Source organism: Lepidochelys olivacea (genome assembly GCF_965140295.1).
Source record: "Lepidochelys olivacea isolate rLepOli2 genome assembly, chromosome: 9".
NCBI classification, from domain to species: domain Eukaryota; kingdom Metazoa; phylum Chordata; order Testudines; family Cheloniidae; genus Lepidochelys; species Lepidochelys olivacea.
This window is the reverse complement of record NC_140419.1, coordinates 39,666,900-39,811,078: the sequence shown is the minus strand read 5'-3', so window position 1 is coordinate 39,811,078 and position 144,179 is coordinate 39,666,900. Positions and strand designations below refer to the sequence as shown.

General features: G+C 42.3%; 1 protein-coding gene across 4 annotated transcripts; it reads right to left on the bottom strand.

Moving 5' to 3' along the window:
* Nucleotides 1–63,370: 63,370 nt before the first annotated feature.
* On the bottom strand, nt 63,371–128,034 carry SLC25A36 (solute carrier family 25 member 36). Of its 4 annotated transcripts, XM_084638296.1 has the most exons (9): nt 127,750–128,034; nt 124,267–124,489; nt 123,813–123,921; nt 105,572–105,742; nt 91,510–91,587; nt 86,468–86,568; nt 76,083–76,149; nt 69,824–70,113; nt 63,371–67,954 (listed from the first exon to the last, which is right to left on the bottom strand). In XM_084638296.1, exons 3-9 carry the CDS (start codon nt 123,818–123,820, stop codon nt 67,761–67,763), a joined length of 909 nt encoding a protein of 302 aa, XP_084494422.1. In that variant the 5' UTR covers nt 123,821–123,921; nt 124,267–124,489; nt 127,750–128,034; the 3' UTR covers nt 63,371–67,760. The 4 variants fall into 4 exon arrangements, with proteins under 4 accessions (XP_084494422.1, XP_084494419.1, XP_084494420.1 ...); XM_084638293.1 differs by lacking the exons at nt 123,813–123,921; nt 124,267–124,489 and adding an exon at nt 111,265–111,357; XM_084638294.1 differs by lacking the exons at nt 123,813–123,921; nt 124,267–124,489.
* Nucleotides 128,035–144,179: the final 16,145 nt, after the last annotated feature.

Sequence of the window (144,179 nt, the reverse complement as noted above, 5' to 3'; positions counted from 1 at the left end):
GTGACAAGATAAGAGTACTGGAGGCAGTCAGCAGGAAGGGGGAAACTAGAATTAAGGAACATTTTCCCCCAAGGTTGCTCCTTTCAGCTTCAAAGAGACAAGGCAGCCTTTAATTCAGCAAAGACATCTGTACCATTGAATCATGATGGTATTTCTAAGCTAAATCAGAAAAGCAACTCCTTTGTACAGCAACCTGCATCACTAGAGCCTGTGTAAAGGGAAAAGTATGCAGAGAAGGGCAGCGGGTGGAGGGGGGGGGGAATCATCAACCAGTAGTTGCTAATCCCTCTCCTGTGCAGCTGGACTGGAAATGGACAATCAGGAGTGGGGGAGTGGACAAAGCCTTGACTCCAACTCCTTTACATGGTGGCCAGTGCAGAGTGGGAAATAAACTGAGCCAGCAAAAGGACTACTTCTTCACCTGGAGCAAGAAGGAAGTAGAAACCAGATAGTGACTGTCAGAGCCAGAGTTTGTGCGGCTGCAAGCTTCTCATTACTTAGGCTGGATTGCAAGGCTACCATCCTCTTCCTAGGATACAAGTAGAGTCACAGTACTTAACTATCGGCAGTCCAGAGCAGTGGCTTTTGGGTACAAGATGTAAATGCTGTCTAAGAAGAGCTGAGACTTTGTTATGTCTCTAACTTGTGGGATGAAGCGGTTCCTCTCTTTATTTATGTCCTCCAGCAACAACTGGGATCCTATTGGAAAAGACATCACTAGGTCCCAGCTTAACTTTCATTATGTCTTCCTCTCCTAGGCTCTGTAGAATTTGAGCTCACGAGAGACAAATGATGTAGAAAGCTTGATCTAGTTTTGAGCTTAATTTTAGTTTTAGAAAGGAAGAGAGAAATTGTCATATTGGGCCAGCCCATCTGTTGACCTAGTCTAATCCTTTTCAAATCCTGTTAAGCTTTTTTACTCCATAATATCTTGTGGCAAGAATTAATTATACTTTGTGTAAAACTATTTTGTTCTATCAGTTGTAAATGTATCACCTTTCCATTTCATTTGGATGCCCCCTTGTTCTTATATTATGGGAAAGAGTAAATAGAACACCCTACTGACTTTCTCTGTGCCTATTATTTTAGAGAACTCTATCATATCTCTAATTGTTCATCTCCTCTCCAAGTAGTAATATTTTAGTCTGTCATGTAAAAGTTTCTCCATGCTGCTAAGGGTATTATACATAGTGAGTGAAGGTGTGATTGCAGCACTGATAGGCATATCTATGCCAGCTTTAATCTAGCTAGCACAGATAATAATAACCACACAGTACAAATATGCCAGGGGCTGTGGGTACCTGCTCAGAGTGCTAACCAATGCTAAAGTCTGTGCCACTTCTATGGTTACCTGCACCAGCTACTCATGTTACAATCACACCTTCATTTGCTGTGTACACTAAATCATTTTCGTCCCTCATTCCTGGGCTCTTCTATTTCTCATTTTTTCTTTGTCATAGGATGAAAACAGTATCTTAGGATAGGTATCATCAACTTATAAAATGATCTTATAACATTCTCAGCATTATTTTCTATTCCATTCCTTATACATCCTAATATTTTGTTTGCCTTTGCTTTTGCACATTGGACAGATGGTCTCACTGAGCTGTCCAAAATGCCACCGGCGCCTAAACATTCAAAAGTGAATGCTAATTTTGCATGCCCAACCTTAGACTTCTTAAAGTAGTCTGCTTTTCAAAGCATGTGCACAGCACTTTCTGAAAATCACGTCCCTTTAAGATGCCTGAAGTTGAGCAACCAAAAATGGAGGCACCCAAAAGCGCTAGTCACTTTTGAAAATTCAGATCAGAATATTTTTCCTGAGTTACTGCAGTTATTTTAGATTCCAGTTATGGACACTGACAAAGAGAAACTCATCAAATAGACTCTCAGTTTCACGGAGGTATGATTCTGCCAGGTTCTGTGCATCTCAACTCCTAGTGGTATCATGTGGAATTGAGCATGCTCAGCATCTTGCAAATTCAGGCCCCAATCCCATGCCTGCACAACAACAGTAATTTAGCAGCTAAAGTGTATTATTGTTACTCTGGACCTTTAGTGCATTTGTAGTCTCACTATTTCCTTTATAAGCCCCTATTTTTAGAAGTATAAATCTTGACTAGAAGGGTTCATTTGGGGCTGAAAATTGGTTTTGCACTGCAGGTGCAATTTTTTACCGATTTTGAAAAACATCTACTGTAGATCTTTTCAAATTATAAACAGGAAGGAGGGAGGTTAGTGGTTTCAGGTGCTTTGCCAGGTCTCCAATACTTCTTTTATATTTAAACTGAATTTTTGCAGACCAAAATGTGATTTAATGCCTTTTAGCTGTTTTTAAAGTGTGTGTTGGTGGGGGAGGGAAGGGGACGGTCACTAGAAATTAAGTAGATTATTTTGCACTTCCTTGTTAGATGTTCTCAGCGGAAATTCCAATATTTCCCCCTTGCTCAAGGTCTGATCCGAAGTCCATCAAAAACTACCATTGACTTCAAGAGGCTTGGATCAGACTGTCAGTGCACATGCAAGATAGCTGAAATGGTATGATTGTTGGATTATTGAGACGTAAATGAAGGCCTTGATGCTGCAAAGACTTACACATGTGAATGTCTTGACTTCAGCGAGGACTATTCACAGTATGTAAAGATAAGCATGAGTAAGTCACTGCAGGATCAAAGCCTAAGAAGTGTTTTAATGAATAAATGTTTTGTGTCACAACCTTTCTAGTGTTTTGGGGTAGTATTTTTAAAAACACCACACATAGGTCTCTCTACTGCTGTACAAAGCAGCCAGAGTGCACCAGAGAATATGCCCCTATGCATTTTCTTTCCCTTTTTAGACCTGAAAATAATTTTCCAATTTTTTTCCCCAGGAATTCAAGAGAAAAAAAAGTTTACATTATTTTTTTTCCTATTGCTATTTCCATAAGTGCTAAGTTAGGATGTACAAATCATCCTGACCAGCATAGAAGTATAATTTGATGATGGCACCATGGAGAGAAGTTGGTTAATGAGGAAGTGAGCTTAGACATCAAGATGTTATTTGCAATGTGAGTGAGATACTCTATTTAATTTTGATTTTACTTCTCCCTTATTGAAGGCCATTCATGACCAGCTGCTGACTTCAACTCTTTTAACCTGTTATAATCTCTTCACAGTAGGAAAAAAATTCATAAACTGGCCATAATTTCTTTTTTATCCAGCAATCACTGAAATAACTGTTATTCTATCTCTCCATTTCAGCTAATAAACTAAAAATATTTTTCATTTCTCAGGCACTGATGAAGAGAGAAGAGAAAGATCAACCCTAGAAAAGTTGCCTTTAAAAAATCTGACTGGAGATTCACTATTTCTACAAAATGATAAATCTATACATTTAATCAGCCATTTCTTTCTATAAACCTCCATTCACAAAGGAATCTCCAGGGCTTGAAACATGTTCATCTTTCACAAATCCTATTAAATTCTCATTTTCATTCTTTATCAATAAATAACACTTGGACAAAACTTGAAATAATTACTGGCACTTCAATTATGTTACAGTAATTGTTCTCAGAACAGAGAAATTACATCTGCATTGATTATTTGGCTGTATTTGTCACAAAACTTAGTACTGCAAATATGAATCAAGTACTTTAAATTAAGCAAAGCATAAAATATACTGTTCATGAAATTTTAATTTGTTTTAGTATATGCACAGGTATTTTTAAAATAAAAGTGGTAGGATCCATTGGGTCTGATAGAGCCAGTTCTGGATTGGGATTAGTACAGAGACCCACTGCTCCAGTAGGAGCTCTGTGCCTTCTCCAGGCCCAGTTCCTCCTGAAGCATGAGCACTCTCACTACATCATCCTGTTAAATGCTTCAGCATGCTCTTTTCTTTGTGCCCAGTCAGGGGACAATACAAGCTGTGACACAGAGGCCCATTGGTGCCAGCTAGAAGGGGTTCACTACTCAGCAACTCCTAACCAGCCTGGCAAACTCACTGCACCTAACACATTCCTGTCCTAGTATTTATCTAAAAAGAATATCATGCGAGAGCTTGAATGAAAGTCAGGATCATGCTGGGCATTAATATTACTGTGATGTATGTACTGATGATATTTTAAAAGTTATGCCTATATTGGTGTTACTCCCCAGCAAAGGTGAGAAACTGGGTTTCTGCCAGACCAATGATGTTTATTGGGTATTGTCTCATTCGCAATCAACAGTCTGAGCCAAATACGTTTGGAGGATTGTAAGATTTAATGGGTGGAGAAGAACTGGAAAGTGGAAAAGTGCTGTTTATGGGGATGCACTTCAGAAATTCATTTGGTTTGTGACTGGAGGCAGTGACAGCAGCTCCCTGCCATCCTGCATTTCAGGAAGTGATCAAGCAGTGCAATTATATTCATGAAAGTGATTCCCATCCTGTCCTGGAGCCATTAGGTGAGAAACTGCTCTAGAGAAGGATTTAGCCTGTAAAAGATAAATTTTTGACCCTAAGAAGTGTGTTGTACTTTTATATTTGATATGTAATAATTTCTGTTTCCATTATCCTTACTCAGCTCTTTGTGACATTACACCTCATTTTGATCATAGAAATATTATTATATATGATTGATTAGGGCATAATTATGATGCATTTTGTACAACATGAGTCATGTAAGGTGTCAATGGAAAGCTTGTGATTTGTAGAATATGCTTATCCTATTCGTATACATGTATCATTTTTGAATCCAAAGTTATAGATATGGATCTGTATTTCAAATCTGCTTACTCTGGAAAACACCCACAGCCAGACTTTCAGGTACAACAATGATGAAGCCAGACAGTGCTAATGGCTCATCAACAAAGACAATGAGCTGTGAAATAGCTTAGCCTTCCAGTGGATGTTTCAGCCAGCCTGTAAGTAATGGCTGCTGTGACTCTGCAAGGGCATGTGACCAGACCACATGACTCTGGACTTCATTTTGGATACCTGTATTTTTCCACAAACTGATCTGGAAATCAAGTTTAAAAGAAAGGGTTCCCGCCCTATGGAAAGGCATATAAGGCAGGGAGTAACATCATCTGTTGTTCTTCACTCCCTCACAACTCAACACCTGAGAGAAATTTCGAAAAAAAAGGACTTGGAACAGGGGTGGGGAGCCCAAGCTCCAAAGCAAGTGCAGCTTGTCCCTTGAGAATCTGCAAGCCTGCTTGTATCGTCAGTCAGGGTGCGAAATTCCTAATTCATATACAATCTTTCTAGTATTTTAGGCTTATTTCACAGTTTTGTTTATTTACTAGGTAATCTGCTTTGATCTGTTTGCTATCACTTATAATCTATCTTTTTGTAATTAATAAACTTGTTTTATGTTTCAATCTAAACCAGTGTGCCTTTAAGTGAACTGTCCCGGGGGGGGGAAGGCAGGGGGAGGGGAAATCTCAGCTCGGTTAACACAAGTTTGTTGCATATTCCTCTCCATATTGAGGGAGGGGTGAACTTGCAGAGCTTATATTGTACAGATCCCTGTGCTGTGCAAGATGGTACAATTTTGGCTTTATACTCCAGCAAGGGTGCAGGGTGAAGGAACTGGGAAATTGGCTGTTGTCTCTTGTCTGTCTTCGAGTAAGGCATGCAGGTAGCTCAGGTTGGGTTTGTGGCACCGCACCACCATGTCGTGTTGGGTGACCACAGGGCCTGAAGAGGCGGTGAGTCACCTACAGAGCAATATAGGAAAGGCCAGCCCAGCTGGGAGGTTAAAGGGGTGCAGCAGTTCCCACGGCTCACAAACTGCACCCCAGGGGTGACAACCCGTCACACTCTTAAATGTTAATCTTTGATAATTAACTTACGATTGTTTCACTATATCTCCATGCTGTAAAGGACCTGATCCTGAACTGTACCAATCTAGCTGGAGTGTACAGTGTTCCCTTGGGAATAGCAAACCTGGAATTACTCAGAGTGTCCAGTGACAGGGACTGGACAGTACAGGGGCATGCTTCAGTGAAGCTCAGGAACTGGGGTACACCAAGTGTTAACCTGTAAGGCCAAGTAGGGGCTGGCAGAGCCCTGAGGAGATGGTTTGGGTAGCTGACAGACTGGGGACAACAGCAAGTCTCTCACAGAATTGAGGAGTAACTCGGTGATTCACAGTCCTGGGCACCCCAAGCAAGTGTCGTGCAAGGGTAGAATGGAATGGCTTCATCTCTGAGGAAAATATGCCATTTCTGCTGGGTTTAGGCTCTCACTCAGTTTGCTACAGCTACAAAGTGATTTTCATCAGCTCAGTGAAGCCCTGCTCCTCCAAACGTGGAGTTTGGAGGTGGCTGCTAAGCAAGTTCCCAAGCCAGTCCTGTTGCCATGAAGTGGTGCTATACTCGGTGGCAGATTAGCCACAGGACCAATGGGGCCTGTGCCCAAGGGCCCTGCCAGGGCCAGCCCACAACATTTTGGCACCTGAAGCTGGGAGCTCAAATGACGCCCCTATGCCCCCTCGCTTGGGCCAAAACTTTGAAAGGTCTCAATTCTGCCTTCTTCCTGTTCTACTCCTCTCATGGTACTGCTCTGCTACCTACCCCAATAAAGGAGAACTAACAATTTAAAATGACTTGTTCAAAAATTTTAAGTAACACTTAACTTTCAAACGCCTGAACAGCAAATGTAACTTTTCTTGTCTGCATAGTAAACACTGGCATTTTTATCTGTTTGAATAATCAAAGTGGTGCTCTCCATGCCTTCGTGGTTGCAAGGATTTGAACTGCTTCCTGCTGAAGGTCCACAGTCTGGGCCAGCTCATGCTCTATTGAGATGATTGCAAGGCTGACCAGCCTCTCCTCTGTCATTGTGGAGCGTAGATGTGTTTTTATTAACTTCAGCTTGGAGAAGCTGCATTCTCCACTGGGAACTGTTACAGGAAGCGTTAGAAGTATGTGCAGAGCAACAAAAGCATTTGGAAAGAGGGTGGTCATCTTATTTGTGCACATATATTCCAGAACAGCCTTTGGAGTTGATCCTGCTGAAATGTATCTTGAAAGATCTTTCAGTTCATCACCTAAATCACTCGCATCAATATTGCGCATGTCATCATGTGTCAACACTGTCTCTAGTGCCCTGCATTGCTGGTGTAGGTCTTCTTCAGGTATAGTGAGGAGTTTTGGAATATCATAGAACATCCCAAATATACTGCTGTGTTCCTTGAGCTGCATGAAATATTCTTCAACTGACTGTACTGCACAATCTAGCACCTGGTTAAAGAATTCAACTTTGAATTGTTTTTTGGGGTCTCTTTTGGGATTATCCCGTGCCTCGTAATCAAAATGTCTTCTTCTTCGGTGAGTCTTGTATTCTTGAATGGGTGGGAAAATAGCTTCAGTGTGAAGTTCCTCTGCCAACTTCTGTGCACTCTTCAGAACATTTTGAAATCCCTCATCTGACCGGTAAGCCTGTAGGTATGACTTTGCTTTGTCCAGTTGTTCCATTGCTCCAGATATATCAAGGTCAACACCTTGGAGTCTCTTGCTTACAACATTTATTTCAAACAGTATGTCATGCCACAACACTAAGTCACACAGAAATTTGAAGTTATGTATGTTTCTGGTGATTCCATTTCCCTCTGCCACTGTTCTCCCATGAACAGTTCCTGTCATAGCATTATCCTCCATAATGGCAACTATGGCATCATCTAGCTTCCCAATTTGGTGTTTGATAGGCTTTAATCACCTCCACTCGACTTTCCCATCATGTGGCACTCAGTGGTTTCAGTGTCACAGAGGATGTGACATTTTCACCTTCCTCTGTAGCATGGGGCACGGGTCACTTGCTGGAGGATTCTCTGCTCCTTGAAGTCTTTAAACCATGATTTGAGGACTTCAATAGCTCAGACATAGGTGAGAGGTTTTTCGCAGGAATGGGTGGGTGAACTTCTGTGGCCTGCGTTGTGCAGGAGGTCAGACTAGATGATCATAATGGTCCTTCTGACCTTAGTATCTATGATGTTCCCAGATGTTGCTTCAAAATTTGCTATCGATGAGTTGATGTAGAGAAAAATATGAAGATGCTTTGAATTACATTAAAAAATTCAGCAGCCTCACTAGAAGCTGATGCTGCATCACTGACTACCAAGTTTAATGAATGAGAACTGCATGGGACAAAAAAAGCTCAAGGGTTTAACTCTCGGATCCGTGTCTGCACTCCACTGTTCTTTCCTCTCCTGTTGGCACCATTATTGTAGCCCTGACCGCTCATGTCAGCGATCGCAATTCCCGTCTCTTCCAGCTTTTTAAGAAGCACATTTGTCATACCAGCTCCTGTAGTGTCATCAATGTCAATAAATTCTAGAGAATGCTCTCTGACAGTCACCATTGCAGGGACATTTTCACAAGGTTCTGTTGTTACAAAACGCACCATCATTTGTTCTGTATGGCTGCTGTCAGGTGTGCAGTCCAGAATAACAGAGTAATATCTTGCTGACTTCAGATCTGCCACAATCTTCTGTTTGACTTTTGTTGCCAGTAACTGTATGATCTCATTTTGAATTGTTTTTCCAAGGTAGTGGTGTGTGTACATTTCTTGGGTGGTGACTCTTCTTAGAAGCTCCTGGAGTACAGCATCAAACTCAGCCATCAGCTCCATAATTTTAAGGAATTTTCCATTGTTTGGCACATACAGCTGATCTGAAGTACCACGCAGTGCTAGGTTTTTGGTAGCAAGCATTCTCACAGTGGCAATGAGCCTTTTCGGAACATTTTGCCAGTAAAGAGACTCTGATGCAATCTTCTCTTGATGCTGATCATCTATGGTGGCCTTTAACCTTAGTCTCATCTCAAGCTCTTTCCACCTATGGAATGCTCTCTGGTGATTTGCTGCCTTCTCATGGCATGCCAGATTTCTAGCCAGATTTTTCTAGTCCTTTGTTCCTGTAGAACCCAATGTGGCTGGAACATTAGATTGGAAGAGTTTGCCACAAAAACAGGATGCAGCATTCTGGGTTTTTGAGTACATAAGCCATTGCCTCTCCATTTTGTCACCACTGGGGATTTCACACCAGTAATGTGTTGGATGGAAACTTCTGTTTTCATTGTCTTTTGGGAACATGACGTTTTTCACTTGCTGTGGCCCATGCAGTGCAAGGAAGTCCCTCAGGCTACTGCTCAAGTGGGTCCACAGTCCTGGATCATCTAGACTTAAGGAACTAAACTCAGCAGCAGCTGTTTCTTGCGCCTCCACCACATTCTTCTCTGATCTACAGTTTTCTTCAGGAATGTGCATGGTTACAGCCATTTGAGATGGAGATATGGATGCTGCAGTAGCTACCAGGTCACCTGCACTCTGACTAACTGGAAGATCAGGCATCTCCTCACCACTCACATTCTCACTAGGACCGGAAGGCTCACCGTGAACATTTGTGTCTATGTATCTCAGGAGAGCTCCTTCCTCCTTAGATAGAAAAGCTTCCTTTGCTTTCCTTCTTTTCAGAGGGGCATTTTTTTCTTTCACTCATGACTGCTGTTCTGTGCCAGCTATAGTGGCTCTCAGCACTCAATTGAAGGGGCAAGTAAGGAGGCTGGTAGCAGGGCCTGAGTGAGGGAAAATATCAGCATCTTAAGGGCCTAACTGGCTCCCACTACTTCAGTTGACTGCCTGTTCTCCTCAGGTGGGTTCAGGGAAGCAGCAGGAAACAGGAAGCGCCCTGAGAAGCTGGTGTTAATCAGTCCAGGCTCCTGGGGGTGCTAGAAAGGTACATAAGAGGCTCCTCCTCCTCTCTCTCCCTGCAGCTCCTGCTGCTTTCTGTTATTCCCTCTCACCTTTTCGCCTGCCTGCCTATTATGTCTCTTGTGCCCTCCTTCCTCCAGCACAGCACTCCACCATCTCTGTGCATCTAGAGCAGAGAGAATACAGATGCACCAGCAGCAGACACAATTTTCTACATTCTGGGTCCTACTAGCGCCCCCCTCCACCCCAGTCTGGCACCTGAGGTGGCCACCTCAGTTCGCATCATGGTAAGGCCAGCCCTGGGCACTGGTCAACTGGGGGGCCCTGGAAAAATGGGCGCCCTCACACCCTGACCCCACTCCCTGGCAGGAGTTCTAGGGGTGGGGGTGGGGCAAGCCATTGTGCCCTGACCCCATTTCCCTGGCAGGAGTGTGGGAAGGGGACTTCAGGTTGAAGGGGTGGGGAGGGGCCCCCCACTTGCTGTCGTCCAAGGCCCCACAAAACCATAATCCACCTCTGGCTACACTACATGGAACCACTGGACCAGCATACAGATGGTTCTGGCCTTGAAAGAAGTCCCATAGAAGTTTGGGCACCCTGTGTAGGCCATAGACCTAACTTAGCTTTGATTTTACTTAGCAGTTAAGAATCAGGCTTCAACCCACAAATGTATGGGGTGAACTCCTTGCCTATTTCACCCTCACTCCCACACAGCTATGAAGTGGAAAACTAAGCAAGTTAAAACTCAGAGTTTCTTGACATCTTTGTGATTTTTTCCCTGACACAAAAATCAGTTGAAAGCTTTGAAGAGAAGAAAAAACTGGGGTCATGCATCAGGGAAAATAAGGCTATTCCCAAAGGATATTATCTGTTATTTATGCATGCTTAGCCAAAACTGGCTGTCTTTCTTTCTCTCTCCTCCTATATACTGTCTTACTGCTAGCAAGCAGATTTCATGACAAGAAAATAGCTATCTTGGCTCAAATGTTCATACTTGTCTGGTCAAAGTTAGCCACCTAAATACCTGTGAGGCACATAGATTCTCATATAAACTAGGATCAGATGCCTAAATCAACATTCAGGTGCCTGAATCAGGATTTATTGCCCCTTGCAACAAAGCACTTTCATAATGTTTTTATCTTCAAAGTCCTTTACAAACGTTAATCTTCATAACATCTCTCTGAAAAAGGTAAATATTATTAACTCACTTCTACAGATGGGAAAACTGTTGTGGAGAAAGGTTATGTGATTTGCTCAAGGACACAAAGGAAGTCAGTGTCAGGGATAGGATTAAAGCTAAAGGATGTGTGTTTTTATCAGGGGAAGAATAGGGAACTCTGCAGGAGAGAGATGGTTGGAAACTGCCTCCTGCTGGGTCTAGGAAATCAGCAGAATCACAATGATGCACTCTTCCTCCTGAAGAGCTAAATAAGAGTTCTCTTCCCCTTGAATGGCCCTATTCCTCCTTTGTTAGGGCCTGATCCAATTCCCACTGAAGTTAGCAGAAAGACTTCCTTTGACTCCGTTGGGCATTGGATGGGGCCCAAAATGAAGTGGCTGACTTTGAGAGAGGCTGCTGTTTCATTCTCCTCCTCACCAGCTGCCTGCACACTGCACTAATCTCTCCAATTTATTTTACACCAGCTGCCATCAACATCAGGGTGAGCGATTATGTGGTACTAACAGGGATTCATGTTGCAGCTTCACAGAAAAGGAAATGATCTGGCCATTTTTATGTCTACATAATTACCTTGTACATATGGCCCTAGTGCCTGTACTCTTCCTTACTTCCTGTCCTAAATAGATATGCTTTGTTGCTGTGCTAAGTGGCTGTTGTGTTCCAGTCCAGTCATGGATTAACTGTTCCATACACGTCCCTCACCTACCTCAAGCTGAATATTTGTAGTGTGCTTTGAGATCAGAAAATGGAAAGAGGATGTTAAAGTGCATCCAATTATTATTGATGAAAAAAACTATACTATCCTCATTCTTGTTTTTCAGCCAATTTATATGTGATTGGACATGAGTGCTGGAATGCAACTGTCTAATGCTTTCACGCAGGACTACACAGAAAGCATAATTTGTCTCCATTAATGGTTTGCTTTTGTTTGACCTTTTACTTGTTAAAAATTGGTAAACAAAAGAGAAGTGAAAACAGAACTTATGGAAAGCTCCAAAATTCACGCTAATTACAGTATTATTTTAAAATGAGCTTCCATATGCATCCAACTCTATGATGATGTATAAACTGAGTTTTTATCTTTAAAAGCTTATTTTTCTTCTTGCATAGCTACTAATGAAAGAAGATGTACTGTGTGTCTCCTGGATGGCTATGACACAGCCCCATGGAATGTTGTTGCAGTCAGGAATGCTGAAACTATTTTATGCATTCTCATGACAATTCTACTCTTGGAAATCCTGACCTTCAGTTTCCAGAAGGCAATAAGAGACTGATTGCATAATAGGCTTGGGACACAAGGCAACTGACAAAACTAATAAAATGTAATGACCAATGCAAATCTGAAAGCTGAATATTAGATTGAGAATGTGTAAAATAAAGAACGAAAGGGTCCACCTGGGAGCTGGTGGTTCTATTTAAGTCGGGGCTTTAATGAGTTTGGATTTTGGAACTGAATACCTGGAATTTGCAGCATGCTCAGCACTTCTCAAGACCAGAACTTTGAAGAGCAATATTAAAATGCATTCTACTGGACATAAACAATACATGTAGCATATGATATACATTTATACTGAATTTTGATAAGCTACTGGAGGTTTAAAATGGAGTTTCTGAATCAATGTTTCTCCAGCTTATTAACGTGGAAGATAAAGATCATTTGATGGAAACTTCCCTCTCAACCTTGAACTCCTTATTTCATATCCTCTCTTCATCAAATACAGCCTTTGGTTACATAGAAAGATAGTATTAGCAAAGTACCACCGACACAAAATTAAAATGAACTCTCTAATACAATAGTGGCCATCTTGGTTGATTCCCCCATTTTATATCTTTCCTGTGGTCTTGGGGCCTTTTCCTCTTCTTGTGTGTAGCAGTTCATTTTTATTAAATCTCCCCTTGTTCTTTGCAGCTCACACTGCACTACCCTCTCCAATGTATTTTATGCTGAGTGTTTCCTACCCTTCTACCTTTGCTATACATTGCAGATCGGATCATGGCTGCATTTACAACAACGACGAAAAAGACATGAAGCAACTACAGACCTGCAAAGTGGGACATCCCCTTCCTAAGTTTAGTTGGTTAAAAACAAGCCTCTGGAAATCCTGAAAGAGTACTGGATGGAGCTACAGCTAAATAGGAGCATCACTGCTTTAGACTGACAGATAGTTCACCATTGTGAAAGCAGAAGTTCTGCTGACTACTTGGAAGTATTCCACAGACCTCCAGTGATCCGCAGACCACCCTTTGAGAACATAGATCTGAATGATACTCCACAAAGCAGTCAGAACAAACGTTGTATTTGTTTTACTCTCTTCCCATGTAAACACCCGATGCTAACTTTATGGTGCACACCAGCAATATACTAACCTGGGGAAATAACATAAGCCTATTAAATTGTTACATTAACATGACTGTGTGATGTGTTTGCTTGAACTCTAACAAACCAAACAGATCAAGTAACTGAAAGCAGGTCAAACTACAGGTTTGATGGCAAAGACATCATACAGTGATGTAATACTGTAAAGCTAATTTTAAAGACAGGGACAAGGCATATTTAAAGGGGGGTGCCAGTGGGAAAAACACAGATACTCCTCTCTGCTTTTCTGGGAAAGAAAGAGTGAATCCATAGATTTTACCCTATTAGACGATGTCTAATACTATCATCCCTTCTTAATCTCATGTAGCAATTAATACAAAAATATGAAAGTAACTAATTACACAACTAAAAATGGTTAGAGTCAAGGAAATGAAACTACAGACACTTAAATGAGTGTTGTGTAGTTTGTTATGGTGCACAAGGCTCTTTCAGACACAGGAGGGTCATTAAGAATTAAATTTATGTATTATTCTTGGCATGCATAATACCTTAGCATACAATACTTTCAAATTGTTTTATGGCCTAGACCTAATACTACTTAGCATTGACTGCGGTCACCATTAAATAAAATCAGTATTTTCCTTCAGTTCTATTTGAGACACAGCACTAGTGACCTACACTTAAAATAGGACATCGCAATGGCAACTCTGTAACAACTATTGTAAATGAATGGCAGCCACTGTATATAATACTTCATGAATTGTTGTTCATGACTCTCCTATGCGGTAAGTATTACTATCCCTGCTTTATAGTAGTGACTGTAGAAAAGAATGTCAGAATGAGATGATTAGTCATGTTTGGAGAGCAGCAGGAGTATGGATGAGAGCTAGCTAGTGAAGACCCAATTCAGAGAAAACACGGGTGATGTTGATTAGCTGGAGAAACAGCCAGTAGAGAGGGCACAGGTCAGATTGCCCCCCTCTCCCGCCCCGACAGAGAGTTCACCTGCCATTTGTGCACCATCACCAGCACCTTAAATCTACGTAGACCTTGCCGGTGATGCATAATCCAGCAGCTCATTTGCTAGAGGGTGTATTCTGGGAGCAAATGACATCAGTACTTTTCTGTCTTCACTGGCTTCCTATTAAGAATGAGGTACAATGTAGGGTGTTGGTTTTGACCTTAACAGGATTAAATGGTATGGGGCCTACTTAGCTGAAAGAACGTAAAGCCACCATTACTATCATTGGGGTGCTTGAGCTGGAGCCCCACTCATATAAAACAGGGCTGGGGGACAGGTATGGCATTCTCCTCGAGGTCCCCTCAACTTTGAAATTCACTGGTCTGAAATAGCCCTAGTTTATCAACCTTCATGATGCTAGGCCTGTTTGCCTCTCCTAGCTCCCTGGTGGGAGATCACAAAGACCGGGAATGTTATTTTAGCTGCTGGGATATTGGTTAAAGAAGGGGTTAGAAGAATAGTGTACTTTTATAATGGTAATATTAAAACATGCCAAGAAGCACCTAGAGCAAAGGGCTTCCGTTCAGAGAATGTGTGTGCAAACCAAAATAAATAAATGAATCCATACAAGGAAATGGTTAGCCATTTTGATGGGCACATTCAACAAAACTGTTTGGACCAACTCGGTCCTCTTGCTAAGTTCCATAACAAACCTATATACAGGAACCATAAATGGAGAAGAAAGACAACATTAACCGTATATAACTGTGTTTTGTTTAATGGTAGGGGTGGGCAAACTATGGCCCGCAGGCTGGATCTGGCCCATCAGGGCTTTGCATCTGGCCCATGGGATTGCCACCCCTGTGGTGCCGTGCCGCTCCCAGAAGCGGCTGGCACCACATCCCTGTGGCCCCTGGGGGAGGCAGAGGGCTCAATGTGCTGCCCTTGCCTGTGGGTACCTCCCCGCTCAGCTCCCATTGGCCAGGAACAGGGAACTGCGGCCAATGGGAGCTTCGGGGGAGATACCCACAGGCGAGGGCAATGTGCAACACCCTCTGCTTCCCCCTCCTGCAGAGGCCACAGGGATGTGGTGCCAGCCGCTTTTGGAAGCGGCACGGGGCCAGGGCAGGCAGGCAGGGAGCCTGCCCTAGCCCTAGCCCCAGTGCGCACCGCTGCCACCCTGGAGTGCTCCAGGTAAGTGGTGCCGGGCTGGAGCTTGCACCCTGAACCCCTCCTGCACCCCAACTCCCTGCCCTGAGCCCCCTGCTGCACTGTGCCTGCACCCCAAACCCCTGCCCTGAGCTCCCTGATGCACTCTGCACCCCCTCGTGCACACCAACCCTCTTCTGAGCCCCCTCGTACGCCTCACACCCCTTCTCTTCCCCAACCCCTTGCCCGGAACCCCATCCTGCACACCGCACCCCCTCCCACACCCCACACTCCCTCCCGCACCCCAACCCCCGGCCCCAGCCCTACCTTCATGGCCCTGCATGCAATTTCCCCATGCAGATGTGGCCCTTGGGCCAAAAAGTTTGCCCACCCCTGTTTAATGGGATCATTTACAGTGTACATAGCTCACATTCTTTGTCTCAGCTGGGGTTTTGTACTCTTTTCAAACAGTAAGATGACATTTTTCTTTACTTTTTCTGTAAATGTACAGTAATATAGTTAACACATAGCATATTTGCAATAAGTACCTTCAAACCATGAAACAGACCACATTATACAATAAACAGCACAGTCATTATTTAGGAGTCACCAGAGTTTACTTCAGAAGTATTAATTTGGCTGCCGGCAGAATTCTATATTTGTCTATTAATGCAATAAAAATATATTGAATAATGTCCATAAAATTAATTTAAAAAACTAATGTAATAGCCATATAGTTCAATGATGCTGTATTCTCTAGTTCTACATGCCAAGAAATTGTCCTGAAAAAAAATCAGACTTTGAGCTGTACATCTGAGTATGAATTGCTTATTTGACAAAGAACTGTTAAAATTGGACCAGGTTTCTGATCTTGGATTGGGATTCACTAGCATGGGCCCCAGCACACACATGAACTCTCATTGAACCCAATGGCATTCCACTCAGTTGTCTGCAGGAGTGGATTTCAATGTAGGATTGGCCTAGGTTTGGATGATAAGTATAATTACTGGTATGTGTTGAAAATTTAGTGAACTGTTTGATACATGAAGAGAGAAATATGGATTTCTAGTTTAAAAACATCTCAATAGCGTTTGATTTCATTGAGTTAGATCTTCAGCTGACTAATGAGTCACTCGCTTACCAGTATTGTGAACATCAATGACCAGAGATCCTTGACTGACCTCTACCTCAGGAACACCCAGACAACACCAACCAAATGTGCGGGAACATGAGAATTTCACCCTCTTCTGGCATTTTCTAACTTCTGAATGCTTGAATTTATAACCTTAATAATGTTCTTTTAATGTAATAAATCTTTAGGGAATTTAGCCCATAAATCGAACAAGTCTCTACTGAGCATGTGCAAGCTGCAGTTTTTCAAAGGCTTATAACAGCCAAATGTGGGCAAATTTTCCTGGGGATGGCAAAAAGGCACATCCCTGACATAAAAGCCATATTTTAAATCCCTACTTCAAAGTATGAGGGCATTATAGCTTGTCAAAGAGAGGTTGCCAGAATTTTTTTCAATATGCACAAAACAAAGTATTTTTCCCTAGCCTCATTCTTGAAAAGGACTGAACTGTTTTGAATCATTTTTTAAAATAAAATAGCCAAAGGCACCTAGCATGGAAAATTTCAGCCCGAGTGGTTCAAGCAATTGAAAACAGGGTCTTCTAATGGGAAGTGTCAGGCAACCTTAGAATAGGCGGTGCTACCAGCCCTGCATTTAAAACATGGTGCAAACAAAGCTTCCCTTCAAGACAGTTTTGAACACAATTGGCTAGGTGCTTGGACACAGAGCCAGGCCTGTACAGCAGATCTCTCAGGTTGATGTATTATTGCACGGTATACTAACAATGTTTTGTTGCTTTTATAATATATAGGTTTATAAATTTCCTTGAACATGATTTGGCCTTAACCTAAGCCATCTGGCCAAATGCAGCTCTCTAATGCTCAGTGTATCTGAATTGTATTTAAGCACAGTTTTCAAATATCTCTATCTGTAACAAGTCTGGAGGTTAACAGAGGAACAGACTTGACCAGTTTCATTTCTGATCCTGAGGATCATGCAGTTTCTATCCAGTGGTCTCCAGTCCGCCATATGTTTAATTAAAGAAAAGTTAAAGAAAAAACATAGTTATGAAACTTACAAGAATCCTTCTACTCTTATGCTGAGCGAGTGAGTGTGGATGGTCCAAGACAACAGGCACTGCAATGACCCAATAGCCAAAAAAGCAAGTTTATGTCCACAGAAAATTGCCTATATATATGAAGGCTTGGAATAGGAACTTTGTCTGGATCTGTGGACTATTGTTGCTGTTAAGGGACAAACTTTCAGAGGACCTCCAAATATGGCCACAAACCTTGCAAATAACAAACCTTGCCTGTAAGTGATCCAAACTGGTATTGCAGCATATTTTGTTCCCTATACTGATTTCATTTATACCACTGACATGTAACTTCAGCAGGGTTACTCCTGCTTTAAAATGGTGTGAATGGGATCAAAAAGTCAGGCCCTCTAGATATATAATTTCTACATGGAAATGCACCCAACGTTACATGCAATTTGAACACAGCCATAAAGCAAGCATACTTGCAGGAGCCCTTTGAAAATTTGGTCCTAAATGTGTTTCCCAACAAAACATTAATAGTGTTAGCTGCCCTTACTTGTTGTGCACCAGCTACATCTCATGAAACAGAATTTCTTCTGGGAACGCATGGAAGCATATTTCTTTGATGAAATTAGTTAGAGTGCTGGACACTAAGAAGTCATCAGTAAACAACTCTTCCAACAACATTCCTGTTACCTGTCTTCATCAGTTGTCCAACTTTAGTGTGTATAAAATTTGCAATTTGTATGGATAGCTTAAATCTTGACCCAATTACTTTTCTACAAATAAAAGAAAAGAATGTAATCAAATGTAATCAAAACCATTTAATAGGAACAACAGGAAAAAAAAGCCAAATTAATAAGATAGGTTGTAAATACTGTAGGTAAAAATGAAACTAGTTCAATAAAAATAAAGGTGAAATCATTACAATAGCCAACTTAAACAGGACCGATTTGGGGCTCAATTGTCCCTCCTGGGGGGGGTGTCCTAGGGTACATATGGCTATTTAAATTGCTAACCATAGAGTAACTTGGCTCTTTTTGTAGATCTCATATCTTATAGAGATGAGTTTTTTCTTGCATTTTTGGGTGCATGGTAAATGTATTTGATCATAAAATAATAAGTATGATTTCAAACAACTGGGCAGAATTTAATTGATATCATAAACCAAAGCTCCTACAATGTAGTAACAGTCGCCATGACTTGTCTCTGAACAAGTGAAAGCTGCTGCCTCCGCGTTCTGTATTTATACATGTCTCAGCTGGCATAGTCTAAGTTCTTGCACACCACATCGAAAAAGGCCAAAATTACTGTACAAGAGGCTGAAGCATGAGTACAAAACATCTCTAAAGATTTCTTTCTGAGGTGGGGTGCTGCAAAGAAGCACGTAGTGTGAAACTGAATTCCGCAATCTGTTATTGCACAGAGTATTAAAGTGAAACAGGGAAGAACTGAGGCATGAATGGGAAGATTGCTCAAGGTGACCGAAAAACACTTGGAAAGCATCAAATTGCTGTACAGGGAACCTTCTTATCATGCCATTTGATTATCCTGCATCAAGGGGATTGGGGTCTTCTTGCTCAGCAGCCTGTCAGCAGAATGATAGGAAAATTATGGTAGGGGAACTTACAATCACTTGGGAAATAACCACTCTTCCAACATAATGATATGCCCTTTGAACAAGGCAGAACCCCTGTTGTGGTGATTTTTTTATGTTCACTCTGATTTTCTGCAACACAACACACCATCACTAAAATACATTTCTCATGAATCCCACTGGCTCCCGCTTTAGCGTACTGCCAGTAATCATGCTCAGATAGACCAAGCTAGCCACTTCCATGAAAGTTAAATATCTCATTTGAATATCTGCATTAGTCACATCAATGGAGCCTCACTCTGCATTGTCGAAGTTATTCTGACATTTAGGCTGGAATTTTCAAAGGGGTCTAGGGAGCTAGCACCTACTCCATCTCCCATTGAACGTAAAAGACTGCCTCCAGCGATAGAAGCGTGGCACAGCAACGTGGCTGATCTGGCAGCTAAAGAGTAGGTAATATTTCAAAGAAAAGAGAGAGCCAAAAAATTTTAAAAGGTTTGATCTGACTTAGAAATCTTTGATTAATTCCTAGTGGATAGAAACTGAAATGTCCTTCTCCTTTCCTCTCCCTGCCCCACTTCCTTCCTTTACTCTTTTTTTTTCTTTTGTTGTTGTTCTTATTTTGTTTTCACCCCATCCTTATTTTTGGGGGGGTTGGAGGATTAAACTAAAAACAATGGAATTTGGGAACCTAAATCCCTTAGGCTGCTCTGAAAATTTTAGCCTTAAATTTTACTTAATTACAGTTCCTATGTACTCTAAGGCCCCATAACTCTGGCAGAGTAAGGGGCTTTGAAGTGGGGAGTGAATTATATGGCAACAAAAATGATTAGGGGTCTAGAACACATGACTTACGAGGAGAGGCTGAGGGAGCTGGGATTGTTTAGCCTGCAGAAGAGAAGAATGAGGGGGGATTTGATAGCTGCTTTCAACTACCTGAAAGGGGGTTCCAAAGAGGATGGCTCTAGACTGTTCTCAATGGTAGCAGATGACAGAACGAGGAGTAATGGTCTCCAGTTGCAGTGGGGGAGGTTTAGATTGGATATTAGGAAAAACTTTTTCACTAAGAGGGTGGTGAAACACTGGAATGCGTTACCTAGGGAGGTGGTAGAATCTCCTTCCTTAGAGGTTTTTAAGGTCAGGCTTGACAAAGCCCTGGTTGGGATGATTTAACTGGGAATTGGTCCTGCTTCGAGCAGGGGGTTGGACTAGATGACCTTCTGGGGTCCCTTCCAACCCTGATATTCTATGATTCACCCAACTGAAATCCTCTTTACACCATCAGAGAGGTGTTAGCCTTAGTGCAAATGAAATTTAGGTTCTTAGAGAAACATGTACTATTTATGAGACATAGGATCTGTCAAATATCATTTGCTACATTTTACAGTCCTTCAAGGAGGAACAGGAACAGGGTAATCAAAATCTTGGCAGAGTAAGCTCCTTGACCTTCTATATATTTCTACAGTGTCCAGCACTTGGGGCCTTTGGTCATTGCCACAGTATAAATAAGCATCCATTGCTCCCCACAACTCTGAAATCGATTCCACCCTATTGCAGGGGCCTGTTTCCGCCCTGTCCTCTTCCCTGGAGAAACCACACACACTCCACCAGGTGTACTCTCAGTGAAACTTTATTTTGATTCCCCTTCACCAATATAGCCACAGTCCCCCATACTCCCACCTATTTACAATATTTACCAAGCTTTACGCCCTTTCAGCAGGACCTGGGGGGGAAGCAGAAGTCTCCCTACTCTGAGACCCCCTGTATGACTAGACCCAGCTAGTCTTGTTCCCTTCCCTTCTTCTCCACCCCACACTTTCTTCCTGTTGCCTCTTTTATCAGCCCTAGCTGATGGGGCCAATTAAGTTTTTACCCCACCCAGCACACTAGCTTGATCAGGTTATTACCCCAATCAGCTTCTCCTGGGCACTAATTAGTCTCTAAGGCCATGTCTACACTGACTCTTAAGCAAAGTAAGCTGTCATGGGATAAGAGGGAAGGCCCTCTCATGGAATGGTAACTGGTTAAAAGATAGGAAACAAAGGGTAGGAATAAATGGTCAGTTTTCAGACTGGAGAGGGAGTGTCCTGGGATAAGAGTATAGCCCCCTTGGGGACACCACTATGCCTGCCCACCCTCCACCCCCCATTTCATGCCCATGTCACAATTTATGGATGCAAGATTCATTTCACACATAAGGCCAATTGTTGACTTCCTCACTGAATATCTGTTGGGAAGGAGGCATACTGAATACAGAGCAGGGACATTCAGCATATGCTGATTTTATGAATGCAGTTTGACATGTGGGGCCAGGTACTGATCTCCATTCTGGCAGTGCAAATCCAGCATATCTTCCCTAACGTCACTGGATTTATGCACAATTTGCCCTGGCATAACAAAGATCAGAATCTGATTTATGGCAGCAGTAACCCTGATGAAGTTGTTGGCAGCTTCACCGTATTTGCATACTCATGATGCTAACTTTACAGTACAGAAATGACACAGGATGTACCTAGCTATTAATTTTTTCCTTCAGTACTTGAAAATGTGCCTGTTTTTGTGAGCATCTCCGGTGGTCTGTCTCCATTGCTATGCTAAACTAACTTCATTACTAAATCACTGGCAGTTTAGGCAAGGAAGTGTAAGGTGCTGCTTACATTTCCCTATGTATATGTGTAATGCATGCTCTGTGCATCAATTTTATCTCTTACTCAGATTTAAACAGTGTAAAAGGTGAACAGTGTTTCAAATATCTCCCTCTGCTATAAAAGGGAGAGGAATTAAGCTGGCTCAGAATGAAGCAGAAACTCAAAGGGAAACCAGTCCATGCTATAGCAGTTTGTTGGTCATCAGAAACTAAAAGAGCCTCTTAAGAGTTAGAGTTCAACAGTCATTGGCTGAGGCTGAGAACCGCATAGTAGTTAGGTGCCCAACTTCCATTTAGATGTCTAAATAACTTTGATGATCTGGACCTAAAGGACTGAGTTACCTGACTCTCTTTTCTTTTGTTTTCTACTTCTTCAAATAAACTGTCTGTTGTTTGTGTCAGTTACAGCCTGTGAGCTATACATTTTAGAACAAAACCTTGGGCCAAAACTCCAGGCATGGGGAAAGACAATTTTTGTTGGTCTGGGACCAGCTTCCGGCCACTCTCTTCCACAGCCCTTGCTTTATTGATGCATGGTTTTACTCTATGCAGCTCTCATTGTCATGAGGGTCCTGTGGGGACAGCAGCTACTCAGTGTTACTTGACCATTATTCAGAGCCATAAAAATGACAGAATGCAGGATATTCCATCTAACACAGCGGACAACAACATTCAACAACCTCTATTTCACTCAGTAGAACATCAAGCCCTTGATTGGATAAATCAGTTTTTACAGCAAAATGAGTATAGTGATCCAGATGTAAATCACTAGCTATAAACAAAGAAGTGCTGGGCACATCCCTCAGCCCGTGCTGCTTTCTGCAGCCCCCATTGGCCTGAAGCAGCGAACCGCGACCAGTGGGAGCCACGATCGGCCGAACCTGCGGACGCGGCCGGTAAACAAACCAGCTCAGCCCGCCAGGGGCTTTCCCTGAACAAGTGGTGGACCAGAGTTGAAAACGACTGATCTACAGTGAATTTGTTTTGGTGAGGTGGAAGGGGCATCACATCAAGAAAGTGCACTGTATTCCACGTTCACTTTATTTATTAGACAACAAAGTATAGAGAAGGCTACAAATGCAAGGTAAAGTAGGAGATACACTAGAAAAAAATATATGCTGTCCAACTGAAGCGAAGCAAGGTAATAAGATTAAAATTATTACATTTTAATGGCACTGTGATTTGAACAATGGCATCATCTAGGCGTCACTGTGGTTAATGCACTGGAATAATCCATGCAGTGTGTGGTATTACAAAACTGCATTATTACAGGAGAGGCCACTGAATGAAAGGCTATGAAGTCTGAACTTCCCTCTCCTCTCTAGAGGTTGTCCCAGCAGGTCAGGGTTGAAGCTCCTCTGTGGGGAACCTTGCCTTGCTGCTTCAAATACAGTGCTCATTCTGGGGATGGAATTTTCAGTCCCTAGGTCTGTCTGTTTCATGGGAGCAAAAGTCACATAAAAAAAACTGAACTGAAATTTAAAAAATGCTAGGTGAATCTTTGATGGTACATATTAAAAATCTGGCAGATTCTGATATATTTACTCACATTGGGATTGGTAGCATTGTTGCCCACAAATAGTTCAAGTAGTTCCATTGACTAATAGACTGGAACCATTTGAAGAGTATTGTACAATACAAAATTAAGGTGTCTGAATCCGTCCCTCTGAGTTTGTCTGACCCTTTGCGGTTTCATTTAGACCAGTGGTTCTCAACTCTGGTCCACCGCTTGTTCAGGGAAAGCCTCTGGTGCGCCGGGCCAGTTTGTTTACCTACTGCATCCGCAGGTTCGGCCAATCGTAGCTCCCACTGGCCACAGTTCACTGCTTCAGGCCAATAGGGGCTGCAGAAAGCGGCGCGGGCCGAGGGACATGCTGGCCGCCCTTCCCACAGCCCCCATTGGCCTGGAGCAGCGAACCGCGGCCAGTGGGAGCCTCAATCGGCCGAACCTGCAGACGTGGCTGTTAAACAAACCGGCGTGGCCTGCCAGGGGCTTTCTCTGAACAAGTGGTGGACCAGAGTTGAGAACCACTGATTTAGATTCTTCTGATTTGCTGAGTTTCTGCCAGAAGCTGGAGGTAGATTGCACAAGTCTGGAAGGACATTAGGGGTGTTTTTATTCCTCCCAGTCCCCTTCCTTCAATTCTTTTCTGCCTACCTTCCCTTTATTCATGTTTTAAGATTGGTGACAGAAGAAACAAGCTGGGAAACTGCATCCCAGAAACTTAACTGAGATGTTGCATCCATTTGATGGTTTATCACAAATGATTCAGGAGTATTTCAGTCCACTTGGAGTGGAGGCATACCCACTGCACAAGACCAGTCCCCAGCTGATGCAAACTGGCAGGACAGTTTGGGGAAGCTTGCAGTGCTGCTGCTATGTTATAATTTTTTGGTAGATAAACAGAAGAGTTCAGTCTGTCAACTTTCAGAGCGCTCCTTTGGCTCAAATGGTACAAGCATCTAGTTTTGGAACCAAAGGCTCTGGTTTCCAGCTTCTTAGATACATATGTAATAGTCATATTATTTGCAGCATGTGAATTGCATATTCCCAGAGCAGGTTGCCTCTACCTCTCCTTCTCCCATTGGAAATAATTACTCAGATTTTGCTCCTTTTGAAGACAATCAGGCCTTTTATAAAGGAATATCTAGTGACCGCTAACAACAGCAACTGAAAAGTAGATTGTCCTGACTCCTCCACCTTTCACTCCCTTCCTCTGGAAGTCAGCCATCTCTACACCCTCTTTCCCATTAGCTCACTCATGCAGGTAAAGGCAGGAATTTGCCCATAGTCTGGAGTCATGTGGTTCAGGTGAGTTGCTGGGCTGAAGGAGGCGAGTCGCTACAGAGAGAGCCAGTTACTAACTTCATGCATTTGGCGGTACTAATGGCTTTAGCTACAGGTAGTCCACAACATCCTTAAACAGGACTGGGTAACGAGCTGTGCCAAGACAGTGACTTTAAAACTACCTATTTTGCTATCAAAACAATGGCAGTCAATGTATTAAACTGACAGAAAGGGAAAATGTTATATGTTAATAGGGATCAACTCTGAAATGGAACCTTATAAATTATAAAACCCAGCACTGTGGGATAGGGATAGAACATGGACACAATGATTGTGTGGTTAAAGCACTGGACTAGGATTCTAGAGTTCTTCTAGGTTTAGGTTCTGCCACAGACTTCCTGGGAAAGCCACTAAATCTTGATATGCCTCAGTTCCTGAACTATAAAATCAGGATAATACTTCATTTCTCCCAGTCTCTCATCTATTACGGTCCCAGTCCTACATTCTCTGTACCCACACAAAGCCCAGCTGAAGTGACTTGCTTTAAACTGTAAGCTCTTTGGACAGGTCTCTCATTATGTGTATGTACACCACTACCAAACACAATGAGAACCCAATCTAGGCTGGGGCCTTTAGGGATTATCATTATAAAAATAATAATCCATATAGCACTGCACCTGCGGGCTCCATCTACCTTACCTCACCCACCCCTGGGAGCAGGGACTGTGCACCAGAGGGAGGATGGGCATTTATGCATGTCCCCTCTTCCTCCTGTGTAGTCTCATTCCCTTCATAAGGGAAAACTACTAGTTGTACCATAAGGTGGTACTCGGTGCCAATGGAGATGAAGGCTGAGATTTGCCCCTATAAATTCAGTAAAATGGATTATAATATTCCCTTAACATACTGTTGCTCCTTTTGCTTTCAACACAAATCTCCCATTCTGACACCAGTGTCACCCCTCTGCAAAGCAGTAACAGATGTCCGGGGTCTTGCAAGTCAGCTCCCCAGCAGAGGAGAAATCAGTGAGCAGAGTTAGGATATATGCAACTTGTTTTATTTACATGCATACACCAGTCCTGGAACAGAGGTGATCTAACAGCATTCAGGGAAACCCTTTTTTCCAGGAATCTCGACTCAGCACCAGTGCTCCATTTCCAGGCACAATTCTGTCTCAAGAATTGTATCTAATCAAAGATCAAGGCAGAGAACAAAATCCTACTGCTCATGCAGCTCCCTTTCCAAGGACTGGAACCTCTACACAAAAACTTATCACAAAAACTAACAACAACACAGTGTGTCTTCCCAAGACTAAGCATTTGCTTGTACTCTAAAAACTTGAAAGCCTGTGTAAGAGTGCCATCGGGTGATACTTGACACAATAATATTAACCCAGTGGTTTCCATAATGTCAAGTGGAGAATATTTGTGATCCATAGAGAGCTAAGGGTCATATTGCTCTGGCTCTCCTTATTTCCAGCCATTGTATTAACAAAAACTGAAAATACACTGTGAGCAATTCTTCTGGTATGTGAAGGGAAGTGGTTTGAACAATTGTAAATTGGAAGGGAGGTGGCCATTGGACAATCTCTTAAAATGTGGTCCACCCTATTAAACAGTTTGAAAACAATCTGAGACTTTAGTTATACTTTACTATAAATGGCACTTTCTATAGACAGGTTTCACTACAGATGCAATTTAAACTGTGATGAAAATGTTGATATGGTGTACAGTGTTTTGATGTTAGCATGGTGTAAGGGGTTTAAACAATACATTTTATTGTAGAAAAAAGGGGGGGGCAGGGGGCGTTTTCACCTGCACAATAGTGGAAAAGACTCCATTAAGTAATTCGTAGCACAGCAGGGAACTAAAAAGAAGAGACATACATTTGATTTAATGTTTTTATGATGCATTTTTAATGAACAAGGAAGCCTTTTTAAATAAGAAGCTGTCCCTAATTTAGAAAAAATAGGTTAGGTTCCTGAAAGGCTCTACCTTAACTTGTATTTTTAAATAAGTATAATCAATACATTATAACCATTTTGCAATAAATATGCAATTTGTAAAACAAAAATTAAATGAGTATAAAGATCTATGTGATTGATTTCTAGATCTTTTTAAAAAACATGTTTTATTTTTGTTATGCTTATTGCATTTTCCACAAGCTTTTATTAGCCAGAAGATGTTTGCAAGTGAAAAACATGTCTTGGGTATATGTGACTTGTTCTACAGAGGCTGATTTGAGGACTGGAGTAACCAAACATAAGAATGTAATTAAATAAAGGGAACTTTTTCCCCTTACATATTCCTAATTTGGGGTGAAATTCACCACTGTGCAGAGGGGCAGCCCAAGGCAGAGACACCATTCAAGTTCTATATGAAGGATTTTTGTGGGACTTAAATGGCCCATATTCAGTGATGAGCTGCCAAAAGCTGAAGAACCGGTTCCTTCAGTTGCTCCGGGTCTTTGGTGGCACTGAAGTGCCGCCTAAGACTCGGAATGAGTGAAGGACCTGCCGCCAAAGTGCCGCCAAAGACCCGGAGCACCGCCGGGTGAGTAAAAATTAAAAAGGGATTCTCAGAGGAGCCTCCCCAGCTGAGAGTTCAGGCGGACCGGACAGGATGATCCCGCGGGCTGAATGTGGCCGGAGGTTGCCCACCCCTTTAACAACCGGTTCTAAACTGGCTTCAAAATTTAACAACCGGTTCACGCAAACTGTTGCGAACCTACCACTGCCCATATGTGTTTTGCTAACTCTCTGCCTAGGGAATTAGTATGCATTAAGACAATCTAGGTATTGTATTGGTCTTGCAGATGGGAGGCAGGAAGGCAGATGGGACTCAGTTATGTAGTAGAATGAACTGAAGATAAATTGTCACTCTTCATTATGAATTTAGATGCCCTTGTCCCCTTAAATCACAACTGTATATGGGGAGGATTGTCAAAGTGGCTTAGAGGGGATACAGTATGACTCCCATTAACATTGATAGGTGCCTAGTTAAATCCGCATCCTGCTTTGAATATTTACTGGCCCAAGCGGAGGATTCTATTGTGCAGTTGCCTGTATGAATGTCACAAGCCAGCAGCACTGAGCCAGGTACTACTGAATGAGCGTGGTGTTTTACTACTCATCATCCAACAAGAAGCAGCAAACTGAGTGAAGCAGATGCTGCAGGCTGGTGCCCAGAATATTGAAGCAGGTCACTGGGGCAGGTATCGTCTCATAGGAATATTTCTTGACCTTCTTGACTGCCCCTGCTCTTATTTCCTCCCAGGGTTAGCTGTTCACTACACTATGGGGCAAGCAGAGCCTTTGGGCAGATGCAGGAGACTCTTGGATTAACACAAATAGCTGCTCTCCCCATGGGACTGAGTTCACACAGAGTGCAATACTTCCCCCAGGTAAGGCCTATGCCCCCTTTTTAGACCCGCCTAAGTCTTCTGAACAGGACTTAAGTGAGACTTACATGGTGCATAAGCCTTGTGCTTATCCACTGTACAGGGGTGAATTGATCCACCGGTGTCTATGATAACCTCTTCTGGTCTTAGATCCTGGCAGAGGACCCCTGCAGTGGAAAGGCTGTCATGAGGATGTTCAGGTGGAAGATGGCAGCTGCAAACTTTTGTGTGTCAGGTGACCTACAAGGGACCACCTCAGCCCCAAAAAATGAATTTAGCCCATCATTTGCATTCACTGGATTGCCCTTAAAACACCGTGCTCTCTGATAGCCCTACCGCTCCTTCATCTCTCTTCACTCAGCGTGTCTACTACCAAACCATGCTCAGACCATTGCAGATGCAAAATTTTATTTGCCTTGCTGAGCATAATGGTCCACATTCTGGGCCCAAGCCTGAAAGATGCTGAGTACCCTCAACTTCTACCAACATCATTAAGAAATAAGGGCCTGCAGAATCTTGCACGATTGGGTCCTACATACACCTGAGTAGCTACTGAGCAAAAGCTGAATAGTACTTAGCCTCACCACACCTCCTATCAGTGCTCTGGTGTCTGCAGAACCAGGACCAAAGAAGGTAGCAGCAGGAACATAGCCAGCAGCAGTAAGAAGTGCAGGCATCAACAACATCTAGCCACTTACACCAAATTGAATATAGGTCTGTTGCTCTCCTCTGCAAATATATATATATATATAGTTCCACTGGGGAACAGGAGTTTAGTTTAGAGGACTTGGAATCAAGACACCAAGACGGTGCTGTACCTTTTGTAGCAGCCTCAGGGCTGTCTGGGGGTTTCAGCGCAAGTTCTATATAGCTGTTAATTCTTATTATTTAAATGTACACAATCCTCAGTTTATTTCTTCTGAACCATGATAAACCCAATCTCCTTGAAAAGAGTTGTGTGGAGCCTTCAGTTTGGAGAAGTTGTGTTCTGACAAGTAGAGGCTCCCTGGAGCCAAGTTACTTAAATAAATCTATTCTTCTGCATACACAGAAACGGAGGCAAATCCCAGACCCAGTGAAGTCAATGGAAAAGTCCCCATTGCCTTCATTGAGACTGGGGTCTGACTTATAGGCTAGTATTCCTTACTGTAGCTTGTGCTGCCAGTGTGTCTTTCAAAGGGTGTAATTTGATGCCCTCCGGTCTCAGCCTATCTGTCTACTGAGGTGTGGGACCAGCATTCAAAGGATGCTCTCTTTTTCTCTTATTACCTTCTCCACAGCTGGATGAATGCCTCTGACATCGACTTGCCGAAATGCATCCATCTCCCTTCCAATGTGTCAGATCTATCCAGGTTTCTAATGTTATTTTTTCTCTTACTATTTTCAAATTCTTTCTTTTCAACGCTTCCTCCACTAGCATCGTTTTCTGTAGTAGCTTTAAGGTCACATCAGCTCTGCAGCCTGTTTTCTGCTTCATTAAATTCAGCAAGTAAGGTTCCAACTGACAGAGATTTGAGGTACTTTGGGGTAGGATTGTTTAATGCCTCAGTGACCTCTCTCTGTGTGACCAGTTGCACATGCAAATATTTTTTTGTCAGGATCACTTTAGAGACATAACTGGCAGCTTCTGCCAGAAGTCTGAGAGAATGACTGTTCAATACACCTTTCAAAATGTGTAGTCATGGGGATTTGGCACAGGGATCTCATAAACCTTGACTTAGCACTAAAGGGCTACCTTACTTCTCCCCCCATCAAAACAAATGTGAATTATTTATATTTGTGCATAAACTTTAATTTAAACAAAACCACTCTCACTTTAACTAAGCTACTGTATTGCTTTTTCTTGACAATTGTGGCTTGTCCCTACATTAAGCATCAGGGAGATCACTGCAAGTTTTAGATAATAATAATCAATAGACCCGCTGAATATTTCATCCTTGTATATTCCTCTCATGCTTTACAGTGTTGCCACAGAAATATAGAATTAGATGGCCATACACGACAGATGCTGTGCAGCCTTACCAACTTCTCCTTTGTTCCCTTGTTTCAGGGGTCGGTCCCAAATCTCACTTCTGGTACCAGTGTAACTTGTGTAACCCCTTGGCCAAGTGTGCACCTGCACACTCTCTCTCTCTCCGATTGTCCCTCCTCTGAAGATGATGTCTTCATCCTCTTGGGGCTTCCTGGCTACAGCTCTCCAGCTGGGCCACTATAGTTCAGTTTCCCCCCTCTGGGGTGCCTCACTGTCCAGGCCACTTCCCCCCAGTGGTTGAGGGTTAGAGGTACGCAGGCCCGCCCACTACTCCAGGTCCCAGCCCAGGGACCCTGTAGATAGATAAAGGGACACAGCAGATAGCTGCTAAGTTACACTGCTGCTGTAATTCCCTGGGCCACTTCCTATGGCCCTGTGCCTCAGGACCTCATCCTGATGGAGTCCCCACGACCAGCTCAGGGCTCCTTCTCGCTCTCCCTGGCTTCTGGCAGCATGGCCCTATGCGGGGCTCTGTAGCTCCATCAGCCATCCGCACTCCTTCAGCTCCAGCAAGGAACTGTACTCTGTCTGGCCCTGCAGCTCTTCTTATACTAGGCTGCTGGGCCCTGATTGGCTGTGTCCCACACAGCCACTCTAGGCAGCTTGGATGACCTTCTCTGCTGCCTTCTTTTGGGGTGGGGTGTGGCAGGGCCACAAGACCTCCAAAAGGGGCCTCAGAGGGTCTGGTATACCCTGTCAATGGGGATTCTTGGCCTCTTTCACAGAATGGACCACAATCTTCACAAAGAAATTGCTTCGTAGAGTGCCTGTCAATCACAGGCCCATTCAGTATCACATAGCATCCATGTGGCAACTACAACAACCCCTTCCATAAGAATATACCATCAGGAAGGTATATAAGTCTTGAACTGCCCTTAGTGCAATTCGTGTTTTGCCCATTTTGGAAAAATAAAAAGTGACTCAGCACTGAAACAGAGGGGAGAGTGCTACTATTGAACCACAACATTTTTTGTAACATCCTTGGCTTTCTTTGTGAACCTCCAAACCAGGTGTTGAAATATGCTTTGGTTGTGAGCTCGGATGAAATCGCAGCTCCAGGTGGATAGCTACAAGTGACTGTACCAGAAATTCAGCTGTTCATGTTTGGGAAACTTATACCAAAATAATGTGCATAATTCTGGATACAAGAATCATCAATCCTTTCATTATGATGCATTTAATTATGATTTAATTGTAGGATGCCCTCAGTGAAATACTGGCCCCATTGAAATCAATGGCAAAACTCCCATTGACTTCAGCTGGGCCAAGATTTCACCCCATCAATACAAATGTACTTGGAATTAGTATTCAGCTTTGGAAAAGTCAAATTTTCTTGAACCATCTAAATACTCAGATGGCCCCCATTACGATGGTATTTGGGAGCCTCCCGACCCTTTACCCTCCCAACTCACCTATGAGGATATGAAGTGCTATTATCCCCATTTTACGATGGGAACTGAGGTACAGAGAAGTGAAGTGACTTATCCAAGGTTACAGAGGAAGCCTGTGGCAGAGAATAGAATTGAACCCAGATCTCCCAAATCCCAGCGCAATCTTTTTTCCTCATGTCCAGCCACAAAGTAGGGCACAGAAAAATAAAGTTTTGATTTCTATATTCTCAAATCTTTAAAAAAAATCTCTAATTTTGAAAGTGCAACGAAAATTTTTTAATGCAAATGACACAACACATTTGCTTCTAGACTCAGAAGTGGGAGTAATACAGAAACATAGAAAGTTGGGCTAGAAGGGACCTCAAGAAGTCATCAAGTCCAGCTCCTTGCGCAGAGGCAGGCCCAAGTAAACGTAGACCATCCCTGACTGATGTTTGTCCAATTTTTTCTTAAAAACCTCCAGTGGTGGGGTTTCTACAACCTCTCTTGGTAGCCTAGTCTGGTGTTTAACATCCCTTATGATTAGAAAGTTTTTCCTAATATCTAAGTTATATTGCCCTTGCTTCTTGTCCTACCTTCAGTGGACATGGAGAACAATGTATCACTGTCCTCTTTATAACAGACCTTAACATATTTGAAGACTGTTATCAGGTCTCCCCTCAGCCCTCTTTCCTCAAGACTAATCATGCCCAGTTTTTTTTTAAAACCTTTTCTCATAGGACTGTAGAGTTTCTAAACCTTTTACCATTTTTGTTGCTCTCCTCTGGACTTTCTCCAATTTGTCCACATCTTTCCTAAGCGCTGTGCCCAAAATTGGATCCAGTACTCCAGCTGTGATATATTGCTGTCTTTCCAAAGTAGTCACAGAAGAGAAGGGAACATAAAGACCGAGTGCTTCTTTTGTGATGAAGGCGGTAGGTTTCAAGAAGGATAATTAAATGTTAAGCAACAAAATTCAAGAAGCAAAGAGATTTCTGCTGATCACCTTAATGAGCACAAGAAAATGAGGCACACATTAAGAGTTTGGAAAATCAAAGTTTTGGCTGCATAATACTCTTAACTCCAGTATGTTAAATAACCTGTTGGTGAGGGCTGGTGAGTCTGTGAGTCAAGTTCTTTCATATGAATAAATGAGTTTTACATTGCAAAGCAGGGCTGTGAAATTTATCAGCATTTCATTCATGCTTGTTATGTTAAGTACTTCAAAATGTGTGAGGCCCGCTGGACTTTACACTTGTGCTACTGCTTGCTGGCCAAATCAAAGAGAAGATTTTTCCAAGGCACAAATGACAACTAAGTACTGTTGCCAAGCTGCCTCACCCTCTGCATAGCTAGCTCTAAGCCAGCAAATGGCAATCCATGCCATTCTTCCAGTCCAGGATTTAGTCAAACCTGTATGGTAAGACTGGTTTCAGAGTAGCAGCCGTGTTAGTCTGTATTCGCAAAAAAGAAAAGGAGTACTTGTGGCACCTTAGAGACTAACCAATTTATTTGAGCATAAGCTTTCGTGAGCTACAGCTCACTTCATTGGATGCATTCAGTGGAAAATTCAGTGAGGAGATTTATATGCACACAGAACATGAAAAAATGGGTGTTATCATACACACTGTAAGGAGAGTGATCACTTAAGATGAGCTATTACCAGCAGGAGAGCAGTGGGGGGGGGGGGAACCTTTTATAATGATAATCAAGGTGGGCCATTTCCAGCAGTTAACAGGAACCTCTGAGGAACAGTGGGGGTTGGGGGGGGGGGGAATAAACATGGGGAAATAGTTTTACTTTGTGTAATGACCCATCCATTCCCAGTCTCTATTCAATCCTAAATTAATTGTATCCAGTTTGCAAATTAATTCCAATTCGGCACAAGGAAACTAGAGACCCAGGGAGTTACAGGTTTTGTGTGGGCTTAATAATCTCCTTTCTGTTCATTTCTACCCTGTCTTGTGCCCCTTCTCTATTGCAAAAAAACACTACAAACTGCAGGAAGAGACCACTGAGGTCTCTTGGTATTTATACTAACAACTCTAAAACCGAATTAATGATTTTCCCTTTGAAACATCTCATTGCAGTAAGCATGCTGATAAAACTGTGATTTTGTGTTTATTTCTGGATCCATTTATATTTTGATTATAGACATGTTTGTTTTTTTATATATTGGTATTTTTTAAAAACCTATTGTTAATTTTATATGACAGTGTAATACAAAAAATAAATACATAAATGAAAATGGTTATACTAAAAAAATAAAATAAAATTTAAAAAACCACAGCAGCAGATCACATAACTTTCTAAAGGCTCAGAAATGTATTTCAACTTTCCCCTCAATTTTGGAAACAGAAAAAAGGAATGTGATGTGCTTTCAGCACATTTACCTCTCATCCACAGACACATAAATGTTTGTATAAACATATTGGTAATTTTTTGCACTCCAGAATGTCTAGACACAAAACACTTTCTGCTGCCACTGCAAGTTAGAAAACAAAAAGGCTTCTTCCTGGAAACGGCCTTGGATTGGAATCAGTGGTGCAGTCAATTATATTTTAGTCTGTCAATGGTAAACTGAGTAATAAGAATATGAAAAGAGGCTCATAAAGTATGAATAGGGAAATCAGAGATAATAATAACAAGGTGTGTAAAAATTGCTAAATTAATAGAATTCCCCAAATCCCAAAGAGGATAATGCAAACAAAATTCAAGTAATACAAATAAAAATTGTCCATAAATTGGGTCATTTAATTCTATAATTTGACTGTCATGCATCAGTAAAAATTCTTCCCATCAGGTCACATTAGCTTGATATATACTGTTATGCAAAGCTGAAATATGCAAGATAATTTGTGTATGTCACTTAGAGGTTTCAGTGACAGTAGATGTTTTGCAGCCTGCTATTCCCATTTCCACCCCTCTTTCCTCTCCTTCCCGCCCCCATTGCTTCTGACAAGACAGTGAGTCTTCCATGCTAGAGAAAACATACAATGTAAATGGGACATATGATTTCAAAGAATGTGAAAGCTCAAAAAATGGCACTATTTCTTCCTGCCTTCAGTATTCAGTTTTCTGAATGAAGGAGCAGAAGGTATTGTAGCAATGCAAGAAAACAAGAGCAACATGTAGATTTCAGCAGTATTGTATTATAAGACAATAAATAGCATGGCCATAGTGCAACTCCAGAAAATCAATGGCACTACTTGTATGATGGGAATGGTATGCAAAGGTAGGGTTCAGTAGTAATTAGAAATGGAAATAACCTGGTAGATCATTGAGTCACCTACCATGCAGCAGAGGACATAGTTCTGCTCCCACTGAAGTCAATGGGAGGTTTTCCTTTTCACTTATAGATATTGTGCTGCCTCTGCCTTGTTTTAGGTAGAGAAGTCCATCTAACACCAGGTAGTATTAGCAGGAATCACTGTACACCCCAGTTTCCTAAAAGGCTGAGGCTATGGCTTCACTACAGAGCTTACAGTGGCTAGTGCAGACACTCTAAGCCGATGGGAGAGAACTCTCCCGTCAACTTAATTACTCCAGTCCCCATGAGCGGCGGTAACTATGTCAGCAGGAGAAGCTCTCTTGCCGACATAGTGCTGTCCACACTGGCACTTAGGTTGGTATAACTTACATTGCTCGGGGGGTGGCTTATTCATGCCTGAGTGACATAACTTATACCTACTGAAGTGCGTACACAGCCCTGAGTGTTTCAGCCTCCTTTGGATCATGCTGGGAGATACAGATTGCCTGGTCGGTCATCCTCTTCAGAGGGAATGGAGTAGAAAAACCTGCTGCCCTAGGATCCTTCCTTTCCACTTTCAGTAGGGAACGCTCCAATTAAACAAAAAAGTATACTCATTATTAAAGAAAGTACTAACCAAACGTATCACAGGATGGAGTGCCAGAAGGGAAGGATCTGGCACCAGCAACGAAGTTAAGTGTGGCTAACGGAGTGTCCTGCATCTGAATTCTCCCTGATACTAGTTTTAGAAATCATGCAAATCTCTAGTGGACACAGTGCATCGAAAGAGACCCTAGCCCCTTTTATGGTCATGTATGCTAAGGTCTTCTCTACACACAAAAGATGCACCACTTTAACTAAGTCTGAATGCTTCAACCCTGCTAGCATGGGTGCTGTTGTATCAGCATAAAGGTGTCTTGTACCAGTATAGCTATACCTAAAGGCAAGGGGAATAAACTACACTGGTATGAGGCACCTTTACACTGAGATAAGTACAGCCACATTAGAGGGGTTATACTGATTTAACTATTTCAGTCAAAATAATCACCTCTCAGATTGAAATGGCTAAATCAGTTTAAAAAAAAAAGTTGGTAGACTGGGCTTTAGAGAGAAAAGAAAAAAGGAAGGAAAAAAAAAATGACCCACAGAGGCCAAATTCTCCTCAGGCAGTGCAAAGCAGCCAGAAGCTGGCCAGCTAACAATTCCCCTGGCCCCTCTGGGGGAGGTCTCAGGCAGCATAAATCTGGCATAACCAGTTCCTAAACCAGCCATCCTCCCTGGCTTGGCAGAGCCAGATGATGAATCTGGGGAGGGTGGGGAAAGGGTATATTCCCCAATTCTCAACTGGGGTATCATTCATTAGGGATATTGCCAGATGGTGTAAATTAGATCAGGCTTTTGAGTCAGGAATGACTAACCAGATATCTAAGTCAACTCCTTCCTATAACAAACAAATTTCAGTCCATGAGGCGAGCAAAATCCAAGGGTAACAGTACAAGCTTTAACACAACAGGATCAAGTTTGAATTGGGCTAAACAGATAAAAGATCCTCAAGGCTGAAATTAGCAGAAACACTTTCTTGTGAATTGCATGATGCGGAAAAAGCTAAAAAGGTGGGTTTTTTAATAGTCCATTGAAATAGGCTATAAATCTATTTCCTTTTGGTCTCAAGAGCAGTTCTTATAAAGACAAACTGAGTGAATCTTTTTCTAGGAAAATGAACGTTGGCAGGTTAACTTCAACTTCCCAGGGCCTCCAGGCTGAAAACGAGTTGTTTTCACACAGCAGTCTTTTTCTATCAACATTCATTCCCAGAGTCAATACAGCTTGATTTTGATCTCTACAGAAGTCCATAGCCTGTTCTATAGATTATACTGTTCATGATGGCAAATAATGGGATCAGAAGAACTTTCACAGTCAAAACATGGAGCTAATCAAGGCCAGTTTTTCAGTAAAGGTCATAATGTAACTGGATTTGTAACATAAAGTAACTAGTACAAAATACATCTGATGAAGTGAACTGTAGCTCACAAAAGCTTATGCTCAAATAAATTTGTTAGTTTCTAAGGTGCCACAAGTACTCCTTTTCTTATTACAAAATACTTTCATTGTTAGGCTGTAATTTCAGTGTAATGCACTTAATTTCACATTCATCTTTTCATATCTGTTCTGTGAGCAGATAAATTAAAGCCTAGGAAAATGACAGAGCAATTGATTAGTCAAACATTGGTAGTATACACATCAGTGTGTATATACAGAAGACCTTTAAAGTCAGGAGTGGAAGAGCATGCTGATAGCAGGTCTCATGTGCCTGCCAAATATTTCACCCACTGAATTCTTTAGTGAACTTGAAGGTTAGACGATTTGTGATAACATTGGAACAAAACCTGTTTTTTCCCCAAAACATTTTAGCAGAGTCACGGAGACAGCAGACATGGCAAACAACTTGGAAGGGCAGCAGAAAGCCTGTCGGACACTTTGACAGCCATTTAATGACAGCATTAGATTGCATTAGCAAAAAATACAGAAATGCTGTACAATTATAGTGTGGTATTAGAGCACAAACCTGCAATGTTACTGAAGTCAATGGGGCTGCTTATGTAAGTAATTTTTACTCAAGTGACAAAGGGTTGCAGAATCAGGCTCATAGGAGGATGCAATAATAATTACAAATGAGGTTGCATTTTGATTGTATTACCATTTATCGTAAAATAAAGATGAAATGTAATGTCCATATAATATTATGTGATTATAAAAAAGCTTCTAAAGAAATATGCATGTCATTCCTGCCAGCCAGCAGTTTTGATGAGATATATAGCTGAAGCAATCTGAGGTAGTTTATCTGAGTTAATTGCCATGGGTGCATAAAAGCTTAGCCATCTGTGCTACTTGTTAACTATCGGACACAATAGCTGGCTGATTATTCAGGTTGTTTTCAAATAGTTCATTGCATTTCTACAAACAACAACCAAAAAAGGAGACAGCATTATTACTATGCAAATCATAAAGGACATACCAACATCATCTGGTTTTGCATTTATAGAAGATGTCTCCTGTCAACTCAAAGGCAAAATAAACCCAACTGAAAAAGAAAAAAAAAATCTGCAATTGCTCAGCTCTTGAATATAAACAGAATATGAAAAAACTTGAAGACTTGTGAGGGCTGATGCTGGACTCACTCAGACTGGTTATATTCTGGTGTGCCTCTATTGACTTTCATGGGAATTGTAAGCAGGGACCATATTTGTGTAATGTGTCTGTAGAGTGTTTAGCTTAGTGAGGCCCTAGGCTCTAGGCAGTAGTGCAATACAAACAATAAATAATAATATCCTGATTTACACCAGAGTAAATGAGGTCAGATTCAGAACCTTAATGGAGAGTTGAGTAAGGAAATTTCTGGATTGGACAAACTAATGGTTGTTCTTGCTTAGATTTCCTGATAAACAATGCTGCAGTCCCTACACTCAGATTAGCCCTAGGTCCTGTGGAAGACTTTATATACCTAAACTCCCCAAAATTCTCTCAGTGACTTAAGCTGCTGAGAAATGACTTTCTGAAATGAAGATTAGAAAAAAAAAATCCAGCATTATGCTAGCCTTAGACACAACTCTATGAGATAGAATTAAAATTACACCATATTCCTTCATTCACATGTGGACTAGGCTAAACAAGAGAGTCCATCTCAAATTCAGGTTGTGCTTGATAAATTCTTAGCTGATAAAATAAATAGATTCCATAAAATACGTGAAGGTCACTCCACCCCAAGAAACAACATAAATATAATGGTCACACTTTACATTAAGGTTCATTTACAAAAGGTTATTAAATGATTGACAGATGTATTATGTATTAGATTAACAGAAGCACTTTGTGATATTGTACATCAACAGAGGAGGTTATAGGTAGTTGTAAGCTACCTACTGACCCTTTAACATTTATAATCACCAATTAACCACTTATTAAAAGTTCTATTAATATTTATTAACCTTTTATAAAGAATTTATAAATGGAATTTGAATATAAAATGTGACCAATGAAACAATGTTCTTTAGTAAACTCGACTAATGAAAGTTCCACCAGAGCTCTTGACCAACCCTTACTTACATCTGCCTGGCTTTGAGTCAGCTTGATGAGCCACACACGACAACCTGACTACTGTATTCTGTACATTAGAGGTTTTGCTAAGCTAGACCACCCTGAAGAACCTGATCCTGCGCAAACATTAACTCACATGCGTTGCCCCACTAAGCCTTTAAAGGGCTCTTGTGTAAAGACTGCAAAGGAGAGCAAAGGTTTTTTTCAGGGCCAGGCCCTAGCAGAGGGGTACAGTTTTATTTTTAAGTTTATCTCTAAAAAATCATACAAAAAGGCCTTGAAGGAGATTCACAAATGTGAGTTAGGCACACAACTCCTATTGACTTTCAGTGAGGGATAAGCATCTAAATGCCATCTATGCCTTTGAAAATAACCCAATTCCTACTTTTTATTTTAAGGGTGGATATACCTTTGTTTTGTATTAGTGTAAAAAAGTATAACATTATTTCCCTTACATATAACCAAATAGAAGGTTAAAGAAATTTTGCCAGAAATCTTGGATTTCTGATAGACACAAAGCAATTGGAGAAGATGAAAGAAGACTATAATACAGAAGAGCTGTATTTGGTGTAGCATCTTTTATACAAACTGTATCCAGATATGTTCTTTGGAGTTAAATAACACCGTCAACATTAAAATTTTAAAAAGTGAAAGCCGATGGAGTGTGCAGCTAGTGAGAGAGACACTTTCATATGAGATATAAAAATAAAGAATAAGGTGGAAAGATGTAGAAAGACTGCTCAAGACATCCAGACCTGTGGAAAAAAAGAATCTTTCACTTACAGCAGGGAGTTTATGTGATTGGAAAGGAGGTGGCTGGCATTAATACAGGATAAAAGAGAGGAAACCAGGGATACAGGGTCCATGAGGAAGACTGAAGTGAATGACCGCACCATACCTTAAGAGGGGGCAGAAGGGAGTGTCTGGTTTGCCAGGGGAAGGGGTATATCACTTTAAGGTGGTAAGGGGGGAGAGAGGCATGGACGCTGCTGCAGAAGCAGAGCAGGTGAGCGTGGGTGACTCATCCCCCAGGGACCCAAAGGGCAGGGAGTTGATAAAGGGCAGGCCCGGCAGGAGAAGCCCCCACCTTTTCTGAATGAGACAGAGCAGCACCCACCCTCCCATCCTTGGAAGCAGCAAAATACCTGGTTTGGTCAGGACCTGCTGAGGACATTGTGCTAGCTGCTCTTTTCTGTGGGGGCTGGGAAGGAATATTTCCCTCACCACCAGAGTGGCAAAGGAGAATTGCGGGGGAAGGGTTTGTTTGCCTTCCCCATAGCAGGTTCCGAGAGGGGGGGCTTTGTTAGGGTGAGTAGGGAACAGGAGTTAGGCTATGGCGTCACAACTCATTGCATAAATGTGGGGCGGATGTCCAGTGCAGGTACTCCATAGGGAGCGATACAGTGATCGGATAAATGGTTTGGTAAAGGATTTAAAGGAGTGGAACGGGGGTGTGGGGTTCGGGGCACCTGAGACTGGTATAGTAGGGAGCCATCCCCCCTCCTTTGTAACTCATCTTAACCCTCATTTGAGGAAGGGATGGTTCGGTCCCAGCAGTGGGTTGGCTAGAGACCAGGATGGAAAGGGGAGGGGCTGATGGAAGCCCTGGTTAGATATTGAACTGATCATGGAGTTACCTGCTCTGTACAATTTATCTGCTGGGTACTCCCAGACATCTCGTAACAAAGTTGTGGCCTAATGAAACCACATCCAGTGTCTTCTTCTGGTAAAGCTGGACAACAGGACTGATGTAGTTTTGCATGTGTGAGAAAGTGGGCAGCAGCAGAAGCGTTCTGAACATTGGAGGCTGGAGGACTGGGACTTCAGGAGATCACAAGAGAGGGAATTGCAAGAGTCACTCTAACAGGAGTTGAAGGCATAGAGATGCATGCTGCAGAGGTAGGGTCAGGGCAGCCTTATTCCTGGGCTACATTACAGAGGTGGGGGGAGGCAGGTGGTGACAGGCAGATGCTTGATAGGAACTCCACTATAACTGGGGCTAGAATCAGGAGCCAAGAGAGGAGGGCTGTTCAGAGTTGGGAAGAGAGGAAGACTGACGGCATTGTAGTTAAGGCACCAGATGGTGGCTCAGGAGATCTGGGCTCGGGTCCTGACTGTCACAGACTTTCTGAGAGACTTGGGCAAGTCACTGTGCTTCAGTTCCCTGTCTCTAAAATGGGGATAAATTAGAATTGATAAAAAAAAATAGAAGAAAATAAGAGTGAAAATTTTCATTTGTGTCTTTCGCTATCAAAATGTCCTGACCCACTCTACAAATAATAGTAACATTTGTCCACTTCACCATGGTGTAAGAAGATACGTTCATTAAGGCATGTGAGGTGCTCAGTTACTAAATTGATGGAGCGCACAGGGGCTTAGATACTACAGTCACACTTAAAAGGCTTTTATCAGTTTGAAAGTACTTACACTGCCCCATTATAGTTATATCTAACACCCCTATTCAGCAAAGCACTTAAGCAGATGTTTAACTTCAAGTACTTACTTATATAAAAATTAGCTCTAAGGGCCTAAGCCAAGGCTCAGTTAAGTTAATGGAAATCTTTCCACAAGCTGTAGATCTGGCCCTAAACGTTTTTAGGAACAGCAGGCCTCATGCACTGGCGAGGAATGATTCATGCTTCAGTGGTCTTCAAACTTCTTGTACTGGTGACCCCTTTCACACAGCAAGCCTCTGAGTGGGACCCCCCCATTATAAATTTTAAAATAGGGTGGTAATTTAATTTAATGGGGGCTCAGGGGCCAGGGATGTCAGCCCCATGGAGCTGACAGCTCGTGACCCCCATGTAACCACCTTGTGACCCCAGAGAGGGAGGTCACTACCCCCCAGTTTGAGAACCTCTGAGTTAGCTTGTAACACAATACTGTTATGATATTTCAACTTCACTGAGAATCCAAGTAAAAATCTCCAGTCTGGGTCATGCTTGCAAATTAAACAGCTTTAGCTCTTCTTGAGTCTTATCTCTCCGACTCGAGAGAGCAGCAGTGACTCTATGTTGCAGACAGACAGTTCTGCAAAACGATTCAGCGGCAAGTAAAGCAGATAGTTCATTTGATTTGTTAAGCCTGAATCTTATGTTTAGTACCAAACACCTACATAGATTTTTTTGTTAAGGATAATGGTTTGGGTCAAGCACCTATGCGGGTTTTAGTCAGTTTAACTGACAATCTTTAATGGTAAATATGAAGCCAAACCGAATGGGTTTCCCCACAGCACAGAACAATTTCCAACAAGTAGGTAAAATCCAGCCCCTAGATTCTGGGTTTTTTTTTTTTGTTCGTTTTCTTTAAAGTATGCATATAAGTATATTTTCATTTTGTCACTTTAGATCAGAAACAGCCCATATAGTTAAAGTTTTATAAACTACCTAAAAGTATGAAAAAAACCTGAACCATAACCTCCCTTCAGTTCTGTGGGGCAGGAAGAATTCAGTTCATTGATGCAAAATTGTCTAAAACTCATAATCTGTAAATGATATCACACTTCCATTATTTATTGTTCAGTTACCCCAATAGTGCTGCTGCTAACACTTTAATGACAAAAGACTAAGATGGCAATATCAACATTAAGTTCAAGAAGCGTCTTACAAAATGTGTTGGGGCTTTCCTTACTGCTATGTGCTTTTATGTCAAAGTTGTGAAGAGATGTTTAATTGTCTATAAACAGATGGTATGAAGACAGTGCACATGTAAACTACAAGCTTTAACAAGAGCCATTTAAAATAGTCTCAAGAGACTAATCTAGCTTTCTTGCGAACATCCTGTGATCAGACATCTTTTCAAATGAGATTCCAGCAGAACTGTAAGTTTGGGACTCAAGTCTGCAATCTTACGCACCTTACGTGATGCCTTTCTCACATGAGTAGTCCCACTGGAATCATGGGACTTCTTGCAGAAGGTACTACTCAGTTTGAGTCAGGGTGGCATACGGATAAGGACATAGGTAATTAAAGACTTAGCCCCAGTTATTCAAGTTGTATCTCTGGTATCATATTTGTACTTTATTGTTTTCCTTGCTGTCCTTGACATCGCTCTAACTTATCAGTCCTTGAGAGCATCTGATTTTTCACATTACCTTTTGAATAACATCACATAATCCCCAAGTCCGAAGGGACTCATAAATCTGTACCTTTATGCTTCTAGGATATGCACAATTTTCTCTACGTTTTATATGTCCTCATTTCAGTAGACACCTTTGTCTTCTTCCAATATCATAAAAGCATGGCTGCATTTTTATTCTTCCCTGTTGATGAAGCTGGCTTCTAAGAAACCTTTGATAAAGACCAGGAACGCCTTTGAGAAATGATTATTTTATTTTACTTTGGGTTATGTTCTGATGAACATGTCATTTTAGGCAATTTTACCTCAATTCATCTCGTCTTACTAACTTGCTCTTAACTTGGCACCCCCAAGAAGGAGTACATAAACTTTGCTTAGTGAACCATATGAGTGCTTTAGCTGGCATCCTTCTCCCAAAAGAGCAAAGCACCATTTCTGCTGAGAAATTCCTAGGACTAGAAAAAACAGTGGAAAAACTATGTTTCTAAGCTCTTTTTTTTTTTTTATACATAAAAGGGATGAAATTTCTCCATGAAAGGATATACTTGTGAAATGACAAGCAGTGTTGGCTGGCAGAAATAGCAAGTTGTGAGCCAGATCAAATTCACACATTTACTAGCAAAACTATCATTTTTCTCACAAAGTTAAAATTAGCAGTTTCACATAGCTCTGTTTTCAATATTTCTGATCTCTACCCCTTCCATGATCAGAAATCCCAAGGTCAACAGCAAGCCCAGGTTTCAGTGTCAAAATTTCACAGTGACATTTTACAAAAATAGCCATCTTACACTGGTCTCTCTTCGACTAGTGAGCTGTGTTGTAACGCTTCAGATTAAAAGGGCAAATAACAGCTCTGTCACTTGAGATTGTCACTTGAGTTGCTCTGTTATATAAAATCAAATACTGCAAGTGGAAATTTTTTACCTCCTACTATATTTTATCACATTTTGAAATGTGATGTGTGGAAGTTAAACCACAAAGTAGCTTGCACCTGAGAGAACCTTTGCTTAGCGAGAATGCTAGAAAATTGATGTGTGTATGTCTATTACTAGTAGAGTGGGTTGAAATTTTTTTTGGCAAAAAAATTCAGATTTGAGTCAACCAAAGCATTTCGCTGAATTGTTTCTGACAAAAAAGCAGAAACAGAAAAACCCCAAGAAACGTTTAAAAAATGTGAAGAAGGTCAAAATGTTTTAATTCAGTCTTTTCAACACATTTCAATTTTTTATTCAGAACAACTTTTTATTTTGTAATTTCCTTCTATTTTATTTTTTTAAAAATAAAATATTAACGAAGCTTAAAAGCAAAATGAGATCTTTTGTTTTGGATTGAACAAAACATGTTGTTTGATTCAAAATAATTTTTTCCGAATTTTTGATTCTCCAAAATATTTGAAATTTCTTGTTTTGGGTCAGCAAAACCAATTTTTTAAACTCCCAGCAAACCAAAAAACTTGTTATTTGTATGTTCTAATTACCAGTAACCTGCATGATTCTGCCTTCACTGTGGTCCACTGTGTTACAAACTGCCCTTTCCCCAGAACAATACAGTGAAGTTCGAGAGATCGGGTGGATTTTAACCGTTTATTGAAAACCACAACAGAATCCAAATGAACAATCTTAAACTACAGTACAGCAAGTAAAGTAAATAAACAATCTCACTCCCTGCTGGGTGGTCTCGCAAGGCATACCAGGTGTGGGCAGACAAACCTTTCTTTCTGTTCAGAGTCTACCACCTCTCCACACTGAGAAGTTCTTAGCCTCACCACACTTATATCTCTCATGTTATACATGCACCTTATGATGGTCACGTGCCCAGACAGGCCCAACTAAAGCTCCCCCTATTGCTGGAAAATGTGAAACACTTTCTAAGAAGATAAACATTAAAACAAAAAGGATAAAGGTTCCACACACCGGAAACACAGGAGCAACTAAAGGTGTGGGCTAGTAGGGGGATCTCCAGTTCCCTAACAACTGGTAGAAGAGCTGTCTACTACACCTAAAAAGAAACCAACAACCTAATCCAAAGCCCATGTAGGTTAATAGTATGATTTCAGCTAAATTCAATCGGCTTTGGATCCGATTCTTAATGCACAGTAAATATTTATATTTTCTGTCACTTGATAAATGTTTTTGAAAAAAAGGAGTAAAATTTGTTTCATTTTTGTCTCAACTAGAGTCTGAACCACATAGTAGAAAGTCTTCCATTGACTTCATCTGGCTTTGAATGAAATCATTACTGGCTTGAGTGCATCTGCTTCCATTTGATTTAGTTCTCCTCTGTGGCTGCAATTGTTAACAGGCACGTTGTGTCCTGGAACCATTTGAGATATCCTGAACTTTCTTGGCCAATGGCATTTTAGGCCTTGCCACTGGGGGTGGTAAATAATTATATGTTTATGTAGACAGGGCAGCTATCCAATTGCTCCCCTGCCTTCTGCAGCAATTTTTAATCTACACTGTGCCAGTCAATAACAACTCGGTAGGAAACAAATTAAACTGTGCACTAGGCTAACCTGTATATTAATCCTGTCCCCATTTGTTTGTTTCCTCCCCATGTCACGTACCAGCACTGGAAGCGCTTTGGGACAGTGATTAGCTTTTTACCATATGTTTGTAGATGGCCTAGCACAGTGGATTTACACCAGGGACTCATCTGGCCCATTTCAGTATAATATTTTCCCCTAAATGGGGACATGTTAAAGTTCACTATATTTATGGGGACACAATTATAAAAACTTTGTTATAAAGAAGAAGAAAGACAATGTTGCCATTTCCCAATCAAACTCTATAATGTGATGGTGACATTTAAAACCTGACTTGGCAAGCCATTACAAGATGGACCATAGGGAACAATCCTCCATTGGCACAAAAACAGACCAGTCGTCAGATGGCCACCTAGGTAAAAACAACGAGGAGTTCTTGTGGCACCTTAGAGACTAAAAAAATTTGGGCATAAGCGTTTGTGGGCTATAACCCACTTCATCAGCTGCATGGAGTGAAAAATATAGTAAGCAGGTATAAATATACAGCACATGAAAAGATGGGAGTTGCCTTACCAAGTGTGGGGTCAGTGCTAATGAGGCCAATTCAGTTAGGGTGGATGTGACCCATTCCCAACAGTTGACAAGAAGTTGTGAGTATCAGCAGAGGGGAAATTATTTTTTGTAGTGACCCAGCCACTCCCAGTCTTTATTCAGGCCTAATTTGATGGTGTCAAGTTTGCAAATTAATTCCAGTTCTGCAGTTTCTCGTTGAAGTCTGTTTCTGAAGATTTTTTTTTTAAGAGTGGCCACTTTTAAGTCTGTTATTGAGTATCCAGAGAGATTGAAGTGCTCTCCTACTGGTTTTGGAATGTTACAAAATGTCCTACTGCAGGACAGGCCCAAAGAAAGTAACAGAACGCCACTAGCCATTACCGATAGCCCCCAACTAAAACCTCTCCAGCGCATCATCAAGGATCTACAACCTATCCTGAAGGACGATCCCTCACTCTCACAGACCTTGGGAGACAGGCCAGTCCTCACTTACAGACAGCCCCCCAACCTGAAGCAAGTACTCACCAGCAAACTACACACCACACAACAGAAACACTAACCCAGGAACCAGTCCCTGTAACAAACCTCGTTGCCAATTCTGTCCACATATCTATTCAAGGGACACCATCATAGGACCTAACCACATCAGCCACACCATCAGGGGCTCATTCACCTGCACATCTCCCAATGTGATATATGCCACCATGTGCCAGCAATGCCCCTCTGCCATGTATGTTGGCCAAGCTGGACAGTCTCTACGCGAAAGAATAAATGGACACAAATTAGACATCAAAAATTGTAACATTCAAAAACATTTGTCCTATGGGAAGGAGATGCTGCATCATGATGTCCTAACATTCAATCACCATATCACTCTTCAAACATCATCTCCAGGAAATTGTGGTGTAAGGCTGGCACATGATGAGGTCACAACCGTCATCAGGAAGGATAAAAGGCAGCTTCAGCAAAATTCTGATGGGTTGTGTTAGAAGATGTGTTTTGTACTTTATCCAAATAAATACCATAGCTATCTAATGCAGATGCATATAGTAAAATCAAGGGTTAGGAGGCTAAGGTCAACATACTGTCTATACCACTCCATAGAACATGCAGGAAATTAGAGCTTATTACATTGTCTTTCAACGTACATGGAATGATTTTTTCCCCCTATTTCAATCACAAAATTGCTCTCTAGAATCCCAGACCAGTACAATATAAACCTTTGTGATTAACCCTATTTCGTCCTTACTGCATTTGGACAGCCATAGTAAGGATTATTAGGAAACATATTTCAAGTACTCTAATAACACAATCTCTTGCTTGTGTGCAACATACCTCATTCCTTACCACTGACATTCCACACTGGATTCCTTTTGAGCAAAAACTACCAGACTCATTATTTAGTTACAAGAATGCTCTACATAGCCTTTCAGCTGAAGATGGTATAAATGTTTATTGGTTCAAGTAGTTTTTGCTAAATAATGCTGGTTTTAGTGTTCCTGGGCAAAAACTGATGTAAAACTCAGAAAACTAGATGAGTAGAATGTTCCTTTCGTAAATCCATTAGCTTTCATCCAGAGAGCTTGTATTAGAGAACCAGAGCTCAAATGAAAATGAAAACTATACAACAACAGTTCTTTAGGAACCAAAAATCTAGCACCTAGATACCAAAATGTGGGGGGACAACAGACACAGTCTGAATAATCCATCACTTTCATGCACTGGGATTTGTAATAAAGCTTTATAGTTTGGGTACAGATCCAGTAAAGATTTGGCTCCAAAATGTACCATTAAATAAATCTCATGACAACAGCAGAATTTCTTGAAATGAATAGTTTAATTATCAATATTATCAAATAGCCTTGGGCTGGTGGAAGCAAAGTCACTGAATGTCATTGGTTAATTTTTGAAATGATGCTTCCATTTGTAAAGTTTTGATCATAGAACCGCTGTATGCAATTGTAACCCACACCACCTATAATCCTCTTAAAATCTGTTTTATCGGAAGGGCTGGTGTATTTCTAAAATAACCATTATCTGCTGGTAAGGACCAGTTTCATCAGGGATTATTCCTAAATCATATTTAGTTTAATGTGGTCAACCATATGCACAGCACTTTCTCTTATCATCCTTTCCCTCTCTCTCCCCCCTGTGCCACACACACAATTCTACTTAGTATTTTGAGAGGGAGAGTGTAATAGGAGACCTCAACCAAAACCAAAACAGAAGCCAAAGGAATGGCATCCTTTCATCCTGCTACTCTCGAATCACAAACCTGCTTCTTGGCCCAGGATTCTCTTCCACTGGAAAAGTCCCTCCTTGACAAAGGAGATAGGTTATTGTCCATGCTATTATTTTTATAGGGCCAGAAGATTGCTACACTTCACAGACAATATGAAGACAAAGCAAAAGTCTGTACCATGAGGAGTCTACAGACAAGGGCCCTTATTCCACAACAATTTATGCCCCAGAGAAGAGAAATCCCACTGACCTCACTGAGGTTACTTACAAGTGTAAATTAAGAACATGCATCATCCTTGGCAGGGAAACAGATGCACTGCCAGTGGTTATCTCCAGAATGTCACCAACAGCCATATCCTTAGACTAACCAAATTATATAGATGAGAAAATAGTGAACAAAAAGCCTCAGTGTCCCTAGCATTTTTAGACTCTTTCCCTTGCTTGCTAGAGAGGAGAGACCGGAAAGGAAGGAGAAGGACAAATGGAGGACCAAGATGTCTTGGGCTTTAAGGGTAACTATGATCCAATGGACTCGCAGGTTTCTCTGAAATAAGAGAGAGTGAGTGGGTGGGTGGGTTCTCACCCTTGAATATTAATTTGGGGATGGGAGAGAGATTACTCAAGTGTCCAAGCCATCCAAGTGAGCCCCTCGTGCAGCTGAATCAAAAGGGACAATGAAGAACCCACAGTGGTGGGGATTGACAATAGTTCTGGTATGTGCAAGGCCAGTTTCACTGTGGAGGGTGCTCCCCATGTTGTTTTTCCCTCCACTGTGCAATGGTACCAGGAACCCATGTGTGAGGATCCGATAATTACATAAAGGATGAGGATCCATAAGAGGGGAGCCATCATGGCTTTCTGGTACATAACACTAATATGTTGTCATCTTCAATTGGGGTGACATCGAGAAGATAGGTAGTAGCTATATGTCACCCCTCAACCCTTACCAACTGGGCAAACAGAATCCCAATCATGTCTCAGACCTTCAGCAATCTGGAAGTGGTGTAAGGGGATATCCAGGTAATAACATCCCTATGGGCCTCTACAAGCAGGACAGATGATAAGATCATCCACTTAGTGCCTGTTTATGAGGCGTGTGCCTTCCCATGCTTTATTTCAGTTTGACTGAGTGCAAACTGACTGATTACCTCATGAAGATTTTGTACAAAACAAGAGCCTCCTCAATACAGCCAACAGAGAAGTAGTGTTCGGTGTTAAGGAAATACCTATGCTGCATTGCCCACCCAGGATTTTGAAAAGGAAATGGTTGTTGCTACCTCACTGGTTTCTCTGGAGATGATGATCACCATTGTTAATGAGTGGTTCAAATTTCTACAGCTCCAGGTCTAGCTGGGCTTGAGTCCTGTCGTCCCTACCAAACCACTTTCAATTTTCCTCACAAAATGTGATGTGGATATCCAAAACCACCTTCTTGCAAAACCAGTGTTATCTGGTGATAACATCATACATCTTGGTATGACTAAAAGAATAATGAGAAAAATCCCAGGTCCCCCACCCAGCCTGATGAGATTAAAGACAATTGCTTGGCCTACATGTAAATTACAGCTGGGTGAACAATGGGGGGTGGTGGGAAAGGTTTGTGAATAAATTTTAGTTACACATATTGTTCACAGAATACTATCTGACCTGTAGAGCTGGGCAAATAAAATAAACAATTTGTGTCCCCAAATAATTTAAAGTAAAATTCCAAAAATTTATCAGACAAATTATTCTCAGTTAATATTTTAACCAGAGAGAGTGAAGATATCTCGCCTAGCTTTTGGGTTCCATCTTGGCTTCACTATCCACCTTCCACAACATATGACTCAGAAAAGTATGAGGAATCTGGCCCCTGCTTTGTTCACTATAAAGGAGTTCTAAATGGCATTTCCATTGCTGCCTCTGTTACCCACAAAGATAAACATGCCCAGACAAGTGATAACCACTTCAAACTTGCCTCTGGAAAGCCTATATGTGATGATAGGGCAGTGGTGTCACTGCCTTGATCTTTTGTTCAAGGTGACTGCTACCTTGGGGCACATTTAGCATAACTAACGCTTTGCTCTAAATCTTGGTGGTTTAACTGTTACTTGTGTTTTCCAAGGCTAACATTAACCATGATCAGTCTGGGTTTGAGAACTCGTCAGAACATTTTTGGCTAAATGAAATTTTGTTGGAACTGAAATGTTTCAGAGACGTATCGGATTTTATAACATTTTATTTGGAGGGGAAGGGGGTGAGAGATGCACCTGTTAGCCTGATGGTTAGGATACTAGCCTTGGATGTTAGACACCCACATTCCAGTCCCTGTTCTGTCTTATTCAGAGTAATCTGGGGTGGAAATTTTTCCTCTGAATTCAGAACGAAAACAAGTTTTGAAACCTGAAAAGTTACCATGAAATGAAGTTGTCTTCCTTTGGATAGCTCTAGGTTGGAATATATTTACTAATGACACCCATCACCTACAAACTGTACATTTTATAGGATTTCAGATTACATTTGTATGGCGGTAGTGTTATCAGTTGCAAATGAACTTAAATATGCTGCAACTCTTTTTTATAGTCCTGTAACAATTTAACAGTTGCCACACCTTCCCTAAAGTATCCAAGTCTTATGAACCAGTACATACCCAATGGTATGCATACAAATTATATGGATAAACAGGCAGAGGTCAATGGGAACTGATTGTTACTCAGCACTTTAGAAAATCAGGTTTCAGAAGTCTAACTTTAAACATCCATTTTTAAAAATCATGGCCTTCATATTTTTGCATTACAGTGAACATCTCATTCGCAAAGCCTCAGATCAAAGACTGTTACTATAATAGTAATTACTGTGTGGAAAGAAAATGAAGCAGTGGCATGCTGGTTTTATCCATTTGTGACCTCTCTGCCTGGTGGTGTTGGCAATAACAAGGACCAAGGTCAATATCTAGGGCAGGGGAAGTCAATAGGCAGCCCATGGGCCAAATCTGGTCTGCCAGATGCTTTTGAACAGAGCCTGAAATCTTTTAATTTACTTATTATTATTGTTGGGGTTCCTTTATTATTTTCTCTGGAGTCTGTACCTTGACTAGGCCTTGACCAAGAAGTTTGGACCTTGACAAAAAAGAATTGACCACCCGAGGGGTTCCTCTTAAAATTACAAAACCAGCTCGAGCTCTCATCCAGAAATCTGGGGAAAACTAAATACTCCCCTGTGTGCCACTGAGGTGATACTTCCCCATTCACAAGTGCTGAGTCAAGGGGAGAGGAAGCGTAGCAGTAATTGGGACAACTCAGCTACAATGATTCAAAAGTATGCAAATAATAAGTAAAATACCCACCCCATAGTATCTTGGGCACTAGGCCTTTGCCTCTATTTTCTATCTTAATATGAAAGTCCAGTGAACAAAATGTCCTTTTTTAACATGCCGTGACATTATCTGATTAAAATCTGACTATATAGATCATTGTTGCAGCCACTGTTATATATTTGCAATAAATCTTGTACAAAATGTAGCATGTAAGATGTCTATGAAAAGGTTATGATTTGCTGGTTATGATTGTGCTATCTGGATGCATGTATCATTTTTTAATGTGAAGTTATGAACATTGGCTCTATACCTGGATTTCAAATGTTTGCTCCTGGGGTAACGCCCACCAGGTAGCTAGCCAGCACATTTTAGAGGGACTATTCAAATGTGGCCCATCAAAAGGATACTTACCTCACAATGGACCATGGGAGATGCCTATCTACAGATAATAGACTTTCCTGCTATGTCTAAGCAAAAACATTCATGGACATGTGACTGGCCCATGTGATTCCAAATCCCATCTTGTCACCTGTGATTTTCCATAAGCTGTGTTGAGGGTTCTGTTTGAAACAATGGGTTTCCCGCTACATGGCAGAAGCTAGAAAGGGTCCTGGAAAACCTCCAGTTTGCCTCTTTCCTGCTCAAGCCGCTAAACTTATACTAATGGGAGCATTCTAACCAAGGGACTGAGGTCCTTCCAATGCTTTGGAAGTAACCAGAGACTTTTCAAGCCAGTAGTATATTCCATTGCTGCTACAAGCCTGAACCAAGAGCTTTGCAATTACTGTATGTATTTGATTCCTTTAACCAATTTTAACTTTCACCTTTCTTTTTATGAATAAACCTTTAGATTTTAGATACTAAAGAATTGGAATCAGCATGATTTAGGGGCAAGATCTGAGTTATATATTGACCTGGGTGTGTGGCTGGTCCTTTGGGATTGGAAGAACCTTTTATTTGAAGAGATTGTTTGTTTTTTAAAGAACCACTCATCCTTCCCTCCAGTGTTTTTGGAGGTGATACAAAGACTAGAATACCCAAGAAAACTGCTTTTATGACTTCTTGTTAGCCAGTGTGGTGAAACAGAAGTTTACTTTTCTTGCTGGTTTGGTATATTTTATGGAAGAATAATAATCTCTTTGGGGTGTGTCTACCTTATTTCTCAGCAGTTTGTCCTGAATGTGGTATTCTCAGTTGTGATCCACAAAGGCACGGTTACACATGCCCCTTTCCCTTTGCTGCCTCCCACTCACAGTTTGTTGTCTGAGATTAGCGAAGTCCCAGCATCCAGGAGTGCATTCAGGTGGGTTCAACTCCACCCTCTTGTGTGGAGAGGGAGAACAGATACCCCCACTGCTGCTGCCTCTTGTCCCTGTTACCTCTGCCACTGCTTTTCTGCCTTTCACCACAGCTGCTTCTCACTGCCACTCTTCTGGGTGCTTTGTGCAGCCTAATCCAGTCTTGTCCCACAGCACCACAACCACCATTCGCCCAGCTATTAGTAATCACAGCTGTAGGATTTGCTGGGTAGGGAGTGCCTTTTCTGCTGTGTTTGTCACCATGCTGCTTGTAGCTGTGATGCTATGCTCTAAGGTTCACCACCTAGCCCAGTTCTTAGTGATTTCAGTTCTGATGATTTCACTAGGGCAGGGGGTGGAGAGGGGAACTTCACTGCTACTGCTTTCTCTTCACCAGCTTTAAAGCTCAGTCCCTAGTCCAATTTATCAGTGATTTTAGCAATAGTAGCCACTGGGAAGAAACAAGGACACTCCAATTGAGTATATTTTATTGGAGGCAGAAGATCACATAGCACTTGGGCCCTTACACAAAATCCTCACCACTAGACCAGAACACCTGTCTCCTCATTGTCTTTCACCTGGTATTGGCTCTCTACCTCATGGTAGCTAATGAGGTATCAGCTATGGTGACTTCAGTTAGTCCATATGAAGTAGAGCTCTGCTTCCCTTTGGTCATACAGTAAAGATAAGGCCATTTAATTACTGCTGCAATCAAGATTTAAATGAATTTTAACCCTAAACAGCCAAAGTTGATTACCTTGGGGAAGTAGGTTTGTCCACACAAATAAGGTCTGTTCAGAAGTTGTTTTGCTCCAGTTCATCAATAGATGGCAGGAGAGTGATCATTCAGACCACTGAATTACACATGTTATCAAAAAAGTTAACTTTGCAACTCAAACTTTTTCAAAGTTAGAGATTTGAAAAAATTAAAAGTAAAGGCAAAGTGTGTGTGTGTGTGGAGACCTAGATATCCATCATTCTATTACATTCAATGATTAAAAAAAGAGAAAGGGAAAACCCCAAATTATGAAATTTTAGGTTATTTCAGTTTTGAAAACCAAATCAAAACAAAAATTTTGATTTGAATGGAAACCTACAAAATGTGGGTGTGTTCTGAAATTTTCTTGCAAAAAAAATTTTAATGAAAAGTTTTCATTTGAAAATTTTCCTGGGGGTAAAAAAATGGGTTGTTTTTTTACCAACTCTATACAGTACTTTCTCTTCCAGACACAAGCTGGATTTGGGCAGGCAGGCCCCAGCAGCGAATGAAGCAGGATGCAATGGCTGCAAGACACTCAATGCTGTAACTTAATTTCACCTCCTTCCTAGTTGCCAATATTTCAAAGACATGTTCTGGGATAATGCTGAGAATCAGCTAGCCCAGAGATTGGCAACCTTTGGCATGTAGCCCGCCAGGGTAAGTCCCCTGGCAGTCCGGGCCAGTTTGTTAACCTGCCACGTCCACAGGTTTGGCCGATTGCAGCTCCCACTGGTCGTAGTTCACCGCTCCAGGCCAATGGGAGCTGCGGGAAGTGGCGTGGGCCAAGAGACATGCTGGCCGCTGCTTCCCGCAGCCCCCATTGGCCTGGAGCAGTGAACCACGGCTAGTGGGAGCTGTGATCAGCCGAACCTGCGGACGCGGCAGGTAAACAAACTGGCCCGGCTCACCAGGGAGCTTATCCTGGCAGGCCACATGCTAAAGGTTGCCGATCCCTGAGCTAGGCCTTGAGAGACCACCTGATGGTTTCCCCATTCTCAAGGCCTCAACAGTTTGAAGTTTCAGCAAAGCACCTAGCCTCTACAGTAGCACCTGCCCATCCCCAAACAATGCCTCCCTTACTTCCCGTTTCCTTCAGGGGCGAGGCCTAGCTGTCTGTTATTTCGCCACCATCAGTTGTCTTCAGGGCGGAGGAGCAGGCCTGTTTCCCTGCTGGCCTCTTCAGTATATTCTCTCAATTGCAGAATTGGTGTGGGAGGGAGATGCACAGGCAGGGCTGGCCTTACCATGAGGCAAACTGAGGTGGCTGCCTCAGGTGCCAGACTGTGGAGGGTCGGGGAGGGAGGGCACCACTAGGACCCGGAGTGTAGAAAACTGTGTCTGCTGCTGGTGCATCTGTATTCTCTCTGCTCTAGATGCACAGAGATGGTGGGGTGCTGTGCTGGAGAAAAGAGGGCACAAGAGACATAATAGGCAGGCAGGCGAAAAGGTGAGAGGGAATAACAGAAAGCAGCAGGAGTTGCAGGGAGAGAGTGGAGGAGGAGCCTCTTATGTACCTCTCTAGCACCCCCAGGAGCCTGGACTGATTAACACCAGCTTCTCAGGGCGCTTCCTGTTTCCTGTTGCTTCCCTGAACCCACCTGAGTAGAACAGGCAGTCAGCTGAAGTAGTAGGAGCCAGTTAGGCCCTTAAGACGCTGATATCTTCCCTCACTCAGACCCTGCTACCAGCCTCCTTATTTGTCCCCTTCAACTGAGTGTTGAGAGCCACTATAGCTGGCACAGAACAGCAGTCACGAATGAAAGAAGAAAACGCCCCTCTGGGGCAGCATTCAGAAAAAGAAAGAAAACAAAGGAAGCTTTTCTATCTAAGGAGGAAGGAGTGCTCCTGAGATGCATAGACACAAATGTTCAAGTTGAGCCTTCCGGCGCCATTGAGGATGTGCGTGGTGAGGAGATGCCTGATCTTCCAGTTAGTCAGAGTGCAGGTGACCTGGCAGCTACTGCAGCATCGATATCCTTGGAAAAACAATTCAAAATGAGATCATACAGTTACTGGCAACAAAAGTCAAACAGAAGATTGTGGCAGATCTGAAGTCAGCAAGATATTACTCTGTTATTCTGGACTGCACAAGATATTACTCTGTTATTCTGGACATCAGCCATACGGAACAAATGACTTTAATGGTGCATTTTGTAATAACAGAACTTAGTGAAAATGTTCCTGCAATGGTGACTGTCAGAGAATATTTTCTAGAATTTATTGACATTGATGATACTACAGGAGCTGGTATGACAAATGTGCTTCTTAAAAAGCTGTAAGATGAGAGGTCAGGGCTACGATAATGGTGCCAACACGAGAAGAAAGAACAGAAGAATGCAGACACGGATCCAAGAGTTAAACCCTTGAGCTCTTTTTGTCCCATGCAGTTCTCATTCATTGAACTTGGTGGTCAGTGATGCAGCATCAACTTCTAGTGAGGCTGCTCAATTTTTTAATGTAATTCAAAGCATCTTTATATTTTTCTCTACATCAACTCATCGATGGCAAATTTTGAAGAAACATCTGGGAACATCCTCTCTGACACTGAAACCACTGAGTGCCACATGATGGGAAAGTCGAGTGGAGGTGATTAAAGCCTATCAAACACCAAATTGGGAAGCTAGATGATGCCATAGTTGTCATTATGGAGGATAATGCTATGACAGGAACTGTTCATGGGAGAACAGTGGCAGAGGGAAATGGAATCACCAGAAACATACATAACTTCAAATTTCTGTGTGGCTTAGTGTTGTGGCATGACATACTGTTTGAAATAAATGTTGTAAGCAAGAGACTCCAAGGTGTTGACCTTGATATATCTGGAGCAATGGAACAACTGGACAAAGCAAAGTCATACCTACAGGCTTTCCGGTCAGATGAGGGATTTCAAAACATTCTGAAGAGTGCACAGAAGTTGGCAGAGGAACTTCACACTGAAGCTTTTTTCCCACCCATTCAGGAATACAAGACTCACCGAAGAAGAAGACATTTTGATTACGAGGCACGGGATAATCCCATAAGAGACCAAAAACAACAATTCAAAGTTGAATTCTTTAACCAGGTGCTAGATTGTGCAATACAGTCAGTTGAAGAACATTTCATGCAGCTCAAGGAACACAGCAGTATATTTGGGATGTTCTATGATATTTCAAAACTCCTCACTATACCTGAAGAAGACCTACACCAGCAATGCAGGGCACTAGAGACCGTGTTGACATATGATGACATGCGCGATATTGATGTGAGTGATTTAGGTGATGAACTGAAAGCCCTTTCAAGATACATTTCAACAGGATCAACTCCAAAGGCTGTTCTGGAATATATGTGCACAAATAAGATGACCACCCTCTTTCCAAATGCTTTTGTTGCTCTGCAAATACTTCTAACACTTCCTGTAACAGTTCCCAGTGGAGAATGCAGCTTCTCCATGCTGAAGTTAATAAAAACACATCTACCTCCACAAGGAGAGGCAGGTCGGCTTGCAACCATCTCAATAGAGCATGAGCTGGCCCAGACTGTGGACCTTCAGGTCAGGAAGCAGTTCAAATCTTTGCAACCACGAAGGCACAGAGAGCACCACTTTGATTATTCAAACAGATAAAAATGCCAGTGTTTACTATGCAGACAAGAAAAGTTACATTTGCTGTTCAGGCATTTGAAAATTTAAGTGTTACTTAAAATTTTTGAACAAGGCATTTTAAGTTGTTAGTTCTCCTTTATTGAGGTGAGTAGGTGGAGCAGTACCACAAGAGGAGTAGAACAGGAAGAAGGCAGAACTGAGACTTTTCAAAGTTTTGGCCCAACTGAGGAGACATGGGGGCGTCATTTGAGCTCCCAGCCTCAGGTGCCAAAAATGTGGTGGTCCGGCCCTGTGCACAGGGCACTTTCCTCACTCTTTCCATTGGCAGATTGGGGTGCTCCAGGTTACTCCTTTTATTTCTCCAGGGAGTTGGAAACATTTGGGGGTTTCCTTTATTCCTTAGGGCCTTTCCAAATGTTCCCATGTCCCAATGCTCGCTGCCCACCCCTCAGTGTCTCTGTGTGCTCCCCATCCCTGGAAACTGGATTATTCTGAACCTTCCCCTCATGAATTTGGTGCAATAACTGGCCTGTTAGAAAAAGGACTCCTGAGACTCACAGTGCTGCTACTCCACAGCTAACTGCCCCCTTAATCTTTGAGGACTCTCCAATAGCTGCCCTTCTGTTAAAAAACCCACCTCTGTCAACCTTGGTAAAAACCCTGGATAGTCTCAGCTAAACTGGATTAATGGGCAACTATATTTTGAAAGTGGAGTGGGAGTCAAACTGTTTGTGGTGATGACATTTCATCACTGGTGTGGTGTTGACCGTGCCTGAGCTACCATTGCTAAAGGGAGAGTTACTATTCCACCTGCAGCTGAGCTATAAGGATCTGGAAATGGGTTTCTCAGTTACAATAGCTGAGGCTGGTGTAACTATTCTTCTCTCTCATAACAAATGGTCGATATTTTTCTACTGATTCTAGTTTGGTTTTTTTTATCATGGCAAGAAAAGCACTTCAAATCTTCATTCATTGCTTTGCTGAATTAGTGAATAGCATTATACCACACTGGAAACATAACTGCACAGTCATATTTCACCATTTGCCTTCAACTGCTCTCTTAGGGAAATGAGTGAGTGATAATGGATCATTTTTGTTAATCAGGAATTTAAACTACATTCCCAAGTCTTTAAACATTTCCAGTATCAATCTGACTGGAAGTCTCTTAAGTAATTTGTGAATAATGTAATCACTCAGAGGGCCTGGAAGTGTTACTTGTGTGTGTGTGTGTATACACACACTATATTATATATAGGGGGCACCTATAATCTTTTACTGATACTTATTTTTTCTGGAGTTGAGAAGAAAGAAACATGCCAGGGAATGACAGCTCAGCTGGTTTAACTTTAATAACCGTGGAAGTAGTTGAGCACAATTGTCATGGAAATTTACCAGCCCCGGGGAAAAAAAATCTACTTGACTGCCCTTAACATATGATGATGATCATAAAGGAAAACTAATCATATTTTACTTCCATGTCAATAAAGATTACTGCTGATGGATGAGTAGAATTTTGCCAGGCTGTGTTAAAGAGAAACTGACAGGTTCAGAAAACATGGGCTATGTCCACAGGAAGAGGGATGGACTCATGGTTTTATATGGAGGAGCATGAGAAGGGATAGTCACACAGAAAAAGGGAATGTCAAATCCATGTCCTCATGAATCCATGACTTCCCCACCAAAGCCCCTCCCAGACAGGGAGAGGGGGGCCACTCTCCACAGCATATTCTTGACAATAGCACTGTGGGATTTCCCAAGCAAATGATGTGATCACCGCATTCGCTTCCTATGGTTTTTTCCCATGTGATGATTACACTGGGGAGAAACCAGGGGAAGTGGCTAGAGGGGGACTTTCAGGCAGCATGGTTTGTATATGAGCCTCGTTTCCCAAGAGGCACTACGGTGCAGGACCTCATGAGAATCTCCCAGGAAATATGCTGTCCATGAAGGATCCATAGTTCTTTGGGTTCAACTGCTAGCACAATGCATGCTGTGGCAAAACTCCTGATGAATCAATAAAAAGAAAACTCTTTTTGAATATTCATTCAGAGTTTTTACTCTCCTATGTGGGACTAATACACAGAGAACTATTTGATCCCATATTATTTTTTAAATGTCCTTACTAATGTTAATATGACCTTAGAACTGATATTTATAAAAATCTAATTTACTTCTATTCTCTATTGTTTTTCATTTTTTTCCATTAGGAAAAGGACAATACACTAGTCTGTTTTACTTTTGCTCATCTACTCAGGTTAGTCAATTTCACTTTCAGGTTTTTCTGCTGTAGCAGAGATAGTCAAATATTAAAATGAAGAGGATTACTTTTCAAGCTAAAGATGCACTTTTCAAGCCAAAGAACATGACTTGCTGTCATAAATATAAAGGGAAGGCTAACCACCTTTAAATCCCTCCTGGCCAGAGGAAAAAACCCTTTCACCTGTAAAGGGTTAAGAAGCTAAAGATAACCTCGCTGGCACCTGACCAAAATGACCAATGAGGAGTCAAGATACTTTCAAAGCTGGAGGGGCGGGGGGGAAACAAAGGGTTCTCTCTGTTTGTGTGTTCTTTTGCCGGGACCAGAGCAGGAAGGCAGGTCAGAACTCCTGTAGAAAATCAGTGAGCAATCTAGCTAGATATGCATTAGATTCTGTTTTGTTTAAATGGCTGATAAAATAAGTTGTGCTGAATGGAATGTATATTCCTGTTTTTGTGTCTTTTTGTAACTTAAGGTTTAGCCTAGAGGGATTCTCTATGTTTTGAATCTGATTACTCTGTAAGGTATTTTCCATCTTGATTTTACAGAGGTGATTCTTTTACTTTTTCTTCAATTAAAATTCTTCCTCTAAGAACCTGATTGCTTTTTCCTTGTTCTTAAGATCCAAGAGTTTGGGTCTGTGTTCACCGATGCAAATTGGTGAGGATTTTTATCAAGCCTTCCCCAGGAAAGGAGGTGTAGGGCTTGGGGGGATTTAGGGGGAAAGAAGTTTCCAAGTGGGCTCTTTCCTGGTTATATTTTGTTAGACGCTTGGTGGTGGCAGCAATAAAGTCCAGGGACAAAAGGTAAAATAGTTTGTACCTTGGGGAAGTTTTAACCTAAGCTGGTAAAATAAGCTTAGGGGGTTTTTCATGCAGGTCCCCTCATCTGTACCCTACAGTTCAGAGTAGGGAAGGAACCTTGACACTTGCCTAATCCTGCTTCAATATATCCTGCATCCTTGTTCAATGGAGAAGTTCCTTTGGGTCACTATGAAAAAGACCAGTTGAAAATACTCATAGCCATGTGATAGGTGTTGCTGTTTGGTCACATCTGAACATTTTGTACAGCTTCAGTGCTGTTTTTCTTTTTCTAAAGTGCCAGACTTCACCACTGAATCTCTCCTCTATACCTGCATCCCAAATGCTTTCATCTTATCAGTTCATTTTGAACCACTTTCTGCCCCTCTGATGTTGAATAGTCTCACTTATATCTATGAAATAGTTCTGTCATCTTGTGACGCAACCACTCTCCATTGACAGAAAACGTCAAGGATAATGATGGTCTGAGTCAGCACAAATTAAGCTTGCTGGCAATAGTGTATAAAAGACAAACTGAAGAGGTTTGTTTGGAGAGGGGGGAAATGTTGACAGATTTAAAAACTGTTTATTAAAATGATTGATCTCCTAATGCCTGCACCAACTATCCAGCGCTCATTGACAGCAGCAAAAGCAATCTTTTAGCAAAAAAAAAAACAAAACTGAAAAAAATCATGGTACCAAATTCAGGAACTTTCTTTTGTGAAAGTGACATATGAATTTAATTCATAGCTGTAAGAAAGAAATAATATATTAAAAATAGAAACATTTACACCTATTTAGATCTAAGCTGTATTACTTTATTTATTTAAAGATATAGACTTGAGTTTATATTAACAAGTAAATTAACACTGTAATTTGCTTTTGTTTACATTTTAACAGAAGTAAACTGTAAACCTGCTCAGACTTTGTCCAGTGGCTGTTATACATTGGTGTACATCTGCATGCAATGGAGTTACCTGTGCACCCTCTCTTTGTTTCTCAGCCTTACTTTAAGAGTTTGGACCCATACAGAATTTCCATATTGAACTGCTGTTTGCACAGTAAGGCCTGGCAGGTCACCCCTCTCTACCCCCCAATAGCTGCAGACTAGTGAACACATTGGCCATAAAAAAAAAATATCATCCATGTGCAGGTTCTGGGGCACAGTGTTGTGTATTTTGCTGATCTTTGCTCTGGCAACCAGGACCCCCAAGTTCTCGTGTGCAGAGTGGGATACACAGCCAGCATCCTCCTCTAGGGGAATGTCTTTTTATTTTTTGACTGCCTTCAAAATTGCAGCAGTTGTGCAAGGAGTCTGCCGTATCCTCAAGAGCTGGCTCAAATTAAGGTGAGGGCATGACAACAGTAGTGGATGGGACTTCTAGTCCAGGTAGCTCTTGCCTGTGAGATTTCCTTGCAGACTTCCCTACTGGCATTAACAGTAATTCAGTCCATTTAGCTACTTTTTAATAAAGCCTATTCCGCATTTGTGCAATCACTGTTCTGCTGCTCTCCTGCTATGAATATGTACTAATGCTTTGCATGACCACTCCAGGGAAGATCAGGGCCTAAAAGAGCACTTGGATTGTGCAGAGATCTGGCAGCTGCTGACAGAGGGCAAGAAGGAAGTGTCCAAAATGAAATGCAAGTCTTCAAGGCAAACTTAAAGAGATGAACAGGGAATGATTTGACCAGTGCCTGAACAGCCACCATGCCCCTCGCCTTTCAGTGCAATTGTCATTCCTAAGCACCCGAGGCATATTTGAGGATGGGACTTAGAAGCTTCCTAACACATTGGGACGAAATAGCTCTTTGAGTGTATTTTGATAAGCTAGTTGGTATTTTGACCAGATGCAGAACACTTTGGAGCCCATTCTTTCCATTTACTTGAAATCTATAGAGCACTTCATGCATTTGTACCTAGCCTCCCTGACCATAGGCTTTGGCAGAATTATATATGGTACTACAGATAGGCTACATACTCTCAACCAGTGGTGATCAACTTTTGGGGCAGTACTAATAGCTACTTTGTTCCTTGTTACACCATTCCCTCTTCAACAATCCTTCCTCCCACTCCAGTATTTGAATTGCATCATTTGGTGCAGGGAGAGGGATAAAGTCTTGAGCCCAAGATGTATACACCTGTGGAGGAACCTTCACAGACACAAGAGGTTGGGGAAAGCAGATCATGCCACAAAGCCCCTGCTTCCCCTTCCCTTCTGCATGTCATCACTCATTTCCATTAAATCCCCCTTTCTTCTGAACAGCGTAGCAGAGGGCAGTATAGAGCCCTGTTATCAATAAACGCAAATATACCATTGAAGAGTTTATTTTAAATGTGCTGTCAGCCTTATTACAAGTTTTTGGTATACATGGGGCAGGGGGGTGCTAAAAGGCTCAGTCAAGCCAATTAAGCATCACTCCACAGTGGCAGTGGTGAAAAGCCCCAGAATGAACTCTAAAGAGGAATTCAGGTTTCAGAGTAGCAGCCATGTTAGTCTGTATACATTCACTTCTACAAGTCTTCAGTGAGTATAACGCGCTCTGACAGAGCTGGCTTGGCCACAGGGGGAAGGAGCACAATCTTTTTGGCCTCTTTTGTGCTATCTTACATTCAAAGGGTCATGTGTAGGAAGCAGTTACTGTGCTTCATAATGGGTGACCCTTCCTATCCCATGCAGCTAGGAAGCATCTGGACACAACCTGGCACTAAGTATGTTGTGCTGGGTTAGTGTGATGAACTAAGCAAGAGAGAGATTTGCACCATCAGGTTTTGTAACTATACACTTGCTGCAGGAGTCTAGTTACAGGTTCAGGAAATATTTTATGGACCAAGTAATTTACATTTCTATTAGTTCTAGGCTTTTATCGTGTTCTACATTATAGAACTGTAGAGGGCTGTATTGTAGCATTGCTGTGCATAAGCTAGCCACTAGATAAAGGATATAACAGCTTGTATCGCTAGAGCACTCTTCTGTAGTACATATTATCCCATAGGAGCTCAGATAGTTTTATATACAATAGATGGCACACATGGCGCCAGTGAATTGCAGTCGTGTGTGGCATGGAAAACTGTCTAAATGGACAGCCAGGATGCTGCAAAACAGTGGAGGATGAGGATATGTTGACCAAGGATTCCAGGTCAAATACCTGCTCTTGAGAAAGTGTTATAAAGAACTTTAATACCCACGTAGATTTAGACAAGAGCTCAGGTCTTATCTCATCCAAAAGCCCCACTTAACAGTAACTAGGCAGAACCCAGACATTTTCAGAGACATCACAATTGAAATTGTAGCTTTCAGCTGTATTTATACTGACACATGACAAAACGATTTGTGGGGATTTCCCAGCTAGTCTGTTATTTTTAACATGAGCTCTCCAGCAAGGTATCAAGTATAAAAGTCACAGATATCTATTTTTTTAAAATCTTGGTCCAACACCACACACAGCCATCTTTGATATAAGCACATCATTTTATTATTTTAAGTTTAAAATATAGTCCAGACAAAAAAAAGTTAGCCGTATAATATAAATACAGAGTAAATGCACAAAGTTTACAGCCAACTACATATATGGTCATTTGCGAGTGTTTCGCTACAACTCCTATGGCATAATTATGTTCACATATGCAGGGTTTGCAGACTCTCTTAAATAGAACAATTGAAAACTTACATGACTTCAGTTTTTACAGAGCGAGAACTGCATTACAGAAAATTGGAAAGTAATACATTTAAACTAGCACACTTCAGTGTTATGCTTGTTTCTAGAATAAAAAACACTTAGGAAGCAACATTTTTTAAAGTGTCTCCAATCTGAATTCTCTGCAAGTAATCTTTTTTAAAATGCTACAATCTAAGGAATGTTTCAAATGTGACTATCAGGAGGCAAAAATAAAAATAGCAATAAAGCACAAACTGTCATTCTTGAACGTCTCTGAATTAAAGAGTAAATATGTGGAGTGTCTCATGTAATTGGAGAATTACATAGGTACAATGTCAACAGGCCTATGGATAGGTTGACGTTTCAGTCATTCATTATAAAGAAAAATAAAAACCTGTCATCAATCACTAGTGTGATCCTACTAAGAACAATGTATGCTAACAAATCAAAGATTAGGAAAAAATAAACAGCAGATCTTGCAGTCAGTTTAAGGTTAGGAAGAACTTTCCATTTGGTACACCAAAACTCACCTTGCTTTGTAACATTGCACATTGCACGTAAGGATTTCTAAATCCAGGATATTGATTGAGAGGGATTATAAAATACAGACCTATCCATTGAAGATTTTCTGTCATGGCTTTCCAAGTTCCAGCCACAATAATTTACAGTGCTAAGCCATTATTTTATAAATATTCTTGTTATATAGTGTACTGTAGAAAGACAGAGAATTGTTTAAGACCAGATACAAGTTTAAATGGAACATAGATCCACTGCTGCTGTGAGCATCACACACTATAGTGCCACCGTCTGGCTAAAGTGGACATCTGCAATCTTATTATACAATGTTTCTTGACTCTTAACCAGCTGTTGAATAAAGTCAAACAACATATCATATTTAAATAAGAATGGGTGTTTGTTTATATAAATTAGATGGATATGTAAAGTCATTCTCAAATGTTACCCTTTCCAGAAAACTGAGGTTTAACCTCTGTTAGATAGAAAATCATGGTGGTATAACTTAATGTAAACTACATTAACGAATCAAGTAAGAGATGGTGACTCAAACATCAAAGTACACGCCTCTTTCAACTTTGTAATAATCAGTATTATTGAATGTTGCATCTTCTGTTTGCCTCTGTATGTTTTCAAAATAGATACCAAGAAAACTATGTAAAGAATTTCAAAATCTTTGGGAAATAATTCAGAGGTATCTTTGTACACTGTGGTAGCTTTTTAAACAAAACACAACACATAATTTGGTTTAATTGTTTTTGTTACAGAAAAAGTTCACCCCTGAAGAAATTTAAAAGTTTTGTCTTTGAAGGATTAAAACTCCAGGAAGAAGTTGAACAAGAGGTTGATTGTCTCTCTTCAGTCGATAACAAGGAGAGTAAAGCACAAAAGATAGAACTTTCTACTGACATATCTCACCTTTGGAAGCAAGATTCAGTGGGAGCTATTCTCTCCCTGTGAGGCATGAACACACGCACAACCTTGTAGGGTAACACAAGTAATGCATGTGCACTGAAGGCAGACTGGATCTAGTGGGCCAAATTTATCCCTGGAATACGCAGGCACAACCCATTGAAATGTGGGAATTATACCCATTAACTGCAGGGATGAATTTGGGCCTTGTGTGCTTGCTAAATCTAAAATTCAGCTGTAGTTGAACTACCCTGGTATCTCCTGAAGAGAAATGTGTTTTCAATGTAACTCATTCCACATAATTAGCTATTGTAACGTAGCTTTTAGTTTATAACCACTTTTGGCTTTCATATTACTGCGCTTAAACTTTTGCTGTTCGTTAAATGCTGGTGTCAACAGCAAGAGCTGAGGAGTCTGGCCACTGATGTTTGGAACCAGGAAGGCTAGTTATGAGTAATACAACATTAGCAGATTTCCCATAGAGAGGTCACTGGGAAAACTTCTTAACTGAGGTGTTTTTTTAAAAATCATCTCCTTGTACTAATAGGAATACAAAGATTGCCACGGTTAGTCTAAATGTGTGCAGCACAGGCTATACTGAGAACACTTCTGGTATTAAAAAACAGGTAAGAATACTCAGTTTTTAGGGAAAGCACATCAATGCAGCCAAGCCCCGGCTGAACGGGCATAGCAGTGATGCTCTGTGCTCTACAGGTGGCCCTTAAAAGGAGAGGCAGTTATTACGGAGTATTACTAACACCAAGGGATGCAAGTCTATATTAAAAGATTTCTGCCATAGTATGAAGGACACTACAATGCTCAAAGGAAAATAAAACAAGAAACTAGTTGTTCAGTATGCATCAAACTTTTATGTATAAAAGTCTCCAAAACTACCTGAACATCGATCCTAGCGATCTACTGCAAACAATGTCTTTTTCTGCACAGGTGTTTGGAAATCAAACCCCACACTTAGCTTCAAAAGATCTGTGTGTATTGAACACTGTTTCTAACTGCGCATGACCAATATCTAAAATCTTAAAACGGGAGGAAAAAAAATCACAAGCCAAAAAAGGCCACAAAGTGCATAAGGAGTCATTTGTAAGATAAAGCCATTGCACACAAACACACAGTTTCACGTATACTGAAGTACCACACTGGAGGAGTTAATTGCACTGCTTTGTTATACCAGTGTAGTGGCATTTATAGATAGAAAGCTACTGCCGCAAAAATCACTGTGAACATCTTATCCGAAGGGCAGCAGATTTAATCTTGGAAGTATTCAAGGTCTACGTGTGAGTTTGAAAAACTACGCAGAATGTGAAACTTATTTCTCATACTCTGGAGCTGGAAAATTTGGTAAGTTATGGCAGAACAAGTAACCAAACTAGCTAAGATATGGTGTCAAACATAATGCATTATTCTGTAACTAGTATTACAAAACATCAATTAAAACCAATGCCTGAATATTCAGATAATTGAAAGGACAGAGTTACACTGTTATCCGCAGTTCTGCGCCCAGCTTTAGGTTGAAACAAGGGACACAGCAACTTTTAAGGGGAATGTTTAAACAAAATATTCTCAATTACCATCTTCTCCATCACTCTGCAAGTAGCTGGGGTTTCACTGAAAATGATTTACAGCAACTCCAAACTTGTTACTACACAGAAATTTATCTATGTGCTTTCCTATAGCTTTACACATGGTGAAGTATGTGCCCTCCTCCTTTAACCCAGGAGAAGTGTTGGTACTCTAGTCACTAGTTTTAGGCTAAGCCTTGCAGGAAGAAGCTTTAGTATAATAAAGCTGCTTTTAGCTTGCATGAAGCTGTGTTTGATTGAACATTATTATATATCCTGCATCATGTAAAGCAGGTTCACTTGTTAGAATTTAACACTTCATTAAGACTCCTTAAAGACACTGTTCTGCAATTCCCTGTGTTAGTAGTGTGGGTCACATTACAGATCAGGTGAGGAGAATCCATGATCTGTTGTAACAGTACAACTTATGATCCTCCTTAGATTCTAAAAGGGAGCAGAGATCTATGATAATGAAAGCAAGAGGACTCAGCAGAACTGGAAATCCAAGCATGCCAATACTAAGAGACTGGTATCCCACAGAGTTAAGCAATGAGAACTTCTCACACAATAACTTAGAATGTACCTCAATATCACCTTTTGTAGCGACAGAACAGTTCAATTTTAGGTCCCTGTGCCACATTCCTTGAGACAGAAACACAGAAGTTGCATGCTGCGACTACTAGCTCAGTCTCATCAATTTGAGACTTCAGATGGAGTTGAAGAGAAGTTTCAGACATACAAAGTTATGAATCTATGCTTTCATCCTCCTCACCTTAGCAGGTATTATATACTGAAACAAAATGTATTGAAGACCAAACATTATGAGTGGACAAAGCTATCCCTTGCAATAGAATACAATATATGACCCTCTCCCTCCAAATCACTGAAGCTCATGGTTTTGCATCATATAAATTAACACATGGAGAGAAAATAGCAATTTTGAAGTAAGATGTGTTTAAAGGCATTCCCCTTGGAGCAGCTTCTTTGTCACATGGTCACAAAAGGACCATACAATAAGGCAGCAAATTGATCATGGTTGCCTATAACCAATCTTCTATTTCGTCCACAGCTGCCTGTTCCTGATCGATAATTTTCTTCTGCCTACCACATTGGCATTGATATTTGGTGGTCCACTGCAATCTTTTGGTCTTCCACCTTCCTAGAGATAGCCTTGTAACATTGCTATCCATTCAGTAAGTAGACTACCACTTCATAGGTTGACATCATTATAGCTGTGTTTGGAATCTGTCTGATCAGATGTGTAGTTAGACCACGGTACAGGGATCCATACCCTTCTTCTCGCACAAGCAAAGATAGTGTCTGGAAGAAAGCTCTGTATTTTGTTCCCTCTTCACGTAGTCTTGTTCGTACAACCTCTGTGTAAAGAAAGTAACACTTGGTTATTTTGGTCATCACATTGCAATAAATGTAATGAAAACAAATTAATCAATTTAGCTGGCATAACCCCTCAACATCGTACACTCTTTAGATAGTACAGTAACGCCTCACTAAAGTCGTCCCGGTTAATGTTGTTTCGTTGTTATGTTGCTGCTCAATTAGGGAACATGCTCGTTTCAGGTTGTGCAATGCTCCCTTATAACGTCGTTTGGCAGCCGCCTGCTTTGTCCACTGCTTGCAGGAAGAGCAGCCCGTTGCAGCTGGCTGGTGGGGCTTGGAACCAGGGTGGACCGGCAGCCCCCCTATCGGCTCCCCACTCCCCTAAGTTCCCTGCGCAGCAGCCACCCAGCAGGCTATCAATTACCAGCAGTTCAGCTGTCCCTCCCCCCACTGCCATGTGCTGCTCCTGCCTTCTGCCTTGCAGCTTCTCTCCAGGGCCTCCTGCTAGCTGTGTGTGGGGAGGGGATGGCAGAAGAGGGGGACTAATGTCAGGGTGTCCCCCTCCACCCTGCTCCTGCACCCCACTTACCCCATCTTCCATAGAGTGGAGGGGGACACGACAGGGTTCAGGAGGGAGGGAGCTTCCTGGCAGCAGCTGCCATCTCAGCTTGCTGATTAACTTAACAAGGCAGTGTACTTAGAGAGGGGTCAGTGTACTTAAAGGAGCAATGCGCCTCTCTCTCTCTCTCACACACACACAAGGTGTATGTCTCTGTCCGTCTGTCATGCTGTCTCCCCTCCCTCCATTCGTGCTGCCTTGTAGAGTGTGAAGCTACATTAACAATGAGTTAACCCTTGAGGGCTCAGCCAATTGCTAGTTAATCATTTAGCAGTAAGGCATCCCCTGGGAAATATCCCACCTGTTTACACCCTCTGACGTCACCACCTCAACCAAGCTTCACACTCATCATCGCTGTGTACCAGTATTAAATTGTTTGTTTAAAACTTATACTGTGTGTGTGTATAGTCTTTTGTCTGGTGAAAAAAAATTCCCTGGAACCTAACCCCCCATTTACATTAATTCTTATGGGGAAATTGGATTTGCTTAACATCATTTTGCTTAAAGTCGCATTTTTCAGGAACATAATTACAACATTAAGTGAGGAGTTACTGTAGGTAAAAAAGCCAACATGGCAATTACCTGGGCTGGGAATCTGGAAGAAAAAAAGACAAGCCATGTCCTTTCAAGAGCAAAATAGCCTAAAAGTTTAGCTACTTCCAGATGCCCAGTTAATGAGGTGAAGTAATGGTGCTTTGAGTGGCCCAGGTCAAACAAACCACTTAAGCATGTGAATAATCACAACTGTTTCACCTTAAAATTAAGCACATTCTTAAGTGCTTTACTAGATTGAGACAGAGTAAGCAGCATTACTGGGGAAAACTGAGCAAAAGAATGGCATAGTGAAAGATTGGAGATCTTGCTGACATATCTCCCAAAACATTAAAAAGGAAAAGCAAGAGCTCTGTTGATTAGTTACTTGAAACTTACACAAATAATGAGCATAATATAGGAGTCCAAACAAAGGCTTAGTGTCCCTGAACCCGTGTGGACTGGATTGCAGCTGTTCCTTGGTATAAATTAATGTTACTGCCCAAAGGGATCAGACTAAATATCTGTTTAGAAATACTTTTATGCTGATTTCTGAATACTGTAGCCTCTGGCTGATTTGCTGAATCATAAATTGCCCATGCCAATTTTCTAAACCAAACAATAGACAGAAGTGTAGCTAAAACAAAGTATTCCTTTACTGAGACCTGATCCAGAGCACGCTGAAAATCAATCAAAAGGCTCCTGCTGACTTCTTTGGGCTTTGGCTCAGGCTCTTAAGGAACAACTTTGCCCTTACCATGTGGATATGCTATCGATGTGGCACAGGTTTTGGAAGTGGCAGCAGCCATCATCATTCCAACAAAGTCTGAAGCTTCTTTTACAGATTCATCCTCATTGTCCATACTAGAAGCAGTCTTAAATTCCAGTAGTTTTCGCTTAATACTCTCGTAAATAACAAAATGAATAACAGTCTCAGATATGCCTGCGTAGGAGGCCGACATTCCTCTGTAAAAGCCTTTAATTCCATCTGAATGATAGACTTTTCGCACACATTCGAAAGCACTCATTCGCTTTTCTCCACGATTCCTGAAAGAGAAGGAACATTGAACTGGTTCACAATAATAATTTTAAATGATTAATTACATAGTGTTTTGCTATAAACATGAGACCTTTGGATATAGCTGGAAAAGCAATGCAAAGAAGCTCCAATTCAAAAGTGTTTAAGAAAAATCAGCCTGAACCAGAGACAACCAAGGTATATAAATGCACGACCATTTGAAAGTTAAGACTAAGGAGCTGAAAGCCCCAGTTACCTACAGTATGTTACTTATTACAAGACAATAGCTTAACGTCAAAAGGAGCAAACAAACCATTAAACAGTAATTCATTATATAAACTGATCCCACTAAGCCACAATTGAGGTCAAATAATTATGCACACTGGGTCCAGCAGATTTTGTACTTGTAGGACACAAAAAGAAAGTTTTAGTCCTCAACATCCCCAACTTGCACATGAAAGTTCAGCTGATCATTTATATTAGAAAATAAAACAATGTGTATATACCGCACATAATGTAACACAGGATCAGTTAATAATGGATTAATTTAATAAACTTGTTTCCACTTGCTGATGTTTCACAAAGTACAAGTGGAGAAAATACACTTAACATGGAGTTATACAGAAGGAGTATGAATCCACAATTCATTGGCTACCTGCATCACTTAAATAGATTCTGCCACCAGAGAGAGGTCTCTTGTAGTATTGAGTAAATTGTACAAATAATGCAGGACATTGCCCTTTAACTACTGCTAGAGACATTTGGGACTGTATTTTATGTTGCCCTGACGCCTTTCTGAATTAAGGCATATGAACTTTGGCCTATATAGAATAGTTCCTTGCCTTACAGTAACTGATTCTTCCAGAATTTTGTCTTGTGGATCCCCACTTCAGGAGGCTAGCAAGCAGGGCCCACATGCAAGGTGGGATTTAACTACCACTAGCTAAAGACTGAATGTAAAACTGATGACACAAATTTTGCTTCTGATCTGGAGGCCAGGTCAATGATGTTTAATAAAAACAAGAGGATTACTCCAAAGTGACTGCTTTGCATGTTTCAGATACAGGGATATTTCTGAAACGTATAGAGGCTGCAGCCTGGGTTTTAGTGGAGTGAGTCTTGATGTTAGGAGGAACGGGTCCTCCTGCCATTTGGTGTCAGACAGAAATACACTGCATAATCCATTTAGATATGCTTGTTCTTTAACTACCTTGCTTAATGTAATAAAGAGGTGAGGGCATCGTCTAGGTGTACAGCTACACTAAAGCAAGGAGCCAGCGTCCCAGCCTGGGCAGACAGACAAGCTTGAGGAAAACTAGCGGCAACGCACTAAAAATATCAGTGTGGACATTGCAGCATGGGTGGAAGCTTGATCTAGCCACCACAGCTTGGACACACCTCAGCCCAAGCCCGGAACCCCTCCTGCACCCCAAATCCCTCATCCCTGAACCCACCCCAGAGCCCGCACCCTCAGCCCAGAGCGCATACCCTCTCCCACCATGCAACCCCCTGCCCCATCCCAGAGCCTCCTCCGCAAATTCTGAACTGCTTGGCCCCACCTTCCTGCTAGGAGCCCCCTCCTTCACCCTAAGCCCCTCATACCCAGCCCCATCCCAGGGCCCTCCCCCACCACCGCAACTCCCTGCCCCAGCCCGGTGAAAATGAGTGAGTGAGTGAAGGTGGGGGAGAGCAAGCAATGGAGGGAGGGGGGGATGGAGTGGCAGGGCGGGGCCTTGAGGAAGGGGCAGGGCAAGGGTATTCAGTTTTCTGCAATTAGAAAGTTGGCAGTCCTAATCCAGCTATCTGTCACCATAGGGACTATTCAGTGCAGGATCAAGTGAAACTAGTGCAAGTCTGTCTACCCAAGCCAGGATGCACATTCCCAGTTGCAGTGCAGAGGTACTTTAAAAGTTCTCATTTTATCCAGATAATATAACAGGGCCCTGGTGATGTCCATAGTGTGCAGTTTCTTTTCCCTTGGAGTGGAGGAGGGTTTAGGAAAGAAGATAGGAGGAACAACTGCTTTAGATGACATTCAGAGGCAATTCTAGAAATAAGTTTATGTTGAAATCTTAAAATCACTTTATCTCTGTGGATTATCATGTAATGAGGGTTGGCCCTAAGCACTTGGAGTTTCCTGCTTGCATAAGGACCACCAGAAAAACTCCCTTTAACAATTTCCAAGGATACAGAGTATTACTGAACTGGAGGGTGGCATGCTGAACTTGTAGCAAGGTGAACCTTGATTGAACTGATAGAATCTGAGAAATTTAATAGTAACCTGGGCATGAAGGACAGAGGCTATCACAGGGACCCGCAGCAGTGCCGTGAAACTTAAGGAGCTGAGGCAAGCCTACCAAAAAACTGAAGAAAACCTACAACTACCCCACCTCTATATGTGGACTCCTGCAAGGGAGTCTCACACAACAAGGATGAGGATTTTGGGGACGAGGAAGATGATGAGGAGGGGGAAGTTGAAGACAGCACACACCAGGCAAGCAGAGAAACCATTCTCCCCGACAGCCAGGAACTGTTTATCACTCTGGAGACTGTACCCTCCCAACCAGGGCTCCTGGACCTTGAAGGCGGAGAAGGCACCTCTGGTGAATGTACTTTTGTAAATATAATACATGGTTTAAAAGCAAGCATGTTTAATGATTAATTTGCCCTGAAGACTTGGGATGCATTCGAGGCCAGTACAGCTACTGGAAAAGTCTGTAAACATGTCTGGGGATGTGGCGGAAATCCTCCAGGGACATCTCAATAAAGCTCTCTTGGAGGTGCTCCCAAAGCCTTTGCAAAAGGTTTCGGGGGGCTGGGGGAGGAGAGGGGGCAGCCTTATTGCGTCTTCCAGGGTAGGACACTTTACCACAGCAGGCCAGTAGCATGTAGTCTGGAATCATTGCATAAGAAAGCATGGCAGTGTGTGGTCCCGATGTTTGCTGGCATTCAAGCAACATCCGTTCTTTATCCCTCTGTGTTATCCTTAGGAGAGTGATATCATTCATGGTCACCTGGTTGAAATAGGGGAATTTTATTAAGGGGACATTCAGAGATGGCTGTTCCTGCTGGGCTGTTTGCCTGTGGCTGAAAAGAAATCATCCCCACTGTTAGCCACACGGTGTGGGGAGAGGTGAAGCAATCATTCCAAAGAATTGGATGTCTGTGTGGAGGGCGAGGGGGGTTAGTTGGGTTTGTGCTGCATGTTAACCCGAAAACATCAGCCCCTCCTTTTAAGTGGCCAATGTGTCTTTTTCAATTTTACTCTCCCTTTTTTTCCTCTCGCAGCTGCAAATGTTTCAACATTGCCACTAGCATCTCTGTCCCAGAGGCTAGCGCAGATAAGAAGGCGAAAAAACCCACACTCGCGATGAAATGTTCTCTGAGCTCATGCAGTCCACCCAAACTGAAAGAGCCCAGCAGAATGTGTGGAGGCAGACAATGCCAGAGTCCAGGAAAGCACAAAATGAATGTGAGGACATGAGGGATGTGCGATAGTACAGGTGGCGGGAGCAACAGGAGAGCTGGCGGAAAGACACAGACCGCCACTGCAGCCCCTGTATAACTTCCTACCCTCCTCCCCAAGTTCCCTAGCCTCCTCACCCAGATGCCCAAGAATGCGGGGTGCGGGTGGGGGAGGGAGAGGCCCTCCGGGCACCCAACCACTCCATCCCAGAGGACTGCCCAAGCAACAGAAGGCTGGCATTCAATAAGTTTTGAAGTGCAGTGTGGCCTTGTCATTCCCTCCTCCCCCAGCCCTCCCAGGCTACCTTGGCAGTTATCTCTCTATTTGTGTGACGAATTAATAAAGAATGCATGAATTTGAAACAACAATGACTTTATTGCCTCTGCAAGTGGTGATCGAAGAGGGGAGAGGAGGGTGGTTGGCTTACAGGGAAGTAGAGTGAACCAAGGGGGCAGGTTTTCATCAAGGAGGAACAAACAGAACTGTCACATCGTAACCTGGTCAGCCATGAATCTGGTTTTCAAAGCTTCTCTGATGCGCAGCTCGCCCTGCTGTGCTCTTCTAACCACCTTGGTGTCTGGCTGCGCATAATCAGCGGCCAGGAGATTTTTCTGAACTTCCCACCCCGCCATAAACTTCTTTCCCCTTACTCTCACAGATATTGTGGAGCACACAGCAAGCAGTAATGACAATGGGAATATTGGTTTTGCTGAGGTCTAACCAAGTCAGTAAACTGCGCCAGCGAACTTTAAAATGTCCAAATGCACATTCTACCACCATTCTGCACTTGCTCAGGCTATAGTTGAACTGCTCCTTACTACTGTCCAGGGTGCCTGCGTATGACTTCATGAGCCATGGCATTAAGGGGTAGGCTGGGTCCCCAAGGATAACTATAGGCATTTCAACATCCCAAACGGTTATTTTCTGGTCCGGAAAGTAAGTCCCTTGCTGCAGCTGTTCATACAGACCAGAGTTCCTGAAGATACAAGTGTCATGTACCTTTCCTGGCCATCCCACGCTGATGTCGGTGAAACATCCCTTGTGATCCACCAGTGCTTGCAGCACCATTGAAAAGTACCCCTTTCGGTTTATGTACTGGCTGCCTTGGTGGTACTGTCCCAAGATAGGGATATGCGTTCCATCTATCGCCCCACCACAGTTAGGGAATCCCATTGCAGCAAAGCCATCCACTATGACCTGCACATTTCCCAGAGTCACTACCCTTGATAGCAGTAGCTCAGTGACTGCGCTGGTTGCTTGGATCACAGCAGCTCCCATAGTAGATTTACCCACTCCAAATTGATTCCCAACTGACCAGTAGCTGTCTGGCATTGCAAGCTTCCGGAGGGCTATCGCCACTTGCTTGTGAGCTGTGAGGGCTGCTCTCATCTTGGTATTCTTGTGCTTCAGGGCAGGGGAAAGCAAGTCACAAAGTTCCATGAAAGTACGCATGCAAAAGTTTTGCAGCCACTGAGAATCATCCCAGACCTGCAACACGATGCGGTCCCATCAGTCTGTGCTTGTTTCCCGGGCCCAGAATCGGCATTCCATGGCATGAGCCTGCCCCATTGCCACCAAGATGGCCGAATTGCCGGGGCCCATGCTTTGAGAGAAGTCTGTGTCCGTGTCCTCGTCACTCTTATCACTGCGCTGCCATCGCCTCCTCGTCGGCTTTTGCAGCTTCTGGTTCTGCATATATGGCATGATAACGCGCGAGGCGTTTACAATGCTCATAACTGCCGCGGTGATCTGAGCGGGCTCCATGCTTGCTGTGGTATGGTGTCTGCAGGAGAGCAGAGTTGCAAGGGAAGTGCTGGTTGGATGATCAGTTTTGCAGACCTACTGGACCGTCTGCTGCCAGGACACAACAGCTGAGCGGACTGCACGCTTGCCGTGGCATGGCGAGACAAGAGCAGCCGAGCAGAGTTGCAGCGGAAGCAGCCCTGCAAGACCACCAGGAGAGCAGAGTGGCAGTGGAAGCGGTGGATGACGATGACGGTTAGCAGTCCTACTGCACCGTCTGCTGAAAGCAGTATGGTGCCCGCACGGAAAAAAGGTGTGAAACGATTGTATGTCATTGCTTTCATGGAGGGAGGGGCGACTGATGATATGTACCCAAAACCACCCGCGACAACATTTTTGCCCCATCAGGCATTGGGAGCTCAACCCAGAATTCCAGCGGGCGGCGGAGACTACGGGAACTGTGGGATAGCTACCCACAGTGCAACGCTCCGAAAGTCGACGCTAGCCACGGTACTGTGGACACACTCCGCCAACTTAATGTGCTTAGTGCATTAGTGTGGGGACACACACAATGGACTGTATAAAATCGCTTTCTAAAAAAAATCAACCTAATTTCGTAGTGTAGACATACCCTTAGAATCAGGTTAATGTGTGGCCTTACCAACTGAAATCCTGACTATAAAAACCACTCACAGTTTAGAGGAGAGAATCAATTTAATAGCATCCTACTATTTCAATTATTAGACAATAAAATTGGTAAACCTTCCTAGTATTAAAAGGATTCTTTACCTTGCATCGAGCTGCAATCGCGTCTTTATTAGCCAAATCGGATTGGTCGCTGTGATTGCAGTAAAACCTAAACAAATATTTAAAAGAAAATTAGGTTTGATAATGTGATGAAAAAAACCACAAACTTAGTTAAAAGTTAAATGTACACAATAAGTACAGTCCATGAGAAAAAAACCCCTCAAGACTACACTGATTTTTAAAAACGTTTCTATTGTAGGCCTCTACTGATATTTTATTACTTTTACAAGTCCAGAGCCAAAACTCTCTCTTTTTTTTTTTTACACTGACATTTCATATGTTCAATTCTTAGCAAAAAAGGTTCTTGATATTAAAAAAAAAATCCCAATTGTACACATTTCTATGCCAATCTATTCATACACATCCCTTTTTGACACCTTTGAACAGCAAGACTAGCTAGCTAAACTGATATTAGTCAATTAATTTGGAAATGTTTTAATAAAAGCACATTGCAAATGTAACTGAAGTGAATTGAAATAGTATAAAAATACTCTCTGCAGACTTAATTTACTACCTGAAATACAATCTGAGTTTAAAAGCATGCAAAATGAATAATGTCTACTACGATGCAGCTAAAAGGCACAAGTTACTGGACATTAAAGACCTTTTAATATTGAACTATAGTTAAATTGGAGAGTTTATTAATATTCCAATGTTTTATTTACTATTCAAAAGCAAGGATTGTTGGTTGGCCCCAGGAATACTTGTACAAGCATAAAAACTTTAAAATAGTTTTAAAAAACGGATTGCATATCTACTACTAACTAGTCAGACAGCAGCTATTTGGGTTTGCATTAGGGCTAATTCTCAAAGTTTTTGTTTTCTGTCCACTTGAAAAAGAAAAAAAAAAAAAAAAAAAAGCTTCTCTTGCTCCTGCACAACCAAGCAGAGTAAGATGTAACTCTGGATAAATTTAATTTTGTAGTACCATACATGCACCATTAATCAGGTGACATGTCTGCAGGAGGGAACAGAGAAAGGGAAGAGCTGGACATTTGCCAAGCAGCAAAAGATTAATTTTGATACTTTGTGTTTCCTGAGTGACACACATTACTTGCGTATCTGCAAGCAGATGGACTCAGGGGCCTGGGAAAGTGTCAAAGAGTATCTTGTTCAGTGCATTTCTGATGTGCACTTCAGCTACACAAAACAGGGCTTTGATAAGTTTGTTTAAGAAGATCATTTACAATTACACATATTTAAGCAGAACTGCTTGCAGACCAGTTACTTCTGTTCAATCACCATCTACGTTTACACTGGAAACTTGTACACAAATGACTGAAGTACTCAAAAACAGAAATGCCAAAGGATCTTAACTGTTTTAAAATTTATTTTGGAGTTTATTACATTTTAAAAAATGGATTAAATCCTAATTTGAGATCCCAAATTGCACTACAAAAATAACCTTAACTACCTATGCTTCTTAACAGCTACTAAGATCATTCAAATACCTCCAAAGATATAGCTGCAGTGCTGTACCAAAGTGGTAGAAAACTAATAAACACAATTTAATCTCTCAGGATGCCCTGAGCCATAGCAGGAGCCGTGGGGAGCGACAGACTTAGGTTTATAATCTTTCACGTCAATGTGTTCAAACAAACTCCTTCAATGCCCTCCCAATTAAGTATCTTCATGTAACTTGCATTTTTAAAGCTACCAGTGCATATACCGAAAAGTACTCTTATTTGATTATGTTTTATGAGGATAGTTTGATTTTCAGTTTAACTAAACAAGCACAAGTGCCTTGGTGTTACTGTATGCACAGTACTTTAAACCTGTGCAGGAAGTGTAAAATGCTATCAAAACAGAATGGTAGTATTTTACACCCAGTTGGCACATCTGTAAATAACTACACAATATAGAAGGCAATGGAGAATTAGACCCAATTAGCGTTAGTGATGGGTTAGAATGTCCATAAAAGGGCATGGTGTAAAATATCTGTAAAAAGAAAATCCCCTTAGAAACAACTCTTATTACAAGAGCATGTGCCTCTTACACCAGAGTATGTGCCTCTTACAACTTCATGGATTTCACTGGAGTTACGCCTGATTCATGCTAATGTAAGAGGTGGAGGGTAACCAAGCCCTTTATATATTCTTAATTTCTGTAACAGTATTTATTATCATTAACAGAATTTGCTTATTCCCTACCTTAAATCATAATCTTTACACAAGAACATCACAATGGGTTGTGGTTGGAAGGAATGCATTTTCAAGCCAAAGATTTTGATTTAAGGTGGAGAAATAAGAGCAGGAGCATGTGAACTTTCAGGAAAAGATCTCTTTTCCAGAAAAATACCTTCAGTTAAAAAGAACACTAAACGGGAAAACACAGGGCCAAATTCTGCTCTCAGTCATGCCACTGTTAATCTGAAGTATCTGCACCAAAAACAGGAAATTTACATTAATGTGTAGGGCCCTAACAAATTCACAGTTAGTCAGTTTCACAGCTACAAGGTCTTAAAATTGGTCAATTTCAGACGTTTACATCTGAAACTTCACTATGTTGTAATTGTGGGGGTCCTGATTCAAAAGGGAATTTTTTTTGGGGGGGGGGAGTTCCAAAGCTGTTGTAGGGGGGTTGCAGGATTGCCATACTCACTTCAGCTGCAGATTTTCCTATACCTGGAGGAGGCTCCTGGAGGTGGAGGTAGGTCTCATCTCCCCAGTGCTGCTGCGAGCACCCCACCCAGGGGCTCCAAGCCGCTAGTCAGGGCCAGTAATGGATTAACGTATGGGCCCATGGGGCCGAAGCCTAGGGCCCCTGGACAATTTGAAAAATAGGTGCCCCAGCTCTGGCAGGAGTTGAAACCCCAAGCTTGGGCAGCCTGGAGCCTGGGCAGGAGCCATAGGGGGCAGCAGTCCTGAGCCCAGGCACCCTGAGCCTGATTTGGAGCCACCGGCAGGGTGGGGGTGGGGGAAGTGAAGCTTGGACAGGAGCTGAGGCTGGTGAAAACCCCAAGTCCCAGCTGGAAACGTGGGGGATGGCAGCCCCCAGCCCAGGTCCCTGAGCCTGGGCAGGACCCGCAGTCATTGCACCTCCAGCCCTGGCAGGAGTCACGGTGCTGGGGGGCAGCAGCTCCAAGCCCAGGCACCCACAGCCCGGGCGGGAGTCGTGGGGTGGGGTGGGGGGGTGGGGAGAAGCAACCCAGAGCCAGGCAGGATCTGCAGGGACTGGAGCGGTGGGGGATGCAGCCCCCAGTCCAGGTCCCTGAGCCTGGGCAGGAGCTGCAGCCACTACACCCCCAGCTCCAGGCACCCAGAACCCCAGCAGGAGCCACATGGGGGAGTAGTGGGTGGAAGCCCCAGCGCTGGGATGCCCTGAGCCATAGCAGGAGCCGTGGGGAGTGATAACCCCAAGCCCAGGTGCCCCGAGCTCCGGCAACAGCCATGGGGAGCAGCAGCCTGGAGCCCAGCTCTGTGGCTGCTCAGCACAGAAGTGTATCACCCTCACTTCTGCACTGCTTGTGGAGGCGGGTCTGATCTCCTCCCATAACAGCCATGCAGGAGAAGGACAAGTCCTGTCCCTCCCCAGCCCGGCTGATTTTGGGGAGATCAGATTTCATGGGAAGGGCTTATTTCACGGTTCATTACATGTTTTACACGGCTGTGAAATTGGTAGGCCCCTACTAATATGAGAGCAGATTCTGGTCCAGTGACTTAGGTTTATAACCTTTCACTTACACACTAAATTTTAAAATCAGACAGCAAGACAAAAAGGTATTTCACTCACCCCTGGTATTCATTAATTTTCCTATTTAATTAAATGCTTCTATATTAAAGAGGATATGCCTGACTGTGTTACCCCTAGATTGCATTTGTAATAATTATTTACTCCTCCAAGTCTCCTCCTGTCCTATTGACCCAAGATAATCAATCTCACAGGGTTCAGGTAAAGCTCTTGGCCGCGGAGCCATACGGAGGAGGTAGTGGAGTGAGATGGAGATGCAACATCTGAGTAGGAGTGGCTGGAGTTACTGTACCTCCCCCTCAGGCAGAAGCAGGAATGGCCCTTGCTAGTCATTTGGAAAAGATGCAGTTTAATTCCACCCACTGCTGGCCTCTGTCCATTGTCAATACATGCAGGCTGGGATGAGACGTAGCTAGGTCCCATCCTGTCTAGGAATGCCCATTCTAAGCTGTTCTGTGACATGTTCTTTGTTGTATTTAACTCATGGGCTTTCCTATACTCATCACCACAGTATCAGAACACCTCAAATCATTCATTAACTTAACCTTACAACAGCCCTGTGTGGTAAGGAAGCATTATTCCTATTTTAAAGAATGGCCCAATCTTGCCATCAGTGTCCAATTATTGTGGGTGTCCAATTTGAGGCCTGATTCTCACAAGATACTGAGGGTAGTGAGTACTTCTGAAAAATCAGACCCTGTGGGCCTCAAGTAAAGCACCCAAAAATGGAAGCATTCAAAATTTTTGGACACTTTTGATAACAGAGGCCTAAATAACTTGTCTTATGTCACAAAGGAAGCGTGTGGCAGAGCGACTGTTAAGAACAAGACAGCTTAAACTCTCTCCCTCTCCCCCCCCTCCCCCCGCGCCAGAGTAAGGTAGGTGGGTAGGTTAGTGTGTTGTGTGTGGCTCCCTAGGCCTAGTGTCCTCCATTCTCTCATGTGGCTTTTACTCTGAAAATGTAAACAGTACCAAATGTCATAGTATCAACATTTTAACTGAGTAATTCGTAAGTTAGGAGCAAGTGAATGTTGTCACTTGATAAAATATCCTGTATTTTAGTTTTACATGAATTTTGTAAAGGGAACACTAAATGGACAGATCAGAGATGCTGATCAATATAACACTCTTAATTTTGCTGTCTGCTGTCTAGTGCCTTTTGCAAATTATATCTGAATTTCAGATTGAAACAATTATTTAAGTTTATCTCTGGAGCCAAACAATTGACTTGGACCTAAAAACAGGTAAGATCCCAGGTATTCCTATTCTGCATCATCTTTGAAAGTTTGGCTTTATCCATAAGACAACTGTAATGGACACAGATGCACGTGAATACGTAATGCTGGATTAAAAATCCAAAGTAGTAAAATAAAACAAACCAACCAAACAACCAACCAAAAAAGAAAGAGGTAAAAGAAGAGGATGTCTTTGATACATTATGGCAACACAGGGTATCAGCTGCAGCATTTTAAATGCAGCTCTGAAATACTTTGAAAAATCAAATGTCCTGGCTATAATCACCAAGGGACCTTTAATTAGCCAATATGGCTAAGTAAATGGCAGCTATCAGTGAAAGGTATTTTCCACCTTTCCCTGAACTGCACTAAAAAAAAAAAAAAAAACTCTACTCCAGAGTGAAAGAGAAGTAATGTTTTTGCACAATGCACATAAATTTGAATTCAGATAACAAAAGTGCATTCACCTTATTTTGTGTATTTAATAGATATTACAAACCCAAAGTGTGGTTCTTACACTAGAGGCTGCAAGAGACGCTCAGTTCAGTACTCACGAGGTTTAAGTTAGTCCATATTTCTGCAGGAAGTGACCTGCGGATGGGGAGCATGAGATGACACGATCTCACTCTTTTCACGGGAGAAATGTACAGTAAATGCCTAAAATAGACACAGGCTTTTCTGTATCATAACAACAAGCAGTGACCTCATCAGACACATGTGTACAAATTGAATCCTATTGGAAGGATTTGTGAAGTAGTTACTGTGAGATCTAACTTTTTCAGGTTAAAAGTTTAGAGAAAAAAAAAAAAAGAAAGAAAAAAAAATCAGAACAGGCCACAGATATTAAAATATTTTTGTAAAATGCACTGAGTACTGAAATTTCTGCCATTTGCAGCAGTTCAAATTGACATCTTGTAAATACTTACCTATAATCACATATTAAAAAAAGAAACCAAAAAAATCAGTTAAAAAAATGCTAACCTTGTCACACAGAGCTGAGAAAACATAGTTAGATGTCTTTTGACATTAGGGCCAGGCTTCGTATTGCCAGAAGTCACTGACATCAATGGGGTAACGACCTACAAATATATTTATTTATTTGCTATTCGTTCAGCAATACTCTGTCCATACTGCTTAGTTTAAATCACAAAAACAAAATGTTTCCCTACTGTAGTCAATTAGTATCTAACTTGACACAAAAATTTATTACAAACTGCATTTGGCTCCTGCATTCCAGACTCAAACAACGTTTACTGACTCTGTTCTCCTTAACTGTGCCAAGATTTGCAATTGTACTTCATTTAAACTAACCTGTGGATCATTTTTAAAATTAAAAATGCAAAATGGACAGACTGACAGACAAAAACAAGGAGAATTCTAGCCTCAGTTACGTCAACAGGGTTGCACAAGTGTAACAGAGAGCAGAATTTATATGGTGTGCTAAATCCTTCGGTACAACCTTGGAACAAAGAAGGAACTAACTTTGGAACTAACAAACATCTTTACAGACACAAAAATATCTTTGTTTCCATTAAGGAATGTTTTCTATATGGTCACAGCCTAAGTATGAAAAAAACCTCATGATCCACTGGACTGGAAAGGATGCAGTACAACTGTATATTATAAACATCTTTGTTCATACAAAAGTGTAATATTTTAGGAATGAAAGTGATGTGAACTGAATGTTGGAAGCTTGTATACAGTTACAAGGAAGATCTCCCTGAAAGCTTAAACATGTGTCAATTTCCACTTGTATGCGGTTTCCATTACTAATAGAGGCCAGTGGCACAAGTTATCTGCCACAGAATAAGAGTGACTGCTATTGATTTCAGTGAGTTACTTGTATCTTGTAAAGGGAGAGTAAGGCCTAGGAATTATAAGCCTTAAGTTACAGTGAACTTTTTCTTTAAGAGTGAAGAAGGTACCTTAATTTCTCCTTGCTCCTAAAATGTCATGTGCAGAAGACAATTCTTCCACTCCTTGTTTAAACTTTTAGGATCAAATTCTAACTTCAGCTACGTGCACACAACTTTATTTTAAATCACTGGAACATAAACACATGCTTAAATGCTTTGCTGAATCAAGGCTCTAGGCCCCGGTCAGACAAAGGGCCTCACAAAAATCATCGTAAGTTCCATGATTAAGTTTGACTGTTTAAAAAGATATAGGTACTTATCAAATTTTGTACTGCACAGTATACTGTTAGGCAATGAATAAAGTTCTTTTCTTGAGCCACAGCTATAGGTAATATTCAAGGAACATTAAAGACAAGTATCTTGAATTCTCCTTAAAGGAGGATATAAATATATATACACACCAAACCACTGTCTTTTTATTATTAAATTATTATTACCTATAACAAATCAATGGATACATCATCGTTTCAGAAGACGAGCTGCATGGTACAAAAGCAACATGTGGTCTTTAAATTTTAGAAGCTTTTTAAACAAAAAAGTACCATCTGAACAGAAAAAGCATACTATGTGAAATCACTTAATTCAGTTTACTACTGAAACCAATGGCAGCTACAAAAATGTATATTTAAGTTGATCAGTTTTACTATTTGGTGGAACAAGTAATTTGTCTGATCATCATACAATTTAAGAAAGAAAACAATCATAACAAGTTTTTAATGTGAGACAGTTTCAAGAGGCTAACAAATTAGTACTTACAGAGAGGTTTACAATTCTGTCCTTGGGATTTAGAATCGTAGGATTTACTGCATTCTTAATTTTCAAGTTACTTTGCATTGTACGGCAACACAAATCTTGCACGCAAAATTGTTAATAGCTTATTTTAGTGCATTTTCTCAAAGACATTATTAGAATTAATTATAAAAATGACAAGGTTAGCATTTTTCTAGAAGCTATGTTAAATTTTAACTATGGCCCTTTATAGTAGCTATCAGACTAATACCTAATGTGCTAAAATCAAGAGATTATTAATATTTAGCCCAGAACTTTGTTTTACATGGCTTCTAAAGCATACTGTACTAGGCTATTTCAAGAAAGAAAGAAAATTAGCTACCTTCAGTGTGAATCTGCATGGGGCATTCAGTTTCACCAACCATGTGGTTTAGGTGCATAACTGCAAAGCTAAATGTTAATGCTCATCAGTACTGCATGAGTACTCTGATACAATAATTGCAAGAAAACAGCCACAGAAATGGGAGAAAGTGGTCTCAGTAATTAAACTGGTGTGCAATATGCGCCTCCAAATGTAACCACAAACAGGCAGATGGCTACTAAGGCTCAAGGATGTTCATCCAGCACCCAATAATGATGAAGGCAAATCACAGTATCAGCCTTTGGGGTAGGAAACAAAGTCGATGAACAGATACAAAACTAACTGACAAACCCAGAATCAGTATTGCGGATTGGGAACATTGCAACTGTATATATTTACAGAGGTTCTTTTCATCAGGAAGCAATGAGTACAAGAACTTTCAGGGATCAGGGATATTCAGAACCTACATTTATTTGCAGGATTGCATACATTATATATGTGGTCTTCAATAAAAAAAAAAAAGATTGCTAATCCATTTTCATGTCTTCAGCTCCTTGTCAAGAGAAAAATAACATTTCTTTAAAATTCTCTGAAGAAAAAAGAACACAGGTAATCGAAAAAGCTTTAACATAAGCAAGGTCTCTGAAGCAGTTAATTGATTGGGATGAATTATAATTAAGTTTTCTTTGTTCTATCTTCCTCTTCAGTCCTCCTCACCCATAAAATCCACAGCCATGTGATGCAAAGATACTGCAACCTCCAGGAAGGCATTAGTTCCATGCCTTTTCTATTTTTAAAAAAACCTCAAACTACTGGCCTTAGGGAACACCTCATTCTATCATGGGAAGGTTAAACCTCACTACTATTTATCTCTCTTGGATTTCTCTGTGGCACCCATCACTATATTACATAAGCATAGATCTAATGCCACTTTGGTCTCCCATCTAGATACTGAATTCTATGTGCCACAGTCAATTATCTGCTTTAGGACATTCCAGGGTTTTCCACATTGATCCACTGGTCTATCACAATTAACTGCACATTTGATATTCTTAAAGCCCATACCACAGACAAGAAATATCATATATTGGTTACATAATTTGGTGTGAATTAGCCAATTTCATTTCTGTTGTGCTTAAGCGGCCAAAGTTCAGCCCTCAAATATGCATAGAATAAATAGTATTTTTAAAATATTTTTTTACTACATCTAAATATGAGGGACATCATAAGCAGCAGGTATTGTCTGGCAAGTGATATTTGTACTTCCCCAACACAATTTTGCCAACCTGACTTTTCATACCCCTGGTTTACTACCCCCAAATAAAGATTACGAACCAAGTAACATTGAGTGGCATCTCTGTTGTGCTGGTGGAAATATTTTAGGGACTATATTTAAGTGACTGATCCATTTCATTCTGGATCTATCTAAGTCTGATTCTATGATTTCAGAGTAGCAGCTGTGTTAGTCTGTATCCACAAAAAGAATGAGTAGTACTTGTGGCACCTTAGAGACTAACAAATTTATTAAAGCATAAGCTTTTGTGGGCTACAGCCCACTTCATCGAGGGGGAAGAGGAACTCCAAGTGGTCCTTTCCCCTTGTTCTTTGTTAAATCACTTGGTGGTGACAGCGTTACTTAAACCCAAGGTACAAGGGAGAATTTGTGCCTGGGGAGTTTTTAACTTAAGCTGGTAGAAATAAGCTCAGGGGGTCTTTCATGTGGGTCCCCACGTCTGTACCCTAGAGTTGAGAGTTGGGAGGGAGCCTGCGAAAGCTTATGCTACAATAGATTTGTTAGTCTTTAAGAACTCCTGTTCTTTTTATGATTTCAAGAGGTGCTAGGCCAATATATTAATGTACTCTGCAATCTAATTTCTAATCCCTCTTCATAGCCACAATCTGGGTTACTTAACACTAAAACAAACTTGAAATATTTTAGCATTTGAACATGGGACAGATGTACACTTCACCAAGACCTATGAGCATATTTCAGAGAAGCCAAAACATATAGCACATTAAAAAAGGTGTAACAAAAATCAAGGGACGGGGGATAGAATATATTTTTCTCTCCATAATTTTACAGTAATGTAGACAACATTGTTTCTAGTTTGCTAAGCAAAAATAATTACCATATGCATGCCAGTTTTCCTAGAGAAGCTTGTTCACGCATACACAGTTACAGACACCCATTAACATAAAGGGCAAGTTTTATGCATTTGTTCTCAAGCTGGCTTCCCTATTTAACATGGAGGGAGAGGAGAGGTGAAGAGAGAAAGAGTGAGAGTAGGAGGGGAAAGAGGCACCTACACAGATATCTAGCTACTACATCCAGAATCATTCAGGCACTTCTTATTTTTATAATTTCACATTCATCATAGCCTCTCAATCATTAGCAAGCCTCTAGAATAAAGAGGGCAAAAAGTTACAGGTCCTTACCTGCCACTCCAGCTGAAATCATGTGTACCTGGGTAGAGTCTGGCTCAAAAATATTGTTCAACTTTTCCTTGCAATTTGAGTAAGCAGCAAAGTATATTGCTCTAAAATTAGAATAAGATTCAAGTTATGTTATTGTACCTTATGCTCAGATGTACCTACAAGTAGCACTAATGCATGAGAGACACTGGCTTCATTATACTACTGTACTGCAACAAGATGTTAGCTAATCACTAAAAATAAATAAAAATAACTAAATTTGTTAGTCTCTAAGTTGCCACAGGCACTCCTCGTTCTTTTTGCTGATACAGACCAACACGGTTACCACTCTAAAAAATACTTGCAGAATACAGGCAGAAAGCTGTTCAAACAATAATTCTGCAAAGCAGTTGGAATATTTAGGAATGACGAAACAGAATTAAGAAAAAAATTAAAGGAATGGGGTCAGTTTACAATCTTCCTATCTCATTACCTCTGTAATGCATCCAATCCCCACGGACCTCAAAGAGAGAGGAGGTGTGTGCATATAAGAGGAGTTTGTGAACATGGAGACTAAAGCCTCTGTGTTACGCTGAGTGGCAATGCTTTGCTTAAGTTGCAGACGGAGTTGTTACTGCAGACACCGCAACAATGCAGTTCAAGCAGTGCTATTTGTAAATGCATTTTAATGGCATTACCAAATGACAGAACGAGTAAAACATTTGGAACTGACATGTAAGATCTGCCTTAGGGTGGCAAGATATAAGGTTATTTCTGGCTTCTCAGTTGCTTTATTAAACATACGCATTTTACATGGTAAACTGGAAATACCACCTTTCCAGCTTCCAGTCTTCTCTCCTTGTTCAGTTTTGTTTTAAACTCTCAGAATAAGCGTTTTAACTTTCTAACTGTGTGAAAGAAATGAAGAGTAGCAAAGAATTTTTGTAAATTTGCATCAAATACAAAGTTATATAAAACTGTGTTTATTAGCATCTAAACTAATTTCTTTATCAATTAAAAAGTTACTGTTCGCTTGTTACAACTACGAAACTTATTTTGTAAAAGAATACAAAACATACATGCTTACTGCCATTTTTAGGTTGGTGATAAGGCTTGTGCATTTTTAAAGAAATATATAATATCTACAGGATTGAAAATATAAACATTAATTTAACCTCATTAGTTATGCAAACATATTTTTCTTCCCAGCAAAATGATAAAGTGCTTGCTTTATGCTGCGTAAATTTTTTTAAATGGGATCTGAACCAAGTTGAGCATGCTGCATGTGTTATGAAACAAGCTTCTTTATAGCTTATTCAAACAAAGAACTGCTGTTAAAGCCACTTACCAAATGCTTAATTGAAACAAACAGTATTTGATCAAAGCTGATGACTGGAAAAAAACAGGATGTGCTAATTTATAAAGCTAAACACATTACCGAGTGGACAATTCTAGTGAGAGCATTGGAAAAAACAAGCTACCGTATTTGAGCCTCTTTTTGAAAAAGAGAAGATTGCAAGGTAACCCATGTAACAAAATTAATGTACAGCAGAGATCCATTTAGAATTAATTTTGTGTACACATGAAATATTTTTATAATAGTTTTCAGGTTGGTGTGCGAAAGTAATTAACACCACAGGCTCTATTACTACCCAACAGAATTTATGGTATATGAGTGGTTTACATATTGGGTCTGTACAACAAGGTCAGATCAAAAATATGCCACTAAAAATTGTGCAGTGAAGGGCAGCCCAGGGATTGGGGTGCCAGCCTGAGACTTAGAGACTTGAATTCAATTCTCTACTCTATCACGGACTTTTTGAGTAATGTTGGGCAGAGACCTGTGTCTCAATTCCTTATCTATAATATTGGTTTATAGCATTTCCCTAAGACACAGTAGTGTTGTGAGGATAATTTAATTAAGGACTGTGAGATGATCAGCCATTTACTCTACAGTGTGCAATAGTTATTAAGTAGAGATACCTACTGGGTAAAGCAAAAACTTTTTAATTAGGTCCATCTGTGAAGGGAAATTTTTGAAAGTGTGAAAGAATTAAGCTATTTAAACAAAATCTAAGCATTTAATTAAAATAAGAACAGAGTACCTTCAAAGGGTTGCTAATGTCTCATGAAAACTTGATGAAAAAATTCTATTTAGAAACAACTCTTTCCTGTATGTGTGAGATTTTCAAGTTTTAATTTCTCATTTCTTATGAGGGATATTTGCATGAAAACAGAATCTGTTTCTGCAATGCTGATCTACTCCTGTAGCTGATTACGACATCGCTCATGACAACTGAAGCCAATTACACTGTCAATAACAGACATTCATGACATCAAGTGGAGAAATAAGCAACAGAACAGATTCTGTTCTTGTACAGATACCCAACAACAACAAAATAAAGTAAAAGAAAATAAACTGAACGGTTCCCATACATCAGTTCGTTAAAAGAATGACATCCAAAGCTTTCCCATAAGGCAAGAGTGAGTGTTTAGGGACAAGACAACCTCCACCCACCCCACATTTCCAGGGAGACTTAATGATTTAAGAGACTTTCAATCTCCAGTTTTTACAATTCTAATTATAAATCTTCATTCTCCCCTCTTTTGAATTCCTACACAAATTTTAGCAGTTGGTATCTTGAAAACAGCTGGAGCTAAAAGCTTATTAGCTATAAGTTTATACCCTCTGAAAGCACTGAATGCCAGCTTTTAGATAGTATAAAATGGTGACTTTGACCCAAGCAGATGAAGAGAATTCTGCTCCCAATAATCTGGTCAGAAATTAAGTGAGGGCAATCAAGATCATAATCAGAATGATGCAATTTTACACTCCAGTATCTCACAACCAGTCTGGGCCAGGAACGCAAAGACCAGTAAGAATACTTGTGGGATTAGTATACTTTTGCAAGCACTGGTGCTGAATTTGTGATCAGAACAAAAACACACAGTATTCTGCATTAAATAGACTTTTTCTGCAAGTCTTCAAAATGTTTAAAGTCATTTTAATAGCAATTAAGCAAAATATACACTACAAAGTGTTCTCTAAAGTTAAACAAATTAAAAATCAAAAGAGTAGGAAATAAATTGCTCTTTTAACTTCTTGTTCCAGCAGACTGCATGACAAAGTCCCTAAAAGGGATTTTGGGAACTAGTAACTCACAACAGAAGCCAAATTCGCATGCACAGTGTGCTGAGTTTATTCTTGGGTAAAAGCATGAAGTAACATGAAGGATACATTTTACCTAATGCATTTACAGCAGTAATATGATCCTTAGCCCTGGTCTACACTGTGGCGGGGGAATCGATCTAAGTTATGCAGCTTCAGCTATGGGAATAACATAGCCGAAGTCGACGTACTCAGATCACTTACTATGGTGTCTCCACCTCGGTGAGTCGACTGCTGCTGCTCCCTTGTCGACTCTGCCTGCGCCTCTCCTGGCGTGGAGTACAGGAGTCGAAGGGAAAATGCTCGGGAATCAATTTATCACGTCTAGACTAGGTGCGATAAATCGATCCCCACTGCATCGATCGCTGCCCGCCGATCTGGTGGGTAGTGAAGACATACCCTCAGCTATACTAAACAGCCTATTCATTTGGGATCATTTTGACAGGTCATGAAAGATACCACATCAACATTCCACGTGCAGCATGCCAAAGATCTACACAAGTATTTATTCACATGACAGCAACTCTTACGTCTGACAGTGGCACAAGCAAGGGAAATAAGGATAATAAACTGTCTGCAGGGTTATAAACTCTGAGAAAGGGTTAGGGCTTAATGACTAGATTTTCAAAGACACCTAAAGGGACTGTGCTCCTAAATTCTTTAGGCAACTTTGGAAATCTTCCCCTAAAATGTTGGAAAGTATACAAAAAGGGGACTCCATAAACTACAGGCAGTTAGCAGGCTCAAAAACAGACAGAGATGATGAGCTGAAGCTAAGAATGAATCAAGTTTAGGAGACACGTCTTTATGAAAAGGGGAATTAATACGTGGAATGGACTATAAGACAGCACTAGGAAGATATAATTGTAAATACATAGGGTACAAATACTGAACAGAAAGCAGCCATACCGATTAATCACACAGCCTACCAGCTATTTTGAAATGATATTAGGGTCTTTTCCATCCATTATTATTATTATTATTTTAAAAGAATCTCAGCTTCTGTTTAAGCTTGCTCAAAATATGAGGCTTGAGTCTCTCCAGCAGGTGCAACTGCACAATGCTGTGCCTACCAAGACAGGTATATCAGAAGCATTCACCCCTGAAGAAGGTAAATGTCAGCATCACTACTGCCCTCCCATCAGATTCCAATGGGTAGGGCAGATTTAAGTTCCAACAGGGGCTCAGCAGGTTTTGGCCGTGTGCCCTGACGCTGCTCCTGCACTGGCAGGTTCCACCAATTCCTTGGCTGCTTTAGCTGGCTCTAGGACCAGATGGTGTGGGGGCTGCAGACAGCTGGCATTACTGTGCGTTTTCCCAGTTCCAAAGGGGACTTTCCATTGCAGGAGGCCTCAAACCCATGTTTTGCTAGCAGATCTCAGAGAGTGAGTCAGGCCCAATGCATTAGGAGTATTTTCCCCCATTGTCCTCTTGAAGAGGACAAGTTAACTGAAGATTTCAAATGTATATTTACTTACTACTTTACATCACAGGAAATGGTGTCCTTTTTTTTATCTCAGAGTCACATACTCATCATAATGCACACGTACATCCCTGCAACCTGGAGGTGAGAATACTGTATACCTCACTGTGTACAAAACTGGACATCTGAAAAGTTCAGAGATGGGCACTATCAAAATACTACTGTAGATACAGAGATGCAGGTATGTAGGTTGCCCAGTAGGGGTTGCTCTGTAGAGGAGTGGCCTAACCTGTTTCTCTCAAATTTAGAAGTTATACAAAGGGGAGGAAAAAGTAGCCTTACCACTAAATATTTCCACATCAGATGTAACAGTTCATTTGAAGCAAGTCCCCCATGCCTTAAATCTTGACATACACATGTTTAAACACTAGACTAAAATTACTTCACTTATTGAATAGATGGTTAGATTTTTACCTGGAAGGAGCAACGCCTATCAAATTAGGACCTAGCCCTCTAAACAGAGAACGAGGACCTTCCTTTTGCAAGATCATCCTGGAAAACAAAAAGTGATTTTGAAACATTAAATACACATTAGAAGTGTATAACTGGCCTACATATTAGTGCTATAGTTTAGTTAAATTTAAGATTTGCTCATCTTTTACATACAAACTAATTATTCTTTTTAACAATTTAATACTGTAACTGCAAACAAAGAACCTAATTTTCCTAAAATATGCACAAAAAGTGAATTCAATTCTTTATAACATCATTGCTATATTACACACACACTTCTCAGTTTCACTTCACATTTTCATGTGTAAAGAACACAGATAATCCTAGGGCTTAGCAACATATAAATGTTTTCTTCCAGCTACAAAAGGGTCCTTTTAGTAATGAATCCAAATGGCTACCATCTATTATTACTGCTGGACTATTCACCTTGCTGTAGATTCCTGTGTACCGTTTTCAGAATGTGGGACCAAACATTTAATTTTATTGTTCTTTTCTCCCACGAACCTCTATCCCTAACACTGAATAAAATACGACACCTGGGGAGGTTCTTGAGAAAAATGTACTCTAGGAGAGTTGGATACAACAATTCCCAACATCCAAAAGGTTCTCATTTTAGGAATAAATTAACTCCAGTTAATATCACCAATCTAACCAAGGCAAAAATCAGATGCAAGCCACTCCCTACTCCTCAAACAAACAAAACAAAAAACTCACCATAAACAAGCAAACACCAAAATACGATCTCTGGTTATTTCAACAAAATTTCTTCAACTTTACAACACACACAGCAGCATAGTATCTTTAAACTATAAATTTATAATGTATGCTGAAACGTACAGGAAAATACATTACATACAAAAAGCTAACACCTCCTTCCCTCCAGCATACAATTTAAATTAGTATTTTTAAAAAATGTATTATATGTTTCATTAGCACAATAGGATTTCTAGCAAAATACAAGTCTTCTAAAGTGTGAAAAAAATATTGTTAGCACTCAAAAGATTCACAGAGCTGTCAGATATTCAATGGAGTATTCAGTCTTCAGCCTATTTTTAAACTTAATTTTGTGTCTGGAAAATGACAAATACTAATTTTGGGCCTGAGCGTCCCCTACCATAATATGAACAGAGACAGATAGGGCAGATACATTGGAGAGCATGCAACTCAGCTGCATACCCTATTCCCTTCCCTCAGCCTCCAGAAGCTCCTCTCCTACCATACAGCAGTTGTGGGGCCAGATTCTTCTTTGATTTGTATATCATTGGGAATTCTTGAAGTTACTGGGGTGAAAATCCAGGTTAAATCGGAGCCATTTCTCCTACCATTTGGATCATTCTTGCAAAATGCTCAGCATTCCGATTCCAATCCAGGAAAGCCCTTTAGCATGTACTAAACTTTAATCACATGGGTAATCATACTGACGGCAGTGGGACTATTCAGGTTTAAAGTTAACCAGAGGCATAAAAGTTTTGTTAGATTGGGAACAAGGCATTCAGCGTCTTGCAGGATTGAGCCCATTATCAGCAAGGCTCTGGGAATAGTGTTGGCGGACGGAGACCACTACGCTTTTTTGAGGGACTTGCAAAGGAATGGACAAAAAATACTAAGCAATAAGGGGAAACTTTAAATTAATTAATGTCAATATATAAGAATTTTGAATACTTGTCCCATAGGGTTGTGACTTTTAAGGCAGGTGTACGGCAGCATAGGATTTGTTCTGATCTCTTGGCATGGTAATGTCTCTCTGAACTTCCACACTGTTGACCATACCAAAACCGTTTAAGCCTAAACTTTGATGCTAATTTCAGGGGTTGCTTTAAAAAAAGCAGGGAAATACAAGTATAATCTCGGAGCCACTGCAAACCCTCCTGGAGGTTCACATTTTAAAATGACTTTTTTTAACCGCCAACTCGATGTTGCAATATAGGACATCGAGCTTATCAGTTTAGATATGCCATCCAATACAGACAACACTTCTCAGGCACATTTCCTGTTCAAAAATGACATCCAGGTTAACAAGAGAATTAGTTAGTTCTGCAAACTCAACTGTTGCGTAAAATGCCCCGGTCTGGAAAGGTTTCAAAAGATTAGTTGTATGTGCACATTCAGACAAAGTACAGTGCTCAAGTGGATTTCAAATCTATTCTGAATACCAACATTTGAAAACAGTCAAATTCTGAGCAAGTGTGACCACTCCATCACACTCTTCTGCTTAGGTGTCCCAATTTTATAGGGACAATCCCAATATTTAGGGCTTTGTCTTATATAGGTGCCTAGTACCCGCCACCCCCTCTCCCAATTTTTCACCCTGGCTATCTAATCACCCTACTTCTTCTACAGAACCAAAAATTTAGATAAAAAGTTTATAAAAAAAGCATCTGTGTTCCACAAAGTTATAATGGCATTATATAATCACAATCCCTCTTGGTTATGAAGTATAAGAGCATTCTTAGATGTTTGACATCATTTCAGCTTCATTAGTTAGAATGAGTTAGTACTCCTGCAGAAATTCTGTGCCAAAAAATTAAGCCAGTTCTGTGCCAAAAAAATAAAACTGACGTGCATATTTTAAAATTCTGCAAATCCAGGCACATACGGTATGGGTGGGCAGGCTTAACCCAGTAGGATCCAAGTGTGGAGGGGCTTAGTGTGGAAGGGATCCAGGTGTAGAGTGAGAGGTTTCTGTGTGGGCTCTCTCAGTGTGGATGTCTCATTGGGGGCTCTGGGTGCACAAGTGCTCATTCGGGGGCGGGGGGGTTGAAGATGCAGGGACAATCAATGGGTCTCTGCAGGGGAGCCAGGTGAGAGTGGTTGGGACTCAGTGTGTGGGGGAGGGGTCTGATGTGAGGAGATAGGGTTCAGCGGGGGGGTGGGGCTCAGTGTGGAGAGGTCAGGTGTGGGGTCATGGGGTTCAGCAGGGGGCTTGGGGGGCTCAGTGGAAGGGTCTGAGGAAGTAGGACTTGATGGGGTGGGGGTCCAGGTGCAGCTGGTTGAGGCTCAGTGGAGCGGGGGTCTGGGTGTGCAGGGGACAGGGTTTGTCAGGGTGACGGTTCAACTGGCCCACTTAACGGGGAGACCTTGGCTGCTGCTGAAGGGATGCCGCATGCCAGGTTCCTGCTTCCCCCTGTGATTCCCGTCTCCTTTTCTTCCCCATCTCATCCCCCTCCCGCACTGCCTCATGCCCCATCCACCTCCCCTCACTTCCACATTCCCCTCCCCATGCCCTATTCCACCCCCTCTCCTTTCCCCACTACCTCTTCCCCCCGCACACCCTCCTTTGCCCCCCCCCCCGCCCACTTCACCCCACCATGGGCACACACTGTTGCACAGAAAACAGGAAGGCTCACAGCACACAGAAGAGGAGCATGACTGGCACTAGGAACCAGGAGGTGGTGTTCAGCTGCAGAGTCAGCAGAACCCAGACACAGCCTCCTTCAGCTGGGCAACTCTGCACTTGCAGAAATGAAGGGGGGGGGTAAGCAGTGGCAGGTAATCCCTTGTTCCCACCCATGCCTTGCCTCTTTGGAGGGGCAACTACGCTTTCCTGATGTTTTCTGCAGGGAAGCATAGGCATTCTGCCAGGGACGGGGGGGTGTTCTGCAGGTGCGCAGTCTCACAGAATTTCCCCAGGAGTAAGTTAGAGGTGATTTCACAATCTCTAAAGTGCTCAACTGAAATGACTGAAGTGCTAGCAACTTTCCAAAAATACTTTGCAAACCACTACAACAACATATACTGAAACAAATTTGCCATGTTAAAAAGAATTTCCAAACACATTGAAGGATTTATTCCAAATTTCTTTTCCTACAAGCTGTTCTGCACGGGCCAACACTTGTGGTCATGCAAAGTCCCTCTGAAGCAGCTCTGCACACATTCATCAGTAAAGGACAGATGGCAGGATCTGAGCCTACAGCATGATTGGCCTCATTTGCTGAAAGAGAGTCACAGGGAGTTAGACCAGTTGTTATTTAACCAGTTGTTATTTAAAATAAAATATCTTATATATTGATTTTAATCTCATCTGTGAGATGAGGCCATGTTCTCCCCCCGACCCAGCCTAGATTATAACAGGAAGCCCCATCCTTGCTGATTAGATAACCTGGAACTTCAGGGAGAGGAGGCACATATGTACTGGCCTCTGTGGCTGCCTCTTACAGCAGCAGCCTGGAAAGATCTGTAGAGTGTCAGGCTGGGATGTAGACACAGGATTAGTTTGTACATGATTCTGACTAATATTTTCACAACACAAGGTCAGCCATTCTAGTTGTATTTAAAGGACATCATGAATTTGAGAAAAACACACTTCTGTCTGAATAGGTTACAGCTGCTAAAAGAAAAAGACTACACACATTTCTCTCCTTTTTTAGTTTACTTCATGCATTTGAGCAAGTCACAGTTTTGCCTGTATACTCAGGGCCAGGTTCTGCAATCTCGTCTGTACAGACAGATCCATACTCCTGTAGAGTCCCACTGAAGCCAATGGGGCACTGTACAGGTACAGGGGTCTGACCAGAGAGCACACTGCAGAATCAGGGCCTTTGTCACACCTCTCTCTCTAAGGGACCCTTATAAATATTAACAAGAAAGCCACTATAAACTGGCAACAAGATTATTAAAAAAAATCACCACACATCATGTTGGCAGGCAGAATAGTTCGTGAATACAGCCTAAGATGGGGACCCAGAAGACATGGGTTCAATGACTTCCGCCAACTTGCTCTGTAATCTTGGGCAAGTCACTTTACCTCTCTGCCCTGGTTTACACTAGGACTTTAGGTCGAATTTAGCAGCGTTAAATCGATGTAAACCTACACCCGTCCACACAATGAGGCCCTTTATTTCGACTTAAAGGGCTCTTAAAATGATTTCCTTACTCCACCCCTGACAAGTGGATCAGCACTTAAATCGGCCTTGCCGGCTCAAATTTGGGGTACTGTGGACACAATTCGATGGTATTGGCCTCCGGGAGCTATCCCAGAGTGCTCCATTGTGACCGCTCTGGACAGCGCTCTCAACTCAGATGCACTGGCCAGGTAGACAGGAAAAGAACCGCGAACTTTTAAATCTCATTTCCTGTTTGGCCAGCGTGGCAAGCTGCAGGTGACCATGCAGAGCTCATCAGCAGAAGTGACCATGATGGAGTCCCAGAATCGCAAAAGAGCTCCAGCATGGACCGAACGGGAGGTACGGGACCTGATCGCTGTTTGGGGAGAGGAATCCGTGCTATCAGAACTCCATTCCAGTTTTCGAAATGCCAAAACCTTTGTCAAAATCTCCCAGGGCATGAAGGACAGAGGCCATAACAGGGACCCGAAGCAGTGCCGCGTGAAACAGAAGGAGCTGAGGCAAGCCTACCAGAAAACCAGAGAGGCGAACGGCCGCTCCGGGTCAGAGCCCCAAACATGCCGCTTCTATGATGAGCTGCATGCCATTTTAGGGGGTTCAGCCACCACTACCCCAGCCGTGTTGTTTGACTCCTTCAATGGAGATGGAGGCAATACGGAAGCAGGTTTTGGGGACGAAGAAGATGAGGAGGAGGAGGTTGTAGATAGCTCACAGCAAGCAAGCAGAGAAACCGGTTTTCCCGACAGCCAGGAACTGTTTCTCACCCTGGACCTGGAGCCAGTACCTCCCAAACCCACCCAAGGCTGCCTCCTGGACCCGGCAGGCGGAGAAGGGACCTCTGGTGAGTGTACCTTTTAAAATACTATACATGGTTTAAAAGCAAGCATGTGAAAGGATTACTTTGCCCTGGCATTCGCGGTTCTCCTAGATGTACTCCTAAAGCCTTTGCAAAAGGTTTCTCGGGAGGGCAGCCTTATTGCGTCCTTCATGGTAGGACACTTTACCACTCCAGGCCAGTAACACGTACTCGGGAAACATCGTAGAACAAAGCATTGCAGTGTATGTTTGCTGGCATTCAAACAACATCTGTTCTTTATCTCTCTGTGTTATCCTCAGGAGAGTGAGATATAATTCATGGTCACCTGGTTGAAATAGAGTGCTTTTCTTCAGGGGACACTCAGAGGAGCCCATTCCTGCTGGGTTGTTTGCCTGTGGCTAAACAGAAATGTTCCCCGCTGTTAGCCATAGGAAGGGGGGAAGGTTGAGGGGGTAGCCACGCGGTGGGGGGAGGCAAAATGCGACCTTGTAACAAAAGCACATGTGCTATGTATGTAATGTTAACAGTAAAGTTTACCCTGAAAGAGTGTAGCCACTGTTTTATAAAATGTGTCTTTTTAAATACCGCTGTCCCTTTTTTTTCCTCCACCAGCTGCATGTGTTTCAATGATCACAGGATCTTCTCCTTCCCAGAGGCTAGTGAAGCTTAGAAAGAAGAAAAAAAAACGCACTTGCGCTGAAATGTTCTCCGAGCTCATGCTGTCCTCCCACACTGACAGAGCACAGACGACTGCGTGGAGGCAAATAATGTCAGAGTGCAGGAAAGCACAAAATGACCGGGAGGAGAGGTGGCGGGCTGAAGAGAGTAAGTGGCGGGCTGAAGAGAGGGCTGAAGCTCAAATGTGGTGGCAGCGTGATGAGAGGAGGCAGGATTCAATGCTGAGGCTGCTGGAGGACCAAACCAGTATGCTCCAGTGTATAGCTGAGCTGCAGCAAAGGCAGCTGGAGCACAGACTGCCACTGCAGCCCCTCTGTAACCAACCGCCCTCCTCCCCAAGTTCCATAGCCTCCACACCCAGACGCCCAAGAATGCGGTGAGGGGGCCTCCGGCCAACCAGCCACTCCACCACAGAGGATTGCCCAAAAATAAGAAGGCTGTCATTCAATAAATTTTAAAGTTGTAAACTTTTAAAGTGCTGTACTTAAAGTGCTGTGTGGCATTTTCCTTCCCTCCTCCACCACCCCTCCTGGGCTACCTTGGTAGTCATCCCCCTATTTGTGTGATGAATGAATAAAGAATGCATGAATGTGAAGCAACAAGGACTTTATTGCCTCTGCAAGCGGTGATTGAAGGGAGGAGGGGCGGGTGGTTAGCTTACAGGGAAGTAGAGTGAACCAAGGGGCGGGGGGTTTCATCAAGGAGAAACAAACAGAACTTTCACACCGTAGCCTGGCCAGTCATGAAACTGGTTTTCAAAGCTTCTCTGATGCATACCGCGCCCTCCTGTGCTCTTCTAACCGCCCTGGTGTCTGGCTGCGCGTAACCAGCAGCCAGGCGATTTGCCTCAACCTCCCACCCCACCATAAACGTCTCCCCCTTACTCTCACAGATATTGTGGAGTACACAGCAAGCAGTAATAACAGTGGGAATATTGGTTTCGCTGAGGTCTAAGCGAGTCAGTAAACTGCGCCAGCGCGCCTTTAAACGTCCAAATACACATTCTACCACCATTCTGCACTTACTCAGCCTGTAGTTGAACAGCTCCTGACTACTGTCCAGGCTGCCTGTGTACGGCTTCATGAGCCATGGCATTAAGGGGTAGGCTGGGTCCCCAAGGATACATATAGGCATTTCAACATCCCCAACAGTTATTTTCTGGTCTGGGAATAAAGTCCCTTCCTGCAGCTTTTGAAACAGACCAGAGTTCCTGAAGATGCGAGCGTCATGTACCTTTCCCGGCCATCCCACGTTGATGTTGGTGAAACGTCCCTTGTGATCCACCAGAGCTTGCAGCACTATTGAAAAGTACCCCTTGCGGTTTATGTACTCGGCGGCTTGGTGCTCCGGTGCCAAGATAGGGATATGGGTTCCGTCTATAGCCCCACCAGTTAGGGAATCCCATTGCAGCAAAGCCATCCACTGTGACCTGCACATTTTCCAGGGTCACTACCCTTGATATCAGCAGATCTTTGATTGCATGGGCTACTTGCATCACAGCAGCCCCCACAGTAGATTTGCCCACTCCAAATTGATTCCCAACTGACCGGTAGCTGTCTGGCGTTGCAAGCTTCCACAGGGCCATTGCCACTCGCTTCTCAACTGTGAGGGCTGCTCTCATCTTGGTATTCATGTGCCTCAGGGCAGGGGAAAGCAAGTCACAAAGTTCCATGAAAGTGCCCTTACGCATGCGAAAGTTTCGCAGCCACTGGGAATCGTCCCAGACCTGCAACACTATGCGGTCCCACCAGTCTGTGCTTGTTTCCCGAGCCCAGAATCGGCGTTCCACAGCATGAACCTGCCCCATTAGCACCATGATGCATGCATTGGCAGGGCTCATGCTTTCAGAGAAATCTGTGTCCATGTCCTGATCACTCACGTGACCGCGCTGACGTCGCCTCCTCGCCCGGTATTGCTTTGCCAGGTTCCGGTGCTGCATATACTGCTGGATAATGCGTGTGGTGTTTAATGTGCTCCTAATTGCCAAAGTGAGCTGAGCGGCCTCCATGCTTGCCTTGGTATGGCGTCCGCACAGAAAAAAGGCGCAGAACGATTGTCTGCCGTTGCTCTGACGGAGGGAGGGACGACTGACAACACGGCTTACAGGGTTGGCTTCAGAGAGCTAAAATCAACAAAGGGGGTGGCTTTACATCAAGGAGCATTTCAGGCAGGACTTCACGGAGGGTTCCAATAAGAAATGGTGCACCTAAGTTATTGTTCTTATTGGAACAAGGAGGTTAGCCTGGCCTCTGATCGATACATGGCTAGATTTACCTCGCTGCACCTTGTCTGTGAGTGACTGCAGTGTGACCTAGAGGAATGAGTCCCCTAGACAGGGGAGGAGGCAAATGAGTACAAAACAAATCTGGTCTATTTCTTGTTTTGATCCACTCCATCTATCTTTTACATCTTTGGCTGGCAGCAGACGGTGCAGAAGGACTGCATGCCATCCGCATCTCATGGCTGCTCGGCAGAAGATGGTAGAGTACGACTGCTAGCAATCCGTATCGCCTGCCTGCTCACCATAAGACGGTTCAATAGGACTGACTGCAGGACTAAAGAGAATGACCTGGTCAAGTCACTCCAAATTTAGTCCCTGCGCCCATGTCTGCCCAGGCGCTCCCAGCCGACATGGCCAGGAGCACCTTGGACACGATGAGGACGACTACCAGTCATACTGCACCGTCTGCTGCCAGAAGGCAATTGGTTGCTGCTACTGTGTAGCAAAGCCGTACCACGTCTGCCAGCACCCAGGAGACATAGGGTGACGGTTACCTGAGCGGGCTCCATGCTTGCCGTGGTATGGCGTCTGCACAGGTAACTCAGGAAAAAAGGCGCGAAACCATTGTCTGCCCTTGTTTTCACGGAGGGAGGGAGGGAGGGAGGGAACGGGGGCCTAATGATACGTACCCAGAACCACCCGTGACAATGTTTTAGCCCTATCAGGCATTGGGATCTCAACCCAGAATTCCAATGGGCAGTGGAGACTGCGGGAGCTGTGGGATAGCTATCCACAGTGCAACGCTCCGGAAGTTGACTCTAGCCTTGGTACTGTGGAAGCACTCTGCCGAGTTAATGCACTTAGAGCATTTTCTGTGGGGACACACACACTCGAATATATAAAACCGATTTCTAAAAAAACGACTTCTATAAATTCGACCTTATTCCGTAGTGTAGACATACCCTTTGTGTCTCTATTCCCTTCCTATCCTTTGTCCATTTAAAACAGTCAGCTCTGTAGGGCAGGGACTGCCTCATTGCATGTGTAGATACTACTCAAATACAAATCAAGAATAGCATACTATCTTAAAAGGCTGTCCCATCAGAAACTGCATTTTTTTTTTTAGTTAATTTTAAAAAATGAATAAAGTTGACAATATCTCTTTAAATTTCCACAAATGTTATACCAATAAAATAAAAACCAGCAGGATCTTATTAAAGGGAAAAAGGCAAAATACCACATTTATTGTGAATACAGAAATAATCATAGTAAGCAGTTAGTTATAGCTATAACATTCCATTCAATCTCATATTTATTCACACAATCATTCATACAAACACACACACAGGTTCTGCAAGGTTGTTATCATAGTTACCAGCCTTAGAGTTGCTCATGCCAAGCCACTGGCCAGGTGGCCTGGACATGAGGAGGGAGCGGGGCCTTGTCAGATGCTCATCTGATGCTTCTGGAAGTTGGTTTGCAGAATCAGACCCCAAAGTTCTCACTTTTTAGAGTCTATTTTTATAGGAATTTCTTCCTATGCCAGTCTATGGGAATTGCTTCATCATGCTGTTGCTTAATCAATCAGCAGATAGCACATTCCTGACGGCTCCAAGATGTTATCTTGTTCTTTGGTTCTCCCATTCTTGAGGCTGTTGGGTGGATTCCAGTCTGCCCTCCGGGGGTCCTCTGGTTATTTCCACTTGACGCCTTCTTCAGCCAATGGACACTGGATTCTTAGGCTGGCACCTCCCTGATCATTCAGTTATTATCCACACCAAGCATCCATCCACGTACATCCTCTATCCCTATTTTAATCACAGTTGTTAATACAACAAAAGGGCGGGGAGTCTCTGGGTGCTGTTTCTGTTGTTAGAGTATTGCTTTGAGTCTCTCTCTCTGTGAATTGCTTTGAGAACAGACTCTGTCTTAGAATGTACTAACACAATTAGCAGCTTGCAATTTTCACACATAGAGGGAGAGAAACAGTACCAAAAACCAAGAGACCTCTTAATTAGTAATACCCTGGAATTTAAACTATGGGGAATCAAACTCATTTGTGATTTTAATACAGAACTTCTTTAATATGATCCAACACTCAGTAGTGCTTCTGTGGCTTTAGCTCAGGCTTTCATCCGAGGAGAGCAAGAATAGGATCTCTGGAGAGCTATCCTGGGAGTCTAAATTCAATTACTTATATATACACACATATACACACCCAGTGGGAAATGGGTGCATTTGGACAAACAATAACCAAAGCTAGATTCAAATTGCTCTAGGTTTTATCAATTTGTCATCCATTGATAAAAATCAGCTTAAAATATTTTGGTAAAAAGCAAATTTTAGAGAACTACATCAGGGATGACCTTTAAGGAATACTGTCTACTTAACAACTCACATTTCTTTCTGAAATTTTTAACTACCCACTACAGTTATTGGTAACCCAATGATCAGAGATGACCTGACCCAACCCAACCACAACACTAATAGTCAGATACCACTGGGTTCAGGTCAGGTTGCAAGGCTTTACCGAGGACAGCAGTTCATTGCTTCTCATCCACCCCCCAGTTCCAGAATTGTTCTTTCTTTGCAACTTATGAACATTAGCATCAATTACAACTTTTCCATGGAATTATCCTTAAATTGAGACTGCCACCTGAACAACCTAAGAAACTGAAAGCTCTGGATTTTACTCCTGGAGGAATTCTGCACCACTGTGCAATGCAGAAGTTTGCAGAAATTAACATTGTGTGCACAGAATTTCCTTTCCCCCACAGAAATGGACTGCAGTGCTGCTAGCCGCCACTGGGTTCTGGGTGTGTGTGTTTGGGGGGGCGGGGGTAGGGGGGGAAGCATGGCTGGGCTCTGGGCAGGGGGCTGGGAGAAAAGGACCTGAGAAACAGGAACTGGGTTGCCATCGTGGGTTTAACTCTCACACACAAATTCCCCCAGAAGTAGAGTGTGCCTTTATTGTTAAAGACATACTTGCTGACAGATATTTTGAAATAAATTACCAAAATAAACTGAAACTGGTGTGATTTTGTAGTATTATTCTGACAAACTAAAATTTGCAGAATTTAGCAGAATTTTAAAATACTGTGAGCAGAATTTTTAATTTTTTGGCACAGAATGTCCCCAGGAGTAAGATTTAGATGCAGCCTACCTGTTACTAGCCTAAGACATGAAGGGTGAAATTCTGGCCACACTGAAGTCAGTGGCAAGACTCCCATGGTCTTCAATGAAGCTAGAGTTTCACCTGTAATGTGCAGACCAACAACCAGGGAAGGAACATCATTCATGTATAAAATAATTAACAGCTGGACAGTATCAGAGGCCCGGTCTATCAAACTGGAACATTGCTATAATTCATCCAATAGCAGCAGCACCACCACTTGATGCTAGAGCCTAGTCTGCTGCCCTAGAGGTTAGATTCAGGGTTTGGATCCTTTGTTGTTTCACCCTACTTGTTCATTCAGAACTTGGGTGGAACCTTCCGGGTATGAACCCTTTCAGGTGGCTATATCCAGCTTTTGATTAACTGATTTGTAGGCAGGGATAAAAAATTACTGCTATTCCGAAATTTAAAGTAATAAATTTAAGGCACAACTCTGACACAAAAGCCACCCCATTCCCTAACAAACTTGAAATTCTTGCTCCACAATGTGAGGTCGCTAGAAAAGTTTGCCTGAATTTTTTTTTCTTTTTTTTTTCTTTTAACATGTGCAAAACAACATATTTTTCCCAGCCTGAGAGACTCCCAAGCGTGGAAAATTTCAAGCACGGGTAGTTAAAATTTTGAAACGTTGTAAGCAAGTGAAAACAGGATTTCGGAAAGGGAAGTGTCAGGCAACTTCAATAATACACCTGTAACAGAAAGTGTTGGGAAACTGAATAGCAGCTTTCCAGATCTTGGCAGAAGCAGGGTAGAGATTCTTCAGCTGCTCTCTAACCACCATGAAGTTTTTGGTTATCAGAGATAAGAGGAGGAGGAAAGACAAGGGATAACCATGTTTCCAAGTCACGTTGTACAGTAACTCCTCACTTAAAGTCGTCCTGGTTAACTGTTTCGTTGCTGATCAATTAGGGAACATGCTCGTTTAAAGTTGTGCAATGCTCCCTTATACCGTCGTTTGGCGGTCGCCTGCTTTGTCCACTGCTTGCAGGAAGAGCAGCCCGTTGCAGCTAGCTGGTGGGGGCTTGGAACCAGGGTGGACTGGCAGCCCCTCCATCAGCTCCCCGCTCCCCTAAATTCCCTTGCAGCAGCCACCCAGCAGGCTACCAATTGCCAGCAGTTCAGCTGTCCCTTCCCCCACTGCCATGTGCTGCTCCTGCCCTCTGCCTTGGAGCTGCTCCTGGGAGTCTCCTGCTTGCTGTGCAGGGGAGGGGGGAAGCGGGGGTTAATGTCAGGGTGTCCCCCCTCTCTCTCCCCCCCCCCTTACCCCTTCTCCATATAGGGCATGGTGGAGACAGGACAGGGCTCAGGATGGAGCGACCGCAGCTGCTGTCTCAACTTCCTGATCTTTTTAAAAGCAATGTACTTAGAGTCGGGTCAGCATACTTAAAGGGGCAAAGAGCATCTCTCTCTCCTCCCACCTCCACACACAGGGTGTGTGTCTCTGTCTGCCATGCTGTCTCCCCACCCTCTATTCGAGCTGCCTTGTAGAGTGTGAGGCTACATTAATAACGTGTTAACCTTTGAGGGCTCAGCCGAATGCTAGTTCCCTGGGAAACATCCCACCCTCTTCCACCCTCTGACTTCACCGCCTCAACCAAGCTTCACAATCATCATTGCTCTGTACAGTATTAAATTGTTTGTTTAAAACTTATACTCTGTGTGTGTGTAAGAAATTTCCCTGGAACCTAACCGCCACCGCCCCCCCCCCGCATTTACATGAATTCTTAAGGGGAAATTGGATTCGCTTAACATCGTTTTGCTTAAAGTTGCATTTTTCAAGAACATAACTACAATGTTAAGCAAGGAGTTACTGTATTAGGGCCCTGAACTCCTCCCTGGGTCAGAATCTCTTTTTGGCTATCAAAGTCATCTGAAAAATTACAGGGAAACAAGGGTGCTGACTGGCTAGCAAGGTCATTGAAAACATTCTTGTGCAAACATAAATGCCATGAAAATAAAATGCATATTTAGGAGCATTCTGTATCATCTGATACTGTTTGGCATTCCTTAGTATAAGGATCAGTTCTTCTGGGGCTGAAGTTCCAGTCCGATCTTATTCTCTCACAGTGTGATCAAATGTTACATTTAGATAACCATTTATGGAGTGGAGACTGTAGCAGGACTACATTGTAAGAACTTACATTCAAAAACCTCAGTGCACAAACCAACTATGTTTTAGAAGGCAAAAAGTTAGGGGCTGTCTGACATTCTCTCTAAAGAAAAAACAAATAATACCCCATGAAAATTAAAAAGGATCAGAAGAACAGGAACATGCAGATAGTACTCACTTCAAACAATGGAGAGGTCCAGGAGATACTCTAGTTACTCGATTGACACTAGCACCATTCACAGTGCTGAGATGAACTTCAGAGATGTAGAGTGTAACAGAGGAGGACTGCAGCCGTGTTTTCACAACTTCTAGTGGACATGTCAGAATTGCACCAACAGTACCCCCACATCTGCAAAAAGAAATAAGATTATTGCAATTCTAAGCCATGAAGGAACTAGAAAGGTCATTACTTTAGCTAAACGGAAGATGGCTCAGGATCATGGTGATAGAGAAGCTAACAATAATCTGAATTCATGATAGTAGTGTAGTTATTACTACATGCCCTTGAACTAGTGACACTGATTAATCAATTTCTCTTTGTTAATCCCACAACTAAGAGTGAAAATTTTAACTGCCAAAACAAGTAACTCTGATTGGTGCAAAAGTGCACTACCTATAGTGCATACAGGTCCTCTCTGATCTGGAAGGTGAGTGTCTAAAATGTTTAGCTTCTTATGGTTGAAACTTAACCTTCTCCTCTTAATTTTTGGTGCATTCCTGATCAAACCAAAGCTGTTAACATTCCCAATATGCAAAACTGGGGTGTTTATATGAGGATATGTACACAGTACATTAGCACTATACACAGGTAATAGCAGGGGAGGTAAAGAAACCAGTAAGGCAAAATGTTAAGAGCTATGTTATTCCAGATTATTTCAAAACCCCGCTTTAAATTTTGGCAATGGTAGCAGGGAAAGCAAGTCTTCTGACAATTTACTGGCTTACTTCTTCAAGGCAAGGAAGTAGATTTACTGTTCAGAGAACAGACCACAATGGACCTGAATCTGGGAAAATGAAAGTCTTCTTATCTGGTTAGAAATGGAAAGAACCACGGTCCTTTCAAGTTTCACTGTACAGTCCCGCCAATCATCTTTGAGAAGCGCTGCATCACTCCTCCTCCTCCCTCCCGCAGCACAACACAGCCAAGTAAATGGCATTCTGACAGTTTTGTAAAGGACTCATATTATTGTGCGGTGCTAATAATTGCTTTAACTAATATCTACATACCCATCTGCTCAATGCACACTTCGCACAAAAAAACCTCTCAGGGAAAATAAGTAAAAATAGAAAGTACATGAATCATGATTAGGGCATGAAGAACACCAATGGTTCTTTACTGCTACCACTGCTGAAAAAGTACATGCCTCACAACCTCAAAAAAGGCTTAAATATTATTCCACTTCCCCAGATGAGTTTATATAAACAATCCCCCAATTGATAAATCCAGAGTTCTAGACTTCACTCTGATCATTCTAATTTTTGCAGATTTAAGTCAGAACCTTACTGTTAAATTAAATATAATGATACCAATTCTACTTGCAGCTACACTAGGGGTACTCCAACTGAATTCAATAGAAGTGGTGCTTGCTTAGCTGAAGGCAGAACTGGGGGCATTGTTTGGAATAAGATTCTAACCATCAAATATTTTCTGTTGAAAGACTAGGAAAGTCTCAAAACTGATAACTGTTTAAAACTTCTGTTGATTTAACAGCTCTTTTCACCTACCTGTTAATATTACCATATAGTGTTTCACTTAATGATTAGGGGTAAAAACCCATTGAGTTCAACAGGGCCAGGATTTCACCTTAGGAGTTAAAACTTTCCGGTAATAGATAGTGATTCTAAAAAAATTAATGGAATGCTCATGAAAGGTCCCAGAGACAGAACCCAGGAGAATGAAATCCACTCTATCCAAAGAACAGGTAACAGTGAAAGTTTCTTCACCCTGCCACTATGCTACAGTACTGATATACTTCCCACCCAAATGTAGTTTAGCTTCTGTATGAATCCTCAATCCTTTCCTGCTGCACAGAAGGCCACAAAATTCATGCCAATTATGATTATGGTTTCTGTATTGCATCCCACTAGACTAAATTCACAAACAGTTATACAGGCAATAATAAAAGTTTGGTCATCTTCACCCATACTACATTGAAATGAGTGACCCAGAAATATCTCATTACCAATCCCCAGATCCATTCAGTCTCTTCTCCAATTCCAAGATTAGTCTAAAGTGAATTAGATTAACTTCCAAGTTTTAAATAGAAGCACATGTTTCTTGACCATTTCTATTCTCAGCACCCTGAGTCACTATACAGTCAGTAAGGGATTAGGCGTCTCAACATACTAACAAAGAGTGTCTGTGTATTAAATACTAAATAGATTCCAAAACTGGAGTTCAAATAATATAGTGATGGGGCCATAAGCACTTTCACACATAGAAAAGCTAAAATAGCCTAGGGCAATGGTTTTTAACCTTTTTTCATTTGCGGGCCCCTAAAATTTTGAATGGAGGTGTGGACCCTTTTGGAAATCTTAGACATAGTCTGTGGACCCCCCAGGGGTCCACGGACCACAGGCTGAAAACCACTGGCCTAGGGAAGTACGATAGAATATTAGCTTATTAAATTAACTGCACATATCTTAACTTGGTAGTGAAAGTAAATTTAAAACTAAAACTTCTTATTTACAGCCATACAAATATATACATATATAACAGACCTGTTCTATCCTAGCTCTTATATACTCTTTTCATCATTAGATTTCAAAGTTCTTTACAAAGGAGGTGCAATTTATTTTGCACTGACTCTCTACTTCATGCCATGTGGAACATTTTCCATCCATAGCCTGAATATATTTTAAATGCTACAACATGTTAACAAATGTGTTATCTTTACACAAAGCGATATACAATCAAGAATATATGAAACTGCTGCTATTACCATGTTAAACCAGACTTATACAATAAATGCCTGCATTGTTTTTCCATTTATGGTATGTACATAACATCAGCTAATCAACGAAGCATTAGAACACTAAAGATACAACGTTCATTACAGTCATAGTAATAAATTTATTTCTAACACTGGCTTCAGATTCACATTGCCAGGACAAAAGAAGGAGTACTTATGCTTTCTATCCCATAAATGTTTTGCTTGCTGAGTACTTCCAATTTGTAAGGAAAAGAAACATATTATTTTCTTGGATGCAGGAGAAGAGGGGCAGAATATTAAGATCCAAATGAGTAAAGAACAGGGCTATACTTTCAGGGAACAAATGTTTTGCAGGTCCAAGGTCTGGGATTTGCTTTGCTAAATAGTAGCCCAGGTTCAAACACAGAACCATTACCAGGCATTGTCAGACTTTCCTTTTGTGGATCACATTGGGAGACTGTCTTCTGAATCCCTTCCCCTCTCATCCACAATCATATGGAGGACCCCTGTCCCATTTGTCATCACATAACATCCCTGTGTGAACTACAGAAGTTGTTTACATGTAGGTAGTTCACACAGGGATGTTATGTGATGACATCTGAAAGTTTGGTAGCCTTTCCTCCAAACAGTATTAAGCATTACTCTCTATCCCTAGGACTTTGTAAGGCTGCTATAGTGATTTTAATGATTGGATGCCACCTACTTAATACTATTTTTGCCCAATCTTTTTGTTAACTATGTAAAACTTTCACAGTTTTATAAGATTGGAGAAATTATTTGTCCTTCCACTGCTTAATCAATCACAAATCTGGAAAAGTGGAAAATTTGAAAATCTGTGCCCATCCCCGTGCCCATCCTCACTCCCAAAGGCTAGCTGTAAAACATCCAGTCTTACCTTTTAAAATTTGTGCAGTTATTTTTAACAAGGTTTTCAAAAATACCTTGCAGTACACATTTGAAGTAAGGTTTTTTTAAAAAGATCTTTCCCAAAAAGTTAAAGTTGCAGGCTTTAGAAAATGCAAAACTACAAAGCATTCTTTATTGTTACCTTGAACTTTTACCAAGTTTAAGTCATTAATCTGTGAAGGTTTCAGTAATTTAAATTAGGAACTAGTACATATATTTCTTCAGATAAGTTTAGACTATGTTGATTCCATTTTTTAAAAATTATTTGCTGAAGGGGAAAAGAAATTAAATGGAATGAAACTTGGCATTCAAAGGACCGGTCTAGGAAATCTCTTCACCCCTATTTAAATCATCTATGCCGGTGGTTCTCAACCTGGGGTACATGTATCCCCAGGGGTACACAGAGGTCTTCCAGGGGGTACATCAACTCATCTAGCTATTTGCCTGGTTTTAGAACAAGCTACATAAAAAGCACTAGCAAACTCAGTACAAACTAAAATTTTGCACAATGATTTTTTAATACTGTTCTATATATTAGATCAGTGGTTCCCAAACTGTGGGCAAGCTCGTTTTAATGAGGTCACCAGGGCCAAGCCCAAGCCCTGCTGAACGGGGATGAAGCCAAAGCCCGAGTTTTTAAGTGAGGCAAAACTTGAGGGTACACTAGACAAATCAGCCTCCTGAAAGGGATACAGTAGTCTGGAAAGGTTGAGAACCACTAATCTATTAAGTTATTTTCAAAATAATGGTAAAAAACAAATATAGCTATTTCAATATTTAGGTATTGTGGTTTGAGATGCTTTTTTTCCTTTTATCAATATACAGTAAAAGTGCCCCTTTTTAGATTAAGTAGAATTGTGCAGGCAGATCATTTAAATGCAGAGTAAGTGAATGTTTTTAGAAATTTAGAAGTGGGTATAGGAAAGGGAAACAGACAAGAACTATTACAGTGAATTATTTTAAAAGAGGCTTTTTGGATTTTACTTATTAATGAGACAGATATAAATATTTTCTCCTCTCACAGTTACATGGATGTAGGATAAAGAATTGTAGAGTGCCTCATTTCTAAAATGATAGCATATATGGTGAATGCTTGACATAATAAACTCATATAACCTATGCCATAGTCTGCAGTGTAGATTTATATACACTCTGCATATGAATTATTGCTGATACAGGGCATGCTATTCTTTATCAGTCAAAGAACTACACAACCTTTAAGTCTCAGCACAATTAGAAGAGATGCAAATATTAACTTTTATAGACAGGGAAACTGAGGCATGGAGCTATTAGATGACTAGCCAAGATCATACCAGAAGTACATGACACAGCTAGAAACACAGCCGTGATTTCCTGACTCACAGACTGTGCTTTAGTCACAAGACTATCCCCTCTCTCTCTCTTTAGTCCTGTTTAATAGGAAGATCTTTAAAGTGAAAGCTTCTATTTCGTTATCACATTAAGAGTTCTCCTGCACAGCTCCAACATGTGTTCGGATGGTTGTGTACGTGGAAGTACATAAAAAGGGGAGAGCTGTAGGTCTTATGACAGCTACAAATAAACAGCAACTGTGTACAATTTTCTTTGTGCAAACACTAACACTCTTAGTATGGAGAGGTGTCAGCTGCACTGATAAAATAAGCTAATGGCCTTGGGGTAGCATGTTAACGAGGTCTCACTACACACTGACAGAAAAGATTCATTCCCACCACCACCTCTCATCTTAAGGTACAAATCCCTTTCACAGTTTTTAAATGTAACACAGAAAGTTAAGGCTAAAATCACCTCCTCATTCTTTGGCTGGTGTTGGAGCTGATTTGAAGCCACCTGAAAGTGACCCTTGTTAGTAGCATGCTATTTGATACCATACGAGCTCTGCAGGCTGTGACACTGACATCCAACAAGGCCCTTGGAGATGGAGTTTCAGCCCTTGCTTTCAAGTAAAAAGACATTTAAAAAAAAAAAATCAGACCCATTTCTTTCATTAGAGCTTGACATTTGGTGTCCTTATTTCCACCCCTTCTCCACTTACTCTGCATGGGATTGTGAACTCTCTTTGCGCTTGATTCTTGCAGCATTTCCATTTCTCTTCAGCAACACCTGAACCAGTGTGAACCATGTTTCACTATATTAAGAAAAAAAGTACCAGTACAGCCCATCTGTTAGGATTATAATATTTCATTTAACCACCTGCTTACAGTAGCTAAGAAGACAGGTACATGGAGATAAGAAGCTCACTTTTATGCATACGTTACTCCTGACAGAATTCTGTGCCCCTACAGGAGTGCAGAATTCATATGGCCTGCATATTTCTGTGCCCCCCGCAAAGAAAAGTGCAAAAGAAATCTGCAAGAGGACACGCACCTCTCCCCTGGCAGCCCAGGCATGGGCTGATCATCGTCAGGGGGCGGGGCTGGGCATGCGCACCTGCCAACAAGCAAGAGAGAAACTCCCTCTCGCTTGCTATTGCAGCTCACCTGGGACGTGGAGGGGTAGGGGCGTTTTGTTTTGTTTTTTATTATGCACCAGGAAAGCTCTTTCCCCCAGGCAGAAATGTAGCAGCCTGCCTGCTTAGTAACATTGTTAAATGTTCCTATTGTCAGTTAACTGTTCCCATTCTCAGTCAATTCCCGCAGGAGCATAAAACCTGTAAGAGTTTTAAGGCCCCTACATTGCCAGAGTGATGTAAATCCTTATAAATGACAGTAAGGGAATCAGCAAGGAAGATCTATGTGCTTTCTCACTTTTCTCCTGTGCCAAAGTGGCACAATGGAGTTAGATTACAGCTCAGGATTTATTTTACTTACATATTGCAAGAAGAAGAAAGAGGGTGGGGGGACAGACTCTGAGGGCAAATAAAACATTTACCAAGCAGTCAAAATGTGAGGACAATCAAAACCAAGCACTTCCCAAAGAACCCAGCCAGGTCAAGGTCAATTATTAGCAAAACTGTAGGCCTTTCATGTGTGAAAGTCTGAGCAATTTAAAATGACATTCTATTTATTTTTTTTGCGCTGTTTGGTGTTCCATAATGTAATTTAAATGAAAATCCAGGATTATAATTGGAATACAAGGTATTAGTTACCAAGTGTTTGTAACTTAACTTTCATGTGTTTAGGAAATACTGAATAGTTATTCGCAAAAAGAAAAGGAGTACTTGTGGCACCTTAGAGACTAACCAATTTATTTGAGCATGAGCTTTCGTGAGCTACAGCTCACTTCAAGTGTTTTATTAATTATTAGTATTTAATTTTTTGACACAGAGTCCCCCCAGGAGTAATATGCCTGCAGTCAACGACTGGTCACTAAATTCCTGGAGACTGTAACAGACACTGTTTAATGACACATACTACAGCCTTATTAAAAATGTAACTATAAGCAGAAAGAATATGAACTAACAGGTAGGTACAATTGACAGTGGAAAGCCAACCACTAAAGTAGCCCTTTATGCTTTCGATACTCTTTCTCTACTTTTTGCTCTGTCATCAAAGCAGTGATTTTATGAACACCACTGGTTTTTCCTTGGCACAGGATTTGTACTCCTATGTACAGCTGGTCATCCAAAAGGATACTGTAAGGTAAAAAGTTACATTAAGACAATGGCCCTTGCGTAGTTAATGGCCCTTACATCTTCCCTCCCACCCCCTATCATTTAGCTTGTTTACTTTTTGTATTTCATTTAGCTTTGGTGATGGGAAGAGATTAAACCATTTTCATTTCCAGGGAAAAGTAAAAGTAAAAAAATATTGTAAAAATATTTATTTTAGCATTTTTAAACAAAACAAAAACACACCACCACCACACAGACAATCAACTTCTCTAGATTTTTGCACTTGACCTGCCAGATTAGAGAATGGTGTAGGGAGGGGAAGGTTCAATAGCGATTTTGTAATAATGCATCAGCTGTTTACTTGTCTGGATGGAAGGAAAACTTCCAAACGTTGAGGAACTGAATACAATGCAGTTATTAACTGTAGTCACAAGGCTTACCGAACTGGCACTGAAACACTAAGTGAAGCCTTGATCCTGAAAATAAATGCATTGTAAAAAAGATACAAAATTAAAATTGAATTTTAATGTGAATTGTTAGTACTGACAAAAATAAATCTGTGCATGCCCCTTCACTATGATTCAACAGACAGAATCTGTGGGTAAAGAACTGAAATATCAGACATGCTGCTAAACATAAAGTTCCTTGTATGTCTGTACAGGTTATTTACAAATAGGTCAGTTACTCTGACAGTGGCATAAATAAGACCAAAGTGCATTTTAATAGGAAACACGTGTTACCACTGTATAGGAGTAAATTCCCAATATTAGTCTTCAATATTTATTGCACACATAATTTATTTATTAAGACGGACACCAAAAATACATAGAAAGAAACACCCACTTCTTTGTGTTCATAATTCGGGCATACTATTAATAGATGGCCAAACTACTATAGTTTACTAAAGAGAGATTCTATACCCGTGTTACTCAGACTGAGGCTCACAAGCAGCCCTTTAAGGTGTCTCCTGTAGCTCTTTGCAGCACATGATATTAAAACACTATGTGATTTAATTAATAAGCTAAGATATTAACAGATCAGGATACTTTTATTACGTTATTAACCAACTGTAGTTGACAGAATCATAGGACTGGAAGGAACCTTGAGAGGTTGTTTACTCCAGTCCCCTGCACTCAAGGCAGAACTGAGTATGGGGGGGAGGGATAGCTCAGTGGTTTGAGCATTGGCCTGTTAAACCCAGGGTTGTGAGTTCAATGCTTGAGGGGGCCATTTAGGGATCTGGGGCAAAAATTGGGGATTGGTCCTGCTTCGAGCAGGGGCTTGGACTAGATGACCTCCTGAGGGCCCTTCCAACCCCCATATTCTATGATTATCTAGACATTCCTGACAGGTGTTTGTCTAACCTGCTCTTAGAAACCTCCAAGGATGGAGATTCCACAACCTCCGTGTAGGCAATTTATTCCAGTGCTTAACCACCCTGACAGGAAGATTTTCCTCATGTCCAACCTAAACCTCCCTTGCTGCAATTTAAGCCCATTGCTTTTTGTCCTATTCTTAGAGTTTAAGAAAAAACAATCTTTCTCCCTCTTCCTTGTAACAACCTTTTATGTACTTGAAAACTGTTATCATGCCTCCCCCATCCCCAGTCTTCTCTTTTCCAGACTAAACAAACCCAATTTTTTTCCATCTTCCCTCATAGGTCATGTTTTCTAGACCTTTAATCACTTTTGTTGCTCTTCTCTGGACTCTCTTCAATTTGTCCACATCCTTCCTGAAACGTGGCACCCAGAACTGGACACAATACTCCAGTTGAGGACTAATCAGTGCAGAGTACAGCAGAAGAATTACTTTTCTGGTCTTGCTTACAACACTCCTGCTAATACATCCCAGAAGGATGTTTGCTTCTTTTGCAACAGTATAACACTGTTGACTCATATTTAGCTTGTGGTCCACTATGACCCCCATTTTGTACTTGTGCAACTGATTGTTCCTTCTTAAATGAAGTACTTTGTATTTATTGAATTTCATCCTATTTACTGCAGATCATTTCTCCAGTTTGTCCAGATCATTTTGAATTTTAATCCTATCCTCCAAAGCACTTGCAACCGCTCGCAGCGTGGTATCATCCACAAACTTTATAAGTGTACTCTCTATGCCATTATCTAAATCACTGATGAAGATATTGAATTGGACCCACAACTCATCCCTGCAGGACCCCACTCATTGTGTCCTCCCAGCATGACTGTGAAACCACTGATAACTACTTTCTGGGAACCATTTTCTAACCAGTTTTGCACCCACCTTAGAGTATCTCGATCTAGGTTGCATTTCCCTAGTTTATGAGAAGGTCGTGCAAGACAGTACCAAAAGCTTCACTAAAGTTAAGATATACCATGTCTACCACTTCCCCCCATTCACAAGACTTGCTACCCTGTTAAAGAAAGCCATCAGGTTGGTTTGACCCGATTTATTCTTGACAAATCCATACTGACTGTTACTTATCACCTTATCTTCTAGACGTTTGCAAATTGATTGCTTAATTATTTGCTCCATTATCTTTCCGGGTACAGAAGTTAAGCTGACTAGTCTGTAACTTCCTGGGTTGTCCTTATTTCCCTTTTTATAGATGGGCAAATATATAGTGCCATCTTCCAATCCTCTAGAATCTCTCCCGTCTTCCATGACTTTTCAAAGATAATTGCTAATGGCTCAGATATCTCCTTAGTCAGTTCCCTGAGTATTCTAGGATGTATTTCATCAGGCCCTGGTGATTTGAAGACATCTCATATGTCTAAGTAATTTTTAACTTCTTTCCCTATTTTAGCCTCTTCTGATCCTACCTCATTTTCACTGATATTCACTGTGTTAGACATCCAATCACCACCAACCTTCTCGGTGAAAACTGAAACAGAAGTCATGAAGCACCTCTGCCATTTCCACATTTTCTGTTATTGTTTCCTCCAAACACCCCCCCCTGCTCCCCCCCCCCACACTAACAGACCCATCCTATCCTTGGTCTTCCTCGTGCTTCTAATGTATTTGTAGAATGTTTTCCCGTTACCCTATATGTCTCTAGCTAGTTTGATCTCATTTTGTCCCTAATAGTAATACCTGCTCAGCCATTTCACTGAGAGAATAATATCACTAGTATTTAATCAATTACAATTGGTTAACAACATAGTAAAAGTATCCTGATTTTTATATATAAAAATACTAAAAGAAACAATGAATTCACACCACTGTGGCTTTTTTGGGTATTGTTGATTGCTAATTTAGCTCCAGAACCACTAAGGTCTGAGTCTTACTGCTATAACCAAACTGCTATCACCAAAGAACTTCATCATTCTCCTCCCATAACCCTCCCCATAGACTTAACTTCTTTTTGAGGGGATGGGGATGGAGGCTTTTTTTAGTTTGTGGCTTAACACAAATCATTGTAAATCATGATTTAGAGAGCCAATATGAAAAAGAAGAGATACACTTACTTCTCTGTCATAGAACAGTCAGTATTTTGTTAATTATTTCAAGGCCTGATCCTGCAAATACTCATGCTTGTAATTTTACTCCCGTCAGTAGTCCCAGTGACTGTAACTCAGGTGAGTAAAGCTGCTTGTGAGTAACTTTTTGAAGGGGTCAGGTACTAGGTCATGTCACAATGCAAATCAAAACCAATGGTTTCTAATTGGAGAATTTAACGCATACACCCCAATATCGAAAAGCTGCTTTGCACAGGCTGAACCCAGGGCTCACACACAGCAATTCACAAGATTAAGGCCTACATCTGGCAGGTACTGTATTTTTAAACGTATATTTATCAAAAGCCTTATCAGCTTTAGCAAATATTTTGTGGCATGTTCCTCTTATAGCCTATAACTTTGCCTCTGATTCGTAATTTTGTGTTATATCTTGGGTTCTGAGCCACAATTTGATCTGCACAAGTGGACTCCTGTGCCCACAGAGAGCCCTGATGATTTAAAGACTGCACAATTGGCACCTTGCTGTAAATCCACTGACACACAAGACAAAAACTGGTAGGAAGATATTTAAAATAAATAAGTAAAAAATGAAGAAAGACTATCACTATTCCTCCTAATATACAAATTATGGCCATAAACCTGCGAATTATGGGGTACAGGCAGACTCCTGAGACCAAGAGAAGCTCCTCTGTCCACACACTGAAACTTGTAGGCCACTTTTCCAGCCTGTTTCTGCTAAGTTTCAACACAGGAGATGTATCCGTCTGTATGTAAAAATGGCACATCCATGACAACAGATCTGATTCCTGTGTGCATTCAAAGGGCTATCCACTTACTTCAGTAACAAAAATGAGTCTGGCTTTGTTCGTGTTTTTAAATATCATTAGCACCACAAACACCAGCACAGTTAACACAGTGACAGTCTCAATAAAGGCAGGGGTGGGCAAACTTTTTGGCCCAAGGGCCACATCGGCATTGTGAAACTCTTATGGAGGGCCAGGTAGGGAAGGCTGTGCCTCCCCAAATGGCCTGGCCCCCGCCCCCTCCCACTTCCCGCTCCCTGACTGCCCCCCTCAGAACCCCTCACCCATCCAACCCCCCCCAGCTCCTTGTCTCCTGACCGCCCCCTCCTGAGGCCCCCCCCGACCCTAACCACCCCCCCGGGACCCCACCGCCATCCAACCCCCCCCCGCCCCCCGTTGCCTTCCCCTGACTGCCCTGACCCCATCCACACCCCTGACCCCTGACAGACCCCCTTGGACTCCCACGCCTATCCAACCCCCTGTTCCCCACCCCCTGACTGCCCCCCCGGAACTCCCTGCCCCTTATCCAAACACCCCCCCCCCAATCATGCCGTTCAGAGCAGCGGGAGCTCGCAGCCCCACCACCTTGCCAGAACCAGCCACAGTGCCTGGGCGGCGGGCCAGAGCACTGGTGGCAGGTGGAGGCTGCGGGGAGAAGGAACAGCGGGGGAGGGGCCAGGGGCTAGCCTCCCCAGCCGGAGCTCAGGGGCCAGGCAGGACAGTCCATAATGAGTGTGAAGCTTGGTTGAGGTGGTGAAGTCAGAGGGTGGGATATTTCCCAGGGGATGCCTTACTGCTAAATGATTAACTAGCAATTGGCTAAGCCTGCAAGGGTTAACTCGTTAATGTAGCTTCACACTCTACAAGGCAGAACGAATGGAGGGAGGGGAGACAGCATGGCAGACAGAGACAAAGACACACACCCTGTGTGTGAGAGAGAGAGATGCGCACTGCTCCTTTAAGTACACTGACCCCACTCTAAGTACACTGCCTTGTTAAGTTAATCAGCAAGCTGAGATGGCAGGAAGCTCCCTCCGTCCTGAGCCCTGACATGTGTCCCCCCTGCACTATGGAGATGGGGCAAGCGGGGTGCAGGAGCAGGGAGGAGGGGGACACCCTGACATTAGCCCCCCCTCTTGCCCGCCCTCACCCCCCATACAGCGAGCAGGAGGCTCTGAGAGCAGCTGCAAGGCAGACGGCAGGAGCAGCACATGGCAGTGGGGGGAGGGACAGCTGAACTGCCAGCAACTGATAGCCTGCTGGGAGGCTGCTGCACAGGGAACTTAGGGGAGCAGGGAGCTGATGGGGGGGCTGCCGGTCCACCCTGGTTCCGAGCCCCCACCAGCTAGCTGCAATGGGCTGCTCTTCCTGCAAGCAGTGGATAAAGCAGACAGCTGCCAAATGACATAAGGGAGCATTGCACAACTTGAAAGGAGCATGTTCCCTAATTGATCAGCAACATAACAATGAAACAACCTTAACTGGGACAACTTTAAGTGAGGAGTTACTGTAAATACATGAGGAGTCGCGTTAATGTGAATGGGATTAGTCACATGTTTAAAGCTAGCAGGTGCATGGAAGTGTTCTCAGGAGTAGGGACTTGGGTGTGACAGCAATAGGTAAACAATTTTCAGACAAAAAAAAAGATTTCTGAAGTCGATGGGAGCTACTAGTTCAGAATAGGGTTGCCAACTTTCTACTTGCACAAAACCAAACACGCTTGCCCTGCCCCTGTAGCCCTGTCCCTTTTATGAGGGTCCCGTCGTCCCCCCGGCTCCCTCCATCCCACCCTCCCTCTGTCACTCGCTCTCCCCACGCTCCCTCACTCACTCATTTTCACTGGGCTGGCTCAGGGGCCGGGGTTCAGGAGTGGGTGATGGCTCTGGCTGGGTGTGCGGGCTCTGGGGTGGGGCCAGGGATGAAGGATTTGTGGTGCAGGAGGGGGCTCCAGGCTGGGGTGCAGGGGGGAGTGAGGTGGTGCAGACTCTGGGGTGGGGCTGAGGGATTTGGGGTATAGGAGGGTGCTCCAGGCTGGGACCAATGGGTTCAGAGTGTGGGAGGGGAATCAGGGCTGGGGCAGGGGATTGGGAGGGGGTCAGGAGTACAGGCTCTGGGCGGTGCTTACCTCAAGCAGCTCTCAGAAACAGCAGCAGCAGCAGCAGCATGTCCCCTCTCTGGCTCCTATGCAGAGGCGTGGCCAGGTGGCTCTAGGCGCTGCCACATCCCCACAGCTCCCATTGGCTGCGATTCCCGGCTGGTGGGGGCTGCGGAGCCAGCACTTGGGGCTGGGGCAGCATGCTGAGCCCCCTGGCTGCACCTACATGTCGGAGCTGGAGAGGGGACATGCCTCTGCTTCTGGGACCTGCATGGAGCCATGGCAGGGAGGGAGCCTGCCTTAGCCCTGCTGACCAGACTTTTAACGGCCCAGTTAGCAGTGCTGACTGGAGCCGCCAGGGTCCCTTTTCGACCAGGCATTCTAGTCGAAAAAATGAACACCCTGGCAACCCTAGTTAAGCACAACAAAGCATCCAGGGAATGCACTTGATCCATAAAATATAGCAAGGGATCTAACAATATTAGCCAGCAGAAAGGCTCATTATTCAGCTGTTCAGGTCTTACTGGTTTATTTTAAAAGCTCAAAACTTAATTTTTTTTTTAAAAGCACATGACAAAAAGCCAACACCTTCTTATAAAAGCCTAAAACAAAAGGGAATATTTCCACCACTTAAAAATAAAATCCCAATTAATTTTTTTTTTTAATTCTGATAGCTTTGAAACAAACACAAAGAATCTGGCAGTGACACTGAACTGATTTTCATTATCCAAGTTGAGAGAACTGCAAAAATATGAAAACAAAACAAAAACAAAGCATAAATAGTAACACATAAATTGGAGTTTCTGTTACTAACAGAAGTAAATAAATTTGTTTATAACTTCATCCTTATGTTGACAGTGACCCTTTAAATAACATCAGCTTTCTAACAGAACATTCTAGATATGCCACAATTCTCAAAATATCATCAGCTATTTTTAATGCACAGAAGTTCAAAGTAGTAACACCCAATTCATGGAGCAAATTACAGTGTCTCAATTTTAAACATACATTGGGTTTTTCTGAGAGGATTATTTGGGCAAAAGAGGAAGGGGAAGTTGCAGGGAGGAGGGCATTGGGGTAGCCTAGGAAAGGAAGAGGATCAGGACTAAATCTGAAATATATCAAAGTATACTAATTTGCGCCAAGAGTCTTAAGTTTGGGAAAGTGGGTTTGGTCCAGTGGTTAGGACAACTGAAACAAAGCTGGCAGTACTTTTTGCCTTATTGTTATGAATGACCTCCCAATAGTCTAATCGTACAGGCCCGGTACAAAACAAAAAACAACTCCTCCCACCCCCCAAATTAGCAATGAGTTAACATCTTAAACTGAACACAGGGAACTATCAGTGCATGAATCCTTCCTTTTAGACACTAACACTGTTAATCTGTACAGTATACCTTCATCGTATGAATTAAAAAGACTTAACTCTGTTTCAGTATTTTACAGAGATTCACTAAAAACTACAGGCAAACAAACAGCTTCAGTTATTTTTAGGATTCCAAAGATTTCTGGTTAGGTGTATAGATTGCAGAATGCCCTGGAGACTACCATTGCAGCACGTTTACCTATTCAGGAGAAAGGTCAACTTGCTGCAGGGAACCAAAAAAAACCAAGAGAAAGTTAAGGAACTTCACAGCTCAGCCACACCACTCATTCAAAGAAGTTTCCCACCTCCTATGCAGTACTGTAATGCCTTATCCTTGACTGGTCCCTGAGAACACACAGCCTGAGTTCCTACGGTTTTAAGGATGAACTCACTCTGTGCAACCCCAAGGCCCTGGGCATTTCTGGGACAGAAAGCAAGTCACTCCAACATGGATGCTGGTTACTAAACTAATTTTCATTTGTAACTCTCCAATTTCTAGCACCCCTTTCCCCCCTACCATAAATTCCAAAGTCAGGTACTAAGATGCCTCCTCCCCCCATGAGATGCCTCCTCCCCCCCCAAAATCAATTACTAAGGTACATCATTCTTTTCTGTACAGATTTTTTAAAATGATTCCTGCTACGAACCTTTTCACAGAAGGTCCTATAATCAATCAACATATGTATTTAATGTACATGGTTGGATTGGACTAAAATCTTAATCTAGATGCTACTCAATACAGAAGTCCATTAACATGATTCTCCAATCTTAAAATGTTAAATATTCTGTACTTCCCCTTCCTGGCCTGGGTTAATATGCCCGATCTAGTACCCATCACCAGATTACCTGGGAATACAAATTCATGGACTCAACCAGAAGACAAAGGGCCATTGCTAAAACCTGGTTAATTTTATAGTTCTTGAAAAAAAAAGAGTTCTAAGAAGTGCAACCAAGCAAGTCTTCAGGTGACTGGAAATCTAACATAAGGCACTGATCCTACATCAAGATCCAGTAGTGCAGATTTCTAATCCCCAGTGCAAGGTGCTCGAAGTTAGCGGGACTCTGCATAGGCACATGGGTTTGTGGCTGTGGATCCTGATGCATGTCTAGAATATAGTACTAATATAATAATATAGTATTAACATAGTACTTTGGCTGTGTTGTAAGCGAGCAGTATCAGTGATTGCACAAGGATACTGTAACACCTACCCAGGCTTGACAGTATATCTAAAAGTACAAATCCTTTTTATCAATTTTTGGTGCTTCTGATGTACAATATTAAAAAGCTTCTGATTAAGTGTGTTAAACCAGGCAAAAGCAAAAAATGTATGTTTTAGTAGGGCTAAATGTCAATGTATACATCTAGAAACAAAGGCTGTAGGCCATACTGACATCATGGGGAACTCTATCCTGGGAAACAGGGACTCTGAAAAAGATTTGGGGGTCATGATGGATAATCTGCTGAACACGAGTTCCCAGTGCAACACTGTGGCCAAAACAGCTAATGTAATCCTTAGATGCATAAACAGGGGAATCTTCAGTAGGAGTAGAGAGGTTATTTTACTTCTATATTTGGCCCTGGTATGACCACTGCTCGAATTCCGTATCAAATTCTGGTGCCCACAATTCAAGAAAGATGTTGATAAATTGGAGACGATTCAGAGAAGAGCCATGAGAAAGATTAAAGGATTAGAAAACATGCTTTATAATGACAGACTCAAGGAGCTCAATCTATTTATCTTAGCAAAGAGAAGGTTAAGGAGTTGATTATAGTCTATAAGTACCTACATGGTAAACAAATATTCATAATAGACTTTTCAGTCTAACAGAAAAAGGTATAACATGATCCAATGGCTGGACGTTGAATCTAGACAGATTCAGACTGGAAATAAGGCATATATTTTTAACACAGAGTAACAAAATCTTTGGAACAACTTACAAAGGAACATGGTGGATTCTCCATCACTGGCAATTTTTAAATCAAGATTGGAAGTTTTTGTAAAAGCTCTGCTGTAGGAATTATTTTGGGGAAGTTCTATTTTGGATCAGACAAAATGATCCCAATGGTCCCTTCTGGCCTTGGAATCTATCAATTATGGTTCTACTGTGTAATTGTTATTTTGCAATAAAAAAGTCTGAATACTGGTATTTCAGTATACAGATAGTAAAGCAAGGATTCATTCATTTGCTATTTAATACAATATTTCCTTGCAAGTTATTAAAATTGCTTTTCCTTTTTAAGACTAGATGTTCCAATAGCAGAAAAATTTACAAAGTTCTCTGTTACAAAGTGAACAAAATACAAAGTTCTTGTTTTAATAACACCTTTGAATCTCCTACTCATCTTTCTTCTACACATCAAAATAAGCCAATACTTATTTGATGTTTCCCTGCACTATTGACTTTCTAGCTCCAAAAGTGACTTCTACCATATTTTGATATATTTTTGAAAGATTCCCATCTTTGAAATCTATAGTAGTCTAAAAGGCAAATTTTGCTGTGACACTAGTAATAAAGATTTCACATAAGGGTAGTGACACTTTCATAAAGCTATTGAGGGAGCAGAAATGTAATGGCAGTCAAATTACTCCAGCAGAAATATGTAGTAAAACTTGAATGTTTACTAGGAAAAGGTTTGTGTTGCTTCAATATACACAGGGTATTTCAATGGACGTAAGCCCATGTAAGAAGAGGTACCCTAATTGTTTATTATTTTTAGATAGCTGAATATTATTTCTATTTTAGGTTGGATGTCATAAAACACTGATAATATTTACAGTCATCTTTACATGCTTATTTTTCATAAAATGAAACTGCCAAAGTAAAATGGCTTTAATTTTTAAAAACACTAAACAGGTTGTAGTTGTTGCATAAATTTTCAAAGTTCAGTATGCTACAAAATCAATCAAGCCTGCTATAAAGGGAGCTATGTGAATATGGGGCATGTACATGGGGCTGGAGAGAGGAAGGCAATCAGAAATAGAAAGTGGATCCTTTCAACTCTAGTTCTTTAATTTAAAATCCAGACCAAGCTGGTAGCGGCCAAGAGCTGTTACAATCAGATATTTGTTTGGTGCCAGTTATGAAATGAGCTAGTGATCACAATTCAGTTCTAAGAAGATGTGTATGCATCATTAAGTCACTACAACTGACTTCTTCAGGGGTAGTCTCAATACAGAGGCCAAGAATTAAATGGAAATGAAGACTGAACTGCCCCCTCACTCCTAAAGCTAGTGATGTTGGGAGTTTTCTGTTTTGGTCCCATATCTGGAACATTTCATAAGCATTACATTAACCCCAGTAAGATGAATAAAATCCTGTTTTCCTACCTTCCCATATTGTTCCCACCACACACGATTTGAGTAGAGCATTAGATATGGTAACAGTCCTGATAGAAAGCAATATTTTAAAGTGCTCTTCTATATTCTTCAGCAAAATCTAAAATAAAAGGAATCATTCAAGAAAAGATCACTCTTCAGGCTATAAACTAAAGTGACAGAGGGGTTGTTCAGTTACCCTAAATAAATTTCACACTGCTAAATGAATGAATACATACTTTTGGCTATGCTGAGCCAGGATTAGAAGCAAATCTGTGGCTAGCACCCAATGAAAAGTTAATATAAGGTGTCTCAGCACCTTCTGCACAACATAACTTTTGACTCATTTGAAGGGCCTGGTAGCCAGACCACAAAGTTAATAGACCAGACTTCTTCTCAAAGGCAGGGAAATTCATTAGCTGCAGAGATTAATAATCTGCATCTGGCCCTGATCCAGTTTACAGACCTTAACTTTGTGTTTACTCTCAAGCAAACTTCTCTCACTCCCTTGGCCTTCCTTTTGTAGAGCTGTCAAGTCACGATGCTGAGATGAGGGTTCAGAATGTTAGAGGCAGCAGGGACTCTCTCTCTCTCCGGCTTTTCTGAAGCTTTACAAGGAGCTGAAACCCAGGAGGTGCTGTCCTGGGCCCTGCTGCTGCATTACTTCTCCTCTCCTTCCACTTGTACGTCTGGAAGGCAGAAACTGGAAGTAATTGTACCTGCCCAGGCACTGTTACAAGGAAAGTGCTGGGGATCAGACACATTCTGCTCATTAAGATCCTAGGTTTCAGAGTAACAGCCGTGTTAGTCTGTATTCACAAAAAGAAAAGGAGTACTTGTGGCACCTTAGAGACTAACCAATTTATTTGAGCATTTTATTTGAGCTTATGCTCAAATAAATTGGTTAGTCTCTAAGGTGCCACAAGTACTCCTTTTCTTATTAAGATCCTAGAGTGTCTACTCACACCCAAATCCTATAGTTTGATTCAGCCTGAATCTACAATCTATCAGAGAGACCTGCCCTCCCACCAGGCCATACTCCCATCCATCAAGAACTAGGGCAACTAGATAGACCACCCTCATAATTCCTCACAGAACTCTCCCAGCTGCACCAGAACACCAAGCCCAAATGACTAACCCTGAATCCGTTCCCATTTCCTCCCTGACCTTCGCATCTGTACATACACACACACACACACACACACCCCTATACGTACACACATGCACACACAGCTCAGTTAAGTCGCCCTTCTTTCCTATAAGATCTGGCTAGATGAACCTTCTCCTCTCCTCCCGCTCCACCCAGATGCTAGGTCCCTCTTCCCACCCTCAGAACTGTCTGAAGGCCCTGCAAGCAACCCTACAATGGACAGGCCATCTAAAGAGTTTCCTCACATTACAGATCCTGAGAAGATTAAGACAGACCCCTGGCACCCAACTCCTCCAGCAGAACAAGAGTGACAATGAGTTCATTCACTATGCAAGAATATACAATGGTGCAGTAAACTGCTCAAAAACCATCCCAGCCAATGGGCCCTGCTACCAGCTAGATACATGCTTCTGCCTGCAGCACTTCTCCAATCTCTTCTGCCTTTAGGGTGGAGGGAGGTGTGTGCATGACACATTCCTCTCCTGGGAAACATACCATTAAACAAACTATAAAATACCCCACTGCCATCTATGCCCCCAAGGTACACCTCCAATTTCCACTAAGAGGCCACATAAAAACAGAGAGATTCACCCCCACCATCAGAGCCTCTCTCACCTGCCAGGCCCCCATACCATGTGGCAGTATAAGGAGAGGCGGCTAGAGAGAGAAACTAGTGGCTTCACCTACCCTCCAGCAAAGAGATGCACCAGGCTGCGTCTCTGGCTCATCCTCTCTCATGCTTGGCCCCTGCAGACAGGAGGTGATGGGCTGCCAGGTCCCTCACTGCTGCCGAGCGCAGAGCTGTCCAGAGCGAACCCACCCCCGCTGCCCCCGGCCACAGATGACTGCAGCCGGGGTTGCTGCGTCCTCCCGCGGCTGCAGCCACAGCAAACCAGGGGCCTGGACTTCTGAACACGCAGCTGGGCCCAACATGAGCAGACACCGCCGCTGGCCCGGGCGGCAGGACGTGACATCGCCGCCCAGCTCCAACGGCCCCGTTCACATGACCAGCGCCGCAGCACTGGGAGGGGAGAGGCGGCCAGAGAGAAGCGGTGCAGACAGACGAGTTAACTCAGCCTCCTCCACATTCAGAGGGGGGGAGGGAAAGGAAAGGGTGGATCCCGGCCAGGGGGAGGTGGAAAAGGGGTTGCCGTCGGGTGTCCCCTGGGGGAGATTTCTTAGCATCGGTGGGAGAGGGATTTCCGGGAGGGAGGCTGTTATCTAGCAGAGGCGGGGAGGTGTGTGTGTGGGGGGAATGATCCTAACTTTGCAGCCTCCCCACCACCCCTAATGCTCCCTGCGGATGCAGCAAGAGGCGAGCAGCCAGCAGGGAAAGGTGGGTCCTCTTTCAGGGAAGGGCAGAAGAGTTTCCTCCCCTGGGAGTGATAAGAAAAGGGGGTTTCCCTTCGTGGAGGGGCAGGAGACGCTGTGGTCTCCGTTTGAAGGTCTCAGAGACCCAGGTGGTCTCCGTTTTGTGACAGCCCCCCCCGGGACGAACGGGAGCGGAACTAATGGAGGGACCGAGCCTGGCTCTGCGGGGGTGGGCACTGATGCTGTCCCGGCTCGGCGTCTGGTCCCCCTGGGCCCGGAGAGAGCGGCAGAGACTGGGAGGGGCGGGGCGGGCTAGGAGTGAGCAGGATCCGGAGCTGAGGCAGCCACACCGTGGTGGAGAGGGGAGAGGAAAATGCAGCGGGCTCAGGCCACCTTCACGGCCGCCGGCTAGGGCCTGGAGACTCCGGGCAGGGGCTGGGGTTTGCAGGGAAGGGCTGGGGGAAGGAGAGAGGAACCCGCTCGCTTGCAGAATAAGAGCTGAGCCGCCTTACAGGAAAGAGCGCGGTGAGAGAAAGTCTTTAACCCTGGTACCTGCGCAAGCAATACCAGCCTCGGCCCAGACACCCGCTTGCTCGTCTAGCTACCTCTGCAAGACATTGCCCGAAAGTGCCGGGCTACCTCGCACCATGCCAGCAGCGTTCCGCACTGCAAACAGCCCCTGCATCCATGCAGCGCAGACACCTCCCCCTGAAACCCCCCCGCCGCCCCAAGACACCCTCTGACATCCCCGCTCGCCAGTTTCCACCTACAGTGCCCTGAAACCCCATTCCCTCCCCCCAAGCTGCCCTCTGCATGTTCACGGTCCTCATCCTAACCCTCCCTCCGCGTCGCGCACAGCAGCCAGCCATCTCACTCACCCCAAAGGCCAACCACGTCACTCTCAGCCCAAGCATCTCGATCCTTTGCCCGCACCCCCTCACCCCAGGAGAGAATTAGTCGAGACACCCCCCAGCAGATCATTCCCTAGTTCCTACAGGGATCCTGCAGACACTGCAGTGCGTGGCCTCCTCCCATCCACCCTCCAGGCAAGCGTCCCTGCCGCCACTACCCACTCCCTGCAATCACCTCGGCCCTCCACAGCGAGGGCTGTAGAGACCCAACCACCTACCTTCTCCAAAGAGCAAAGGAGGATTTGCCCCGCCAGCAACCCCACCCCAGCGGCTGCACCAGGCTGCAGATCTGGAAGCCATTTCCCTGGGGGCTGCAGCAATGAGGAGTCGCGGGGAGAGGTGCTGCTTTGCATGTCCGGGCCTCGCCGACACTTAGGAACGGGGAAACATCTCGCACAAAGGGGATCTCCCTGAGAAACGCTAGCGAATTGCTTTCCCCCCTACCTCCTTCTATTCCTTGACAGGCCCCATTTCCCCCAAACCTCTCCCCGGCTGATCACATTACAAAGGCTCTGCACATGCACACGCCAGTGGGGCACGAGGTGAGGCCGAAGTAATCATTAGCGGCTGCACCTACCCTCCAGCAAACAGATGCACCAGGGTGTCTCTCTGGCTCATTCTCTCATTCTCGTCCGCGGCAAACGGGAAGGAGGGAGGGAGGTGATGGGCGCTTCCGCTCTGCTCTCTGCCAGTTCACTCCTCTGGGCCCTGAATGAGCAGACACGGAGTCAGAGCTGCCGCCAAGCGCCGACTCCTGCCCCCCTCCCGCGGAGAGAACAGCAGCCTGGATCGCAGCTGCTGCCGAATCCTCCGGCGGCGGCGGCGGCGGCAGCAACCTCCCGCAGCAAAGCCAGTGCCCCCACAGGCCTTCGCTTATGAATATGAAACTAGGCCCAACATAAACAGACACTGCCATTGGCCCACGGGAGGATGTGACATCACCGCCCAGGCCCAGCTCAGCAGGCGCCTTTCACCTGAGGAGGGACTCGCAAATTCTTCAATGAAAGAGCTAAGGGTGGTGGGGAGGAGGCTGGGCTGTCCGGAGAGGGAGCGTGGAGAAGAGAGGGATGTGAGGATACAGTGTATAACTAATGGACAGCTTAATGCAATGGCATGCTCCTGTAAAGCATACACGATCTCCTAGAACGCCATACGGCATAGGGGATAGCATATTGCTATCATGCGGTATTTTACAGCATGCAATACAGTACATCAGCATACCATTCATCATGGGAAATAATGTGTCCCTATAGTATGTTATCTACAGTGTGGGAGAAGGCATATCACTATTGTACAGTTCTATCTATGCCAGGGATGGGCAAACTACAGCTGGGGGGCCACATCCAGCCCTTCAGATGTCTTAATCTGGCCCTCGAGTTTCTGCTGGGGAGCGGATCCGGGGGTTGTCCTGCTCCATGTGTGCTGTAGCTCTGCACGGCTCCCAGAAGCAGAGGCATGTCCCCCACTCTGGCTCCTATGCATAGGGGCAGCCAGGGGGCTCTGCACATTGCCCCCACCCCAAGTGCCACCCCACAGGTCCCATTGGCTGGGAATTGCAGTCAATGGGAGCTGCAGGGGCAGTGGCTGTGGATGGGGCAGCATGCAGAGTTGCCTGGCTGCACCTCTGCATAAGAGCCAGATGGGGGACATGCCACTGCTTCCAGGAGCTACTTTAGGTAAGCATTGCCTGGAACCTGCACCCCTGATCCTCTCCCACTCTCTGAACCCCTCAGTCCCAGCACAGAGCACCCTCCTGCACCCCCAACCCCTCATCCCCAGCTGCACCCCAGAGCCCGCACCCCCAGCTGGAGCCCCCACCCTTCCCACACACCCCAACCCACTGCCCCAGCCCAGAGCCCCCTCCTGCACCCTGAACTCCTCATTTCTGGCCCCACCCCAGAGCCTGCACCCCCAGCTGGAGCCCTAACCCCCTCCCACAACCCAATACCCAATTACGTGAGCATTCATGGCCCACCATACAATCTCCATTCCCAGATGTGGCCCTTGGGCCAAAAAGTTTGCCCACCCCGATCTGTGCTGTGTGAGATAGTATCATCACTATTATATGGTATCCTTTTGATAATAAGATTATGTATCACTGTCACGTGGTACCATATAGCATAGAAGACAGCAGATCACTATTATACAGTACCCTATGACATGCATAATAACATGACTGCATGATAACGTTTGTCATGTGATATAATGTCTCACTCGACCGTGAAGAACTGCAAGCTGAAGTGGTATGGCCTGGAGCAGCGAACCGCAGCCACTGGGAGCCGTGATCGGCTGAACCTGCAGACGCAGCAGATAAACAAACTGGCCCGGCCCGGCAGGGGCTTTCCCTGCACAAGTGGCTTTACAAGTTTGGGAACCACTGTAATAAGCAAACTCTATCCATATCAACTATAAAGGAAATGCATATAATTATGACAATGGTACAACTTTGAAATGCATATTTATCACAATAGTAGAGCCAAAGTAAATACTGCTCACCTATGAGTAATCTCAAAATTTAAACACAATACAAAATCTTTCTGAAAAAGCAACACTAAGGTATACACAAATTACACATATTCATCAGTTTAAAATGCAAGGCTATACGTACATAATTTCCCATATTTGATAGTTATACACTTTTCCTATTAAACTACATGGAGAACATATGATGAGGATGAGAAGTTTGGGTTTGATGTGGAAGGCATGAGTAAGCCAGTGGACTGATTCAAAGAGGAAAGTGAAAGGGTGGGAAATGAAGATGGTTGAAACAATAGCATTTAAGATGCAGAAAGACAGAAGTTGCAGGAGTTGAGACAAAAGATGACATGGACAATTTTTTTACAAATTATATAGCACATGATATAATATATTTTACTGTATACAGCATATGGGGAAATAGAACAATGTCTCTCAAGATGGGACAGCGTGAAAATGAGGGAGATTTGAAATTTCTTATTGAAACACACAGCTAAATCTTTCATAACAAAATGGCAAGACTTTCAAAAGTACCTTAAAATTAAACCCATTGAGAGAGTTTTTCTTCTCCAGATGAGTAAGACTTGGCAGGTCTAGAGGCAGGAGGGGATCATGTGGAGTTTGGCATTAGGTGTCTAACAAGAAAAGATAATTACATTTGCTGAGAATAATAACAGTTAAATTTATTTGGGATTATTTGAAAAGTGTTTTCATTCATTAGTGATTTTATTAAATGCTGCACGAAGGATCTATACTCCAAGGTCACATGAGTTCAAGTTTTTCCATCTACAGTTAGTTAGGAGGAACAGAAGATGGTTTTCAAAGGGCCATGTGACATTGACCATTGAGCACATATCCCAAGGAACTCAAAAGAAGATTAAAAAACTAGGAAGGCATGACAAAGACTTTTTTGCTCAATGCTGCCTCTTAGATGAAGTGAGCTGTAGCTCACGAAAGCTTATGCTCAAATAAATTGGTTAGTCGCTAAGGTGCCACAAGTACTCCTTTTCTTTTTGCGAATACAGACTAACATGGCTGTTACTCTGAAACCTCTTCTTAGATGAACTCCTAAACTGGAAACAGATAGTTGCATGTGGTACTGAACGTGGGAGACAAATTAAAATTAAATGACATTAGGTGATGTGAATGTTTCTTGAAAGAATTGTAAGTAGGGGTGTTCAAAATTTTTCCATGGAAACTCTTTGACAGAAAAATCGGGTCTTTGACTAAACATTTTTTCATATAAAGTGTCTGTCTATGTTGCACAGAAATTTTTCATCCAAAATCTGAACATTTTGATTCAAAATGGTGCTGCATGCCTTAGGTTCCCATTCTCCTCAATGGGCAGGGTTGTCTGGCTGGACTGCATCCCTCATGATCCCCCACAACAATGGATTCCTATGATGCACTACCACCCCTCATAACGAAGGTGAGAGTGATGCATCCTGGGAGATGTGATCTAGTCAGAGAGAACAGCACACAGAGGAGAATGATAGCATAAGGCACCAGAACTACAACTCCGGTGAAGCACTGCAGCACCATTTTGGATTGAACTGTTTTGGTTTTCAACTGAATATTTTTGTTTTTGATATCTCTCCAAAAAGCTAAAATTTTCCACATTAAATATAAATGAAAAAAAATTATGTTGAAATTTTCTGTGGGGAAAAAAACACTATTTTTCAGCCAGCTCTATTTGTAAATTTATTTTAAGATCTATTGAGGTAAAATATTTAGGACTATTTGACCCTAACACTTACTAAAACGCTTTAACTGGCTCACAGTCCTAATCTGTCCTTATTTTTGATGCAGGCTGCATCTCACCGACACTCCTACCAGTACCTAACTAGCAGGTTTTTACTTCTGGGTCCTTTAAGAGTAATCTGCATATAGCTAGCCCCTTCCTATCCTCCTATGTATAATGAAAATCCTGGGTATGGGAGGAGAGCAGTAGCCTAGTCTCTGTGAACATATGTATGCATGGATGATGGAACTGAAGGTGGAGGCAAAGGGAAAGGAGAAGGCAGACTATGTCTTTCTAGTACTTATTTATAGGCCCCTCCTCACCATAGTAACAGAGTGAATTATATAAAATAGGGAAATAAAGTAACTTCCCTGAAAGTAAACATGAAGTCAGCGTGAGACCAGAAAATCTAACACAGGCAGTTCATTCTGGTTTACCGTACCCCTCACTAACCTGCCAACCTTTGTAAGGCGTGTTCCCCCCACACTTACTATTAAACCTGGCTAACCCTCCTGCTGAGTCTTATATCTGGATATCAGGATTCTCAAGCAATTCCAGTAGATGACTCTTTGGGCCTTATTCGTCTCTTGCAGTGGAGTAAATGAGGAGTTAGGTAACTGAAGCCAGAAGAGTTTCATTGGTGTAAAAAATTGTGAGAGAAAACTAGTCCCTTTGTTCCCATGTTCTCTAGGTTGGAAGCTTTCAGAATTCCACCTGCTTCTCCTCTTTGCTGGACTTTTCTCTTGCAGCCTCTGACCAGAAGCCAATTTTGGGTCTGTCCCTAACTTAGCCAGCAACTTTTCTGTCCTGCTAACAGAAGAGAAGGCATAGAAGAAACACTCTTTCAGTTGCTTCCATCTTTCTCATGGACCCAGGTAGAGCTGGCTAGTTTTTATTGCTCTTCTCTGGCAGTTACAGACTTTAAGGTCAGAAGGGATCATCATGATCATCTAGTCTGACCTCCTGCACATAGCAGGCCAGAGTACCTCACCCACCCAGCGTGGGATAATAGCATGTTTCTCCATTCAGCAAAATTCATGCTGCTCTTGTCTACAGACTCTCTTTTATTTTGTTTGGGTTCATAAAGACTATGTGGGCCCATGGCATTCTGTGCTGGTGCTTCGTAATCTTTCTCTTTGTGTGGTTACAGAGCATCCTCACTTGCTGATTGGGTAGTGGTTTCAGATGTGCCAACTCATAACAAAAGACACGACTTCTGAGTAAAATTAAACCTCACTCATGATCTTGGGATAGAATTCTCAAATGTCAGAATTTATTTTTTCCAGCAAGTGGCTGAAAAAAAATCCTGACATTTGAGAGTTGTTTTGCAAGATCATGAGTAAGGCTTAATTTTACTTAGGGCTTGTCTACACTGGGAAGTTTCTGCACAGTAAAGCAGCTTTTTGCACTCAAACTGCGGAAGTGTACACATTGCCAAGCCACTTTGTGCGCAGAAACTCCTCAGTTGCAGCGCTGCAAAAAAAATCACCTCAACGAGACTCGTAAGGCTATTTGCACAGAGGCTCCAGCACTCTATTGCCAGTGTAGACACTTGATTGCCTTCTGTGCTGTAATTGGCCTCCGGAGCTGTCCCATGCTGCCTCAGGTGACTGCTCTGCTCATTGTTTTGAACTTGGCTGCCCTGGAGACATGCGCCCCTCCCCTTTCAAAGCACCATTTCTGACAGCCCTTGGGTGCTGTGCTGATCTGCTCCGGGACACAAAGTAAACCATTAATGTGGAATGCTCATGCTGTTGAACAAAAGAGGTGGTGGGGGGGGGAGAGGGGATGGGTGAGAGAGAGAGAGAGAGAGAGAGATTGCTGTGCAGAGAGCCCAGGGAGGGAGGCGGGGGCTGATGGGGTTTTTCCCTCCCCCTGCCTCAGGACTGGTTGATTCCTGCTGCTATCTGAACTTACAAGACAGCATGCTGACACACTGTCCCCCAAAACACACTGTCTCTCTCCCCCACTCCATACAACACACACAATCCCTGTCACATACTCTCTCTCCCCCCCGACCCCGCCCCACTTCAGTTGTAAAGCAGCTGACAATGTAGTAGGATGCCAATGGTGCAATGGGATTAGGAAACCTGTATCGTGTGACACTGTGCCTACCCCATGAGGCCTTGCAAACGCTTCCCAAAGTGCCCTGTGGCCAGTTGCACAGTGGAATAGCTACCACAACGCACTGCTGTCACTGCCGTGGCAAGAGCTGCTAATGTGGATGTGCTCCAGTGTCACAAGGGGCATAGTGTGGACATGCAACAGCAGTTTAATGCTAGCATTTTAATAAAAGTGGTATAACTTGCGGCACAGAAACTTGTCAGTGTAGACATACCCTTAGAAATCAGTCAGCCAGTCCAAGGGTGGCTGGGATTCCTGCTGTACTAGAAAGGTAAGTTTCTAGCCTGTGTGATTGCAGAGGAAAGGTTGAAAATGTGACCTGAAAGCACATTTAAAGGCTTAGAAACCAGAAGGGAAATAAAGAGAACCCATATTTCATTTTTAAAAACCCCTCATGATTTTTAGGGCAATCATATCTGACTCATGATTTTCCAACAGAAAGGGTTAGCAACATTGCTTGCACAAACTAAAAAAAGACCACACTAGGTGGAAAAGAGGGGAGAAGATGCCTCCAAATGTGAAGCACGGACTTATTGTAATCATGGCTTTGCTTACCATTGCATGAAACATTCTTTCCAAAATATCCTTTGCTATCTTTTGCCAACCCCCAAGGTTAGCCGTTTCCCTTTGTAATAATATTTATATTAAATAACCTGTTTAAAAAGAGAAATATTTAACATTCTCAGACAACCCGCTTATCTAAGTGACCAGTATTCCTTTCCCTGGTCAGACACACACAAACATTATATTTGTTTCCTCCAACTGATTAGTTTGAGTTTACTGAAGGTTTGATTCTGAACTATTTTAATCCATTTCTCTTTGCATCTATAAAATTCCTCTGCTTCTGGGATAAAATCGTTTATCCCTGTCAAGTTTTAGGAGTGAGGGAAGTTTAAATTCTCCATTAGTGTTAAATTCTGATGTGGGGTGGGTGGATAAATTCCTGTCTCTGTATGAGGAGGTATACAATTAATCTTTCAGTCTTTGACAGACCCTTGGGAGTGCTGGAGTTAACCTCAGACTCTGGGGAATGCTGGGGTTAATCCCTCAATTCCTGCCAGGATAAGACATGGGAGGACTAATCCCTATCTTTGAAAGGCTCTTGCGGTCAATGGGTTATCCCTTCAGTCTCTAACAGACTCTTAAGAACATAAGAATGGCCATAATGGTCAAACCAAAGGTCCATCTAGGCCAGTATCCTGTCTTCTGGCAGTGGTCAATGCCAGGTGCTTCTGAGGGAATGAACAGAACAGGTAATCATTGAGTGATCCATCACCTGTCACCCATTCCCAGCTTCTTGTGAGGGGGTCTTCTTTACAATAAGTTTCCACTAAGTTGATAAACTCACTCCCTTTTTTGTTCACAGCCCCTTGGGTGAAATCCAGGCCCCAATGAAGCCAATGGCAAAACTCCCAGTGACTTCCGTGGGGCCAGGACTTCACCAATGGTTTTTCCTCCCTTCTCACATGATTGCTGATGCCCTCATTAGCTCTTACTGGCAGGGGCTGTGGTAAGGAAGCCCCTAATTACTCCATTTCCCTGGTTCGCCTTTATCTCTTTCCAACTGCCATGAAATCTTTAGGACTCAGCATTCTGTCCATCTCTTAACAAGGCTTCTCTTTCTTTTTAAATTTATTAAAATGCTGTTTATTAGAGATTATTACAAATAAACGCTTCATACATATACAGTATTCTCTAGCTTCTTCTCTTCTTCCCCCTCTTCAGATGATTCTCACCTGTAGTTTGCCTCTTGCTCCATCTCTTCCGAGTACCAGTGCCAATCAACAAGCAGATGCGATCTCATAAAATGGTCCATTTTGCAACCAGTTTATTCAGGACTGAATAATGTATGTGTGGAATTAAGATTTATGAAGACTCGTGATTCAAGCCTAAGAAGATATTTTTAAAAATAATGAGAAGAGTAAAGAAAGTGTTTTAAGATAATTTGGAAGAAGAATGGATGAAAGGAAACTATTCATGAAATTATGGGCTATAACTTAATTTTCTCCCCTGTTGAAATTATTTTTATTTCCAGAAATCCAGCCATTTGACTTGGAATGTCACCAGATTGTTTTTCAATCCATGTATTATCTGCTCAGCATATGGTTTCTCAACCCATATATAAACCAATCCTTGAGCATAGACAGACTGCACACTATGAGGGCTATCCTACCCCAAAAGGTGTGTGATCTCCCCTATGCTCTGCAGAGCTGAGGCTCTGTAACTCAGTTTCATACAGATACCACGGAGATGCTGCATGGAGAGAGGAAGGATTGAGTGAGAGAGGGGAACAACTAACAAGTTGGAGTTAGAGATGCATATCAAGTGGAGTTTACCAAAGAAAGCTTATCCATCAGTTTGTGGGGAGGGCAGAATTGCTGAGGGCACAGATGCATGCAATTGACCCTGACCTTCTGAAAATCACCAGAGAGTTTGGGAGGCCACTGTAGGACTTGGGAGGTTAGTTTTCTCAGCCTGTTCGGCAGGGGATCAAAGCTCACCCCCTGCAAAAGAGCAATTGGAGAGACATTCCATAAGGGCATCATCACAGTTTTCATTTCTCTAAATTCCCTCTTACGTTTTATTGGAGATTGAGACAATCCATCCCATTATTGCAGCCACCCACAGTATTTAGCAATAGTGTTTTCATGCATGTTATTGCTATTACACCCACTTCTTGTCTGAATGAGACAGATTTTAGTTGCAAGATGTCATGCAGTAACATGAAGTTATCACAATATCCTGGAACAAGAATCACTCTTCCCACTTACTTCTCCATTATTGATAGTATTTGAGCAGAAATGCCCAAAGGGTATGCCCTGCATCACAGTTAGCTGTTGACTTCTCCAATCACCCGTTGGACAACCTAGCCAGAGACCAATGCGTCGGATGTCATCATCATCATCATGTTCCCATTACCCCTCTGGTGTTTAGGGCAGCAACAAAGCTCCTCCACTCCTGTCTGTTTCGGCAAGTCTTTCAATAAGAAAAGGAGTACTTGTGGCACCTTAGAGACTAACCAATTTATTTGAGCATGAGCTTTCATGAGCTACAGCTCACTTCATCGGATGCATACCGTGGAAACTGCAGTAGACATTATATACACACAGAGACCATGAAACAATACCCCCTCCCACCCCACTGTCCTGCTGGTAATAGCTTATCTAAAGTGATCATCAAGTTGGGCCATTTCCAGCACAAATCCAGGTTTTCTCACCCTCCGCCCCCCCCCCCACACACAAACTCACTCTCCTGCTGGTAATAGCCCATCCAAAGTGACCACTCTCTTCACAATGTGTATGATAATCAAGGTGGGTCATTTCCAGCACAAATCCAAGTTCTCTCACTCCCTCACCCCCCTCCAAAAACCACACACACAAACTCACACTCCTGCTGGTAATAGCTTATCAAAAGTGACCACTCTCCCTACAATGTGCATGATAATCAAGGTGGGTCATTTCCAGCACAAATCTAGGTTTTCTCACCCCCCCCCCCACCCCTATACACACACAAACTCACTCTCCTGCTGGTAATAGCTTATCTAAAGTGATCATTAAGTTGGGTCATTTCCAGCACAAATCCAGGTTTTCTCACCCTCCCCAGCTGTGCCCCAGGTTTTTCAGCTAGACTTCCACAGCTCTTCACCATGTTGTTTTCAGGCAGTCTCATTTTCACTTGCCTTCAGGTGTCCATCTTCTTGCTCCTCCAGTGATGGAATCAGTTTCCATCCGAAGCACATGGCCAATCCATTTCCAGTGCCTCCTGGCAATGATGGTGATCATATCCTCTTGGCTGCACTGTGTCAATAGATCTTGGTTTGAGATTGTTCTGGGCCAAAAGATATGAAGGATTTTTCTGTGGCAGGTTGGATGGAATGAAGACAGTTTGGATAGGTCATACTTTCTCATTCCCCAGCATTCTGCACTGTAAAGTAATGTTGAAAGCACGCAGCGCTGATAAACCTTGAGTTTGATTTTGGTTTTGTATGTTGATAATTTCCAGACTGTATTTAAGCCCCGGAAGGTGTTCCTGGCTTTATTGATTTTGTTCCGGATGTCCTGGCTTGTTCCACTGTCCTGGCTGATGGTGCTGTCAAGTATGTGAATGTTTTTACATTAGTAAGAACATAATTCTCTGTCCATATTGGTAATGGTGAAGCAATATTAAAGGTCATGGTAGCTGTCTTACTGCGGTTGATTTTCAGTCCAATTTGCTGGCTGAATGCGTTGTCGAGTTGTTGTTTTCTGTATATGTTGTTGGATATGTTATAGGAGAGCGAGATCATCTGCAAAGTCCAGGTCTTCAAGGGATGAGAAAGATGTCCATTTAATGTCTCTTGGCATGTCTTCTGTTGTACGCTGCATTACCCCGTTGATGGCAATGTTAAAGAGGATTGCAGACATGACACACCCCTGATGTACTCCTGTTTTGACATAAAAACTGAGCTCACTGTCATCAACACCGCATGTAAAGTTGAAATAAAAGCTTTTGATGATGTTGATAAACGGAGAGGGATTCCATATGCCCACAGAATGTGCCATAGGCTGGTCCTGTGAATGCTATCAAAAGCCTTCTCAAAGTCTATGACATTTATGTAGAGTTGCTGTTGCCATTCTAAGTACTGTTCTATTATGTTTCACAGAGTGAAGATCTGGTCTGTTCATCCACACCCTTTTTGAAAACCAGCTTGCTCTTTTCTGAGAACGCTATCGACTGCCTCTGATATGTGCTGAACTATGATCTGACACAATATTGTTATTGTGTTATCTGACACACCAATTATTACCATCACTGAGAGTTCCTTTCTTTGATATCTTCACTATATCCCTATTGGTCCACTCATCTGACCCTTTTTCCCTTTCCTACACTGGTGTAAATAGAGGGGCCAGGATAAATGCTGCTAACTCAGGATTTATCTTGAACAATTCTGCATTCAAGTTATCCTTGCCAGGAACTTTCCCATTTTTTAAGGATTTGATGGCTTGAATGATCTCTTCCTTAGTTAAGGTGTCTGTGTTGATATCAAGATCTTCTTCTGCCTCCTGGATGTTTGCTTCCTCTTTAGCTGGCTCCCGGTTTAGCAATTCTTTGAAATGTTCTGTCCAGCACATTTATTGTTCTTTATCGGTTGTTAGTAGGTGGTCTTCTTTGTCCCTGATGAGAGTATTTGTTGGTGTCTGCCGTTTACCACTGATAAGCCGCATCATTTTATAGATGGTTCCTCGTTCACCACGAGCAGCTGCATCCTCTGCTTGTGTTGCCAGATTGTCAATATAATGCTGTTTGACCTTCCAGTGTGCCTTGCTATACTACTCGCTGTATTTTTCCTTTAGCTTCTGGGATTTTGTGTCTAAAACTTTTTTCTTCACGGCTCATCTGCTTTCTATGGCATTCCAGATGCTGGGTGTAATCCACTCCTTCCTTCTCTTCTAGACAGGCTTCACGGCTCTGTTTATAAATTCCTGCTACTTTGTCCCACTTCTTGTTGATCTCCTCATCTGCATTCCCCTCCTCTTCCTCAAAGTCTGCAAGTGCTTGAAATCTGTTCTTTAACTGCAGAACAAAGGCTTTCTGTATTTCAGGGGACTTTAGTTTTTCAATGTTGTAACATCTATGTCCCTTGTTTGGTGGACCCACATTTCTCAGTTTTAGCTTGATGGAGGCTGGTGGTCATTGCCAACATCTGCACCCCTTCTCACTTTCACATCTGTCAGTGAGCATTGCCATTTGTCATTGATCATGATATGATCCATCTGGTTCTTATCTCTGGCACTTGGAGAACACCATGTGTGCTTGTGAATTTTACAATGTTGTAATAGGGTTCTGCCGATGACTAGGTCATTCATATTACAGAAATCAACAAGCCTCTCTCCGTTTTCATTCATGATGCCATACCCATGTCCTCCCATTGCTCTGTTGTTGTTTGTGTTGTCCTTACCGACTTTGGCATTCAGGTCTCCCATGACGAGAGTTAGGTCGTGGCGCGGTACTTTCTTGAACTCCGCCTGTAATATAAGGTAGAATTTGTCCTTTACTTCTTCATCATTGCCATTTGTTGGAACATGGCACTGAATCAGGGTGATATTATAATGTTTCCCTTTCAGTCCGGCTCTCAAAAGTCTATTGCTGATGGACTTCCATTCAAACAGGGAATGCTCCACTCCCTTCTTCAAATAGCATCGGATGTACTATACTTTAAATGTATAAAATATAATTACATATCATTTAGAACAATGAAGGGGCTTGAAGGCTTCTGCCCTTCTGCTTATTGGTGAAGTTAACAGCTAGAGCTCATTCCCACCTGAACTGAGTATTATATTAGTTAATAATTGGGTTGGCTATATTAATGGTAGAATTGAAAAGCACAGAGTGAACACTCATTTGTAATTTATAAATTTAACGAACTGAATTGTTAAAATATGGTCTTCTGCAAGTAGGTATAGTATATTGTTACTGTTAAAAGAAGAGTTATTCTGTAGTTATGGACTGATACTCAGGTGACTTGAGTTCAGTTCCCAGCTCTACCACAAGCTTCCTTTGTGACTTCAGGCAAATCACTTAGTCCCAGAGCCTCAGTGGAAGTTAGGAGCCTAAATACCTTTGAGGAGCTGAGCCTTAATCTCTCTAGCTCAGATCCTTAAAGGTACTGGGATGCTTAACTCCCATTACCACAATTCCCTACCTATATTTGGGAAATAATAATACATCCTTTCTCTTATTTCTTGTTTGTCGTGTGTATTTAAACGCTAAAATCTTGGCGGCAGGGACTGCCTCTTTCTATGTGTGCATTCAGGGACAATGTGAATTTGACGACATTGCTGTTGACTCTGAGGGCTTGTCTGCACTGCTGCTTGCGTCAGTGTAACTTATGTCGCTCTGTGGTGTGAAAAAGCCACCCCCTGAGTGACGCAAGTTACATCGACTTACAGCAGTGTTCTGTTGGCATAGCGCATCTTCACCTGATGTGCTACAGCGGTGTGCCGATGTCTCACAGTAGTGTAGACTAGCCCTAAGTATGTTATACTGTGCTACTTGGAGTTTGAGTAATAAGCATACATTTATCAATTCCTATGCAGAGATTGTCAGTTTCTTGCCAGAATAGTAAAACCAGGGGTTTTCTTCAATTTTTAGGTGTAAATGAGGCCATCTGGAGAGAGGTGGTATTGTCTTTGAAGGCATAGTAAACTTGATCCAAACAGGTTTTTGTCTTTAAAAAAATATTTTGCTGCTGTTTCAATCAAAAGGGGGCCTGATAGTGAGAACAGTGTGTTGCACTCTATAACATATAGTCTTACCTGTCCCTTCTGTCCACTAATGTGAACATGGAGCTCTGTAATGAGGGGGAAACCAAGAAGTTTTAGATATGTAAGTATAACAGTCAGGAGGAGGTTGGTCTGTAAATAAGAGCCCTTCTCCTTGCTTGGTGTCCTCTGCCTTGGGTGAGAAATCCAGATTTCTGCAGAAGTGTTGGGATTATACAACTATAATTATATCAACATAGGTGACTCAGCAGGGCAGTTTTCTGTTGCTAGGAGTCTGACATATTTTTAGCTACTGATTTGGAGACAGAGTAAAACTGTTAAAAATAATGACGTTTAGCTGATATATCAAGTTATGTGTGTGTACATGTATGTGTATTATACTAAATATACAGTATATCAAGACTAGAAAAGGGCCAAATGAACATTTGTGCCACTCAGGGATAAAACATATTTTGTAATGCATGCTTAAGTAAATCTAAACAGGTCCAGGAATAATTTAGCCCAGTGTGTGATGATGATTTCAAAACATAATCTGAGGATCAACAGTAGTTCATGGAGCTCTTCCTAGTGAACCACAGAATTTAACATTTTGGTGAACAAGGCTTGAGGATTTTGGAGGGAAGAAGAGGATCTTTTTTCATATGATGCATAGAATGAAATACTTGGAGAACTACTGGTTTAACCTAATTATAGGCTTCCATTTATCTCAGAACTCACTCTCTGAGTCATAATGTGATCTCTATGATTTTCTGACACTGTTTTACAAAACTGGGTAAATGTTTTTATCCCCCTTTCACAGATGGGTAAACTGAAACACACCAATTTTAAAAGGTCATCAGACAAGTCAATGGCAGAGATAGGAACAAACCCAAATCTCCTGATTCCCTGCCTGGAATCCTGTCTACACTGCCTTCCTGGTTTGTCTCCCTGATGTCTGCTGGGGAGGGAAGGAAGCTCCTCAAAAACTGTGTTAAATCTTTTCAAAAAATCTTCTGAGTGTTTTTACTTGTGAACTATGTTAAAAGACTTTGCTTTTACCTCTGTGTGTAGAACTCTCACATGTTCCAGCATTCTGACTGCCTGGGGGGACAGGAGAGAGAGACTGCAAGTTATTTAAACAGAATATAAGGTAGATGGTAAGTAGCCCTCAGTAATGGAAACATTCACAAGACTAGCAATGAGCTAAACCAAAGTTATGAAACTAGTTTTTAAAATCTAGGTAGTGTGAGGATCTGGTTATCAACTGTCTCAGGTCAAGAATAACAGAATCCTTTCTCAGATCAAGGTAGTATAAATTACAAATGTTTCTTAGAGGACTAACATTGTCATTAGGACTCTCTGGAATTCTGAAACTTGTGAGACTTGCATTCTGTATGAATAAACAAACTAATTTTGTTTGTGATGGTGTTCCTCAGAAAAATTCTGGGTATTTGCCAACTATTCCCATCTTTGTCCTCCCTCCCCTCCCTCCCGCCCCTGCCCATTTCATCAGTTTGTTTTCCTTTTTCAACTGGCAGTAGTGAGCAGGTTAAGTGTGTGTGTGATTGGGGTTAGAGTTAACCTATAAGCTTACATAACCAAACACTGGTCATACCTAAAGATAAGATTATGTCTGGAGGTCATGGATTCCGTGACTTTTAGAGACGTCTGTGACATTTTCTGCTTCAGCTTCAGCCCCATGCCCTGGGGCGGTGGGGCCAAAGCTGCCAGCCACCAGAGGTGGCAGGGGCCCTGGAGATCCGAGCTGCCACAAACTGGTCACAGGCTTCCATTAATTTTTGCTTATTGCCCGTGACCTGTCAGTGACTTTTACTAAAAATAACCATGACAAAATCTTAACCTTAGTCATACCCTAGCCTCACTTGCTTCAGAAATGTTCTTTGATCAATGGTATATCTAATTTGTATTAGGGCTAAAACCATGCTTGCCAAACTCCATTTGAAAATGGATTTGGCCCCATCCACAATGACTTTATCTTAAAGCATGTTTTAACCTCAGTGTAAGTTCCCAAACTGCAGCTCATGAAGCACTTGATGGTAGTCCGTGTGGAAATTTCACATAATCCTGGCTCTTCCTCCTTGTTTCCACCTACTAAATTACATTAAAAGACAACTAAAAATACATTAAGTGCTGTTGCCCCTTGACCCAAGTGGCTAGCCATTATTTGGGGCCTTGCCAGGTTGCTTTTGCTAAGAGGAGAAATTGATGATGGAGTCAGATGTTTCTTTATGCATCCCTGTTTATTTATATAAATGTACACAAAGTCCTGTTTCACTTAACACAGTAGGAATTAACACCAGCACAGCAGACATTTTCTTTGCTCACGATTTTCAAGCCTGCTTTTCCAGCCAGACCTGTGCCCCAAGGAGCTCTGTCTTTGCTACCTCTCAGAACCATTATAACAGTTGTTTCTCTGGCTGTCTCATTGCTTTCTCCTTCTAGCAAACACAAACACATACAGCTGCAAGCCAGTCAATGCTTCAGTCTCTGCATTTTCAATTAATCAATAACCCTCTGGAGTTAGTTCTTGCTCAGGCCTTCCCAGGTGGTCTCGTGCCTTTGGCAGTGGCTTTTATTGTTTCAACTATCTTACTCCATAAAGGAACTTAATTACTTCTTCCTTTCCCCCCTGAATTAAGAATGGCTAACACATTAACGAGGACTAACTACAGAAAAAAGACCCGTTTGATGACAGCCATTAAATCTTCCACCATAGCAGCACTTTCCTAATGTTCCGTTTCCATGTCAGCAATTGTAGTTGCAACAGGAACGTTATGTGATCGTGAATGGAAGAGGCAGTCTGGGTATTTATAAATGGGAGGTGATCTGTGAAACCATGGATGTCCACAAGACACTTAACATGGTCCACATTATTGAAAAGTTTAAGAAACCGTTCTGTATGAAGGTTATGCTTCCTGCCTTATAGTCAGCCTTTACTGTAATACTAACCAACCTTCGGAGGGGCTAAGAATTGCTTCACTGTAAATATTTTTGATTACACAGTTCAGAATTATTGGGCGCTTTGCCCTCCCCATTTTAGTTCAACCATGAATATTCTCTGTATCCTATTTATTTAAAATGTTGTGTTATTAAGTGGACACCAGCTTTTCTAGGGCCCCATTACGTACTTCGTAGGTCTGAAGATAGGAATTACCCTGACATTGAACAACTCTATACATGAGCAGCCCTGAATTTGGATGGCCAATCAGAAAATTGAAATGCGAAGCTTGGTGGGCCTATCTAATCACTAACATTAGTTTTTTACAGGAAGAAAGTTTCATACCATTTTTTCCAGACCCACTACCACAAATAAAAATGATTTTATGGTAAATAGTAATGATTCCAGTAATATTAGTGTAAGTACAAATTAACATTGGACCAGCAAATACTAAAGAGGGAATCCTT

Excerpts from the sequence above, each read along its gene's own strand:
- SLC25A36 (XM_084638293.1), bottom strand. The coding sequence starts at position 127,790 with ATGAGCCAGAGAGACACCCTGGTGCATCTGTTTGCTGGAGG. Across the intron at positions 111,358-127,749 it reads GTGCATCTGTTTGCTGGAGG|TGAAACATGGTTCACACTGG; the intron begins GTAGGTGCAGCC and ends TTCTTAATATAG. Across the intron at positions 86,569-91,509 it reads ATAGGCGTTGCTCCTTCCAG|AGCAATATACTTTGCTGCTT; the intron begins GTAAAAATCTAA and ends TTCTAATTTTAG.